Genomic DNA, 119,201 nt, shown 5'->3' on the forward strand with positions numbered 1-119,201 from the left:
AGCTCCCCAGGCAAACATGCTAGCCCACTCCTTTAAAAAGGAGAAAGTGTTGGTAATCCATGAGGTAAAACCTTCAACTGTGATGGGGTCCAACCTAGGGCTGTTAACGACAACAATTTGCTTCAGCAATTGTCTTGATAGTCGCTCTGCTTTCATGGACCAGTTTCCTTTCAGATAATTTGAGATTTCTTTGCTCTGTTGAGAATGCTGAGAAAAGTTAGCTTGCAAAGGAGTAATTTCCTCTAAGGGAGGAAACATAGGACAGCTGTGTCTTATGATACAGTGCTTCAATTTGTTCTTGAATTAAATCTATCCTTTGATTAGATAATAGAAGGCCAGATGCCAAATGAGTATTAAATTCTCCTTGTATCTCTAGTGCCACTACAGTTCTTTCTACAATCTGATTGACAGTCTCAGCCGTCTGTACTTGATTAGTCATGGTTATTGCGGCTGTAGTAGCTGCGGCAGCAGATAGCACAATAGCTGAAATTATAACTGCCGTAATTCCAAAATCCCTTCTGGCTCTTAGCAAATCAAGAATAGGAAAGCTATCTGGGTTTGCCTCCACTGGGATTGGCACAAAGGAGGGAATCTTAACCATCACTGTGGTGTCGTTGGTGCCATCCCAGCATTCAGCTAAATAGCAGACTACATCAGAGCTTTTACAATTTAAAACATCATTGCTTACATTAGTGCTTATCAGAAAGAAAAAAGGTGATCTAACACATACTGAAGTACTAGTAGCAGTATCATTTGCCAAGAGGTTATTATATTGAATATTGATCAACCTGGGATCATTTTTTCTGATAGCTGAAACATTATACAGTGTGAAGTTCTCACCCATCAACCTAGCAAAGGGGGTCAGGGATGTATATGCTCCTTGCTCATTGGACAGCACCCATTAAAACCAAGGCCAGAGATTTTCCATGCCAGACTTATTCTGTTTCCAATTAAATTGTGTTTTGCCAAGAGGTGGGGAAAACTCAAATACTTGCAAGAATTGTTTTGCTCTATGAAATGGACTCTGACATGGGATAAAATCAGGTGGGAACTCTTGATACAGGGGGCAAGCAGGTAAGACTCTACAACGGGTAGAGTTATCCTGTGTATAGTTACCTTGCCCTGGGTGTGATGGAACACTACAATTATGCATCATAATCAGTGTTGTAATGTTCAAATCAGCAGAACTATTGACTGACGTGTGTCCGCTGACTGAAGAGACCCACTTGGTAATTTGACTCAAAGCAGCCAGGATGATCCCGGTGCCCAGTGCACTGCCACTCATAGGATCCATCCAATTAGCTAATGTGGCACTATGCAACCAAACACAGGGCAGGAAAGAGTTCTTAACAGTAAAACATAAGGTATGCAACAGAGAAAAGTTAGTGGTGGCATACTGTTGGGGCATTTCTCCATTTGGCGCTATACAGGGAACATCACTCAAACAGGAGGTGGAAAAAACGGTTGGCAAAACAGTAGAATTGCTATGAATGGCATGGGTACTGGCCAGGACCTGGCAATAGCCCAGAAGGTGATTGAATCAACCTGGATTACCATTCCCAGTAATAGTAGGGTTCGTAGTCTTATCTTCAGGAAGAGCAGAAGGCAATTTTCGAGTCAAGCGCTCAGGTACCCAAATTGGATTTTCTTGATTCTGTGGAAAAACACAAACAGCTCCCCTAGATCTCAAAATCACAGGATATGGGCCACACCATTCACCAGTTAAGACATCCTTCCACTTTACTTCTGCATTAGTCATAGGGGTAATGGCAGTATGGCGGTCCGTGGCAGAGCGGCCATGCACATCTAAAATTAAAAAATTTAAAGTAAAAAGAGCTAAAGAAAGTTGTTCTTTTGGTGTCCAGCCGCTAGCAATTCCCTCTTTTTGTTTTTGTATCAGCTCTTTTAAAGTACGATGTGCTCTTTCCATGATGCCCTGGCCCTTGGGGTTGTATGGCAATCCTGTGGCATGGCCAACCTGCATTGCCTGGAAAAAAGTCTGAAAGGACTTTGCTGTGTAGGCAGGACCATTGTCCATCTTGAGACTATCAGGCTTTCCCCAGGCTGCCCATGCTTCTAAGCAATGACTAATGGCATTACGAGCCTTTTCACCAGTCATCAGAGTGGCGTGTATAATACCGGAACAGGTATCAACAGAAACATGAGCATATTTTAAAGTTCCAAATTGAGATATGTGTGTGACATCCATCTGCCAAAGTTTTAGCGAGATCAGACCATGAGGGTTAATCCTCCATGAGGAGGGTGGTGAAATTGAACACAATTCTGGCAACGTAACACCACATCCTGGGCTGTAGCCCTAGAGATGTTAAATTTTTGTTGAAGAGTAAAGGCAGGAACATGAAACTTGTGATGAAATTCTGTAGGGAGATCAACCGGACCAACATGAAAAATAAACTCTCTATGAGTACTAGCATCCACCAGGGCGTTATTACTGGTCATGGGACCAGGCAAATTAGTATGGGCTCGAATATGTTGTATGGAAAATTTATTTTTTCTGGCCCAAATCAATTTTTGTAATTCTAAAAGAATTACAAAATTTAAAAGAATTAAAAGAATACGGTACTAGTCGACCGAATTGGCCCTGCAATTTCAAGTGAGCACACAGCATTAACTACATAAGCAGAGTCAGAAATTAAATTAAAAGACTCATGAAATCTTTTAAAAACTTCCAATACAATTCAGCAGGAAAGCGCTTATGCAAGCTAGGCAGAAGAAGCATTTGAGCAATTCTCTCTTCAGGGGAAATGGCAGTGATTCCGGGGCGGGGGGAGGCTACCAGGACTTTTACTGTGCCTAAATAATCAGGGTCAATTACTCCGGGCACAATCTGTAAACCTTTCAGGGCAGAGGAGGAGCGTCCCAACAATAGCCCAACTGTATTTTTAGGGAGGGGTCCTCTAAAATCTGTGTCTACAGCTGCACTCCCATTTGGGGGTTCAGTACGGTTCTGGTGGTAGAGTGAAGGACCAGTCCTGCGGAGCCTTTAGTGGCTCTCCTCGGTCCTTCGGGTGGCAAAGGAGAGGCCAAGGCCTCTGTTTGTCCTGTCCCTGCCTGTCGCCCTGCAGAGCCCCATATATTTGAGGGCCCTGGGGACATGGGCCCTGTTGTCCGTTTTTTGGCCGTGCACGACCATATCCTGTCGATAGGGGTCGGCCATCCAAGTCTTTCACAGATCGACACTCATTTGCCCAGTGGTTTCCCTTCTTACACCGTGGACATAGTCCAGGCTGCTTGGGTCTATCGCTACTTTTCCCCCTTCTCATTTCAGGACACTATCTTCAATAATGCCCTTTACAGCCACATTTGAAACAGGTATCCATGGTGGCGGTTTTCCCTAACTGTACCACAGCTGCCGCTAGGCCAGCATTAGGCAATGGCCCTCCCATTTCCCTGCAGACTTTCATCCAAATTTCTAAACTTTTATGTTTGTATGGTGTTATAGCAGTCCTACATTCTTTTGTACATTGCTTATACGCTAGCTGTTTAATGAGAGGCATGGCTGTATCAGGGTCTCGGAAGATCTTAGTAGTGGCCTCTACCATGCAGGGTACAAAGTCTGAAAAAGGCTCTGTGGTCCCTTGCAGAACCTTGGTAAGGTTCCCGGAGACTGCAACCCTATTAGGCAGTGCTTTCCATGCCTTGATGTCTATTTCATTAATTTGGCTATAGACTTGTTCTGAATAACCGGTCTGGTCCAGAGCGAATCTCCCTAGACCCAATAGCATGTCAGTGTCCCAATGTCTCTGAGGGTCTACTCCTGAGGCCTTTTCTGTGTGCAGCTGCCTATGGTGCTGAGATGCAAATGGACAACTATGGATGACTACACAGACCATCATGGTATCCTTCTGTATGAACACATCAGGGATGCTCAGAGAAAACACCACCCCAGCTCCAAAGGTCACCATCCCCATGAGTGCTGCTGAGTTCAACCTCAAAAGGGTTGGGTGACAACCACTGCAGACATAACGAAAAAATTCCAGGACCCTTCACTTTAGCCATAAGAAGGCTTGATGACCACTCTATGACCCCAGTTATCTCCATTTACTCTCATGGGATTAGAGATTATTTTCCAAATTCCTCAGCAAAGTCCCATGAATGATACTCATTTGAGGCTTGTAATTGGTGGACTGGAGTTTATTGGTGTCCCATGCGCGACTTCTCGCCGGCTAGAAACACGCGGGTACATAGAAATCCTTACTGTGACCAAACTTTATTATGATCTTAAAGAGGAAGCCTCGGCGCGCCAACATGGTGAGCTTATGTACACCCTAGCGCGGCGCATCCATACCTGATTGGTTGTTTACCCATGATCTCATCAGGCAAGCCCTGGAGTGGGCAAAGACCTGGCACAAAGGCACTCTTGCACATGTGCACAGTTAACTTCCTGAAACGGAGTCAGCTGGCGCGGCGAAGGCTGGCGCCATCTTGTAATGGCGGAGGCTATCCTGGCCTTCCACGTGGGGCGCAGTGGAAGCCAGCGCCATCTAGCGGTGGTGAATGTTATTGCGGCCCTCTACATCTCACCCTTATAATTTATATTATTTTATAGCAGTCATGATCACCCTATTGCGTGCAATGAGGAAACCTCAGCGATGTGGAAGGGCTGATCAAAGGATCAATGAGTCTCTCTCATCCCAGTGCAATGGATCCACAGATCCATGGGGTATAAGAGCAGAGAACTCAGATACAGAAAGAGAGCCTCTCTCCTCCCAGTGAAATGGATCCACAGATCCATGGGGTGCAGGAGCAGAGAACTCAGATACCGACTAATTCCTGAGCAAGATAACCAAATTCCAGTGGAGGCCCCTTGTAAAATGGCCACAAGTGCTTGAGTGATAACGGCCTTGTCTCGTTTCTGTAGAGATCTGAGTTTGCAAAGCAACCATAGTATGAACACTGATCCACAGCATAGGGCTGCACCAGACAGAGCCACACCCGATAAGTAGTGGGCACCTCATTTGGTCCTCCTCAGCTGTTACCACCAATGGCCGTAGTCAAGCCACTCGTATAATAAAATTTAGAATTCCCAATTGTTAGTAACTACTCCAGAAAGTTCACCCACTGTGTTTGTCTAACAATAGATTGGGGGAGGATAACTCCAGACACTGCAGACACAATGTCTGCAGCAGTAATGGCTGCTACAATAGCAGCGAAAGTGTTAAGGTCTTTTCCAGGACAGTTCAGGATCAGTCATTTTTCTCTGGAACAAATAGCAGACAATGGAACCATTTCTGAGATCTGTATAACCAGGACAGAGTTCCCCAGTCCACTGTAGCTTTACGCAGGTGGCTTTCTTGTGAAGCTACAGTCTGTAAAATGACAACACCAGTTACCAGTTAAGGGAGCAAGAGTCACTAGGGAAATGAAGGGGGCAGCAACGGCTGGAGTCCAGTCTTCTCCAGCAAGCAGCAGTATACAGAGGGTCAGAGAGCAGGCCATAGTGGGACGGGACACACACAGTGGTAACACTGACTGCAGCAATGGCAAAATCTCTGTGATGACAAAGGATGAAGGGGAATCTTTCATCTTCCTCTCAGGGCAGAGGGATGACTCCAGGGACCCGAGCCATGTAACCAGGCTGAATCTTCATGTAACCAGGATCAGCAAGTCTCAGCAACCACTCAGGCAGCTGGCACACTCTTGTAGCATCCTGTAGAGAAAACACAAACATTCCCTCTTCCCCATATAAAATATCTGGATAGGATCATGTCAATACGTGGATCTCTCTATTTCACCTAGGCAGAAGTATGCCTAGTTGTAGGGTGCCATAAACTTTGGCATCCAAAATTTAAAATTGAAATAAAAGGAGCATTATTTACCATACAGGGATAACTCCCCCTTTTTATTTATTAAGATATATTAAAGATATTATTTATTAAGGTAAGTCCTCGATGATTAAATTGATGACACTGAGAAGCCCTGGAATTCCTGAAGCTTGTCGGGAAGCCCTCTTGATACTGGTTTTTCCGAGTGGTGTTTTTATCAAGTGACCCATCTAGAAAGCCTATTCCAATCTCAGACCACACTGTGTCATGAATCTTTTGGAATATGTTGGCTCAGAGGTATGTGCTGGGTCTATGGGTAGGACAGCCATTTGTTTAATAACTCTTCTGAGAGCTTCAGCAGGAGAAGAAAGTTACTCTGCAAAGCAGCCATCACAGCATCTCCGTACAGTCTAAAGAATGAGACTTTTTGACTAATTGTTCTTATGTAAGGCCTATAATCTGTCTGCTATCATTGTCCTCCCTTGCTAAAGAGCCCAGGCAATCCAGTTTGAGTTCTTAAATGTCCTATAAAGGAACAATACTTAGTGTTCTTAACCACTAAGCCATTTTTCTAGCACATCACAAACTTTATTTACCTAAACATAAGCATTAATTAGAAATGTCAAATTTTTTAAATATTGTCCAATTTCAGTGTTACTAGAAATCCCTGAGCTGGTAGGGGGCGGCTGGGAATTGAAAACAAGCAAATGGAGTCTTTCTCTTTTCGTGAGGGTGTGTTATCAACTCCATTACCATTTTTAAAGAGCTGGGTCTATGGTTTTGTTTAGCTGTCTGTGCCAGAGCACTGAAAGGACAGTGAGTTGTCAGACAATTTATACTGAAATCACTCACTGATTTCATGTAGAAAACTTGTCTCTAATAAAGCATTAAGTAATTGAAATCAATTGTAAACCACAAGCCACACATTGGCTATCAGTATGTGAATTGAAAGTTTGATTTAAAAACAGTGGCTAAATTACGGAATTTAATAATCTGTGTTGAAGCAATAGAAACTCAAGAGAATAAACAAGTGATCCAATCATACATGTAGCCTTTTCATTAGATGAACCACCTATAAATACAGTAAGCACATTTCCTATGGGTTGTATGCACAAATATACAGGAAGTACAAAAGCATGTAAAGAGTAAAATTATCAATTTTGTCTGAAAAATTTGTATATGTAATAAGCCAAATATCAGTATTTTGTAATAACCAATTAACTGTTGTTTGGAATAAGATATGTTTTACCAGGTTTCTTTTCAAAATACTTCTATGACTCCAGTCCACAACTCTGTACTAACACAGCTGAAGCTTTATCTCCAATGTGCATAACAAAGACCTAAGTCCTCTGGTAGGGTGAGGTACTTAGCCAACTAACATATCTTTAGTAGCTTAAAATTAGCTTCAAATATTCTTATCTGGAGTAGTGTAACAGCTACTCCCCAAATATCAAAGCTCATTTTGAGAGCAAAGGTTTGTAGTAAAAATTTCCGTATATATTGAAAGATTTAAGTTCTAACTTCTTACACTGAGGAAGCAACAAAATTACCTAATATAAGGCTGTTAGCAATCCTCTAAATCTATCCTGAAATGGCAGTTGGAGTAAGTAAACTGGCTGTAATGTTCTCACAAGTTCCAAAACCTCATCAATCCTTCGTAAATCTTGTAACAATCTCTACCTGTTTGATTTTTCCTTAATTAAAAATAAGTTTGAGTTAGTCAATGTAACACTGGCAATCCTTAATCACAATCTTTAAGTTCTCTTTGTAACACCAGAACACAGCCACAACTTTGGAAGGTCACCTGAGTTCTGAGTACGTGACTAGGCAGCTGTCCTTAGGGCAGTGGAATTAGCATCAAAATGCAGATACAAAGTTTGACTGCCAATTCCTATATATGAACGCACGATGGCGTAGTCTCTAGTACCTCAACAAAGAGACATTGTCCTAAATTCTTTAAGAAGCCTGGTTCCTAGAATAAGAATTCCATAAAAACATTACCTCAATTTAGACCTGTTTCCCTAGGTTGGCCCATGTCACATGTTATCTAGAATGACTACATCCAGATTACCAGCTTTATGTCAACTTTCTGTTACCAATATTATACCTTTTAACCGTATCCAATAACTTGAAAGACAATAGTCCATAACCAAGGCAAGTAGAGCATATTTATACATTTAAAACCAATGAGAAACAAAATTGAAGTGGCTACACATATCTTTAATATTTAGACCAAATACCATTTTTACCTTTTTAGCTATGATTATAAGAGAACCACCTTGTCACCTGTTGAGTCAAATAATAAGTCAGGGATCTCTCTAAGAGAAACAGCTATCAACTCTTGTATCGAAGAAGCTGAGAAGCTGTTGGCACCTTTAAGATCAGCTTGTGTATACGCTTAGCCTCTGGGCAGCTTCTCCAGCTAATCTAGACACCTGGCTCCAGGCACAGGGCTCCAAGGGCCTGATTGACTGTTTTTTATTCATTTGTTCCTTTTTGAAACGAGTTAAAACCAAGTCAAGGTGTGAACACCCGGCAGATAAAGTTTTTACCATTTTTTCTTTTGAACATGAAACATAAAACATTTAAACAACGAGAAACAAAAACCACAGACATACATTGACAGACGTGGGGACATCCTGGTGCACCAGAGACAAACAATAGACAAAGAGTGAAAAAAACAGATGGTGTTCACAGTGACTAGCCACTTGAGTGGAGTTGATATGGGCGATGGATTGTCTCAATTCCTGGACGAGTCCACCAACGTGTTGAAACCCAATTCCTGTAAGATACTGAGATATATTATCTGAGCAGCATGACTGACATTCGCCAATGGTATGGAAGTGAAACACAGCCCTGAATATTTTTACTCACAACCAAATTACATTAACTCCATCAAGCTGTGCATGGGCACTGAGATGTCCTTTTGTTTGATTCTCCTGAATAAATTTTCAGGCGGTCTGCTTCTATCAAGTCTGATCAGTATGACTCTGTAAAGCTGTCTCGTCAGCGCACAGATGCTGCGGCGTCCCGAGAGCCGGCGCCGGAGCTTAAGCACACTTCTTACAGGCACAAAGACAAAATTTTTCTCCCAAAATGCTGTGTTCCTTTTATCTCCTCCCTTCTCCTCACCCGGGGCGTTCTTTCCCCAACCTTTCGCTTCTGCATTGGAAGGGCCTGGTGCTTGAGATAGATCAGGATCCTTTTCTCGTTGCAACCTTTCACTACCCTCTGTTTCTGACACTCTGCCGCCTCGCCCTTCCCCCAACACTCTCCGCTTTGCTGTTACAGCTGAGCAGTTCCCATGCGACCTCTGACGCCGTTTGGCGGTAACTAGAAACTCAAAGGTCAATAGAAACAACCTGAGGGCGGCCAGAGCAACCATAAAGGTTCCTGCCGCATCCGGCAGAGGACTGAGCTGGAACAGATCAAGGCTAAACATAGTCTCTCAGCTTCTGGACTTCTTCCGTGAAACAGAGCCTCCTCTTGACACCGGTGATGATGTAGCTTTTTTGTGTCCCGGGTTCTTGGCACCAAATGTCCCACGTGTGACTTCTCGCTGGCAAGAAACACGCGGGTACATAGAAATCCTTACTGTGACCAAACTTTATTATGATCTTAAAGAGGAAGCCTCGGCGCGCCAACATGGTGCGCTTATATACACCCTAGCGTGGCGCATCCACACCTGATTGGTTGTTTACCCATGATCTCATCAGGCACGCCCCGGAGTGGGCAAAGACCTGGCATGAAGGCACTCTTGCACATGCGCACAGTTAACTTCCTGAAAGGGAGTTGGCTGGCGCGGCGAAGGCTGGCGCCATCTTGTAATGGCGGAGGCTATCCTGGCCTTCCACATGGGGCACAGTGGAAGCCAGCGCCATCTAGCGGTGGCGAATGTTATTGTGGCCCTCTACACATTGGTACCACACTGCAGCTATGACACCCTGTGCCTGAAGGAACTCTATCAAGCATGTGTCCGAATGGAAAGTTTCTGTGTTCTGTTAGGAGCAGGTCTGCTGACTATCAAAAGTTAAGACAGACTGAACATGGCAAAAAGGAACTATCCTAGAAGAGAACCCAGAGTCCAGAATATCAACATGGCAGGAAATGAGAAAATTAGTGTGTATACTTGGACCTTTCAGGAAAAGCCCAACATGGGCCTTAAACATGACATGTTGTCTGTCACTGAATGTGAAGTATGGAGGGGGGGGGGTCAAGTTTCTAGATGAGATGGCAGTGTGCAGGGAATAAGGGAGTGGGGAAACCTGATTCTCAGGCTGTTATTCTCAATATGGACCCTGGTCCTTGCCCCTGTCCCACTGACTTGTATCCTAGACAGAGTCTGCCACTCTCTTAGAGGTCACACATGGGAGAAAAGGGTCAAGACAAATACTGAGAAGGATGCTTGGAGTGAGACTTTCATTTGCTGGACTGGTTCTTCTTCTGACCTAAAGGTCTACAGAAAAGATGAGCTCTCTGCTGGAAGGATAGGAACAACGTTTTTCCAGACTGTTCACTCACAGGATCTCTTCTGAATTGTGTCCTGTGGAGAAACAGGTTTCTCTGAGAGGTTTTCAGTGATAGAGCTGTGATTTATTGGAAGTAACAGAGGCTATATGAAATTTCCAAAATGATTATTGGTTATAGGATGAATGTACATGATTGGCTTGTGCTGAGGGTCTGAGAGAGCTTCATTTGCATGAAAAGATATTACAGGCTATGGATATGTCTCTATGGCAAAAAATGAAATTAGACCTGTAATTCGGCCATCTTGTTATTACTTCTTCAGTAATGGCAGAGGTGGGGGTGGTACACACTTCTTGGACCTGAATATGCAGACTGGAGAAGGAGGGAACACTCCTAAGTTCTGCTCCTCTCAGAATGTGATTTTCTGGCTTGATCTTAGTATTGCTCTGAACTGGCTTCTTGAATTGTTCTATGTATTATCCCACATTCATTAAAAAGTATTACAAATTCATAAACACACAGAGAACACCAGTCAGGCTCTCATGACCAGAGAAAGACAGGATGACATGGGACCAAAGGAGAGGACATCAGAGCTGACATGGATTCCTAGGATATATCACACACGAACCTCAATCCAAGTGCTCTCATTCCCATGAAAGAAGTAGGGAGGGTGGTGATATTCAGGGTGGGTCCCCTCAATCACTACTTTGAAGTAACGCACCTCCACGGTGAGAGGTCATGTCACCAGGAGGTCTGTTACCTGAAGACTGACAGATGATATCTCACCAGGAGCCTGTGGGTGATCCTGACAGGCAGAGGACAATTGTCCACAGTCAGTTTTCTCCATGTACCATTTGAGTCCCCAGGAATCACACCCAGGTCACTGTGCTAGGCAGCATTTCTACTGAGCTCCATATCTCACTGCCATACACTGTTTTGTTGTTCATTAATGTAGCATTTTAAAATACTTCATTTACCATAAACTTATAAAAGGTTATGACCATGATGATCGTCTTGAGAAATCCACACAGTTTTTTATACCATGGCTCTCATGGGTATGCACCTCACCAAGTAGGCTAGACTAGCTACACGGTCAGCCCCATGCCTCTCCCTTTCTCTTGCAAATGCAGGGCTGGGATGACAAATTCCTGTCATATCCCTGATTTATAGTGTGGCTGCTCCAGATCAACCTCAGGCCCTGCTACCCATGTATACCTCTCTAGCTGAATAATCTCTCTTGCTCCCTTGCATGCCTCTCACAATAAACTTCCCCAAAGGGGCCCCAACCTTTTGGGATGACAGGTGATCATCTGACAGGTATTTAGGCTGTGGTTTGACCAAGCTTGTCCTTAAATTTCTTATGTATTCAAGGAGGATCTGAAACTCCTACAGACCCTCCTATCTGTCCCTCTCCTCAGTGGTGAATACAGGTGTGCATAATGCTTATCCTTTGTCTCTCAGTGGACAAAGAACATCATTTTCTGTCCATGACAGGCAAAAACACACTCTACCAGATGAACATCTTTGGCTCAGTGAGGTAAGAGTGTCCTAGTGACCATGAGCACTCACCTCCAGATTTAATCTACCTTACCCTGCCTATCAGAGCTCTCTGGGTAGAAGGTCATCTGGTTACTAACCCACCCAAGGAGGGCCTGGTCCTGACAAGACTGCCATAAGTCAGCTGCTGGACACCACATTTTTAATACAGCAGCCTCTGGTGGGTTCTAAGAATGCCAACTACGCCCTGTGCTCAGCTGCACTACTGCCACCTGCTGGCTCCTTAGTCTCAAATCATGAACTATTCTTGGGACAGGAAGTCTGTGGTTTTGGTGTGCACACAGGGCTTTTGGATATCACAGGACCATGGGAAGTGTCAGCCTGCAGATAGGAATATGAGTGATGCTGAGGTAGTAGCACATGTTTCCCTACCTACCCTACACACCCCAAAATGAATGAGTATGTTTTATTTAAAATATTATAACCCACATTGTTCATGGGCATACAAGTCTAGATTTGGGAGAAAGAAGACAGAAGCACATGGATCTCATAGAGTTGGAAGCTGTATGGTCTATGTATCCAGATTTTAGACAGCAAAGGGAACAGAGTGAAAACTTGTGTCAAAGAATAAACAAACCAAAAAAAATTTAATAACATGAACAATAAATCCCAGCCAAACCTACAAAAGCCTATGTATCAAGCAAAACACCAACCAATCAAAAACAGAAACACAAACTTCATGGTGAACTTGGATGGTGTTGCTAATTACTATACCTGAGGTTGTCCTCTGCACTTCCATACATGAACCCAAACTGACTTGCACACACATGCACCAGATCTCAAACACATATCATGCAAGAATCCTTTCACATATAGTCTGCTACAACATATTGCCATTATCATCCTGACTAAACAAGGCCTCTGTAAGATGAGGCTCTGTGATTCTGGAGACTCTAGTTCCTGACGTTGTTCACAGCATTCAGACTCTCTGACTTTATAACTAATTAACTTATCCCATTACAGCAGGGGAAGAAAACAGGCTATATCCTTCCTGTTTCTCTGTAGATAATCCAATTCCAGAGGCATCCTTCAGATAGCCCATACTGCAGGCTCTGTGGGCCCAGCAGGTACCCTTCATAGATGAAAACTGTCCCTGTCTTCTCTGTTCTTCTCACCACTTCCTTACACACACGTTCATTGATCTCTCTTCCCTAGTGACAGCACAGAGACCCAGAGTAGGTTAACAAAGTAACATATGCAGACTGAGGCCTGATCAGAGTGGACAAGCTAGAGATATTGGCAGCTTGTGGTGTAGACAGGATGCTCAGGCAGCAGCTGAAATTTTAGAATAGCAGAGTTGCCTGCTGCTATCTGACCTTGTGTTTCTCCATTAGGATGACATCATCATCTTCCTCTTCCTCATCTGATGCCCAGCCACAGCATGAACTCCTGCTCATACCCCTGTCCAGGGGGATCCCCAAGAAGAGACTCTATACTATTCCCTATAGGCCCAGTGATTGGGACTGGGCGGGAAGCTTGGTCTCCTCCAACATCTGCTGATAGCCAAGGACAGAGATATTCATACATGTGTCATCAAGTCTCTGCTCACAGAAATAAAGAAACTCCCACCTCTCACCTCAGAGTTAGTGTTTAGCTTTAAAAAATGAACAAAAATCCAAAAAATGTAAATAGCCCTGGTTTCGTGTTGCATTTTGTAGAATGTAGGGACAGGGGCATCTCTGACTTTGAGGCCAACCTTGGTGTTCAAACCCAGGATAATCAGACCCATATAATAGAGAAATCACTGCCTCAAAAATAAAAATAAGAAAGCAAAAACAAAAAACAAGTATACAAAAACTAAAGTATCGGCAGGCATAATTTTTTATATTAATCTGGAGAGAAGCTTAGTATCATATTCAAGTTTTTCATCTCCAACCAAAAGAGACCTAACAGATGACCTTTCTCCAGGACCCTTCTTTACTGTTTTCAGTTTTGTTAGGCTTTGCTGTTGATTTAAAGACAGAGTCTCATGTAACCCAGGCTGGCCTACACTCAAGATATACCAAGAATAGCCTCCATTTCAGTGGTTCTCAAGCTTCCTAATGCTGTGACATTTCCTCACGTTGAGATAACTGCAAACATAAAGGTATTTTGTTCATATTTCATGACTCTAATTTTGCTTCAGTTATGATCATAGTATAAACATCTGATATTCAGAATATTTGAAATGTTACTTCTGTGAAAAAGTCCTTCTAACTTCAAAGAGGTGGTGATCCACAGGTTGAGAACCAGTGCTCCAATTGACAATCTTCCCATCACTACCTGTCAATAGTTGGGTTGACAGGCATGTTATGATGCCCGATTTCTTCTGGCATTTTTTCTTATTGACCAGTTCTGTCTACAGAACACAAATTCCAAACACTAGTTGCCAGGGCAGAAGCCAGTGTCTGCTCTACACTTGGATCATAATGTTCCCTATTAGTAGATCAGTGACAGTCTCTTAAATTCTGTCCAACCATGTTTAAGCACTTATGTGATGTAGAAAGCATAGGCTCTTTGTGAGTTTTTGCTGTGGGCCAAATATGCTTCTCCCCATTTGAGAAACTGTATTCAGGCCTCTTCTTTTTGTGCAGCTGCTTCTGTTGTGGACCTGACAAATGGACTCATTTAGATAACTGGAGAGGCCGCCATTGTGGCATCCTGCTTTGTGATCACTTTAGGGATGCTCAGAGTAAGCAATACCCAAAGTCCCAAGATCATTGTGCTAGGAGGCTTGAATGCAGTCGTCACCACTGCCCACACCTCACAGCTGCTCTGGGACAGTTCGCTTTAGTCACAAAAAAGCCTTAGTGACCACTGCACAACAAACATACCCATTTTGACTCATGGGACTGGAGATAGTTTTCTCAATGCTTCAGTAAAGTCCCATGAATAGTATTCATTTGAGGCTTGTGATTGGTGCACTGGATCTCTATCTGTGATGCACTGTAATTGGTAGGTCTCTATCAAGCAAGGGCATGAATCTCTTGAGCTATAATAGAAACCTGATTTCACTCTTGCTCGGTCAATCTGCATGGTTTCCTGTCACCCCAGCCCCATCTCTAGGCTTTTTGTTAGAAGCTGACCTGCCGATTATCAAAAGTTAAGACAGACTTGACTTGCAACAATAGTCTCCTGTCCTAAAAGAGAACCCAGAGTTCAGATTGTCAACATGGCAGGAAATGAGAAATTGAGTGCATATAGTTGGGCTTGTGGGGAACAGAAGCCCAAGATGGGATTAAGCAAGCCATGGTCTGTCACTGGATGTGAAGCATGGAGAGAGGGGTCAGGGTTCTGAATGAGAAAGCAGTGTCCAGGGAGTAAGGTCCAGGAAAACCCCAAATCTCATGCTGTGGTTCTCATAGGCCTTGCCCCTCTCCTGCTGACTTGTATCCTGGACATTATCTGAAACTCTCTTACAGGTCTCATATGGAAGGGTCATGAGGAACTCTGAAATAGATTGCTGGCAGTAATATATTTATTTTCTGGCCTGGGTGTTCTTCTTCTTCAAGGTATGCAGGTAAATTGAGCTCAGGGATGGAAAAATATGGTGAGTTCACAGGATCTCTTCTAGATTGAGTCCGGTGAAGAAGTAGGCTTCTCTGAGATGTTTTCAGCAAAACAGCTGTCTTTCACTGGGAGTTAGGAGGCAGTGTTACAGGGCTGTATGAACCCTCCTGAGTGATTATTAGTTACAGAGGGGAGTATACAGTATTGGCTGGTGCTGAGGTTCTGGTAAAACTTCATTTGCGAAAAGAGAAATTCCAGGTGCTTGCTTGGCATGTCCTAAGGGGAAGAAAGGAAGTTAGACCTATAATTTGGCCATTTTGTTGTGACTACTTCAAGGCTAGTGTTGATGGGGTCATACAGTCTCCTTGCTCCTGAGCATGCTGACCCAGAGCAAGAAAAAAACACTCCTAACTCTGTTGGTCTCAGAATGTTCTTTTCAGGGTTTGAACACAATTCGATTCTCTCCTTGCCCTGAAATGTCTCCCCGAGTTGCACAACATTCTCTCCCACACTTATTAAAAAGTATCATTAACTCCATGATGAAACAGGGAACAGTAAGTCAGGCTCTCAGGACCAGAGACACATAGGAGGACATGGGTCCCTGAGGACTGGACATCAGAGCCCACATGGCAGAAGTGGGGTTATCTTCCTATCCCTGCCAGAGAACAGGGATGTTTCACAGAACAATGCTGCAGTCATGCATGGATTCTGTGATTCTCAAAATAACAGAAACATTTGTAAATTGAAATACTGATGTGTGGTCACCAATAACTACACTGATATAAACCCTCTTTCCTGGTGAGATAACCAGGCACCTGGTGGTCTGTTAGCTGGGAAGAAACAAAGTCTGTATCTCCAGGAGCTTATGGGTGACCCTGAGAGGCAGAGGACAATTGTCCAGAGTCAGTTTTCCCTGTAATCCATTTGGGTACACAGGAATCACACCCAGGGCTAGGTAGTAGGCTGTTTTTACCACTGAGATATCTCACTGACACATACTATTGTTTTTCCAATAATACATAATTTGAAATAATTTCCTTCAAATAAATTTAGAAAATGTTATGACCACGATTTGTCACCTTGAAAAATCCCCCTTGGTTTTTTGTTTGCTTGTTTGTTTGTTTAATTTTATTGGATTCCTTTTATTTACATTTCAAATGTTATCTCCTTTCAGTTTTCCTGTCTATAAACCCCCCTAGCCCATGCCCTTACACTTGTGTAAGATTGTTCTCCCCTCTCCAACCACCTCCCATTCCTGCCTCTCTGCCCTGACATTTTCCTACACTGGGGGTCTGGCCTTGGCAGGAACAAGGGCTTCCCCTCCCATTGATGCCCAAAAGAGCCAGCCTCTGCTACTTATGCAGCTGGAGCCACGTGTCAGTTCATGTGTAATCTTTGGGTAGTGGCTGAGTCCCTGGGAACTCTGGTTGGTTGCTATTACAGTTCTTATGGTGTTTCAAGTCTCTTCAGCTCTTTCAATCCTTTCTCTAATTTCTCTAGTGTGGACGCCATTCTCAGTTCAATTGTTTGCTGTGAGCATTTGCCTCTATATTTGTCATGTTATTGCCAAGCCTCTCAAGAGACCACTATATCAGCCTCCTGTCAGCATGCACTTCTTGGCTTCATCAATATTGTCTAATTTTGGTACCTGTATATATATATATATATATATATGGGCTGGATCCCCAGCTGTGGCAAGCTCTGAATGGCTATTCCTTCAGTCTCTGCTCCAAACTTTGTCTCCATATCACCTCCTATGACTACTTTTGTTAACACTTTTAAGAAGGAGTAACACATCTGCAATTTGGTCTTCTGTCTTCTTGAGCATCACATGGTCTGTGGATTGCAAATTGGGTATTCTGAGCTTTTGGCCTAATATCTACTTATCAGTGAGACCATACCATGTGGTTTTTTTGTGATTGGATTACCTCACTCAGGATGGTGTTTTCTAGTTCCATCTACTTGCCTATAAATTTTAAGAAGACATTGATTTTATTAACTGAGTAATAGTCCATTGTATAGATGTACCACATTTCCTCTGTCCATTCCTCTGTTGAAGTGTATCTAGGTTCTTTCCAGCTTCTGCCTATTATAAATAAGGCTGCTATGAACATAGTGGAGCATGTATCTTTGTTGTATGTTGGAGCATCACTTAGGTATATTCCCAGGATTGGTATAAGTGGGTCCTCAGGTAGTGCTATATCCAAATTTCTGAAGAATCTCCAGACTGATTTCCAGAGTGGTTGTACCAGTATGAAATACCACCAAAAATGGAGGAGTGTTCCTCCTGATCTTAGAGTATAAGCCATTGGTGTTTTGTTCAAGATAATTTCTCTAGTAGCCTTTTCTTTTAGGCTGTTCCCCACTTTTCTTTCTACAGGTTTAATGTGGAGGTCCTTGATCCACTTGGACAGGGTGATAATAATGGGCCAATTGGCATTCTTCTACATGCTGACCTCCAGTTGAACCAGCAACATTTTTAAAAAATGCTACCCAGTTTTCACTGGATGGTTTTAACTCCTGTGTTAAAGATCAGGTGCTGACAGGTGTGTGGGTTCATTTCTCGGTCTTCATTTTATTCCATTGTTCTACCTGCCTGTCCCTGTACCAATACCATGCAGTTTTTATCACTTTTGCTATATAATACTGCTTGAGGTAAGGAATGGTGACTCCCCCAGAAGTTCTTTTGTTGTTGAAGATAGTTTTTGCAATCCTGGGTTTTTTGGGGTTTTTTTTTTTTGTTATTTGAAATAAATTTGCAAATTTCTCTTTCTAAGTCTATGGAGAACTAAGTTGAAATTTTGATGGGGATTGCACCGACGCTGTAGATTGCTTTTGACAAAATGGTCACTTAACTATTATACTATATCATTTAACATTACACACATAATTTTATTAGTCAGGTAATTCCAAATCTCAAAATAGGAGACTATATGTCACAATGGAAAGTTCATATCTCCAAGAGTCTGAAGAAGATGGTTAAGTTATATCTAATTTAGAAAAGAGTTTCCTGAATGTTGGTGCTTAAGTTATTTTCTCTTTATAGTCACCACTAAATCTTGTCCACGGGATGTAGTTCCAAGCATTGAGATGGATCCTCCCTATTAGGTTAGTATTCACTATCAATACTATCATACACATTCCAGAAATGTGATTTTATTGTGATGTTACATTTTAGCAAAATTAACAAAATCATGTAGTCATAACTTCTGATGTTGTAATTCGTATGACTGGAATGGAAAATGTACTTAGCATTGCAAAGTTACTGAAGTTACAAATAATCAAACATGCAAAGAAATTTTACCTCAAATATTGTAAGGAAAATTTTATACTAACAACAAATACCAGTGACCATAGCCTGAGAATATAAGTTACCTCACATACTGTGTTCAGATATAATGGTACCGTTCTCCTGTCCTTTTATAGTAACAGAATGCATTTATATACAAATAAAAACTGTTTAAAATTATATTGAATTATAGCTATCTGATTAAATGTCTAAAACAACTCAAGATAATTTAGTACTTGACATAAAACCACAGAATAGCTAGTCACTCACTCAATCTTCTGGCAAGTGTCAAAGATATACAAGTCTTTAAGCTGACAAACTTTATTTAAAGTACTCAAAACTCTAAAACTAATGTGACGTATTCTAAAACCAGCTTATTTCCACTGAACTCTATTTCTTCTGGATTTCGATGAGTTCATGTCAGGTCTTGCAAGAATAATATAACATTTGGGATAAAGATACAACCTAAAAGACCTGTGCTAGAGGCCAAGATGGAGAAGACTTCCACAGCCACCATGATCTTTCCTTTAGTACTTTGGTAGACAGGGAGAAATGTGATCCAAACACTGAGGAACACCAGCATGCTGAAGGTCAAGAACTTGGCTTCGTTGAAGGTGTCAGCCAGGTTCCTGGCCATAAAAGCTACTGTGAAGCTCACTAGGGACAGAGCTCCAAGGTATCCCAGCACACAATAGAAGGCTGTTACTGAGCCCTTGTTGCACATAATAATGATATGACCATGTTCAGAGTGTGCATCTGTGTCCACAAATGGAGGAGATATTCCCAGCCAGAATCCACAGAGGACAGTTTCTATTAGTGTACAGATGGGAATGATGAATTTTGATGCTCCTGATATAAGCAACCATCTCATCCTTCTTCCTGGTGCTGTGCTCTTGAAGGCCAGGATGACTGTAATGGTTTTTGCCAAGACAGTAGAAACAGCCACTGTGAAAACAACTCCAAATGTGGTCTGCTGCAGGATGCAGGTGCTTGTGTTGGGCTGACCAATGAATATAAATGAGCAAAGAAAGCAGAAAGTGAGGGAGATGAGCAAGATGTAGCTGAGAGTACTGTTATTTGCCTTCACCACAGGAGTGTTTTGGTGCTTTACAAAAATCCCCAGGACAAATGAGGTGAGGATAGAAAAGCATAGGGCCATGCTGGCGAGTGTCATCCCCAAGGGGTTTTCCAAAGCCAGAAATGTCACAGCTTTTTGGATGCAGACAGTCTGATCTGTGTTGGCATACTGGTCCTCTGTACATTTCACACACTGATCAATATCTGGCAAGAAATGCAATGTGACATGACACTACAACCTCAACATCTTTCCTATTTGTACACTACCATGCCTGAATGTTGCTCATTCTGAAATGTAAGCCCAGTATTTTTGTGCACAGTTGGAAAGTGCTAACATGTTTCTTCTTTCAAGATTATATCCAGTTAATAAAAAATCATGTAAAAAAGCAAATGTGCTTTCTTTTTCATTTCTAATGTGTATTCATGGCACTTCTTTCTTGTCTCCAAATTAAAGAACTATATTAATTCTTATAATATATACGGAATGCTATGGTAATTTCTACTGAGGAATCCATGAAGGGAAATGTTATTTACTGTTACATCTAGAACATTGAACTTATGTTCTCTGCAGCATGAAAAAACCTGTTGGACACTATTACTCTTTTGGTCTCCTGTCAGAGAAACATGCTGAGGTCTTTGGGAATCCCATTTATTAGTATGAATGCATCATCAGCTAGCAACCATGAAGCTTATATTTCCAAGATCTCATCTTTGTTGCTGGTTATAGTTTTCCTAACATAGAACAAAATGAAGGCACGTTTGAAATGGGAATATCAAATGAGAAAATGCCTCCATCTGGTTGGTCATAGGCAAGTCTGTGACGTACTGTCATTTTAATTTTAGTTGGTGGTTCTCCCCATTTGTGGCCTTTGCCAACCTTGGAGATTCATCCTCAGTTATTTTAACAAATACATTAAATGGGCTATGGGGAGCAAGGCAGTAAGTAGCTCCATGGTCTCTCCTTTAGTTTCTACATCCAGATTCCTGCCTTGATTTTATTCTATAACTTCCCTTCATGATAAACTGTGAGCTGGAAGTGAAGTAAATTCTTTATTTTTGAAGTTAATTTGATGAAAGACATAACCAAATGTGAATATTGGAACAGTACAAAACACATTTTTCTTGCACTAAGTTAGATTCCTAAAACCTAGACCCTGTTGGTTTAACTGAGGTACTAGGTAGTCATCTAAGTACCCCTAGGAAGATGATTTGCAGACTACCTAGGAAATGAAAGGAAAATACACTGTGATAAAATGGGGAGTGTGACATTTCTTTATATTATTTTTAATTTCTACCACATAATGTTAATTTATTTTTAATTCATAGAAATTATTGATGGAGTGTGTTCATTATTTCAGCTTCCCCATTCCCATTTTATAAGTGGCAAGTTATCAACAGTATTTTGTGTAGTACTGAGACCAATGTGGTGTCTTCTGTCCACTTTAAAATAGCTATTTTACATGTAAAGTGTTTCAGTTTACCTTTGGGTACACATATTGATTAGCCTTTATGTACAGATTTTGAAATTTCAAGCAGATATATCTTGTACTAAACTTGTTGGCGCTATGGCTGTTAAAATATTTCTTCCCCCTCTTTATCAATGTTTTAGAAACCTTACATGTATGATTTCATGTGTTTTGTAGATATCTCTACTATTGGGACTGTGTCTACAACTCTAAATTTTGAGTGGTTGTGGTATTCTGTAATGAATTCTATTGGTTGGAAAGTGATCTTCTTGATGATAGGTGGAGACTAAGCTTAGTTGTGGGTATTACTATAACTCAGTTTCAAATAAAGATATACTATCTATCTTCACAAGCCCATGTTATGTCCAGATATGGAAATGATGAGCTCTATCAAGGTATGTGTAGTGACACAGAACCGACGGGATCATCTTGGCATGCTACTTGTTACAATGGTTCATAGGTGTCATAAGTGGGTAGGTCTGGTTGTTGCTTCTCTTCTTCAGAAGCTTGCATGATGCCTTCTGTTATGAAAGCTACTACGCAGGATAAGTCATTTATGTCAGTCCTAGCTCAGGAGACTCTGGACTGTTCATGAAGTGCTATGTATATTCAGCAATAGGAGCTTACCTTGCACCTCTTGGCCAGAACCCAGGTCAACAGAAGAGGCTATATACATTGGTAGACTTTTGGATACCCTTCAGCAACTAGTCAAAAGAAGGCTTTTGTGACCTAATATTGGGGTATTGATTAGGTGGTCTTTGACTCGATCATGGATCATGGAGCAACATGTAGAATGTGCTACTTACACTACAAGTCATACCATTAAAAATTGACTTTGCTTTTAATAGTTAGTTGAAAATACTAATAGCTTCTCAGATAATGGGGGCTCTATATCTTAACCATACCATTGCCTTCATTTCTGTTCTTGTTGTCTCGCTATATGTCTCTGTATGCCTCTGTTTCTACCTTCTCCACCTCTCTCTCTCTCTCTCTCTCTCTCTCTCTCTCTCTCTCTCTCTCTCTCTCTCTTCCTTTTTCTTCATCTTTCCTGTGATGCCTCTGGATCAGAAGTAGTTTTGAGTGACAGGTAGAACATTGTAGTTTACAATATACTTCCTTGCTCACCATGATTTATTGAAGGGAATCTACTATGCTATGAAACCATGAGCCCCTAATTAATTTCTTTTATATGCTGTCTTGGAAATCATTTTTTGTCACACTACTAGACAAGTATTTGAGACATAATTCAAAACCCTCAAATATCACAAGCTCACCTCAAAAGAGGTGATAAAGAAACCTAGAAACTTGGAGTTCATAGCACAGCTTCTCGACAACATCACAGGGTGAATAGTGTCTCCAGGAACCTCACATGTTTCTTGTTTTCTCAGGGATCTGGGCTTATCTCTTTTTCTTCAGTGAGCTTTTATTTAAAAACGTTCTAACTTTAACCCTTCTTGCTTCTATAGATGTTGGAAGTGAGTATTCTAATGTATCTGGACCTTTTCACAGAGTCACTGAAGGCGACAAAAATGTTACGTACTGAGATTAAGGGTATTTACTGTGACATTTGTTACTTAAGATGCTTTAGAGCTCCCTGTGTCTTAATGAGATTCCCTCCATATTAGGTTATTTCTCTCTGAAATTCCCTCTATACCACAGTAAGATTCTTGATACATATCCAAAGTGTTGTGCTTAGGCACCTTCTAATCCTCTGTCCACTAATCAGCAGGAAGAAAACCTCTAGCTCAGTTTCTGCATGCTTTCTCCTTGTTTGTGTCTCAGATATGTGATTTCTACAACAGCAATGGGATAATAAGATTAAGTTGTGAAGAATTACCAAGTATTTGGGGTTGTCTCTATTACTTCATTGACTAACCCATTGAAAGATTGTAGCACATATGTGTCATGTGGCTTTTTACTTGATAGCCAGTGGTGAATCTGCCATGCACTGTCTCTTCATATAGGATTACTCCAGTGAAATTCTTTGTCTGCAAAGTACACATTCTGAAGCTTCAGCAGGTGTGGGTTGATTTATGACATTGTGAAAAGATTTTAGTATTAGTTATGTTCCCCCATTCTTCCTCTTCTCTTCTTCTAATCAATTACAGACCACACTCTCCAAGTCCTTGGTTTTTCATTATTACATTTTTTAAATCATATGTTCTCAGCACTATGAACCATTTGTAGTTTCCTGACTTCTATACATACTCAATTTAAAACCATGTCTTAAGTTTTAAAGGATATATATACATATATAGATATAGATATGTAGATACATACACTCATATATATGATTGTTGGTGGCAGTGATATTTCTTTGTCTGCATTACCTCACTCAATTTTATTTGAATTAATATTCATTTTCCTAGGAGTGTAGTATTTTCATATTCATAGACAAATTATTCTTTTATGTGTATATGTATATAGTTTAATTATTCATTCATTAGTTGATGAATTTTGAGGCTATTTCATTGTCTTGATTCTTGTAAGTAAAAGAGCTATGATCCTGGATGAGCATGTGTACATAGAGCAGGCAATAGATTATTCCTATTGGGTGGCTTTTGGAGATGATACATGTGCTTGTTGGTTTCTGACACCCTGACACAATGTATAAACATCTGGAAAAAATAGTCTTGCAAGAGGAAAAGCAACCATAAGGTTGATCTGTGGACAACGCTTTGGTGTATTTTCTTGATTGATTGATGTGGGATAGGACAGCTCAGTGAGGGTGTGGCTACTACTGGACAACTGATATAACATTTCTACAGAAAGCATCCTGGCCAAACATGCAAAGCAAGCATGTAAGTTCCATTACCCCCTCGGTTCTTTGTAATTTTCTGCCCTCAACTTTCTGCTTTCTATTTTTAGCCTGATTCCTTAAGTTGTTGAATTTAAGCTCAGGGTAAAACATGAAACAAAGGATTTCTTCCCTTAACTAAAATTTTAACGTTTTATCAGAGCAATGCAGCCCCAAAAAAGACATTATTCATTTACACAATGTGGAAGGGAGTTATTTTACCTTCCAGGACGTTTTCCAATTACTTTCTTCAGTGTTGAAATCTTTCAGTGTACTGATGTTTCCACTCCATAGTTTTAATTATTATAAGGTATATTTAGTTCCCATTATTTACTTCCTGAGGAGTTTGTTTTTATTTAAGAAGCATTTTTCTCAGTTAATATTGTGAATTGTTTCTTTGCTGAATGTGTGCATCAGCTGTAGAATATTTCTGGTAAAGTTTTGTGTCTACTAGGCATATATCCTGTCTGTTTAAGTACAGATACTTTGAGTTTCTCTTTTCTATTCTGCACCTCCTTTGTCTATTTCATTGCCCCACTTCTCAAGATAAGATTTCAAAAAAATTTAGATCAAAAGTAGATATTGAATAATATTTTCCTGTGCCTGATTTAGTAGAACTAGTTACAGTCTCTTCTCTGTGAATATTATGTTAGCAGTAGGATTTATTTGCATTTATCATGTTTATAAATACCTACATTTCAAGGATGGAGCCAACATTATATGATTGTCATCACATGTCCATTGCATATAATGCACCATTATATTATGTGCATAATTACATGCATGCATTGCATGTGTGATTTATAATGTATATATAATAATTATAATGTATATATAATAATATACATGATTGAATTAGACATGGTTTCTATTCCTGCACAAACAGCAGCAAAAAGAATCAAGTTGGGGAGAAAAGGGTTTATTGGGCTTACACTTCCACACTGTTCATCACCGAAGGAAGTCAGGACTAAAACTCAAGAAGGTCATGAAGTAGGAGTTGATGCAAAGGCCATGGAGGGATGTTTCTTACTGGCTTGCTACCCTGGATTCCTCAAATTGCTTTATTGTAGAACCCAAGACTTCCAGTCCTGGGATGCTATCACCCACAAGGGGCCCTCCCTCCTTGATCACTAATTAAGAAAATACCTTACAGCTGGATCTGTGGAGACATTTCTCCAACTGAGGCTCCTTTCTCTGTGTTAACTCCAGCTTGTGTCAAGTTGACCACAAAACCAGCCAGTACTATGATATTCAAGAAGACTGACCTATTAATTTTTGGCGGTAGGTTTTATTCAACTAATTCAATATTTACTGATTATTACATGATGTATTTTTTCATACTCAGTCATACCTGACAATACTAAGAAACATTTATGATGTCCTTTAGTCATCTTATATCCTGGTTCAAACATTTTTAAAAAGTCATGATGAATTCTCACATGTGTGTAGCATCACTTACTTCTTTCTGCAGGAATTTGCACATAACCCTAATTGTGCATCTCCATAGATTTTATTACCTACTTATTTGAACTACCGATATCAGGAAACAGATTTTTACATTGGAAGGATTTTATGCCATGTATTGTTATATATGAGACCTATGAATCTATTAGTACCCATGGTGTTTGGATTATTTTTAATATATGTTGGTCTGTGACAGAAATGAATATGCTATCAAGATTGGTCAAAATGTGGTGTCAGATCCTTGGGCCTGGAATTACAAAGAGTTTCATGCCAACATATAACTAGTTGGGTTCACACCCATTTCCACTAAAAGGGAAGATGCTTCTATTAACTACTAAGCCATCTCTCGAATGCCGGAATTAATTAAGACAAATCTACTGTCTATTAATATCATATCTATTTCAGGATTTGTTCTGGGAATTTTAAAGTTGACCTTGTGACAGATTAATGGTTTTTTATGGTTTTAATATGGTGCTAATATAGGTCAAAAAGACTGGACAAAACTAGACATAATTATTTATATCTAAAATCCACTTGTTAAATTCTATGGAAAAAATTTATTATTAGCATCATTTCACATTCTCAACAAGTATTAACTGAATTAAATATGGCTTGTAATCCTATAAATCCCTAAATGTAGACTATAACAAGGAGCTATATTGTTCAATATAACTATTAATTATGAGGACAATACCTTAAGAATGTAATCTGTGTACATCTCTTGTGCATGATTTCACCTTCAGTATGTGGATTAAAAAGAGTGGTGAGAACCTCATCGTTAATGCACGCACTTGCCTGTTCCATTGGAAATTTCATTTTCTGGACATGGGACACAATCAAAACAGCAAGCGGCTTTCCCTTCCTGAAGAGATTTTCTGAATCCAGGACAACTTTCACTGCATACAGAGACAGGAATCTGAGGATATTAGAGAAATGAGGACCTAAAGAATTCTCCTGGTAATTACAGGATTGGGTATATTACAGGATTGGGTATATTACAGGATTGGGTAATAATGAATTTAATATTGTGCATGCTCATTCTAGTTATTTATGTTAATTTATGTTACTAAAATACACATTATTTATATAATACTTATATACTTACCAACAGAATAAAGATATATATATATATATATATAATTAGAATTATGCATAACCCTGGTAAGAATGTGCTAATTCTCGTCAAAGGTAAACACATTAAGAAACACTTGAACATGGAAAGTAAGTTTGTAACTTTATCATTAGATTCATCTTTTAATTTATGAGGAGGCATCAGTCTCACCAAGGCATTTTTCATGATTTTTACCTGTGTTCTCTACAGAATAGTGTAAGATTCCACCCACCTGTTGCTCCACTCCTATGCTCCACTCTATCTTATCCTCAGAAATCGACAATTGTTGACCAGGTGGAAAATATGGAGAAAATGTTCCTCCTTTTACTTTATATGTAAGACCTTGTGGAAAATCCCAGAAGTTCAGAATGTCATAATCTATGTGCAAGCTCTCTGAAGGATTTAAAGATATCAGATCTCCACCAGGATTCATGAATTTAATGTTCTTCAGCAGGGAGTTCAGCTACGGAAGATTTATGATTCATAATGGTAATTTTATAAGAGTCTGAATTATGTCACATTCACATATTCATTGATCCCAATTAAAAATGAAATAACATTAGGCGTATATGATTGGGAAATTTGTATACTTACATTTAGTTGACATCAAAATACCATAATAGTATTTTAACAGGATAGTTAGATAAATCTACTGTTCCTTATGCATCCTAATGATTTTCAGCACTGGTGAGCAAAGTTTGTGATACATGGACATTTTGCATATGAAACTGATAGTCTACAGGCAACTGGTTTTGTGTTATCAGTGTAAAATTGTCTCAGATATTTTGTATTCTGATTATGTCTATGTGAGTTTCTGTCATTTGGGTTAAGTGAGGTGTGAATACCCATCCTTAATTAAAGCAGGTTCATTTCATAATCTGTGGCTGAACTGAATATACTGAAGGAAGCCAGCTGTGCAACAGCATACTCATAGCTTATTGGTCTTGATTATGGAAATTTAGGTGTCAAGCTTCATTAAAATTCTGTCAAATTGAGCCCATCCTGATGCTGGTCTATAATGTCTTAGTTGAAGTTAATGAAATCATTTCTCATATATGGCCTTTGTCCACATATTTTATCAGAGCGAATGTAACAAATTTAAGAAATAATCTATAGTTGATTAGTTGATACAATTTAATGAGAAATTTTAAGAATATTTCACTTGCTGGTACTGTACAATTTTTAGGACCTTAAATATGATGTCACTCCTTTTCACATATAAGAACAAGGTGGGAAAAGAGTCAGATTTTACTGTTCAGAACCTTAGAAGGGTATGAGACTGACAGCACTTTTAACAGAAACATTTTTTATCTTGGTTTTTATTTCTATATGATTGGGAAATTGACTCTCAATTTCACCCAGGTATAGATTTTTCTTCCAGTCAGTTAAATAGTCTAGAAATCGTGTCTTCTAGAAAGATCCCCATTGTATTTGTTTAGAGTATGTGTGGGCCAATTTCAAAAAGTTACATTTGTGACAGTCTAGAGAATCAAAAGTAAAACCATTACCTTCAAGGGGGGAAAACCTATGCTTCCTCCGTTTTTCATTCCTTGTAGATCTACTTCTTGAGTAAGCATCTTGTGCATGGTGTGGGCCACAGCATATACAGCATTGTATACATGGTAACTGCCAATACTTACAGCTATGTCAAAGTGGTACCAAGGTAACAATCCCAAGTTACCTCTAGATGAACAATTTTCTAATGATTTACATTGCATTAGATATTGCACAATCAAAGTAAATCTCCCACAGTCTGGCAAGAAAAATGTCATCTGGGTATTTGGAAGGTCTCACTGTCTTTACAAACTCTTTAAAAGTAGAAATATCACCCTGTCGTTGTGAAAAGATGAGAGTCCCATGGAATGAGTCAAGAATTAAATGTCTCATAGAAGTGATGACTTCCCACTGTGAAGTGGTCACCCAGATTCTCCATGGAAGTATATATTCCCATCTTCTAAACAGCACACCTAAGGAAGAGTCAGTGTTAGCGTAAACGATAACAACTTTGGCTGGGTTTCTCATAATCCGAATAGGGTATTCATAAGCGTTATCCAGGTCCATCATGTGAGTAACTGGGATAAATTCCATAAAGGCTACACAGACTGTGTTTCTTTCCATTTGTGGAATCAAGTCTGTGACAAAGTTAACACCATTCTCATCCTGTGAGATGACCAGCCCCACCCAATTCCATTTGAAATGGACAAACAATGAGACCATGCCTAAGGCCAAAGAAGATTCTTTGGCAGCCATCTGATACAAAAAAGGAAACTTCCCAGAGTTATTCATACTTGGTTCAAAAGTTCCAATGCTCAGCTGTAAAAATGGAAGCAGGGATAGCCATTAACGAAGAGGTTCTGGAAATCACAGAAACATTGAGTTAAAGTTTAGAAATCCAAATTTTTATTTAAAGTCAAGTCTAGTACTGGGATATGATTCTGGAAAATGAGTTGAAGTACTCCCATTTATTGTAGACACGTGTATATCTTAAGGCCTGTATGTACATTTCAAGCAGAAGAAATGGGAATATAGTCTAGTATCTCAAAGTATGTAGCTTTAAAGCTATGTATTTTAAAGGAATGTTTGAACAGTTGGTTCATTGACTCCCTCTCTCTCTTTCTCTCTCTTTCTCTCTCTCTCTCTTAATCTCTCTCTCTCTCTCTCTCTCTCTCTCTCTCTGTGTGTGTGTGTGTGTGTGTGCGTGTGTGTGTGTGTATGTTCATGTGCATAAAATTGTGTGTACACAGGTTTCTACAGTTCACACAGCATATGTGTGAACGCCCACATATACATGGATGTTGAACAATGCTCTACTCAATGATAACCTGGTCAAGGAAGAAATGAAGAAAGAAATTAAAGACTTCTTAGAATTTAATGAAAATGCAGGTACAACATAACCAAACTTATGGGACACAATGAAAGCTGTGCTAAGAGCTAAACTCATAGATCTGAGTACCTGCAGAAAGAAACAGGAGAGAGCATATATCAGCAGCTTGACAGCACACCTAAAAGCTCTAGAACAAAAAGAAGCAAATACACCCAGGAGGAGTAGAAGGCAGGAAATAATCAAACTCAGAACTGAAGTCAACCAAGTAGAAACAAAAACGAGTATAGAAAGAATCAACAGAAACAAAAGTTGGTACTTTGAAAAAAATCAACAAGACAGATAAACCCTTAGCCAGACTAATGAGAGGACAAAGGGAGTGTGTACAAATTAACAAAATCAGAAATGAAAAGGAAGACAGAACTACAGAATCAGAGAAAATTCAGAAAAATCATCAGATCTTACTACAAAAGCCTATATTCAAGAAAACTTGAAAATCTGCAGGAAATATACAATTTCCTAGACGGATACCAGGGACCAAAGTTAAGTCAGGAATAGATAAACCATTTAAACAACCTCATAACTCCTAAAGAAATAGAAGCAGTCATTAAAGGTCTCCCAACCGGGGCTGGGGATTTAGCTCAGTGGTAGAGCGCTTGCCTAGGAAGCGCAAAGCCTTGGGTTCGTTCCCCAGCTCCGAAAAAAAGAACCAAAAATAAATAAATAAATAAAGGTCTCCCAACCAAATAGAGCCCAGGTCCAGACAGGTTCAGTGCAGAATTCTATCAGACCTTCATAGAAGACCTCATACCAATACTATCCAAACTATTCCACAAAATTGAAACAGACGGAGCGCTACCGAATTCCTTCAATGAGGCCACAATTATTCTTATACCTAAACCACACAAAGACCTAACAAAGAAAGAAAACTTCAGACCAATTTCCCTTATGAATATCGACGCAAATATACTCAATAAAATTCTTGCAAACCGAATCCAAGAGCACATCAAAACAATCATCCATCATGATCAAGTAGGCTTCATCGCAGGCATGCAGGGATGGTTTAATATATGAAAAACCATCAACATAATCCACTATATAAACAAACTAAAAGATAAAAACCACATGATCATTTCATTAGATGCTGAGAAAGCATTCGACAAAATTCAACACCCCTTCATTATACAAGTCCTGGAAAGAATAGGAATTCAAGTCCCATAACTAAACATACTAAAAGCCATATACAGCAAACCAGTAGCTAACATTAAACTAAATGGAGAGAAACTTGAAGCAATCCCACTAAAATCAGAGACTACAGAAGACTCCCCACTCTCTCCCTACTTATTCAATATAGTTCTTGAAGTTCTAGCCAGAGCAATCAGACAACAAAAGGAGATCAAATGGATACAGATTGGAAAAGAGGAAGTCAAAATATCACTATTTTCAGATGATATGATAGTATATTTAAGTGATCCCAAAGTTCCACCAGATAACTACTAAACCTGACAAACACCTTCAGCAAAGTGGCTGGGTATAAAATTAACTCAAATAAATCAGTAGCCTTCCTCTACACAAAAGAGAAACAAGCCGAGAAAGAAATTAGGGAAATGACACCCTTCAAAATAGTCCCAAATAATATAAAATACCTTGGTGTGACTTTAACTCAGCAAGTGAAAGATCTGTATGATAAAAACTTCAAGCCTCTGGAGAAAGAAATTGAAGAAGATCTCAGAAGATGGAAAGATCTCCAATGCTCATGGATTGGCAGGATGAATATAGTAAAAATGGCCATTTTACCAAAAGTGATCTACAGATTCAAAGCAATCCCCATCAAAATACCAATCCAATTCTTCAGAGAGTTAGACAGAATAATTTACAAATTTGTCTGGAATAAAAAAACCGAGGATAGCTAAAACTATCCTCAGCAATAATGTGACTTCCAGGGGAATCACTATCCCACAGAGCAATAGTGATAAAACCTTCATGGTATTGGTACAGAGACAGACAGATAGACCAGAGGAATAGAGTTGAAAACCCAGAAATGAACAGACACATGTCTATGGTCACTTGATTTTGGACAAAGAGCCAAAATCATCTAATGGACAAAAGGTAACATTTTCAGCAAATGGTGTTGGTTCAACTGGAGGTCAGCATGTAGAAGAATTCAGATATATCCATGCTTATCACCCTGTACAAACCTTAAGTCCTAGTGGATCAAGGACCTCACATCAAACCAGATACACTCAAACTAATAGAAGAAAATGTGGGGAAGAATCTCAAACACATGGGCAATGGAGAAAATTCCCTGAACAAAACACCAATGGTTTATGCTCTAAGACCAAGAATCGACAAGTGGGATCTCATAAAACTGTAAAGCTTCTGTAAGGCGAAGGACACTGTTGTTAAGACAGAATGGCAACCAGCAGATTGGGAAAATATCTTTACCAATCCTACAACTGATAGAGGGCTTATATCCAAAATATACAAAGAACTCAAGAAGTTAGACTGCAGGGAGACATATAACCCTATTAAAAGATGGGGCTTAGAGCTAAACAAAGAATTCACAGCTGAGGAATGCTGAATTGCTGAGAAACACCTAAAGAAATGTTCAACATCTTTAGTGATAAGAGAAATGCAAATCAAAACAACCCTGAGATTTCACCTCATACCAGTGAGAATGGTTAAGATCCAAAACTCAGGCGTCAGGAAATGCTGGCAAGGATGTGCAGAAAGAGGAAACTCCTCCATTGTTGGTGGGACTGCAGACTGGTACAACAATTCTGTAAATTAGTCTGTAGGTTCATCAGAAAATTAGACATTGCATTACCTGAGGACCCAGCTATACTTCTCTTGGACATATACCTAAAAGATGCTCCAATATACAACAAAGACACATGCTCCACTATGTTCATAGCAGCCATATTTATAACAGCCAGAAGCTGAAAAGAACCCAGATGCCCTTCAACAGAGGAATGGATATAGAAAATATGGTACATCTACACAATGGAATATTACACAGCTATCAAAAACAATGACTTTATGAAATTCATAGGCAAAGGATGGAACCGGAAAATATCATCCTGAGTGAGGTAATCCAATCACAGATAAACAGACAAGGTATGCACTCATTGATAAGTGGCTATTAGCCCAAATGCTCAAATTACTCTAGATACACAGAAAACATGAAACTCAAAAAGGATGACCAAAATCGTGTGCTTCATTCCTTCTTTAAGAGGAGAACCAGGATTTGCTTGGGAGGGAATAGGGTGGCAATTTTAGAACAGAGGCTGAAGGAATGCCCATTCAGAGCCTGCCCCACATGTGGCCCATACATATACAGCCACCAAACTAGATAAGATGGATGAAGCAAAGAAGTGCAAGCTGACAGGAACTGGATGTGGATTTCTCCTGAGAGACACAGGCAGAATATGGCAAATAAATAGGTGAATGCCAGCAGCAAACCAGTGAACTGTGAATGGGACCCCCGTTGAAGGAATCAGAGAAGGGACTGAAAGAGCTGAAGGGGCTTGAGACCCCATATGAACAACAATGCCAACCAAGCTCTGCTTCCAAGGACTAAGGCACTACTCAAAGACTATACAAGGACTGACCCTGGGCTTCAACTGCATAGGTAGCAATGAATAGCCTAGTAAGGGCACCAGTGGAAGGGGAAGCACTTGGTCCTCTCAAGACTGATCCACCAGTGAACTCGATTGTTGGGGGGAGGGAGGTAATGGGGAGAGGATGGGGAGGGGAACACCAATATAGAAGGGGAGGGGGATGGGTTAGGGGGATGTTTCCCTGGAAACCAGGAAAGTTAATAACAATTGAAATGTAAATAAGAAATACCCAATTTAATAAAGATAGGAAATAAAATTGAAAAATTATTTAGAAAAGTGACAAACACATGTTGAAAAAACATAGCTGAGATTCATCTCATGCCCTGGTAGTATTCTGTAGTATTCTTATGCCATCCAAGTCCAAAAATAAAAAAGAAGTCATCACGAGAATAAAATAAGAATACAATACAAATGGGGAAGATTGTTGGTAAGCTACTGGCATGAACACTATTTGATAAAAGGAAATTAGTATATACCTGAAGATTCAAAGTTAGATGTGTGAAGAAAGGATCCATCTGGGAAGGGTCTCTCTCCATAAATAGGGAACAGTGCCCCACTCTTTGTTCCAGAGAAAGAGGGTCCTGTATAAAATCTTTAGTGGGGATATCCTGCTTTCACCAGGATTTCCAGTATCTTCACAGATTTCACATCGGAAGATCCTCATTGCCTGACGAATATGCATATATACATCATATATATATATATATATATATGTATATATATATGCTATATATACATTTACATCTGTGTGTACATCTACATAGTGTCACCATTTTCGATTAAATACTAAGGCAAGCTGAAACCAGTGTAGTTGTTTATTACTTTGTGATACCTGAGAATGTTTTTTAGGTTAGAAATTGTTGTGGAAGGATTTTGTAGTCCAAACATTTGTTTTCCACCTGATATATGCTATTGTCTAAACAGTGAATGACATAGTATGTTACCTAACTTTGATACTAGTATGCTATTTTTAAAAATTCTTCTGTGGATCCTGTATAGCACATAGAAATTTCCTCTGAAGTTGTCCTCTGAGCTAAGAACCAAATATTCAATTTTTCCCACATAACATTTTAATAGATTCTCTTTGAGTTTTCCATGATCAACTCCTATCATCATCCCTTTTCAGTCCTTCCACTTTTTTTTCTCTTCCTTGTGACTCACCCTCCCCAAAACCAGCAGGTCCACTGATGTTATCTGTATCTTCACTGGAGCATGATCAAACACTCAGTAACCTGACTGTTTAAATAGGACTGTGTCCTTCCCCTTCCAGAACTCTACCAGAAGCCATCAGTTGATAAGAGCCACTTCTCATTAGTTCCATCACCATCACACTTTTAATAATTATCTCCTGTAGATTCTTGCCTAGTCTCCTATATCTTACAGTTTTATTTAATGTATTTTACTTTAAAAATTCACTTTACATCATCATCACAGCCCCTTTTCCTTCCTCACTTCTCAGTCCCACACGTACAAAAATGTCCACAATTGCCCCTTCTCTAGTTCTCAGAGGTGTCACTCCATCTTATGCCATATGGCCTCACCAGAAGTAGCCACATTCACTCCCACTCAGCCCCAATTAAGCAGTTCAAGTTGGGAGAAGGAGATCCAATGGCAGAGAAGAGAGACAGAGACAGCCTGTGCACTATTTGTTAGGGGACCCACATGACTACCAAGCTTCACATTTGCTACAAATGTGTAGAGGGTATAGGTTCAAGTACTGTATGCCTCCCAGTGGGTGGCCAAGGCACAGTGGGCACCCATGGCCCCAAGCTAATTGACTAGGTGAACAGTGTTGGCCTCACTGATATATTGACTTCTAGGCCCCAAGCTTAGCAAAGAGTCTCCAGACTCTGTCTGTTCTTTGATTTTGGGCTGCTGTATCTGCCTCCTTGGATATATTGTGGGTGATGGATTGATGTTCTTCTCCCTCCTCTAAATTCCTTCCTAACTACAGGAGGTTCCCAGTTCAGTCTCTATATCTCTTTCTGGTAACAATCTAAGATAAAGTCATCCACAAGATTCCCAATATCCTATTCCATCTGAGGCCTTCATAAAGTCACTAGAGATCACCCCAGTTTCTCTTCTTGGACTGATGCTTTGAAGTGTAGGAATTGTTATTAATGTCTTCCGTATTTCTTCCTTTTAACTCATCTGTGTCTCATCAATATCACTTCAAAAGTATCCTCCTTGTTACTCAAAATCAGCAACAGCTCTAATCATGCATCTCCACAGGTATTCTCATGGGAGTAGAGATCATGACCATGACACCTGCTGCAGCAGGATCCCCAACACAGACAAGACCCAGAACCCTGGAAATCAATATGGTCTTAGATAGCAGTGAAGTCTGCCCACATCAATGTGGCACCATGCAGTAGAACTGATTTCGGTGCAGCTTCAGGCAGAATCATACTTTAGGAACATCTGCACAGCTATTAGTAGTAAGATGGGACATAAGAGAACAACACACAACCTGGTTAAAATAACATCATAGACCAAGAAATGACCTTGGAAACACTGACTTGAATATAACCAAGACATGGCTTCAGGTGCAGCACTACTACTCTGCTCAGAATGACCCCAGGTGGCAGCAGGATTTACATACCTTGGAAAACCTTTAAGTGACAACTTAGGCGAGAGGATCCTGAATATCCTCTGGTGAGAATTCACACCTTGGCCATCAACAAAGATCCAGCTACTGTAGGTCCTTTAGCCCAGACATGGTACTTCCTGGCAGTAAGTAATCAGACATCACCGTAAACTCTGGTGGCAGCAGAGGGCACTCACATCAATATGGCCCTTGATGTCTGGAGAACAGTATGGCCTATGAATGTGCCTTTGGCTGAAGAGCAGACCACATATGTCTACATGACCTATTGTGGAATCATTTTCCATGCATACATGCCAATTCCCAGCAGAGTTTGACTGATTGAGTTCTTGGCAAGCTCTGGCCTGACTGTTTGGCCCAGGTGTCCCTACTTATACCAGGGCCTTCAGCGTTTTCTTGGTAGGAGCACAGAGACACAGAAAGGCTAACAGATTCAGTAGGAAAACTGAAGATTTTAATGTATGCTCATGTTACATAGGGTAAAGGAAAGGTTTTTCACCCGGAAGGATGACCCAAAACACAAATATAAATTCAATGATACTTACATTGATCAAAACATAGGGCAATGATGAAAAAAAGAAAAAGTGACACTGATTCCATCTGGGCTTATTCTTTGGATACACACCTCTACCTGCAATCTCAGATCTATGCTCTACTCTCCAGGCCATAGCTCAGCCTGCGTCCTGGGAGGCCTGCTGTCAATGAGTTCAACCAGAGAAGATACCCAAGCTCCAATCCCATGCTAGATGGTTCCAAGGCAAGCCCAGCAGGGTGTAAGAATGCTCCCTCTGCTCTGTGCTCCATCTTCTTGTCCACACCTCCACTTGTTATTGAGGATCTCCATTTCTTATCCAAGAATGACCTTGAAGTCCTACACATCCCCTTCAGTTCTTTGAATGCCAGGCAAGTGAGCATTCAAGAACAGGAACCACATCTTTAGCCTCAGTGATGGCCATGAGGATGCTCTCCTCCAGATTTCCTTTACTGTCTGCCATCTCTAGGTAAAGGTCACCTGCTTGTTAACCTACCTAAGAAGGGGCTGAGACTGACAATATTGTAATATGTCAGATGCTGGATCTAAGCATTTTTACACAATAGGCTCTGGTGAATTCACCAGGATCCTACTTGCCCCTTGTGGCCTTCCACACTGCTGCTATCTGCTGGCTCCTTAGTCCCATGTCATGGTCTCTGTCCTAGCGTCTAGACTCAGTAGAATCTTTTTGGGACCCTGCTCTTGGATATGATTCTGCCCAGTGTTGTTTAATCAGTCTCTGTGACTGCCATCCTGTTTTACCAATAGCAGTGACTCTGCCATGTAGCCATGTTGCTTTCTCAGGGGCAGGGCACTTTCTGTGGAAGTACAGCCTGTGGTTTTGCATGCACACAGGGAGCTTTTGTGAACCATGTGACCATGGGGTATGTCTAATTGGAATGTGGGAACCCAGACACATGGGTGCCCTGCCTTGCACAGAAGAAATATTAAATGAAATGTAAACAGTTAAACCTATATTGGTCTAGGCATGTTCATGCATGCCCTCAATGGTCATATATGGGAGACAGAGACAAAGGATAGTAGATCCTTTTAAGTTTGATGATAGCCTGGTCTGCAAGGGCTATACAGTGAGATCTTTTCCCCAAAAACCAAAATAAAATTGAAAAGCAAAACAAGCAAACAGAAAAACCCAACCAAACAACAAAAGCTACTAACAAAAATCCAAGATGTCTATTCATGTTCGATGGTGTCCTGAGTAGTAATGCCTGAGGTTGCCCTCTGTCCTCCATATACATGAACACACTCTTGCACATACATGCATCTTCATGCTGACAAGAATCATGCAAGGACCCTTTCACAGCTTTTATGCCACCAAATGTCAACCAGTTTCCATCCTGAGTAACTACGGCCCCTCCCAGGCCAGGATCAGTGATTGTTCAGACTCCAGTGTTCACAGCATTCAGACTATCTGATTTTATACCCAACTTGGTTGTACCATGATAGCAGTGGGATAGAAGAGGCTGAACACTTCCTTTTTGTCTGTGAACCCTCCCATTCCAGAGACATCCCTCAAATACCACATACTGCAGTCTCTGTGGGACCTAACTCAGCAGATATCCTCATTAAGCACCCCGACCATTTTCTATTCTTGTCATCACCTCCATACCCACATGATCAATGATCTCATTTGCTTAGGGACAACACATAGACACAAAGTGGGTTTTTAAATTAAGCCCCCCAGATTGGGGCATGGGGAAAGTAGTGGAGATGCTAGAGAAGGTGGTGGAAGGAGGTAGCTGGTGGTGCAGACAGGAGGCTCAGGCTGAAGTTGAAGCTTTACAATTGCATAGTTGCCCTGCTGCCATCTGACTTCATGTTTCTCCCCTAGGATGATATCATCATCTTCATCTTCCTCATAACCTGCCCACCTCAGCATTAGTACCTGTCTGTACCTCTGTCCAGTGTAGTCCCCAAGAAGGGACTCTACACTGTTTGCTAAAACCCCAGTGAGTGCAAATGTTTCCAGCTCTGTCTCCTCTGGAATGAGGTCTCCCAACTTCTGCTGATTGCCAAGGACATTTACATGAATCATTGTGTTTGTGGTCACAGAAATAAAAAACTCCCCCTCCCTCCTCATTGTTATGCACGTAGTTTAAAGAGCCAAACTAACACAAAAGAAATGAACAAAAAACAAAGCATATTAATAACCAGGCATGGCTGTCAGGACTTCATCCCATTCTGTCAGATGCAGCAGCGGGGATTCTCTGAATTCCAGGGCCACCTTAGAGACCCCATTCTCACAAACAAAACAAAACAAAACGAATCAAAAAACCAAAAAAAAAAAAACTAAGAAAAACTAAGATATTGACAGTCACCAACATTCTTTTTGTAAATCTGGAGAGATAAGTGTTAGGATCCTCGGTGTCTCCACCTCCAACCAAAAGGGAAATAACAGATGACCATACTCCATGACCTTTTTGATGATTTAGAGATTTGGTTTACTTTGTTGTTGGTTTCATGATGAGGTTTCATGTAATCCAGGCTGGCCTCAAAGAGGTGCTAAGAATAGCCTTCAATTCAGTAATTCTCTGCCTTCCCAATGTAGTGACAACTTTTCCCCATTTGGCTGACTACAATGATAAAATTAATTCATTGTTATTACATAACTGTCATCCATCTACTGTTGTGATCATAGTAGAAACATCTTGCATGCAGGATATCTGATATGCCACTCCTGTTAAAGGGCAGTTCTACCCTGTAAGAGGTTGTAACACACAAGTTGAGAAGCAGTGCTCAACTGATAATCTTCCCATCACTATCTGTTAATAGTTGGGATGGCGGGCATGTTATGATGCCCAATTTCCGCTGGTACCTTTTTCTACTTACTACCTCAGGCCAGGGAACACACATTGTAAACACTGTTTGCCAGTGCAGAAGCCAATAATTTTTCCCAGTTGGACCATAATGTTCACTTGTGGCAGATCAGAGATGCAGTCTCTTTAAGTGTCTTCAACAGGGGTTTAAGTATCTATGTGATTTAAGAATGTTGACTCTGTGTAAGTCTTCACTGTGAGCATTTCTGTGTTTTTCCATTTGAACAATGGGAAAGAACCTGGGAATCTATAAAACCATTTGAGCAATTTCTTTAAGGCACCTTGTTGGTGTGTGCAGATGCCTGTGGCATGGACCTAAAATATGGACTCCTGTAGATGACTGGACAGACCATGATCATGACATCCTGCCTGTGCATTTCATCTGTGCCTGCTGCATTTCCCACTGAGATATCTCACTAGCACATACTATTGTTTTTACAATAATATGTAATTTGAAATACTTCCCTTCAAATAAATTTAGAAAGTATTATGGCCATGATTTATCACCTTGAGTAATCCCCCTTGGTTTTTTTCTTTCCTTTTTGGTTTTTGTTTCATTGGATACTTTTGATTTGCATTTCAAATGTTATCCCATTTCCTGGTTTCCTGTCCATAAGCCCACTAGCCCATCCCTCTACCCTTCTTCCATAAGATTGTGCTCCCTCCCCAAACACCTCCCATTCCTGCCCCTGTGCCCTGTCTTTTTTCTACACTGGGGTCTAGCCTTGGCAGGAGCAAGGGCTTCCCTTCCCACTGATGCCCCAAAATGCAAATGCTTCACTCCTTCTTTAAAAGGTGATCAAAAATACACATAGGAGGGGATATGCAGGCTAAGCGTAGACCAGAAACTGAAGGAACGGCCATTCAGAGCCTGCACCACATGTGGCCCATACATATACAGCCACCAAAACTAAATAAGATGGATGAAGCTAAGAAGTGCAGGCTGAGAGGAAACTGATGCAGTTCTCTCCTGAGAGACACAGCAAGAATATGTCAAATTTAGAGGCGAACGCCAGCAGCAAATTACTGACCCAAGAACAGGAGCCCATTGGAGGAATCAGAGAAAGGACTGAAAGAGCTGAAGGGGCTTGAGACCCCATAAGAACAACAATATCAACCAACTAGAGGTTCCTGGGACTAAGCCACTAACCAAAGATTATACATGGACTCACCCTGGGCTCCAAATTCTTATAACAATGAATTGCCTTGTAAGGGAACCAGTTAAAGGGGAAGCCCTTGGTCTGGCAAAGTCTGTACCCCCCATTGTACATGATTGATGTGAGGGGGCAGTAAGTGGGGGTGGGTTGGGAGGGTAAAACCCATATAAAGCGTAAGGGGAGGACTTAGGAGGCTGATGGACTGGAAACCAGGAAATGTAATAATATTTGAAATGTAAATAAGAAATATTCAATTTAATGAAAATGGGAGAAAAAAGAAGGAATTGATTTTATTAAATGATCAGTACTCCATTGTGTAGATGTACTACATTTTCTGTATCTATTCCTCTGTTGAAGGGCATCTAAGTTCTTTCCAGCTTCTGGCTATTAAAAATAAGCCTGCTATGAACATAGTGGAGCATGTGTCTTTGTTGTATGCCAGAGCATCATTTAGGTATATGCCCATGGTTCGTATAGCTGGGTCCTCAAATAGTTCTACATTGAAACTTCTGAAGAATCTCTACACTGATTTCCAGAGTGCTTGTAACAGTTTGAGATCCCACCAAAAAAGGAGGACTGTTCCTCTTTCTTCATATCCTTGCCAGCATCTGCTGTCACCTGAGCTTTTGATCTTAGCCATTTTGACTGGTTTGAGGTAGAATCTCAGGGTTGTTTTGATTTGCATTTCCCTTATGACTAAAGATGTTTAACATTTCTTTAGGTGTTTCTCAGCCATTCGATATTCATCAGTTGAAAATTCTTTGTTTATCTGTGTACCCCATTTTTCTCCATCTTTATTAAATTGGGAATTTCTCATTTACATTTTAATTGTTAATACCTTTTCTGGTTTCCAGGACAACATCCCCCTAAACCCTCCCCCTCTTACCATTACCGTCCTCACCCCAACAATCCTGTTCACTGGGGGTTCAATCTTGGCAGGAACAAGGGCTTTCCCTTTCACTAGTGCCCTTACTAGATTATTCATTGCTACCTATGAGGTTGGAGCCCAGGGTCAGTCCATGTATAGTCTTTGGGTAGTGGCTTACTCCCTGGCAGCTCTGATTGGCTGCTATTGTGGTTCATATGGGGTCTCAAGCCTCTTCAAGCTCTTTCAGTCCTTTCTCTGATTCCTTCAACGGGGTTCCCATCCTCAGTTCACTAGTTTGCTGCTGGCATTCGCCTATGAATTTGCCATATTCTAGCTGTGTTTCTCAGGACAGATCTACATCCAGTTCCTGTCAGCCTGTACTTTTTGCTTCATCCATCTTATCTAGTTTGGTGGCTGTATATGTATGGGCCACATGAGGGGCAGGCTCTGAATAGGCATTCCTTCAGCCTCTGTTCTAAACTTTGCCTCCCTATTCCCTCCCAAGTGTATTCTTGTTCGCCATTTAAAGAAGGAGTGAAGCATTTGCATTTTGGTCATCTTGAGTTTCATGTGTTCTGTGCATCTAGGGTAATTTGAGCATTTGGGCTAATATCTACTTATCAATGAGTGCATACCATGTCTGTTTTTTGTGATTGGGTTACCACACTCAGGATATTTTCCAGTCCCATCCATTTGCCTATGAATTTCATAAAGTCATTGTTTTTGATAGCAGAATAACATTCAATTGTATAGATGTACCACATAACATAATGCATTTATATACAAATAAAAACTGTTTAAAATTATATTGAGTTATAGCTGTCTGATTAAATGTCTAAAACAGCTCAAGATAATGTAGTCCTTGACATAAAACCACTGGATAGCTAATCACTCACTCAATCTTCTGGCATGTGTCCAAGATATGCAAGTCTGTAACCTGACAAACTTTATTTAGAGTACTCAAAACTCTAAAACTAATCTGAGGTATTCTAAAACCAGCTTACTTCCAATGAACTCTATTTCGTTGGCATTTCGATGAGTTCATGTCAGGTCTTGCAAGAATAATATAACATTTGGGGATAAAGATACAACCTAGAAGACCTGTGCTGGAGGCCAAGATGGAAAACATTTCCACAGCTACCATGCTCTTTCCTTTAGTACTGTGGTAGACAGGGAGAAATGTGATCCAAACACTGAGGAACACCAGCATGCTGAAGGTCAAGAACTTGGCTTCGTTGAAGGTGTCAGCCAGGTTCCTGGCCATAAAAGCTACTGTGAAGCTCACTAGAGATAGAGCTCCAAGGTATCCCAGCACACAGTAGAAGGCTGTTACTGAGCCCTTGTTGCACATAATAATGATATAACCATGTTCAGAGTGTGCATCTCTGTCCACAAATGGAGGAGATATTCCCAGCCTGATTCCGCCGAGGACAATTTGTATTAGTGTACAGATGGGAATGATGAATTTCGATGCTCCTGATATAAGCAACCCCCTCAACCTTCTTCCTGGTGCTGTGCTCTTGAAGGCCAGGATGACTGTAGTGGTTTTTCCCAAGACAGTAGAAACAGCCACTGTGAAAACAACTCCAAATGTGGTCTGCTGCAGGATGCAGGTGACTGCGTTGGGCTGACCAATGAATAGAAATGAGCAAAGAAAGCAGAAGGTGAGGGAGATGAGCAAGATGTAGCTGAGAGTACTGTTATTTGCCTTCACCACAGAAGTGCTTTACAAAAATCCCCAGGACAAATGAGGTGAGGATAGAAAAGCATAGGGCCATGCTGGCGAGTGTCATCCCCAAAGGGGTTTTCATAAGCAAGAAATGTTACAGGTTTTTGGATGCAGAGAGTCCGAACTGTGTTGGCATACTGGTCCTCTGTACATTTCACACACTGATCAATATCTGGCAAGAAATGTATTGTGACATGATACTACAACCTCGACATCTTTCCTCTTTGTACACTACAACGCCTGAATGTTTCTCATTCTGAAATGTAAGCCAAGTACGTTTTTGTGCATAGAAGGAAAGTAGTAACATGTTTCTTCTTTCAAGACTATATCCAATTAATTAAAATCATGTAAAAAAAAAAGCAAATGTGCTTTCTTTTTCATTTCTAATGTGTATTCATGGCACTTTTTTCTTTTTTTTTTTTTTTTCGGAGCTGGGGATCGAACCCAGGGCCTTGTGCTTCCTAGGTAAGCGCTCTACCACTGAGCTAAATCCCCAGCCCCCACTTTTTTCTTATCTCCTAATTAAAGCACTATATTTATTCTTATATACGGTATGATATAGTAATTTGTGCTGAGGAATCCATGAAGGGAAATATTATTTACTGTTGCATCTAGAGCATTGAATCTTATGTTCTCTGCAGCATGAAGACACCTGTTGGACAGTATTACTATATTTGTCTCATGTGGGAGAAAGTTAAAGACACAAAAACATGCTGAGGTCTTTGGGAATTCCATTAATTGGTATGAAGCCATAATGAACTAGCAACCATCCAAATTTGTATTTCCAAAATATCATCTCTGGTGCTGGTTATTGTTTTCTTAACTTAGAACAAAACGAAGGCACATTTGAAATGGGAATATCAAATGAGAAAATGCCTCCATCTGGTTGGCCATAGGCAAGTCTGTGAGGTATTTTCTTAATGATTGTAGTTGGTGGTTCTCCCCACTTGTGGCCTTTGCCAACCTTGGAGATTCATCCTCAGTTATTTTAACAAATACATTAAATGGGCTATGGGGAGAAAGGTAGTAAGCAGGTCCATGGGCTCTCCTTTAGTTTCTACATCCAGATTCCTGCCTTGATTTTATTCTATACCTTCCCTTTATGATAAATTGTAAGCTGGAAGGTGAAGTAAATTTTTTTAAGTTGATTTGGTGAAAGACATAATCAAATGTGAATATTGGAACAGTACAAAACACATTTTTTCTTGCACTAAGTTAGATTCCTAAAACCTAGACCCTTTTGGTTTAACTGAGGTACTAGGTAGTCATCTAAGTACCCCTCAGAAAACGATTTTCAGACTACCCGGAAATGAAAGGAAAATACACTATGATAAAATGGGGAGCGTGACTTTCCTTTACATGATTTTTAATTTCTACCACATAATGTTAATTTATTTTTAATTCATAGAAATTATTAATGGAGTGTGTTCATTATTCGAGCTTCCCCATTCCCATTTTATAATTTGGCAAGTTATCAACAGTATTTTGTGTAGTACTGAGACCAATGTGGTGTCTTCTGTCCACTTTAAAATAGCTATTTTACATGTAAAGTGTTTCAGCTTACCTTTGGGTACACATATTGATTAGCCCTTATGTACAGTTTTTGATATTACAGACAGATATATGTTGTACTAAACTTGTTGGTACTATGGCTGTTAAAATATTCCTTCCTCCTCTTTCAAAATGTTTTAGAAACTTTAGGTGTATGATTTCATGTGTGTTTTGTAGATATCTCTACTATTGGGATTGTCTACAGCTCTATATTTTGAGTGGTTGTGGTATTCTGTAATTCTATGGGTTGGAAAGTGATCTTCTTGATGATAAAGGGAGACTAAACTTAGGTGCGGGTATGACTATAATTCAATTTCAAATAAAGATATACTATCTATCTTCACAAGCCTATGTTATGTCCAGATATGGAAATTATGGACTCTATCAAGGTATGTGTAGTGACACAGAACCGACGGGGTCATCCTGGCGTGCCAGTTGTTACAATGGTTCATAGGTATCATAGGTAGGTGCGGTTGTTGCTTCTCTTCTTCAGAAGCTTGCATGATGCCTTCTGTTATGAAAGCTTCTACTCAGAAGAAGACATTTATGTCAGTCCTAGCTCAGGAGACTCTGGACTGTTCATGAAGTGCTATGTATATTCAGCAATAGGAGCTTACCTTGCACCTCTTGGCCAGAACCCAGGTCAACAGAAGAGGCTATATACATTGGTAGACTTTTGGATACCCTTCAGCAACTAGTCAAAAGAAGGCTTTTGTGACCTAATATTGGGGTATTGATTAGGTGGTCTTTGACTCGATCATGGACCATGGAGCAACATGTAGAATGTGCTACTTACACTACAAGTCATACCATTAAAAATTGACTTTGCTTTTAATAGTTAGTTGAAAATACTAATAGCTTCTCAGATAATGGGGGCTCTATATCTTAACCGTACCATTGACTTCATTTCTGTTCTTGTTGTCTCGCTATATGTCTCTGTATGCCTCTGTTTCTACCTTCTCCACCTCTCTCTCTCTCTCTCTCTCTCTCTCTCTCTTCCTTTTTCTTCATCTTTCCTGTGATGCCTCTGAATCAGAAGTAGTTTTGAGTGACAGCTAGAACATTGTAGTTTACAATATACTTCCTAGCTCAGCATGATTTTTTGAAGGGAATCTACTATGCTATGAAACTATGAGATGCTAAATAATTTCTTTTATATGCTGTCTTGGAAATCATTTTTGTCACACTACTAGACAAGTATTTGAGACATAATTCATAAACATCCAAAATCACAAGCTCATCTCAAAAGAGGTGATTAAAAAAAACCTAGAAACTTGGAGATCATAGCACAGCTTCCTGACAATATCACAGGGTGAATAGTGTCTCCAGAAACCTCACATGTTTCTTGTTGTCTCATGGATCTGGGCTTATCTCTTTTTGCTTCACTGAGCTTTTATTTAAAAACGTTCTAACTTTAACCCTTCCTGCTTCTATTCATGTTGGGAGTGAGTGTTTTAATGGATCTGGACATTTTCACAGAGTCTCTGAAGGCATTATAAGTGTTACATACTGAGATTAAGGATATTCACTGTGACATTTGTTACTTAAGCTGCTTTAGAGCTTCCTGTATCTTAATGACCTTCCCTCCATATTAGGTGTTTTCTCTCTGAAATTCCCTCTATACCACAATAAGCTTCTTCATATATATTATCCAAAATGTTGTGCTTAGACACCTTCTAATCTTCTGTCCACTAATCAGCAGGAAGAAAACCTTTAACTCAGTTTCTGTATGCTTTCTTGTTCTTTATGTCTCAGATATGTGATTTCTACAACAGCAATAGGAACTTAAGATTAAGTTGTGAGGAATTACCAAATATTTGGGGTTGTCTCTATTACTTCATTGACTAACCCATTGAAAGATTATAGCATATATGTGGCTTGTGGCTTTTTAGTTGAAAGCTAGTGGTGAATCTGCCATGCATTGTCTCTCCATATAGGATTACTCCAGTGAAATTCTGTGTCTGCAAAGTACAGGTTCTGAAGCTTCAGCAGGTGGGTTTATTTAGGACATTGTGAAAAGATATTCGTATTAGTTATGTTCTCCCATTCTTCCTCTTCTACTCTTCTAATCAATTACAGACACGCACTCTCCAAGTCCTTGTTTTTTCATTATTATATTTTTAATCATCTTTTCTCAGCATTATGAACCATTTGTAGTTTTGTGACTTCTATACATACTCAATTTAAAACCATATCTTAAGTTTTAAATGGTACATATACATATATAGATATATAGATAGATATACACACATATATATGATTGTTTATGGCCCTGTTATGTCTTTGTCTGCATTACCTCACGCAATTTTATTTGCATTAACATTCATTTTCCTGGGAGTGTAGTATTTTCATATTCATAGATAAAATATTCTTTTATGTGGATATGTATATAGTTTAATTATCCATTCATTAGTTGATGAATTTGGAAGATATTTCATTTTCTTGGCTCTTGTAAGTAAAAGAGCTATGATCCTGGATGAGCAGGTGTACATAGAATAGGTTATAGATTATGTGTATTGGGTTGCTTTTGGAGAAGATGCATGTGCTTGTTGATTTCTGACAACCTGACACAAATGTATAAACATCTGGAAAAAATAGTCTTACAAAAGGAAAAGCAATCATAAGGTTGACCTGTGGACAACGTTTTGGTGTATTTTCTTGATTGATGATTGATGTGGGATGGGACAGCTCAGTGTGGGTGTGGCTACTACTGGACAATTGATATAACACTGTTTCAGAAAGCATCCTGGCCAAACATGTGAAGCAAGCATGTAAGTTCCATTATCCCATGGGTTCTTTGTAATTTTCTGCCCCCAACTTTCTGCTCTCTATTTTTAGCCTGATTTCCTTAAGTGGTGGAGTTTAAGCTCAGAGCTAAAACATGAAACAAAGAATTTCTTCCCTTAACTACAATTTTAATGTTTTATCAGAGCAATACAGCCCCAACCAAGACACTATTTATTTGGAAGGGAGTTATTTTTACCTTCCAACAGGTTTTTCAATTACTTACTTCAGTGTTGAAATCTTTCCGTGTACTCCAGTTCCACTCCATAGTTTTAATTATTATAAGGTGTATTCAGTTCCCATTATTTACTTCCTGAGGAGTTTGTTTTTATTTAAGAAGCATTTTTCTCAGTTAATATTGTGTCTTGTTACTTTCCTGAATGTGTGCATCAGCTGTAGGATATTTCTGGTAAAGTCTTTAAGGTCTATTAGGCATATATCCTGTCTGTTTAAGTACAGATACTTTGAGTTTGTCTTTCTATTCTGCACCTCCTTTGTCTATTTCATTGCCCTACTTCTCAAGATAAGATTTCAAAAAATTTAGATCAAAAGTAGATATTGAATAATATTTTCTTGTGCCTAATTTAGTAGAAATAGTTATAGTCTCTTTTCTGTGAATATTATGTTAGCAGTAGGATTTATTTGCCTTTATCATGTCTATAAATACCTACATCTCAAGGATAGAGCCAACATTACATGATTGTAATCACATGTCTATTGAATATAATGCACCATTATATTATGTGCACCATTGCATGCATGCATTGTATTGTGATATATAATGTATATATAATAATAATTGTATATACATGATTGAATTAGACATGGTTTCTATTACTGCACAAACATCAGCAAAAAGAGTCAAGTTGGGGAGGAAAGGGCTTATTCAGCTTACACTTCCACGCTGTTCATCACCAAAGGAAGTCAGGAGTAAAACTCAAGAACGTCAGGAAGTAGGAGTTGATGCAGAGGCCATGGAGGGATGTTTCTTACTGGCTTGCTTACTCTGGATTCCTCCGTTTGCTCTCTTGTAGAACCCAAGACTTCCAGCCTAGGGATGCTATCACGCACAAGGGACCCTCCCTCCTTGATCACTAATTAAGGAAATATGTTACAGCTGGATCTATGGAGGCATTTCTCCAACTGAGGCTCCTTTCTCTGTGTTAACTCCAGCTTGTGTCAAGTTGACACACAAAACCAGTCAGTACAATGATATTCAAAAGATTGAACTATTAATTTTTGGGGTGTGGATTTTATTCAAGTAATACAATATTTACTGATTTAATAATTATACTCAGTCATATCTGACAATACTAAGAAACATTTATGATGTCATTTAGTCATCTTATATCCTGGTTCAAACGTTTTTAAAGAGCCATGATGAACTCTTACATGTGTGTAGCATCACTTACTTCTTTCTGCAGGAATTTGCACATAACCCTAATTGTGCATCTCCACAGATTTTATTACCTACTTATTTGAACTACAGATATCAGGAAACAGGATTTTACATTGGAAGGATTTTATCCCTTATATTGTTATATATGAGACATATGAATCTATTAGTACCCATGTTGTTTGGATTGAATATTTTTACTATATGTTGGTCTGTGCCAGAAATGAGTATGCTATCAAGATTGGTCAAAATGTGGTATCAGATCCTTTGGCCTGGAATTACAAAGAGTTTCAAGCCATCATAGAATTAGTGGAGTTCAAACCCATTTCCACTAAAAGGGAAGATCCTTCGATTAACTACTAAGCCATCTCTCGAATGACTGAATTAATTAAGACAAATCTACTGTCTATTAATATCATATCTATTTCAGGATTTGTTCTGGGAATTTTAAAGTTGACCTTGTGACAGATTAATGGTTTTAATATATTGCAAATATAGGTCAAAAAGACTGGACAAAACTAGACATAATTATTTATATCTAGAATCCATTTTTTAAAATTCTGTGGAAAAATTTATTCTTAGCATCCTTTCACATTCTCAACAAGTATTAACTGAATTAAATATGGCTTGTAATCCTATAAATCCCTAAATGTAGAGTATAACAATGAGCTATATTGTTGAATATATCTATTAACTATGAGGACAATATCTTAAGAATGTATTCTGTGTACATCTCTTGTGCATGATTTTACCTTCAGTATGTAGATTAAAAACAGTGGTGAGAACCTTATCGTTAATGCACGCACTTGCCTGTTCCATTGGAAATTTCATTTTCTGGACATGGGACACAGTCAAAACAGCAAGCGGCTTTCCCTTCCTGAAGAGATTTTCTGAATACAGGACCACAACTTTCACTGCACACAGACACGGGAATCTGAGGATATTAGAGAAATGAGGACATAAAGAATTAGCCTGGTAACTATAGTACAGGATTGGGTAATAATGAATGTAATATTGTGCATGCTCATTCTATTTATTTATGTTAATTTATGATACTAAAATACACATTATCTATATATTATATATACTTATCAACAGAATAAAGTTATGTATATATACATACATACACACACACACACATATATATATATGTATATATATATATGTATATATATATGTGTATATATATATATATATATATATATATATATATATATATATAAACGTGCATAACCCTGGTAAGAATGTGCTAATTCTCGGAAAAGGTAAACACATTAAGAAACACTTGAACATGGAAAGTAAGTTTGTAACTTTATCATTAGATTCATCTTTTAATTTATGAGGAGGCATCAGTCTCACCAAGGCATTTTTCATGATTTTTACCTGTGTTCTCTACAGAATAGTGTAACATTCCACCCACCTGTTGCTCCACTCCTATGCTCCACTCTATCCTGTCCTCAGAAATCGACAATTGTTAACCAGGTGGAAAATATGGAGAAAATGTTCCTACTTTCACTTTATATGTAAGACCTTGTGGAAAATCCCAGAAGTTCAGAATGTCATAATCTATGTGCAATTTCTCTGAAGGATTCAAAGATATTGGATCTCCACCAGGATTCATGAATTTAATGTTCTTCAGCAGGGAGCTCAGCTACAGAAGATTTATGATTCATAATGGTAATTTTATAAGAGTCTGAATTATGTCACATTCACATATTCATTGATCCCAATTAACAATGAAATAACATTAGGCATATATGATTGTGTAATGTGTACACTTATATTTAATTGACATCATAAATACCGTAATAGTATTTTAACAGGATAGTTAGATAAATCTACTGTTGCTAATACATCCTAATGGTTTTCAGCACTGGTGAGCACTGGTGAGCATGGATATTTTGCATATATGACTGATAGTCTACAGGCATCTGGTTTTGTGTTATCAGTGTAAAATTGTCTGGGATATTTTGTACTCTGATTATGTCTATGTGAGTTTTTGTCATTTGGATTAAGTGAGGTGTGAATACCCATCCTTAATTAAAGCAGGTTCATTTCATAATCTGTGGCTGAACTGAATATACTGAAGGGAGCCAGCTGTGTAATAGCATACTCATAGCTTACTGCTTTTCATTATGGAAGTTTATGTGGCAAGCTTCATTAAAATACTGTCAAATTGAGTCCATCCTGATGCTGGTCTATAATGTCTTAGTTGAAGTAAAAGAAACCTTTTCTCATATATGACCTTTGTCCACATATTTTATGAGAGCAAATGTAACAAATTTAAGAAATAATCTATAGTTGATTAGTTGATACAATTTAATGAGATATTTTAAGAATATTTCACTTGCTGGTACTGTACAATTTTTAGGACCTTAAATATGATGCCACTCCTTTTCAAATATAAGAACAAGGTGGGAAAAGATTCTGATTTTACTGTTGAGAACCTTAGAAGGGTATGAGACTGACAGCACCTTTAACAGAAACATTTTTTATCTTGGTTTTTATTTCTGTATGATTGGGAAGTTGACTCTCAATTTCACCCAGGTATAGATTTTTCTTCCAGTCAGTTAAATAGTCTAGAAAACTTGTCTTCTAGAAAGATCCCCATTGTATTTGTTTAGAGTATGTATGGGTCAATTTCAAAAAGTTACATTGGTGACAGTCTAGAGAATCAAAAGTAAAAGCATTACCTTCAAGGGGGGAAAATCCATGCTGCCTCCGTTTTTCATTCCTTGTAGGTCTCCTTTTTGTGTAAGCATCTTGTGCATGGTGTGGGCCACAGCGTATACAGCATTGTATACATGGTAACTGCCAGTACTTACAGCTATGTCAAAGTGGTACCAAGGTAACAATCCCAAGTTACCTCTAGATGAACAATTTTTTAATGATTTACAGGTAGCATTAGATATTGCACAATCAAAGTAAATCTCCCACAGTCTGGCAAGAAAAATGTCATCTGGGTATTTGGAAGGTCTCACTGTCTTTACAAACTCTTTAAAAGTAGAAATATCACCCTGGCATTGTGAAAAGATGAGAGTCCCATGGAATGAGTCAAGAATTAAATGTCTCATAGAAGTGATGACTTCCCACTGTGAAGTGGTCACCCAGATTCTCCATGGAAGTATATATTCCCATCTTCTAAACAACACACCTAAGGAAGAGTCAGTGTTAGCGTAAATGATAACAACTTTGGCTGGGTATCTCATAATCCGAATATGGTATTCATAAGCGTTATCCAGGTCCATCATGTGAGTAACTGGGATAAATTCCATGAAGGCTACACAGACTGTGTTTCTTTCCATTTGTGGAATCAAGTCTGTGACAAAGTTAACACCATTCTCATCCTCTGAGATGACCAGCCCCACCCAATTCCATCTGAAATGGACAAACAATGAGACCATGCCTAAGGCCAAAGAAGATTCTTTGGCAGCCATCTGATACAAAAAAGGAAACTTCTCAGAGTTATTTATACTTGTTTCAAAAGGTCCAATGCTCAGCTGTAAAAATAAAATTGGGGATGGACATTAATGAGGAGGTTCTGGAAATCTGCATATGAAACAGTGACTTAAAGTTTAGAGATCCAAATTTTCATTTATAGTCAAGTCTAGTACTGAGATATGATTCTGGAAAATGAGTTGAAATACTCTCTTTTATTGTAGACATGTTTGTATATCTTAAGGCCTGTATGTACATTTCAATCAGAAGAAATGTGAATATAGTAATATCTCAAAGTATGTAGCTTTAAAGTTATGTATTTTAAAGAATGTTTGGACAGCTGGTCCATTGACTCTCTCTCTCTCTCTCTCTCTCTCTCTGTGTGTGTGTGTGTGTGTGTGTGTGTGTGTGTGTGTGCATAAAAATGTGTGTGCCCAGCTTTCTACAGTGCATATAGCATATATATGCATGTGAAGGCTAAAAGAGGGCAGCAGGTGTTCTCTACTTTTTTCCACATATTCTTCTGAGGTAGGGTCTCTCTTCCTCCCTGGGCTTCATTTCTTTTGCCCTGGAGAGAAGTAAGGTGGACACAGGGATTATCTTTTATCTGGTTTGCTGTCATTAGAGTAAGTTTGAAGCTGGCATCCGAACTTTTATCCTCCTGGTTGCACTGTAATTTTTTGCTGTATTCTAGTCCAATACCATTATTTTGAATCATACAAAAATGAATCATTCCCTTATGATTTTTCATGGTACACAAATTATGGAATCAAATGAGAATATTTTCCTTTCTTCTCATGCATCTAATCTCACCTGTGGATATTTATAAAGACCCAAAAATATTCCAATTAAGGAAGAAATTTCCCATGTTTTTCCTGTGATTGCAGCCACAGATTTTTTCCTTGGTTTTGCATGTATAGTTTGGAATGAGTCTGTTCTGCCCTGTGAGCCACTTGAGTAAATTTATTACTGTCTCACTTTCAATGGACCCAGCACTGCGAATATTATATCCAAGCGTCATGTTAGGTAAAAGAATGGGGTTTCTGTTGATCTCCTCTATGGCAAAAGTTAAGGCCATCACATATTGGTAGTTTTGCGGGTTAATCCTGTGTAGAAAACATAGGGATCATTAGAACATTATCTCAAATCACCATTGGGTCGTTCAACTGAATACATTCACTTTTATGTAGTGAATGAACACACCCTCTCAGAGCTTCAATGTTTGAACTGCATCTTCTTTCCCAAGATTGCTCATGTGTCATTGGCACATGTTCCTGTCTTGTTTAGCAGCTCCTATGGGGACAAATGCCTTTGTAAATAATTGAGCATAGATGAGACTGATTTTTTTATTTCAAAGTTTTTCTTATTTACACGGTATGATACCTAAATAGTTGGTTTGTTACCCAGAGCTGATCTTAGAAAGCAAGTATTTTATGATTTTACATAAATTTATAAATTTGAATAAAGAAATTTATAAAAGAAAATTTACTAAAGCACAAACACAGTGCACCACAGAAAGGGAGATTTCAACACACCACTCTCATCAATGGACAAACCATGGAAACAGAAATTAAATGGAGAGAAAATGAAGCTAACAGAAATTATGAATCAAATGGATTTAACAGATATCTATAGAACATTTCATCCTAAAACAAAAGGATATACCTTCTTCTCAGCACAGCATGGTATCAAAATTGACCGAATAATGGGTCACAAAACAGGCCTCAATAGATACAAGGAGATTGAAATAATCCTATGCATTCTGTCAGAACACTATGGACTAAGATTGTTCTTCAATAACAACAAAAACATCAAAAATCCCACATACACATGGAAACTGAGCAATCCTTAACTCAATGACAACTTGGTCAAAGAAGACAGAAAGAAATTAATGACTTTTTAGAATTTAATGACAATGAAGGCACAATATAGCCAAACTTATGGAATACAATGAAAGCAGTGTTAATAACAGTTTTCAGTGCCTCAAAAATGGAGAGCGCTTAGACTTACAGTTTGTCAGCACACCTGAAAGCTCTAGAAGAAAAAGGGGCTAATTCACCCAAGAGAGTAGACAGCAGGAAATAATCAAACTCAAAGGTGAAATCAACCAAGTAGAAACAAAAAGAATTATTCACTGGGTCAACAAATCCAGGAGAAGGTTCTTTGAGATAAACCCTTAGCAAACAGAAAGCAGAGAGACGGTATCCAAATCAACAATATCATAAATGAAAAGGGAGACATAAGAAACTGAGAGAATTCAGAAAATTAAGATCCTACTGCAAAAGCCTATACTCAACAAAACTGGTAAATCTGGAAGAAATAGACAACTTTCTGGACAGATACCAGATAACAAAGTAATAAGAGGCTCAGATAAACCAACTAAACAGTCCCAAAACCCTTAAAGAAATAAAAGCAGTCATTAAAAGTCTACCAACAAAAAAAGTCCAGGACAAGATGGGCTTAGTGTATAATTCTACCAGACCTTCATAAAAGACCTAATATCAATAGTGTCCAAACAGTTCCACAAAATAGAAACAGAAAAAACACTACCCAATTCATTCTTTGAAGCCGTAATTATGCTTATACCTAATCCGCACAAAAACCCAACAAAGAGAAAACTTCAGACAAACTTCTCTTATGAATATTGATGTAAATTTACACAATAATATACATGGAAAACTAATCCAAGAACGCATCAAATCGTTCCTCCATCATGATCAAGTCTGCTTCATCACAGGGAGGCAAAGATATTTCAATATACAGAAATTCATCAATATACTCCACTACTTAAAAAACTCAAAGAACAAAACCACATAATCATCTCATTGGAAGCTGAGAAAGCATTTGACAAAATTCAACACCCCTTCATGTTAGAAGTCTTGGAAAGATAAGGAATTCAAGGTTTACATCTAAACAGTAAAAACAATATACAGCAAACTGGAAGCCAACATCAAATGAAATAGAGAGAAACTTGAAGCAATCCACTAAAAACAGGGGCTGGACAATGCTGCCTACTGTCCCTTTACCTCTTCAATATAGTACTTGAAGTTCTATTGAGAGCAAGTAGACAACACAATCAGGTCAAAGGGATAAATTTGAAAGGAAGAAGTCAAAATATCACTATTTGCAGATGATATGAATGTACACTTAAGGGACCCCAAAAATTCCATGAGAGAACTACTACAGCTGATAAACAACTTTAACAAATTGGCTGGTTATAAAATTAACTCAAACAAATCGGTAACCATCTTCTACTCAAAAGATAAACAAGCTAAGAAAGAAATTAGGGAAATGACACATTTCACAATAGCCACAAATGGTATAACTATTTGACTCTAACCAAACAAGGGAAAGATCTGTATGAAAAGAACTTCAAGTTTCTGAAAAGAAACCAAAGATCTCAGAAGATGGAACGATCTCCCATGCTCATGGATTGGCAGGTTAATACAGTAAAAATGCCCATTTTGCCAAAAGCGATCTACAAATTCAATGCAATCACCATAAAAATTCCAATGCAATTCTTCATAGAATTAGAAAGAACAATTTGAAGATTCATTTGGAAAAGGAAAGACACCAGGATAATGAGAACTCTTCTCAACAATAAAAGAAGTTATGGGGGAATCACCATCCCTGACCTCAAGCTGTATTACACAGCAATAGTGATAAAAACTGCGTGTTATTTTACTACAGAGACAGGCAGGTAGATCAATGGAATTGAATTGAAGATCCAGAAATGAACTCACACAACTATGGTCACTTGATCTTGGACAAAGGAGCTAAAAATATCCATGCAAAAAGACAACCTTTTCAACAAATAGTGCTGGTTGAATTGAAGGTCAGCATGTAGAAGAATGCAAATTCACCCATTCTTTTCACCTTGTACAAAGCTCAAGTCCAAGTGGACCAAAGACCCCATATCAAACCAGATACACTGAAACTAATGGAAGAGAAAATGAGGAAGAGCCTCAAACACAAACGCACAGGGGCAAATTTCCTGAACAGAACACCAACGATGCATGTTCTAATATCAAAAATTGAGAAATGGGACCTCATAAAATTGAAAAGCTTCTGTAAGTCAAAGGACACTTTCAATAGGACAAAATGGCAACCAACAGATTTGGAAAATTCTTTACCAATTCTATATCTGATAGAAGGCTAATATTTAATTTATACAAACAAATCAAGACAGACTCCAAAGAATCAAATAATCCTATTAAAAATAAGGTAAAGACCTACACAAAGAGTTCTCAGCTGAGGAATATCAAATGGCTGAGAACTGTCTAAATAAATGTTCAACATCCTTAGTCATCAGGGAAATGCAAATCAAAACAATCCTGAGATGCCACCTCACACCTGTCAGAACAGCTAAGATCAATAACGCAGGTGACAACAGATGCTGGTGAGGATGAGGAGAAAGAGGAACACTCCATTGTTGGTGAGATTTCAAGCTGGTACAACCACTCTAGAAATCAGTCTGGGGGTTCCTCAGAAATATCACCATAGTACTAACTGAGGACCCAAATATACCAGTCAAGGGCATTCACCCAAAATATGCTCCAACATATAACAAGGACACATGTTCCACTATGTTCATAGCAGCCTTATTTAAAATATCCAGAAAATGGAAAGAACCTAAATGCCCTTCAACAGAGGAATGGATACAGAAAATGTTGCACATCTACACAATGGTGTACTACTCAGCAATCAAAAACAATGACTCCATTAAATTCATAGGGCAGTGGATGAAACTAGAAAATATCATCCTGAGTGAGGTAACTCATTCACAAAAGAAAATGCATGGTATACACTCACTGCTTGGTGTTTATTAGACCAAAAACCTGGAATACCTGAGAAAAAATCACAGATCATATGAAGTTCAAGAAGAAGGAAGGCCAAAATGCAGATGATTCATTCCTTTTTATAAAGGAGCACAAAATACTTTCAGGAAGAAATACAGGGACAAAGAGTGGATCAGGGGCTGAAGAAAAGGCCATCCAGAGACTCCACACCTTGGGATTTATCCTATATGCTGCCACCAAATCCAGTCACTCTTGCTGTTGCCAAGAACTGCTTTTTGACAGGAGGCAGATGTGCCTGTCTACTGAAAGGCTCTGCCAGAGCCCTACTGGTACAGATGAGGATGGTTGCTGCTAACCATTGAACTTTACATGGGGAACCCAATGGAGGAGTTAGAGAAAACGCTTAAGGAGTTGAAGGGGTTAGCAACACCACAGGAAACAACCAAACCCTACCAGACCTCCCAGAGATTAAACCACCAAACAATGAGTAAAAAGGGAGCGAGCCATGACACCAGCCACATATGTGACAGAGGATGGCATTGTCCAATATCACTGGGAGGATAAGCCCTTGATCGTGTGAAGGCTTGTTTCCCCAATGTATGGTAATGCCAGTGTGCTGAGGATGGGGTGGATGGGTGGAAATGGGAGCATCCTCATAGAAGCAGGGGGAGGGTGAAGGGGATATGGGAGAGGGCAGAAACGGGATAACATTTGAAATGTTAATACATAAAATATCCATGAAAAATAAAATTAATAAAAAGTTATGTGATCTTGGGGAAAGCTGTATAATAAATGTAAGAAAAACCTTAGAAGAAGAAAAATGAAAAATATATCTAAATAATAATCAACACTGAAGCCATTGAAGATTTTACACCATGCAGTATTAAGTATTCAAGTTACATTTCACATTTTGTATATGAAACTAAGCACTCCAGCTTCAGTAGTATTTATAACTTATTTCTTCTCTTTTCTTCTCTTTTTTCATTCTTTTTTCTCCATCTTTATTAAAGTGGGTATTTCTTATTTACATTTCAATTGTTATGCACTCTCCAGGTTTCCAGGCCACCATCCCCTTAACCCTTCACCCTCCTCTTCTATATGGGTGTTCCACTCCCCATCCTCTGCCCATTACCGCCCCCCCAATAATCCCATTCACTGTGGGTTCAGTCTTGGCAGGACAAAGACTTCCCCTTCCACTGGTGCCCTTACTAGGCTATTCATTGATACCTAGGCAGTTGGAGCCCAGGGTCAGTCCATGTACACTCTTTGGGTAGGGGCTTAGTCCCTGGAAGCTCTAGTTGGGTGGCATGGTTCATACGGGGTCTCAAACCCCCTCAAGATCTTTCACTCATGTTCTGAATCCTTGAACAGGGATCCGTTTACAGTTCTGAGGCTTGGTGCTGGCATTCGCCTATGTCTTTGCCATATTCTGGTTGTGTCTCTCAGGAGAGATCTACATCCAGTTCCTGTCAGCCTGCACTTCTTACCTTCATCTATCTTATTAAGTTTGGTGGCTGTATAAGTATGGGCTACATGTGGGGCAGGCTGTGAATGGGTGTTACTTCTGCCTCTGTTTTAAATTTTGCCTCCCTATTCCCTGTGAAGGGTATCTTGGTCCCCTATTAAAGAAGGAGTGAAGCATTCACATTTTGATCATCCTTGTTGATTTTCATGTGTTCTGTGCATCTAGGGTAATTCAAGCATTTGGGCTAATAGCCACTTATCAATGAATGCATACCATGTGTATTTTTCTGTGATTGCGTTACCTCACTCAGGATGATATTTTCCAGTTCCATCCATTTGCCTATCAATTTCATAAAGTCATTGTTTTTGATAGCTGAGTAATATTTCATTGTGTAGATGTACCACATTTTCTGTATCCATTCTTCTGTTGAAGGGCATCTGGCTATTATAAATGAGGCTGCTATGAACACAGTGGAGCACGTGTCTTTGTTATATGTTGGGGCATCTTTTGGGTATATGTCCAAGAGAGGTATACCTGGCTCCTCAGGTAGTTCAATGTCCAATTTTCTGGGGAAGCTCCAGACTGACTTCCAGAATGGTTCTACACAATCTGCAATCTGCAATCCCAGCAACAATGGAGGAGTGTTCCTCTTTCTCCACATCCTAGCCAGCATTTTCTGTCACCTGAATTTTTGATCTTAGCCATTCTGACTTCTGTCAGGTGGAATCTCAGGGTTGTTTTGATTTGTATTTCCCTTATGACTAAAGATGTTGAACATTTCTTTAGATGCTTCTCAGCCATTTGGCATTCCTCAGCTGTGAATTATTTGTTTAGTTCCTAACCCCAATTTTTAATAGGGTTACATGTCTCCCTACAGTCTAACTTCTTGAGTTCTTTGTATATTTTGGATATAAGCCCTCTATCATTGTAGGATTGCTAAAGATCTTTTCCCAATTTGTTGGTTGTCGTTTTGCCCTAACAATAGTGTCCTTTGCCTTACAGAAGCTTTGCAGTTTTATGAGATCCCATTTGTCCATTCTAGATCTTAGAGCATAAGCCATTGTTGTTTTGTTCAGGAAATTTTCTCCAGTGCTCATGTGTTCGAGATGCTTCCCCACTTTTTCTTCTATTAATTTGAGTGTATCTGGTTTGATGTGGAGGTCCTTGATCCACTTGGACTTAAGCTTTCAACAGGGTGATAAGAATGGATCGATATGCATTCTTTTACATACTGGCCTCCAGTTGAACCAGGACCATTTGCTGAAAATGCTATCTTTTTTCCATTAGATGGTTTTGGGCCTTTGGTCAAAAATCAAGTGACCATAGATGTGTGGGTTTATTACAGGGTCTTCAATTCTATTCCACTGGTCTATCTGCCTGTCCCTGTACGAATACTATGCAGTTTTTATCACTATTGCTCTGTAATACTGCTTGAGTTCAGGGATAGTGATTCCCCCAGAAGTCTTTTTATTGTTGAGGATACTTTTAGCTATCCTGGTTTTTTGTTATTACAGATGAATTTGCAAATTGTTCTGTCTAACTCTCTGAAGAATTGGATTGGTATTTTGATGGGGATTTCATTGAATCTGTAGATCGCTTTTGGTAAAATGGCCATTTTTACTATATTAATCCTGCCAATCCATGAGTATGGGAGATCTTTCCAACTTCTGAGATCTTCAATTTCTTTCTTCAGAGGCTTGAAGTTCTTACCATACAGATCCCTTGCTTGGATAAAGTCGCACTGATGTATTGTATATTATTTGGGACTATTATGAAAGGTGTCGTTTCCCTAATTTCTTTCTTGGTTTGTTTCTCTTTTTTTGTACAGGAAGGCTACTTAATTATTTGACTTAATTTTATATCCAGCCACTTTGATGAAGGTGTTTATCAGGTTTAGTAGTTCTTTGGTGGAACTTTTGGGATCACTTACATATACTATCATGTCATCTGCAAATAGTGATATTTTGACTTCTTCTTTTCCAAACTATATCCCTTTGATCTCCTTTGTTGTCTGATTGCTCTGGCTAGAACTTCAAGAACTATATTGAATAAGTAGGGAGAGAGTGTGCAGCCTTGTCTAATCCCTGATTTGAGTGGGATTGCTTCAAGTTTCTCTCTATTTAGTTTAATATTAGCTACTGGTTTCCTGTATATGGCTTTTACTATGTTTAAGTATGGGCCTTGAATTCCTACTCTTTCCAGGACTTTTATCATGAAGGGGTGTTAAATTTTGTCAAATGTTTTCTCAGCATCTAATGAAATGATCATGTGGTTTTTATCTTTCAGTTTGTTTATATAATGTATTACATTGATGGTTTTTCATATATTAAACCATCCCTCCCTGCCTGGGATGAAGCCTACTTGATCATGGTGGATGATTGTTTTGATGTGCTCTTGGATTTGGTTTGCCAAAATTTTAATGAGTACTTTTGCGTGGATATTCATAAGCGAAATTGGTTTGAAGTTCTCTTTCTTTGTTGTGTCTTTGTGTGGTTTAGGTATAAGAGTAATTGTGGCTTCATAGAAGGAATTCGGTAGCGCTCCATCTGTTTTCAATTTTGTGGAATAATTTGGATAGTATTGCTATGAGGTCTTCTACGAAGGTCTGATAGAATTCTGCAGTGAACCCATCTGGACCTGGGCGCTTTTTGATTGGGAGACCTTTAATGACTGCTTCTATTTCTTTAGGAGTTATGGGATTGTTTAAATGGTTTATCTGTTCCTGACTAAACTTTAGAACCTGGTATCTGTCTAGGAAATAGTCCATTTCCTGCAGATTTTCAAGTTTTGTTGAATATAGGCTTTTGTAGTAGGATCTGATGATATTTTGAATTTCCTCTGATTCTGTAGTTATGTCTCCATTTTCATTTCTGATTTTGTTAACTTGGCAGACTCTCTGTGTGCTCTCGTTGGTCTGGCTAAGAGTTTATCTATCTTCTTGACTTTCTCAAAGAACCAACTTATGGTTCTGTTGATTCTTTTTATGGTCCTTTTTGTTTCTACTTGGTTGATTTCAGCTCTGAGTTTGGTTATTTCCTGCCTTCTACTCCTCTTGGTGTGTTTGCTTCTTTTTGTTCTAGAGCTTTTAGGTGTGCTGTCAAGCTGCTGATACATGGTCTCTCCTGTTTCTTTCTGCAGGCACTCAGAGCTATGAGTTTTCCTCTTAGCACAGCTTTCATCGTGTCCCATAATTTTGGGTATGTTGTACCTTCATTTTCATTAAATTCTAAGAAGTCTTTAATTTCTTTCTTTATTTCTTCCTTGACTAGGTTATCATTGAGTAGAGCATTGTTCAATTTCCATGTATATGTGGGTGTTCTTCCCTTTTATTTTTGAAGTCCAGCTTTAACCCGTGGTAGTGTGATAGGACGCATGGGATAATTTCTATCTTTCCATTTCTATTGAAGCATGTTTTATGACCAATTATATGGTCAATTTTGGAGAAAGTACCATGAGGAGCTGAGAAGAAGTTATACCATTTTGTTTTAGGATAGAGTGTTAAATAAATATCTGTTAAGTCCTTTTGGTTCATGACTTCTCTTAGTCTGTCTATGTCTCTGTTTAATTTCTGTTTCCATGATCTGTCCATTGATGAGAGTGAGGTGTTAAAATCTCCTACTATTATTGTGTGAGGTGCAATGTGTTCTTTGAGCTTTAGTAATGTTTCTTTTATGTATGTAGGTGCCCTTGTATTTGGAGCATAGATATTTAGGATTGAGAGTTCATATTGGTTGATTTTTCCTTTGATGAATACGAAGTGTCCTTCCTCATCTTTTTTGATGACTTTTAGATGAAAAGAGAATTTATTTGATATTAGAATGGCTACTCCATCTTACTTCTTCAGACCATTTGCTTGGAAAGTTGTTTTCCAGCCTTTCACTCTGACGTAGTGTCTGTTGTTGTCTTTGAGGTGTGTTTCCTGTAGGCAGAAGAATGCAGGGTCCTCATTGAGGATACAGTTTGTTAGTCTATGTCTTTTTATTGGGGACTTGAGTCCATTGATGTTGGGAAATATTAAGATATATTGATTGTTGCTTTTGTTATATTCGTATTTGGATGTGAGATTATGTTTGTGTGCTTTTCTTTGTTTTGTTGCAAAATGGTTAGTTTCTTGCTTTTTATAGGCTGTAGCTTGCCTCTTTGTGTTGGGCTTTACCATTTATTATCCTTTGTAGGGCTGGATTTGTAGAAAGATATTGTGTAAATTTGGTTTTGTCAGGGAATATCTTGGTTTCTCCATCTATGTTAATTGAGAGTTTTGCTGGATACAGTAACCTGGGCTGGCATTTGTGTTCTCTTAGGGTCTGTATGACATCTGTCCAGGATCTTCTGGCTTTCATAGTCTCTGGGGAGAAGTCTGGTGTGATTCTGATAGGTCTGCCTTTATATGTTACTTGACCATTTTCCCTTACTGCTTTTAATATTCTTTCTTTGTTTCGTGCATTTGGTGGTTTGACTATTTTGTGACAGGAGGAGTTTCTTTTCTGATCCAATCTATTTGGAGTTCTGTAGGCTTCTTGTATGTTTATGGGCATCTCTTTCTTTAGGTTAGGGAAGTTTTCTTGTATGATTTTGTTGAAGATATTTACTGGTCTGTTGATTTGGGAGTCTTCACTCTCTTCTATAACTATTATCCTTAGGTTTGATCTTCTCATTGTGTCCTGGATTTCCTGTGTGTTTTTTTCCATTTTACCTTATCTTTGACAGTTGTGTTGATGATTTCTGTGAAATCTTCTGCTCCTGAGATTCTCTCTTCTATCTCTTGTATGCTGTTTGTGATGCTTATATCTACAGCTCCTTGTCTCTTCCTTTCATTTTCTATATCCAGGGTTTTCTTCCTTTGTGCTTTCTTTATTGCTTCTATTTCCATTTTCAATTCCTTCACCCGTTCGATTGTGTTTTCCTGGAATCCTTTCAGGGCTTTTTGTGATTCCTCTATAGGCTTCTACTTGTGTATTTGCGTTTTCCTGCATTCTCTAAGGGAGTTCTTTATGTCTTTCTTGAAGTCCTCCATCATCATGATCAAATGTGATTTTAAATCTAAATCTTGCTTTTCTGGTGTATTTTGATATTCAGTGTTTGGTTTGGTGGGAGAATTGGGCTGCAATGATGTCATGTAGTCTTGGTTTCTTTTGCTTGGCTTCCTGCACTTGCCTCCTGCCATCACATTGTCTCTGGTGTTACCTTGTTCTGCTATTTCTGACAGTGGTTAGATCGTCTTGCTTTTCTGGTGTGTTTGGATATTCTGTATTTGCTTTGGTGGCAGAATTGGGCTCTGATGATGCGATGCAATCTTGGTTTCTGTTCCTTGGGTTCCTGCGCTTGCTTCTCAACATCAGGTTGTCTCTGGTGTTATCTTGTTCTGCTATTTCTGACAGTGGCTAGAATGTTATATATGCCTGTGTGTCAGGAGTGTTGTAGACCTGTTTTCCTGTTCTTTTTCAGCCAGTTATGGGAACAGAGTGCTCTGCTTTCAGGTGTGTAGTCGTTCCTGTCTACTGGTCTTCAGCTGTTCCTGTGGGCATGTGTCCTGAGTCCACGAGGCAGGTCACTTGGAGCAGAAAAGTTGGTCTTACCTCTGGTCTCAGGCCTGAAGGCTCTCTTTAGAGCTGGGTTTCAACTCCCCGTGAAGGAAGCAACAAAAAGTGCCTGCCTGGCCTTTTCATGGGTCACAGATGGTGCTAGGCGTTTTCCTCTAGAGTCAGAAATGTGGGCAGAGAGTAGTATCCTCTGGCTTCCCAGGCATGTCTGCCCCTCTGAAATTCTAGCTCTCCCTCCCATGGGATTTGGGTACATGGAGCTGTTTGACTGGGACTCTTCAGATCTGGGTGCAGTCTGGACCACAGCCTGGACCTCAGAGTTCCTGCAGCTTGAGTGACCCTCTCTTCCTATTCCCAGAGGCCCTATACACTTTCCTCTTGGGTCAGGGATGTGGGCAAGGGTGGGCAGTACTGGAAGTCTCTCGTGCCCTGCAGTCTCAGGAGTGTCTGGGCGATGAGCTGTCTGCCCCACGGGGTTTGGGAGCCTATAACGTATTTTTAATACATGGTGAAATTTTATGTATACTAAAAATTTTGTTAAAATGTATTCAGGATTTGTTACTAGTACCTGTTTGTTTTACATTATTAATATTTGTATGATTATACATTCAAGGTTATATAAAAATTTCTTACTAAAAATGAGAAGCCATAAAAGGAAAATGTTGAATATATATCCATCCATCCATCCATTGGATGTAGGAATAAATTGCAACAGTGACTTTCATGATAAGGCCAACTTTTCAAGTATAATTAGGATAATAACTGTGATTCTCTGTGTTATGTATTATCCAAAGATTTGGAACGGAATGATGTCCTCATTGTACTTGAAGAATGAATTCCTCAGCTGGACTATATTCAATAATTAGTAGAAAATATTTAGTTTATCATTTCCTCCACAGACAAACTGCATTGTCTTGTGAATCCCTTTCCAATTTGATGATGCCATATTCAATATTTTCATTTCTTTCTTTCTCAGTAAATATATGAACCCCCAAGTGTTTGAAACTCTTGATAATCAAGTTAAAAATCACTAGTTGTTAGAACACTGTAAGATCTTTATATTGATTGATGTCCTGGTTTTCACTTGAATTCATTCATTTCTTTATGTCTTGAGGAATTTTCTTTATTAAATTTATCAATTAATTTAAAATTATAAAATACAAGCTTTCTAAGGATTTATGAGCACTTACTGTAACAAGTGAGAGATGTAAAATTACTGGAATATGGCTATGGTTATGGGTTCACTCAATCCTTTGAAATTGAAGTTCATCAAGTGTACTGTGTGTATATTATCAGGATTAAACAGATTTCTCTGGACAATTAATTACCACTGTCAATAAAATGTGTGAGAAAAGAAATCATCCTTTTCTTTTAATGATTAACTTGATTAATTTCTTTAATTTGACAAATAGATAGATACCAGTGATGGTAGGAGACAGGCTCTACTGAATCAGATATTCTGAATGTGAGATTCCCAATGATCCTGGCCTTTCCCAACAGGTCTGTGTCTATAGCACACTTCACAGTTCCTGAGGTCCACATATTGGAGCAATGAGATAAATATGAATATTGTAAACCTCTAGCGATGGATAGCATACTCTTTTCCTATATCATATCTTACAGGAGAAACAAATGTTTGAAATGCTAGAAGATAAAAAGTTCATATTGTGGTTGCAGAAATGTTGTGGCAGCAGACCACATGAAACTCAAGAAGGATGACCAAAGTGTGGATGCTCCGGTCCTTCTTAAAAGGGGGGACAAAAATATTCATAGGAGAGGATATGGAGAGAAAGTTTGGGGCAGAGACAGAAGGAATGTCCATTAAAAGCCTGCCCCACCTGGAGATGCAGTCCATATATATACACCCAGCAATACTGGACAATATTGACGAAGCAAAGAAGTGCATGCTGATAGGAGCCTGAAATAGCTGTCTCCTGAGGGGCTCAGCCAGAGCCTGACAAAGAGACAAATGCTAGCAGCAAACCATTGTACTGAGAACTGGGTTCCCATTGGAGGAGTTAGAGAAAATATTGAAGAAATTGAACATGCTTGCAACCCCATAATAACAACAATACCAACCAACGGGACTAAGCCACAACCCCAAGATTAAACATGGACATCCCCATGGCTCCAGCTGGATATGTAACAGAAGTCAGCCTTCTTTGGCATCAACAGGAGGAGAAGCCCTTGGTCATGCCAAGACTTGATCATCCAGTGTAGGGGAATGTCAGAGGAGGGAGCCAGGAAGGGGGTCTGGTTGGGGAGGGAGAACACCCTTATAGTAGCAGGGGAGGTGAATGGGTTAGGGGGTTTAAGGATGGGAATCCTGGAAAGATAATAACATTTGAAATGTAAATTAAAAATGTCCACCCCCAAAAAAAGAAAGGAAGGAAGGGAGAGAGAGAGAGAGAGAGAGAGAGAGAGAGAGAGAGAGAGAGAGAGAGAGAAATTATGTGACAATTAAGAGAACTGGCTATCGTTTCGGATGACCTGTGTGAAAATTTCTATACAGTAATCCCAACATCACGAATACAAAAAAATTTTCTGAACTCCACAAATAGCCTGATATCACACCATCCATGGATAGACACATGCGTGCACACACACACACACACACACACACACACCCTCACATTTTTATACATTCTTAAACATAAACTGGTTAACAACTAACACTCATGAAACTCTCAGAATCAGATTGACATCCACTCCCATACAACTTCTCACACAATAACACACGACAAGCACAGGAAATCACACTATAAAATCACACATATACACACCTTCTCCTAAATACGTTCCCAAATACACGTATTTACAAACACACATTCATACATACACTCAGACATCCATAAAGATTTTTAAAGGAATGATAATAAATTACTGAAAGTGATAAAATACTTTTTTTAAAAAAAAGAAAAGTGATGAATCAAATTCTTTAAAAAAACATTAAAATAAATGAAATGGGAGACATAACAACAGAATCAGAGGAAATTTAAAAAATCATGAGATCCTACTACAAAAGCTTATATTCAACAAAACTTGAAAATCTGGAGGAAATGAACAATTGCATAGACAGACACCATGTACCAAAGTTAAATCAGGAACAGATAAACCATTTAAACAACCCCATAACTCCTAAAGAAATAGAAGCAGTCATTAAAAGTCTACCAACCAAAAAGAGCTCAGGTCCAGATGGGCTCAGTGCAGAATTCTACCAGATCTTCATAGAAGACCTCATACCAATACTATCCAAACTATTCCACAAAATTGAAAACAGATGGAGCACTACCGAATTCCTTCTATGAAGCCACAATTACTCTTATACCTAAACCACACAAAGACCAAACGAAGGAAGAGAACTCCAGACCAATTTCCCTTATGAATATCAATGTAAAAATACACAATAAAATTCTTGCAAACTGAATTCAAGAGTACATCAAAACAATCATCCATCATGATCAAGTAGGCTTCATCCTAGGGACACAAGATAATTTAATATATGGAAAACCATCAACATAATCCACTATATAAACAAACAAAGATAAAAACCACATGATCATTTCATTAGATGCTGAGAAAAGATTTTACAAAATTCAGTACCCCTTCATGATAAAATTCTTGGAAAGGACAGGGATTCAAGGCCCATACCTAAAAAGAGTAAAAGCCAGATACAGCAAAGCAGTAGCTAATATTAAACTAAATTGAGAGAAACTTAAAACAATCCCACTAAAATCAGAGTCTAGACAAGACTGCACACTCTCTCCCTACTTATTCAATATAGTACTTGAAGTTCTAGCCAGAACAATAACACAACAAAAGGAGATCAAAGAGATACAGATTGGAAAAGAAGAAGTCAAAATATCACTATTTGCAGATGATATGATAGTCTATTTAACTGATCCCAAAAGTCAAACCAGAGAAGTACTAAACCTGATAAACACCTTCAGCAAAGTGGCTGGGTATAAAATTAACTCAAATAAATCAGTAGCCTTCCCCTACACAAAAGAGAAACAAGCCGAGAAAGAAATTAGGGAAACGGCACCATACATAATAGTCCCAAATAATATGGAATATCTGGGTGTGACTTTAACCAAACAAGTGAAAGATCTGCATGATAATAACTTCAACCCTTTGAAGAAAGAAATTGAAGATCTCAGAAGATGGAAAGATCTCCCATGCTCATGGATTGGCAGGATTAATATAGTAAAAAGGGCCATTTTAACAAAAGCGATCTACAGATTCTATGCAACCCCCATCAAAATTAGAATCCAATTCTTCATAGAACAGAACAACTTGCAAATTCATCTGGAATAAGAAAAAAACCAGGATAGCTAAAACTATCCTAAACAATAAAAGGACTTCTGGGAGAATCACTATCCCTGAACTCAAGCAGTATTACAGAGCAATAGTTTTAAAAACTGAATGGTATTGGTATAGAGACGGGCAGATAGACCAGTGGAATAGAATTGATGACCCAGAAATGAACCCACACACCTATGGTCACTTGACTTTTGACAAAGGAGCCCAAACCATCCAATGGAAAAATGATAGCATTTTCAGCAAATGGTGTTGGTTCAATTGGAGGTCAGCATGGATAAGAATGCAGATCGATCCATGCTTATCACCCTGTACAAAGCTTAAGTCCAAGTGGATCAAGGACCTCCACATCAAACCAGATACACTGAAACTAATAGAAGAAAAAGTGGAGAAGAATTTCGAACACATAGGTACTGGAGAAAATTTCCTGAACAAAACACCAATGGCTTATGTTCTAAGATCAAGAATTGACAAATGGGATCTCATAAAACTGCAAAGCTTCTGTAAGGCAAAGGACACTGTTGTTAGGACAAAACGGCAACCAACAGATGGGAAAAATCTTTACCAATTCTACAACTAATAGAGGGCTTATATACAAAATATACAAAGAACACATGAAGTTAGACTGCAGGGAGACAAATAACCCTATTAATAATGGGGTTCAGAGCTAAACAAAGAATTCACAGCTGAGGAATGTCAAATCGCTGAGAAATACCCAAGGATATGTTCAACATCTTTAGTCATAAGTTAAATTCAAAGCAAAACTACACTGGGATTCCACCTCACACCATTCAGTATGGCTAAGATTAAAAACTCTGGCGACAGTACATGCTGGCGAGGATGTTGAGAAAGAACAGCATTCCTCCATTGTTGGTGGGATTGCACAGTGGTACAACCATTCTGGAAATTAGTCTCGAGTTTCCTCAGAAAATTGGACATTGAACTACCTGAGGACCCAGGTATACCTCTCTTGGGAATATACCCAAAAGATGCCCCAACATATAACAGAGACACATGCTCCACTATGTTCATAGAAGCCTTCTTTATAATAGCCAGAAGCTGGAAAGAACCCAGATGCCCTTCACCAGATGAATGGATACAGAAAATGTGGTACATGTACACAGTGGAATTCTACTCAGCTATCAAAAACAATGACTTTATGAAATTCATAGGCAAATGGATGGAACTGGAAAATATCATCCTGAGTGAAGTGACCCAATCACAAAAAAACACACATGGTATGCACTCATTGATAAGTAGATATTAGCCCAAATCCTCGAATTACCCTAAATGCACAGAACACATGAAACTCAAGAAGGATGAACAAAATGCAGATGCTTCACTCCTTCTTTAAAAGGGGAACAAGAATACCCTTGGGAGGGGATAGGGAGGCAAAGTTTAGAACAGAGACTGAAGGAACGCCCACTTAGAACATGCCCCACATGTGGCCCATACATATACAGCCACCAAACTAGATACGATGGACGAAGCAAAGAAGTGCAAGGTGACAGGAACTGGGTGTAGATCTCTCCTGAGAGATACAGCCAGAATATGGCAAAGACATAGGCGAATGCCATCATTAAACCACTGAACTGAGAATGGGATCCCCGTTAAAGGAGTCAGAGAAAGGACTGAAAGAGCTTGAAGGGGATTGAGACCCTATATGAACAACAATGCCAACCAACCAGAGCTTCCAGGGACTAAGCCTCTACCCAAAGAGTATACATGGACTCCAACTGCATTGGCAGCAATGAATAGCCTAGTAAGAGCACCAGTGGAAGGGGAAGCCCTTGTCCTGCCAAGACTGAATCCCCAGTGAACGGGATTGTTGGGGGGAGGGCAGTAATGGGGGGAGGATGGGGAGGGGAGCACCCATAAAGAAGGGTAGGAGGAAGGGTTAGGGGGATTGTTGGCCTGGAAACTCGGAAATGGAATAACAAATGTAATGTAAATAGAAATATACAATTTAAAAAACATGGACAAAAAAATCACCAACGGAAAAAAATTTAAATCCAACAAATCAGTAGCCTGCCTCTACTCAAAGGATAAATAGGCTGAGGAAGAAATTAGGGAAAAGATGTCTTTCAAAGTAGTTACAAATAATATAAAATACCTTGAGGTAATTCTAACCAAGCAAGTGAAAGATCTGTATGACAACTTTAAGTTTCTGAAGAAAGAAATTGAAGAAGTTCTTAGAAGATGGAAAGATCTCCCATGTTCATGGATTGGCAGGATTAATATTGTAAAAGTTGCCATCTTGCCAAAAGAAATCTACAGATTCATTGCAATCCCAATCAAAATTCCAACACAATTCTTCATAGAGTTAGAAAGAGAAATTTGCAAATTCATTTGGAATAACAAAAACCTAGGATAGCGAAAACTATACAATAAAAGAACTTCTGAGATGAATCACCATCCCTGACTTTAAGCAGTATTCCAGAACATTACTGATAAAAACTGTATTGTATTGATACAGAGACAGGCCGGTAGATCAACAGAGTAGAATTGAAGACCCAGAAATAAACCCACATATCTATGGTCACTTGATCTTTGACAAAGGAGTTAAAATCAACCCATGGATAAAAGACAGCATTTTAAACAAATGGTGCTGGTTACCTGGAGGTCAGCATGTAGAAGAATGCAAATCAACCAATTCTTATAGCCCTTTACAAAGCTCAAGTCCAAGGGGACCAAGGACCTCCACATCAAACCAGATACACTCAAACTAATAGAAGAAAAAGTGGGGAAGAATTTCGAACACATAGGTACTGGAGAAAATTTCTTGAACAAAACACCAATGGCTCATATTCTAAGATCAAGAATAGACAAATGGGACCTCATAAAACTGCAAAGCTTCTGTAAGGCAAAGGACACTGTCATTAGGACAAAAATATCAACCAACAGATTGAGATCTTTACCAATCCTATATCTGATAGAGGGTTAATATCCAAAATATACAAAGAACTCACAAAGTTAGACTCCAGAGAGCCAAATAACCTTATTAAAAATGGGATACAGAGCTAAACGAAGAATTTTGAACTGAGGAATATTGAATGGCCAAGACACACCTAAAGAAATGTTCAACATTCTTAGTCATCAGAAAAATCAAAACCATCCTGAGATTCCACCTCACACCAGACAGAATGGCTAAAATAAAAAACTCAGATGACAGCAAATGTTGGCAAAGGTGTGGAGAATGAGGAAATTTTCTCTAGTGTTGGTGAGATTTCAAGCTGGTACAACCACTCTGGAAATCAGTCTCTAGGTTCCTCAGAAAACTGGACATAATATTGTCTGAAGACCCTGCTATAACGCTCTTGGGCATATACCCAAAAGATGCTCCAACATACAACAAAGACACATGATCTACTATGTTTATAGCATCCTTATTTATAATAGCCAGGAACAAGAAAGAACCCAGATGCCCTTCAACAGAAGAATGGATACAGAAAATGTGGTACATTTACACAATGGAATAATACTCAGGTATTAAAAACAATGACTTCATGAAGTCTTTAGGCAAATGTATGGAAGTAGAAAATATCATTGTAAGTGAAGTGACCCAGTCACAAAAGAACATCATGGTATGCAGTCACTGATAGGTTGATATTAGCCCAAAAGCTTGGAATACCTAACATACAATTCATAAACCACATGAAACTCAAGAAGGAAAACCAACGTATGGATCATTCAGACCTTCTTAGAAGGGTGAACCAAAATACTCACAAGTGGAAATATGGAGACAAAGTGTGAAGACTGAAGGAAAGGCCATCCAGAGCCTGCCCCACCTGAGGATCCAGCCCATATACAGACATCCAACCCAGACAATATTGTGGATGCCAAGAAGTGCATGCTCTCAGGAACCTGATATAGCTGTCTCCTGAGAGGCTCTGCAACAGCCTGACAAATACAGAGGGTGATTCTGGCAGCCAATAATTGGACTGAGAATGGCCTCCCCAGTGTAGGAGTCAGAGAAAGGACTGAAGGAAGTGAAGGGGTTTGCAACCCCATAAAAAGAGCAACAATATCAACCAACCAGACCCCCCCAGAGCATTCAGGAACAAAACCACCATCCCAATAGTACACAGGGATGGACCCATGGCTCCAGCCACATATGTAGCAGAGGATGGCCTTGTTGGGCATTAATGGGAGGAAAGGCCCTTGGTCCTGTGAAGGCTCAAAGCCCCAGTGTAGGGGAATGCCAGGGTAGGAGGTGGGAGGGATTGGGTGGGTAGGTGAGGGAGCATCCTCAGAGAAGCAGGAGGAGGAGGGATGGGACAGCTGTTTTCTGGAGCAGAAACTGTGAAATGGGATGACATTTAAAATTTGAATTAAAAAATATCCAATAAAAGAAAAAAAACACCTCCCCATGTAGTTTTGCAAGATGCTTGCTATCTTCCACTTGTTTAGTTCTATTACATTAGCATACTTGCTGGCTTCTAGTTTCTGTCTAAAATTCTACTCAAAATCAGTAAATATCCATTCCCCCATCTTTCAATATTTATTCAGTGCTTTTATCTATTTTTATAGATGTTTTTAATATTTTCATTGTGAAAACATTATTTTATACAATGTCTTAGTGTATGTGTATGGGGCAGGAAACTCTGTACTGCAAATACACGAATCTTTAACTGACGTGTCTGACAATTAACATATCTTCTTACAATAAATTAATAAGATAAAAAACATTAAAATAAATTCCTAAGAAAAGAATGAAGAAATTTATTTTATGAAACCAGTATTTAAAGACAGTATGTACAAAAAAAAGACACATTTAAGATTTTGTCAAGAAAATTAAAATTTTCTGCCTTCATTTTATGAGTAAATTTCATTTACAATAAAAAAATTGTCTAATGCAAATGAAATGGAAAATTATAAAAAATATTGCAATGGATTTTTCAGAGTTCTTAAGGGAAAAACTCAAATCTCAAACAGAAATGAATGAATTTTGAAATAGCTGAAATATGAAGATTAAGAAAATTATTCAGTTAATCAAACTGTCATGAGCACATGCAGGAATGCATTCTAGAAGATGAAAAAAGGTGGGAGTAATACAGGGAATGAAAGGGAATGAACCTGGCAGAACAAGGGTGTGGCAGTGTGATGAGAGGGGAACGATGTTGGAAGATGCAGTGGGGCTGGAAGGAGGATGAGAGTTTACAGGGGATGAATGTGATCACGGTACATTGTACAAATTATAGTGTTCCACAAATTAAATATAAAGAAGTATTATATATGTTTTGTGGAGCTAAAATATGTTTGTGAGCAATATGATAAAGAAATTTTGGACTGAAAAATGGCTCCGTTTGTATAGTGCTAGCCTCAGAACAAAACACAAACCTCCTGTCTGTCTAAACATGACTTAAGGTATGATGAAACCAATAGACATGCTACTGGTGACAGGGGAAAGTTCATGAGCTCTGAACACAAGACTAATAACTATAGTCAAATAAAGAATGTTGAGAGTGAGAAATATTCTTCTGCAGGAGGCAGCATACAAATTGATTAGGTAATTAATACCACATGGTCAGCATTGGAAATAAAAATATAATCACATAAAAATTAATGGGTTGCATTAAAATATATTTCAATGTATATGTAGTATTTGGTAAATGCGAAAGTTTGGACATGGATAAGAATTAAGATTAATATAGGGTTCACTGAGCTTGACACAGGTCAATAGGTAAATGGTTGCAGTGAAAGTGTGAGGACAGGAATTTTAATTCCAGTAACCAACAAAATTGTCCTCATTTAAACATGCTTTTATAATGTACCATTTCTACAGACAAATGTGATGGGGATACAGCCAAATTTCCTTTGTCAGTTTTCTAGCAAACACTGCATAGAGAAATAAACAATGTTTCAAATATTGTGGAAATCAGGGAATCATATAAGTCTGTCCTCGTGTGACATGTGGCATACATGTGTCCTCACTGACACACAGATACTCAGATTCTCTAACTCCTTCTCTATACCTCACTTGCTCAATGTCTGTCTGTCTCTCTGTCTATCTTTCTCTCTCTCACATACACACAAAGAGAGAGAGGGAGAGAGATAGAGAGACAGAGACACAAACAGAGAAAGGAAAGATATTAAACAAGCTTACTTAAGGCTAAGATGAATGACTTAATCACTCTCTTAGTCAGAGAAGAGAATACCACAATGAAAATAGCAAGCATATGCCACCGGCAGAATTACAGATAGTAAAATGGAAATAGACATGACAGAAAGTAAAAGAGAAGGCAAATATATCAGCAAAAAGTTAGGAGTTGTGGGAGAAGATCAGAGAACCTGAGTAGATAAGTTGTATTTCTTTCTAGATATCTAGAAAGGCAACACCTGACACATCTGTGTCTGACAAGAGGAACAATTACTGCTTTCTGTAGCACCTTCTCTGCTCACAGCACCAGAAGTCACCTGTACAAATTCTGTGCAAGTCTGTTTCATTCTTTTAGCAAACAATTCTCTGATTGCTGTAGTGACATTGCTAAGTGTCAAATGAATGTTCCTGTATAGGTATACTTCAGATCCTAGAGAAAGTTCAAAGATCTCTGCTGTCTGCCCATAGATCCTAGACTACCTATCTCGTAATACCAAAGTGTTTGAAGACAGCTGGAAGGAAATATTTATCTTCATAGAGTTTGAAAAAAAACTAAATAGAATAGGTAGTCTCCTGAGAAATAAGGCAAAGTCAGCACAGTCCCACCCAACTGTACCAACATTAGGAAGTGCACAGAAGGAATATTCAGTGGAAAGTATTTGTAAAATGGATATTGTTTTGCCACCCTAAGTGCTGAACTGTACCTATCCCACAAGACAGTATTCTAAGTGACATCATTCGTCCTGTGTTACAGAAGTGTTGGACCTGGCTAGAGATTGATTTTCTTCTCAGACTAAACCCATAAAAATAGGAGATAATGGATGGAAAGAAAAATTTATTTGATGGAAGAAGTGCTGGTGGGAATAAAAAATGAGATGGGTTAAGGGTGCACACTGGAGACTGTGGTTAGGTAGATCAGGCAAGAGACAGTTACCGTGAACTGACGTCTATGCTCTCTGCCCCTTCAGTGTGTTGGGAGTTTTGATAGGTATAAAGGGGTAAGAACGCACTGATCACCAAATCCCCATCCTGGTATACATTGTCTGTGGAAGAAACAAAACACTCATCGGTGAACAATCTGCATAGGAGCATAGGAAGCTTCAGGGTAAAAAGGAAAAAAATCAAAATGGGCATTGTCTGGGTTTCTTTCAGCACAAACGTAATCTGCCGTGAAGCCAGATGCTCACTTTCAGCAGCTGAATGTGTGGGCCCTTCTGTGGGTTTATAAGAGTTACAGACACAGGAGTCCCTTGAACTACCTAGTGATTGCAAGACAGCTTTTTCCAGTCCTCTGGAGAAAATTTCAATACTTTGTACCTTCAGGCTTCACAGCTGAGGTCTTCTGTAAAAGTGACAAACACTTGTTGAAAAAACATGGCTGAGAATCATCTCATTCCCTCGTAGTATTCTGTAGTATTCTTTGCCATCCAAGTCCAAGAATAAAAAAGAAGTCACCACAAGAATAAAATAAGAATCCAACACAAATGAGGAAGATTGGCTCTTCTACAGATGTCCGTAAGCTATTGGCACAAACACCATTTGATAAGATGAAATTAGTATATACCTGAAGATTCAAAAATTAGATGTGTGAAGGAAGGATCCATCTTGAAAGGGTCTCTCTACATAAATAGGGAACAATGCCCCCTCTCTGTTCCACAGAAACAGGGTCTTTATATAATATTTAGTGGAGGTACTCTGCTCTCACCAGGGTTCCCAGAATCTACACAGATTTCACAGCAGAAGATCCTCATTGCCTGATTAATATGCATATATACATCATATACATATATGCTGCATATACATTTACATCTGCATGTACATCTACATAGTATCACCATTTTCCATTAAATACTAAGACAAGCTGGAACCAGTGTAGTTGGTCATTACTTTGACGTCCCTGAGAATGTTGTTTTGATTAGGATTCGTTGTTGTGCGAGGACTTTTGAAGTTTGGCCTAGAAGTGCCATTGAGATTTGAAAACACATTAATTTTTTCTGGAGGAGGTTAAAACATAAAAATTGAAAGGAGTGCACAGAGCAGAGGCTTGACTTGTGGATTTTAGAAGGAAACAAAGACTGAATGTTTTTATGTGAAAAATGTAATGTTCTCGTTAGTTGGGGCCAGAGTCAGCTTTGATTAACAAGCTACTAGAAAGACTAAAGCAAATCATATGCTTTGCTCGGAGACTGATGAGTTTGTGCTGAAAGGTGACCTACATTTTTGAGGGAAAAACTAATGGGAAGTATTTTCTGAGTGTAAGTGCACAGTAGCTATGTTTTAGACATGACCAATGTTGGACCTTATACTGGAAGCCAAACTTGAAAATTTAAGATACTTCAAGTGTTTGTTTTGAATTTATGAAGCGTCAAGGAGAGAGGCTGAAGCTTGATAGTGTGTCACAGGGCTAGAGCCCTTAAAAAGCACCCTGGAGAGACTATTGTATAAATTATAGTCCAGTTGCAGTAAGGGAGTCCAGCAGTTTTAGAGATTCTGTTACCATGGCATGAACAACAAGAACAGAAACAGCAGTAGAACACAGTCAGGCAGAGCAGAAGACAATTAGTGTGTTCCGCAGAGAGTAGAGCTGGAGCATTGGACAATGGTTGTTGGAGGAACCTAGAAAATATGACTGACTCCCAGACAAAAGTTTATTGATTTATTTACACTTTTCAAATTAGGATTTGTTCTTCCTTTGTTCTACTCTCAAAGTGATAAAGTAATTTATCCTTAAGTTTTCTATGAGGCCCCAGTTTAGAGAAAAATGTTAAAATATGTTAGATTTTAAAGAATAATTGCTATTTTAAGGAGACTAATAATTCCATGTGGTTGAATGTAAAAAAAATGTGAATTTTAAGCTAGTTACAATTTAATGTGAGATACTAGATATGAATGATAAGGAAAAGGTTGTAGCTTAACAGGAATGTGTTTGTGTGTCAAGAGGAAACAGGTCAGTTATGCTGGATTTTTATGTCATCCCAACACAAGAGAGAAATAATCTGGGAGAAGGAAACGTCAGTATATGCCTGCTGTCGGGAGGCATATAATGTATTTTCATAGTTAGAGGTTTAGGGTAAAACAGAGACTAATATTTGGACAAAGTGATATTAATAATAGAATATCAAATGCTTATTTTAAAAGATGTTAAAATAGTAACTCTCATCTAACAGAAATGACAAGGAAAAAGTCTGGGGAGAAGTAGAATAGTATTTCATCTTCTGAATGTGACATGGCTATTGCAGTCACAACCTCTTAGCATGTGAGATCACCTGAACATGAAGGAAACAGAAAGAGAGACATGCAAAAACCACACACACACACACACACACACACACACACACACAATATTGAACTACTCTTCAATATGTTAAATAGTCTTCTACATAGTATAGATTTTGAATTATATTTTGTTTCTGAGTATAGTAATCACATGTGGATGGCAGTGTGCATTAGAATGAGTATTTGGAGTCTTAGAATGGGAATGGTTCTGCAAACATCTGGGTAGGCATGTGTGTAAATGTGTCTGTGTGTGTAATGGTGGAATAACATGTGTTGTTGTGTGCAGATATGTAAAGCCTGACATTCCGTTGTGAGCAAATGTGGTTATGAATTTCAGTAAGATGTTTGTGTCCTGTGTGCAAGTGTGGATGTGCACATATATGATGTGTATGTGGAAGTTCAAGATTCATGCATACAGGGAAAGCATTTATTTACTGAGCCACAAGAACAACAACAGCAGTAGTCTTCAGCCAGAGCAGAAGACAATTAGTGTGTTCTGCAGCGAGCAGAGCTGGAGCATTAGTCCATGGTCCTCGGAGGAACCTAAAAAACATGACTGACTCCCAGACAAACGTATATTGATTTATACTCCATAATTTATTTCTTTTTGTCTCCTCTCTTTCCATCACATTACATTCCCACAATTTTTCTAGTCTCTAGTTATCCCTGTTCTTCACACTATTTCTTTAGAAATAGGGGGAAGAGAGCAGACCACCCAGGAGTGCAGATATCCTGAGGCTGCAGAACAGACTTCTACCTCTGCAAAACCTCGGCCCACATCCCTGGTCCAAGGGGAAACTGCACAGTGACTCTGGACACAGGGATATAGGAACAGACAGCTGCCAGCACCCACGGTTCTGGTCTGCACCCAGGACCAAACTGAGCCAGCCAGCCAGCTCCCTGCACCCAAATCCCATGGAGAAGAGAGCTGGAACTTGAGAAGGATGGATACTCCTGAGAAGTCAGAGGAGACTACCCTCTGCCCACAGTCCAGACTCAAGGGGGAATCACATAGTGCCAACTGTGCCCGCGGTGTGCAGGAACCTACACAAGCAATCAGGGACAGAACCCTTTGATTCCTGCCCATGCATAGAGCTTGAAGACAAGTTTCCAGGAGCATGGACACACCAGAAATCAGAGAACCTGTTCTCAGGAAAGGCTGAAACAAAACAGAAAACAGTTCTACAGGAGTGCTGACAAAGAAGCCTACAGCAGGGTCAAGTCACTCTCAGAAACAGTAAGCCAAGCAAACACCAGAGACAACCCAATGGCTAGAAGAAGGTGCATGGACTATCTGTGCTCCACATGCAAGGGCACCTACATTCATAAAAGAAACCTTACTAAAGCTCAAAGCACACACTGCACCTCACACTATGATAGTAGGAGATTGCAACACCCCACTCTCATCAATAGACAGATCATCGAAAAAGAAATTAAACAGAGGCAAAGACACACTAAGAGAACTCATGAACAAAATGGTTTTAACAGATATTTATAGAACATTCTATCCTAAAACAAAGGGATATAAATTCTTCTCCCCACCTCATGGTACTTTCTCCAAAATTGACCATATTGGTCATAAAACAGGCCTCAACAGATACAGAAAGATAGAAATAATCCCATGCGTCCTATCAGACTACCAAGGGCGAAAGCTGGACTTCAATAACAATAAGGAAATAACGCCCACATATACATGGAAATTGAACAATGCTCTAATCAATGATAACCTAGTCAAGAAAGAAATAAAGAAAGAAATTAACGACTTCTTAGAATTTAATGAAAATGAAGGTATAACATACCCAAACTTAAGGAACACAGTGAAAGCTGTGCTAAGAGGAAAACTCATAGCGCTGAGTGCCTGCAGAAAGAAACAGGAAAGAACGTATAACAGAAGCTTGACAGCAAACTTAAAAGCTCTAGAACAGAAAGAAGCAAATACACCCAGGAGGAGTAGGAGGCAGGAAATAATCAAACTCAGAGCTGAAATCAACCATGTAGAAACAAAAAGGACTATACAAACATTCAACAGAACCAAACGCTGGTTCTTTCAGAAAATCAACAAGATAGATAAACCCTTAGCCAGACTAACAAGAGGACACAGAGAGTGTGTCCAAATTAACAAAATCAGAAATGAAAAGGGAGAGATAACAACAGAATCAGAGGAAAATAAAAAAAATCATCAGATCCTACTACAAAAGTCTATATTCAATAAAACTTGAAAATCTGGAGGAAATGGAAAATTTCCTAGACAGATACCAGGTACCAAAGTTAAATCAGGAATAGACAAACCATTTAAACAACCACATAACTCCTAAAGGAATAGAAGCAGTCATTAAAGGTCTCTCAACAAAAGAGAGCCCAGGTCCAGATGGGTTTAGTATACAATTCTATTAGACCTCCATAGAAGACCTCACACCAAATTATCCAAATTATTCCACAAAATTGATGCACATGGAGCACTAACAAATTCCTTCTATGAAGCCACAATTACTCTTATACCTAAACCACACAAAGACCCAACAGGGCAGAGAACTTCAGATCAATTTACCTTATGAATATCAACACAAAAATACTCAATAAAATTCTTGCAAACCAAATCCAAGAGCACATCAAAACAATCATCCATCATGATCAAGTAGGCGTCATCCCAGGGATGCAGGGATGGTATAATATTCTGAAAACCATCAAGGAAATCCACTATATAAACAAACTAAAAGATAAAAACCACATTATCATTGCATTAGATGCTGAGAAAGCATTTAACAAAATTCAATACCCCTTCATGACAAAAGTCCTGGAAAGAATAGGAATTCAAGGCCCATACCTAAACATAGTAAAAGCCATATACAGCAAACCAGTAGCGAATATTAAACTAAATGGAGAGAAACTTGAAACAATCCCTCTAAAATCAGGGACTAGACAAGGCTGCCCACTCTCTCCCTACTTATTCAATGTAGATCTCAAAGTCCTAGCCAGAGCAATCAGACAACAAAAGGAGATCAAATGGATACGGATAGGAAAAGAAGTAGTCAAAATATCACTAATGCAGATGATATGAGAGTATATTTAAGTGATCCCAAAAGTTCCACTATAGAACTACTAAACCTGATAAACACTTTCAGCAAAGTGGCTGGGTATAAAATTAACTCAAATAAATCAAAAGCCTTCATCTACAAAAAGAGAAACAAGCTGAGAACGAAATTAGGGAAACAACACCCTTCAAAATAGTCTCAAATAATATAAAATAACTCGGGGTGACTTTAACCAAGCAAGTGAAATATCTGTGTGATAAGAACTTCAAGCCTCTGAAGAAAGAAATTGAAGAAGATCTCAGAAGATGGAAAGATCTCCCACACTCATGGACTGGCAGGATTAATATAGTAAAAATGGACGTTTTACCAAAAGCGATCTATGGATTCAATGCAATCCCCATCAAAATACCAATCCAATTCTTCAGAGAGTTAGACAGAACATTGTGCAAATTCATCTGGCATAACAGAAAACCCAAGATAGCTAAAACTATTCTCAACAATAAAAGGACGTCTTGGGGAATCACTATTCCTGAACTCAAGCACTATTACAGAGCAATAGTGATAAAAACTGTATGGTATTGGTACAGAGACAGACAGATAGACCAGTGGAATAGAATTGAAGACCCAGAAATGAACCCACACACCTATGGTCACTTGATTTTTGCCAGAGGAGCCAAAACCATCCAGTGGAAAAAAGACAGCATTTTCAGCCAATGGTGCTGGTTCAACTGGAGGTCAGCATGTAGAAGAATGCAGGTGGATCCATTCTTATCACTCTGTACAAAGTTTAAGTCCAAGTGGATGAAGGACCTCCACATCAAAACAGATACACTCAAACTAATAGAAGAAAAGGTGGCAAAGAGTCTCGAACACATAGGTACTGTAGAAAATATCCTGATATGCTCTAAGATTAAGAATCGACAAATGGGGTCTCATAAAACTACAAAGCTACTGTAATGCAAAGGACACTGTGGTTAGGACAAAACAGCAGCCAACGGATTAGGAAAAGATCTTTACCAATCCTACAACTGATAGAGGGCTTATATCCAAAATATTCAAAGAACTCATCAAGTTAGACTGCAGGGAGACAAATAACCCTATTAAAATGGGGCTCAGAGCTAAACAAAGAATTCACAGCTGAGGAATGCCATATGGCTGAGAAGCACCTGAAGAAATGTTCAACATCCTTAGTCATAAGAGAAGTGGAAATCACAACAACCCTGAGATCCCACCTCACACCAGTCAGAATGGCTAAGATCAAAAACTCCGGCGACAGCAGATGGTGGCAAGGATGTGGAGAAAGAGGAACAATCCTCTACAGTTGGGATTGCACACTGGTACAACCATACTGGAAATCAGTCTGGAGGTTCCTCAGAAAATTGGACATTACACTACCTGAGGACCCAGCTATACCTCTCTTGGGCATATAGCCAAAAGATGTCCCAACATATAAAAAAGACACATGTTCCACTATGTTCATAGCAGCCTTCTTTATAATAGCCAGAAGCTAGAAAGTACCCAGATGCCCTTCGACAGAGGAATGGATACAGAAAATATGGTACATCTACACAATGGAATACTACTAAACTATCAATAACAATGTCTTTATGAAATTCATAGGCAAATGGATGGAACTGGAAAATATCATCCTGAGTGAGGTAACCCAATCACAGAAAAACACACCTGGTATGCACTCATTGTTAATTGAATATTAGCTCAAATGCTCTAATTACCCTAGATGCACAGAACATGTGAAACTCAAGAAGGATGACCAAAATGCAAATGCTTCACTCCTTTAAAAGGGGAACAAGAATACCCTTGGGAGGGAATTTGGAGGCAAAGTTTAGAACAGAGGCTTAAGGATCGCCCATTCAGAGCCTGCCCCACATGTGGCCCATACATATACAGTCACCAAACTAGATAAGGTGGATGAAGCAAAGAAGTGCAGGGTGACAGGAACTGGATGTACAACTCTTCTGAGAGACACAGCCAGAATATTGCAAATACATAGGTGAATGCCAGCAGCAAACCACTGAACAGAGATTGGGACCTCTGTTGAAGGAATCAGAGAAAAGACTGAAAGAGCTTGAAGGGGCTCAAGACCTCATATGAACAACAATGCCAACCAACCAGAGCTTGCAGGGACTAAGCCATTACCCAAAGACTATAATGGACTGACCCTGGGCTCCACCCTCATAGGTAGCCATGAATAGACTAGTAAGAGCACCAGGGGAAGAGAAAGCCCTTGATCCTGCCAAGACTGAACCCCTAGTGATCGTGATTGTTAGGGGGAGGGCTGTAATGGTGGGAGGAACACCCATATAGAAGGGGGGAGGACTTAGGGGGAAGTTGGCCTGGAAATCGGGAAAGGGAATAACAATTGAAATGTAAATAAGAAATACTCAATGTAATAAAGATGGAGGGGGGAAAAAGCTAAGATTTTTCAATATTCTTTCTCTAAACAAGGGCTTCATAGAAAACGTAATTGATACATTAAGTAGTGTCTTACTCAGAGAATAGAACCAATGAAATCTGAGATGAACAAACCCAAAATTAAAAAGGGTAAATAACTCAGTATACTATTGACTGGGCATCAGTCATGACTTCTAGGCTCCTCCAAGGGCCATGGACCTATTCTCCAGATCTGTGCTCTGAAGCACAAAGAAATTGTCTTCTGCTCTTGCTGACTGTGTTTTACTGCTGTTGCTCTTCTTGTTGTTCATGCCATGGTAACAGATCTCTAAAACTGCTGGATCTCTTGCTTCAACTGGACTATAATTTCACGATTAGTCACTCCAGGGTGCTTTTTAAGAACTCTAGTCCTGACACAATTCTAAGCCTCACCCTCTCTCCCTGACCCCTTCATAAATTCAAACCAAGACTTGAAGACTCTTAAGTTTTCAAGTTTGGCATCCAGTATAAGGTCCAACATTGGTCATGTCTAAAACATAACTTCTGTGTACTCACACTCAGAAAATGTGTTCCATTAGATTTTCCATCAAAATGCAGGTCTCTTCTTAATCAACACTAGTTTCTCAGCTCAAACTAATCAGTCTCCCAGCAAAACAAATGATTTACATCAGTATTTTGAGTAGCTTTTTAATCAGAGCTGACTCTTTGGCCCCAAATAACCAGAACATCAGATTTTTCACAGAAAAATCATCTTTGTTTCCCTAAAATTCCACAAGTCAAACCTCTGCTCTTTGCAATCCTTTCCTTTTTTATGTATATTCTTTTATTTTCCTCTGTCGTTATTAACTTGGGTATTTCTTATTTACATTTCTATTTTTATTCCCTTTCCCAGTTTCGGGGCCAACATCCCCCTAACCCCTCTCCCTCCCCTTCTATATGGGTGTTCCCCCTCCCCATCCTCCCCCCATTATCGTCCTCCCCCCAACAATCACATTCGCTGGGGGTTCAGTCTTGGCAGGACCAAGGGTTCCCCTTCCGCTGGTGCTCTTACTAGGCTATTCATTGCTACCTATGCTGATGGAGTCCAGTGACTCTCAAAGTAATAACCAAGTACAGTGGTTCCAGCTTGCCTTAGTATGTAATGGAAAATGGTGACACTATGTCGATGTACATGCAGATGTAAATGTATATGTAGCATATATGTATATGATGTATATTTGCATATTAATCGGGCAATCAGGATCTTCTGCTGTGAAATCTGTGTAGATTCTGGGAATCCTGGTGAGAGCAGAGTATCTTCAATAAATATTTTATACAAGACCCTCTTTCTCTGGAACAGAGGGGGGGGGACACTGTTCCCTATTTATGTAGACAGACCCTTCCAGGATGGATCCTTTCTTCACACATCTAAATTTGAATCTTCAGGTATATACTAATTTCATTTTATCAAATGGTGTTTGTGCCAATAGCTTACGGACACCTGTAGAAGAGCCGATCTTCCCCATTTGTGTTGGATTCCTATTTTATTCTTGTGGTGACTTCTTTTTTATTCTTGGACTTGGATGACATAAGAATACTACAGAATACTATGAGGGCATGAGATGAATCTCATCCATGGATTTTCAACATGCATTTGTCACTTTTACCGAAGACCTCAGCTGTGAAGCCTGAAGGTACAAAGTGTTGGAATTTTCTCCAGGGGACTGGAAAAAGCTGTCTTGCAATGACTAGGTAGTTCAAGGGACTTCTGTGTCTGTAACTCTTATAAACCCACAGAAGGGCCCACACATTCAGCTGCTGAAAGTGAGCACCTGGCTTACAGCCAATTACGTTTGTGCTCAAAGAAACCCTGACAATGCCCACTTGGATTTTTTTCTTTTTTACCCTCAAGCTTCCTATGTTCTTGTGCAAATTGCTCACCCATGAGTGTTTTGTTTCTTCCACAGACAATGTATACCAGGATGGGGATTTGGTGATCAGTGCGTTCTTACCCCTTTATACCTATCAAACCTCCCAACACACTGAAGGGGCAGAGAGCATAGATGTCAGTCCACGGTAAGTGTCTCCTGCTTGATCTACCTAACCACATTCTCCAGTGTGCACCCTTAACCCATCTCGTTTTTTATTCCCACCAGCACTTCTTCCATTACAGTAAGATTTTCTTTCCATCCATTATCTTCTATTTTTATGGGTTTAGTCTGAGAAGAAAATCAATCTCGATCCAGGTCCAACACTTCTGTCACACAGGACGAATGATGTAACTTAGAATCCTGTCTTGTGGGACAGGTACAGTTCAGCACTTAGGTTGACAAAACAATGTCCATTTTACAAATATTTCCAGTGAATATTTCTTCTCTGCACTTCCTGATGTTGGTACAGTTGGGTTGGACTTTGCTGACTGTGCCATATTTCTTAGGAGACTACCTACTCTATTTTGTTATTTCAAACTCTTTGAAGATACTTATTTCCTTCTAGCTCTCTTCCCACACTTTGGTATTACAGGATAGATAGTCTAGGCACTGTGAGCAGACACCAGTGAACTCTGAATTTTCTCTAGTCTCTGAAGTATACCTGTACAGAAACATTCATTTGATACTTAGAAATGTCACCACAGCAATCAGAGAACTGTTTATTAAAAGAATGAAACAGACTTGCACAGAATTTGAACAGGCAACTTCTGGTGCTGTGAGCAGAGAAGGTGCCACAGAGAGCAGTAATTGTTCCTCTTGTCAGACACAGATGTGTCAGGTGTTGCCTTTCTAGATATCTAGAAAGAAATACAACTTATCTACTCAGGTTCTCTGATCTTCCCCCACAACTCCTAACTTTTTGCTGATATATTTGCCTTCTCTTTTACTTTCTGTCATGCCTGTTTCCATTTTACTATCTGTAATTCTGCCGGTGGCATATGCTTGCTCTTGTCATTGTGCTATTCTCTTCTTGACTAAGATAGTGATTAAGTCATTTATTTTAGCCTTAAGTTAGATTGTTTAATATCTTTCTTTCTCTCTCTCTGTCTCTGTCTCTGTCTCTGTATCTCTCTCTCTCTTTCTCTCTCTCTCTGTCTATGAGAGTCAGAGAGGCAGACAGAGACATTGAGAGAGTGAGGTATAGAGAAAGTGTTAGAGAGTCTGTGTATCTGTGTGTCAGTGAGGACACATGTATGCCACATGTCACATCAGGACAAACTTATATGATTCCCTGATTTCCACAATATTTGAAACATTGTTTATTTCTCTATTCAGTGTTTTCTGGAAAACTGACAAAGGAAATTTGGCTATATCCCCATCACATCTATCTGCAGAAATGCTACGTAACAAAAGCATGTTTAAATGATGCCAATTTTGTTGGTTACTGGAATTAAAATTCCTGTCCTTACACTTTCACTGCAACCATTTACCTATTGACCTGTGTCATGCTCAGTGACCCCTGTATTAATTTTAATTCATATCCATGTCCAATCTTTCACATTTACTCACTACTGCATATACATTGAAATATATTTTATATATTTGTAAGGATATAAATTCAACCCATTATTTCTTTATGTGATTATATTCATATTTCCAATGCTGACCATGTGGTATTTATTACCTAATCAATTGGTATGCTGCCTCCTGCAGAAGAATATTTCTCTCACTCTCAACATTCTTTGACTGTAGTTATTAGTCTTGTGTTCAGAGCTCATGAACTTTCCCCTGTCACCATTATCATGTCAATTGGTGTCATCATAACTTAGGTCATGTTTAGGCAGACAGAAGGTTTGTGTTTTTTTCTGCATGTAACTCTATAGAAACTGAGCCATTTTTCAGTCCAAAATTTCTTTATCATGTTGCTCAAAAACATATTTTGACTCCACAAAACATATATAATAATTCTTTATATTTAATTTGTGGAACACTATAATTTTTACAATGCACTGTGATCACATTCATCCCCTGTAAACTCTCATCCTCCTTCCAGCCCCACCACTGCATTTTCCAATATCGTTCCCCTCTCATCACACTACCACACCCTTGTTCAGCCAGGTTCATTCCCTTTCACGCCCTGTATTACTCCTACCTTTTTCATCTTCTAGAATGCATTCCTGCATGTGCTCATGACAGTTTGATTAACCTGAATAAATTTTCTTAACCTTCAAATTTCAGCTATTTCAAAACTCATTCAGTTCTGCTTGAGATTTGAATTTTTTCCCTTAAGAACTCTGAAAAATCCATTGCAATATTTTTATAATTTTCCATTTCATTTGCATTAGATAATTCTGTTATTATTGTAAAATGAAATTTACCCATAAAATGAAGGGAGAAAATTTCTATTTTCTTGAAAAAACATTAAATGTGTCTAGTTTTTTTTTGTACATACTATCTTTAAATACTGGTTTCATAAAATAAATTTCTTCATTCTTTTCTTAGGAATTTATTTTAATGTTTTTTATCTTATTAACTTTTTGTAAGGACAATTGTAAGACAAGTCAGTTACAGATTCGTGTATTTGCAATACAGAGTTCCCCCCATAAAATACACTAAGACATTTTATAAAATAATGTTTTCACAATGAAAATATTAAAAACATCGATAAAAATAGATAAAAGCACTGAATAAATATTGAAAGATGGGAGAATGGATATTTACTGATTCTGAGTAGAATTTTAGACAGAAACTAGAAGCCAGCAAGTATGCTAATGTAATAGAACTAAACAAGTGGAAGACAGCAAGCATCCAGCAAAACTACATTTGGAGGTGTTTTTTTTTTCCTTTTAGTGGATATTTTTTAATTCAAATTTTAAATGTCATCCCATTTCACAGTTTCCACTCCATAAACCAGCTATCCCATCCTTCCTCCCCCTGCTTCTCTGAGGATGCTCCCTCACCTACCCACCCAATCCCTCCCACCTCCTGCCCTGGCATTCCCCTACACTGGGGCTTTGAGCCTTGACAGGACCAAGGGCCTTTCCTCCCATTAATGCTACATATGTGGCTGGAGCCATGGGTCCATCCCTGTGTACTATTGGGATGGTGGTTTTGTTCCTGGATGCTCTGGGGGGGTTGGTTGGTTAATATTGTTGCTCTTTTTATGGGGTTGCAAACCCCTTCACTTCCTTCAGTCCTTTCTCTGACTCCTACACTGGGAACCCCGTTCTCAGTCCAATGATTGGCTACCAGAATCACCCTCTGTATTTGTCAGGCTGTTGCAGAGCCTCTCAGGAGACAGCTATATCAGACTCCTGACAGCATGCACTTCTTCGTATCCACAGTATTATCTGGGTTGGATGTCTGTATATGGGCTGGATCCTCAGGTGGGGCCGGCTCTGGATGGCCTTTCTTTCAGTCTTCACACTTTGTCTCCATATTTCCACTTGTGAGTATTTTTGTTCACCCTTCTAAGAAGGTCTGAATGATCCATACGTTGGTCTTCCTTCTTGAGCTTCATGTGGTTTGTGAATTGTATGTTAGGTATTCCAAGCTTTTTGGAAAATATCCACATATCAGTGACTGCATACAATGGTGTTCTTTTGTGACTGGGTTACTTCACTTAGAATGATATTTTCTAGGTTTTTGTTATTCCAAATGAATTTGTAAATTTCTCTTTCTAACTCTATGAAGAATTGTGTTGGAATTTTGATGGGGATTGCATTGAATCTGTAGATTGCTTTTGGCAAAATGGCAAGTTTTACAATATTAATCCTGCCCATTCAGGAACATGGGAGATCTATCCATCTTCTGAGATCTTCTTTATTTTCTTTATTCAGAAACTTGAAGTTATCATACAGATCTTTCAGTTGCTTGGTTAGAATTACCCAAGGTATTTTATATTATTTGTAACTACTTTGAAAGATGTCTTTTCTGTAATTTCTTTCTCAGCCTGTTTATCCTTTGAGTAGAGGCAGGCTACTGATTTGTTTGACTTAATGTTTTTTTCCGTTGGTGATTTTTTCCTTCATCTTTTTTAATTGGGTATTTCTTATTTACATTACAATTGTTATTCCCTGTCTGGGTTTCCAGGCCAACGTTCCCCTAGCCCCTCCCCCTCCCCTCCTATATGGGTGTTCCCCTCCCTATCCTCCCCCAATTACCACCCTCCCCCCCCAATAATCCTGGTCACTGGGAGTTCAGTCTTTGCAGGAAAAGGGCTTCCCCTTCCACGGGTGTCCTTACTAGCCTATTCATTGCTATTTATGAAGTTGGAGCCCAGGGTCAGTCCATGTATATAGTCTTTGGGTAGTGGCTTAGTCACTAGAAGCTCTTGTTGGTTGGCATTGTTGTACATATGGGGTCTCAAGACCCTTCAAGCTCCTTCAGTCCTTTCTCTGAATTCTTCAACGGGGGTCCCGTTCTCAGTTCAATGGTTTGGTGCTGGCATTCGCCTATGTACTTGCCATATTCTGGCTGTGTCTCTCAGGAGAAATCTACATCTGGTTCCTATCAGCCAGTACTTCTTTGCTTCATCCATCTTATCTAGTTTGGTGGCTGTATATGTATGGGCCACATGTGGGGCAGGCTCTGAATGGGCGATCCTTCAGCCTCTGCTCTAAACTTTGTTTCCATATTTCCTCCCAAGGGTATTCTTGTTCCCCTTTAAAGAAGGAGTGAAGCATCCGCAGTTTTGTCATCCTTTTTCAGTTTCATGTGTTTGGTGCATTTAGGGTAATTCGAGATTTTGGGCTAATATCCACTTATCAATGAGTGCATACTGTGTGTGTTATTCTGTGATTGGGTTACCTCACTCAGGATGATATTTTCCAGTTCCATCCATTTGCCTATGAATTTCATAAAGTCATTGATTTGAAAGCTGAGTAGTATTCCATTGTGTAGATGTACCACATTTTCTGTATCCATTCCTCTCTTCAAGGGCATGTCCAGCTTCTGCTGTTATAAATAAGCCTGCTATGAACATAGTGGAACATGTGTCTTTGTTATATGTTGGGGCATCTTTTGTGTATATGCCCAAAAGAGGTATAGCTGGGTCCTCAGGTAGTTCAATGTCCAATTTTCTGAGGAACCTCCAGACTGATTTCCAGAATGGTTGTACCAATCTGCAATCCCATCAACAATGGAGGAGTGTTCCTCTTCGTCCACATCCTTGTCAGCACATGCTGTCACCGGAGTTTTTGATCTTACCCATTCTGTCTGGTGTGAGGTGGAATCTCAGGGTTGTTTTGATTTGCATTTCCCTCATGACTAAAGATGTTGAACATTTCTTTAGGTGTTTCTCAGACATTCGGCATTCCTCAGCTGTGAATTCTTTGTTTACTCTGATCCCCATTTTTAATAAGGTTATTTGTCTCCCTGCAGTCTAACTTCATGAGTTCTTTGTATATTGTGGATATGAGCCCTCTATCAATTGTAGGATTGGTAAAGATCTTCTCGGAATCTGTTGGTTGCCATTTTGTCCTAACAACAGTGTCCTTTGCCTTACAGAAGCTTTGTAGTTTTATGAGATCCCATTTGTCAATTCTTGATCTTAGAGCATAAGCCATTGTTGTTTTGTATAGGAAATTTTCTCCAGTGCCCATGTTTCGAGATTCTTTCCTACTTTTTCTTCTATTAGTTGAGTGTATCTGTTTTGATATGGAGGTCCTTGATACACTTGGACTTATGCTTTGTACAGGGTGATAAGAATGGATCGAACTGCATTCTTCTAGAGGCTGACCTCCAGCTGAACCAGCACCATTTGTTGAAAATGTTATCTTTTTTTTTCCATTTGATGGTTTTGGCTCCTTAGTCAAAAATCAATTGAGCATAGGAGTGTGGGTTCATTTCTGGGTCATCAATTCTATTCCACTGGTCTATCTGCCTGTCTCTGTACCAATACTATACAGATTTTTTAAAGATTTGTTTATTTATTATATATGAGTACACTGTAGCTGTCTTCAGACACACCGGAAGAGGGCATCAGATCCAATTACAGATGGTTGTGAGCCACCATGCGGTTGCTGAGATTTGAACTCAGGACCTCTGGAAGAGCAGTCTGTGCTCTTAACTACTGAGCCATCTCTCCAGCCCCCTACTATTCAGTTTTTATCACTATTGCTCTGTAATACTGCTTGAGTTCAGGGATAGTGATTCTCCCAGAAGTCCTTTTATTGTTGAGGATAGTTCTAGCTATCCTGGGTTTTTGTTATTCCAAATGAATTTGCAAATTGTTCTGTCTAAATCTCTGAAGAATTAGATTAGAATTTTGATGGGGATTGCATTGAATCTGTAGATGGCTTTTGGTAAAATGGCCATTTTTACTGTATAAATCCTGCAAATTCATGAGCATGGGAGATCTTTCCATCTTCTGAGATCTTCTTCAATTTCTTTCTTCAGAGGCTTGAAGTTCTTATCATACAGATCTTTCACTTGCTTAGTGGAAGTCACACTGAGGTATTTTATATTATTTGAGACTATTATGAAAGGTGTCATTTCCCTAATTTCTTTCTCAGCTCATTTCTTTTTTGTGTAGATTAAGGCTACTGATTTATTTGAGTTAATTTTATACCCAGCCACTATGCTGTAGGTGTTTATGGGTTTCGTATTTCTCTGCTGGAAGTTTGGGATCACTTATATATACTCTCATATTATCTAGAAATAGTGATATTTTGACTTCTTCTTTTCCAATCTGTATCCCTTTGATCTCCTTTTGTTGTCTGATTGCTCTGGCTAGGACTTTGAGAACTACATTGAATAAGTAGGTAGAGAGTAGGCAGCTTTGTCTAGTCCCTGATTTGAGTGGGATTGCTTCAAGTTTCTCTCCATTTAGTTTAATATTAGCTACTGGTTTGCTGTATATACCTTTAACTATGTTTAAGTATGTGCCTTGAATTCTCGTTCTTTCCAGGACTTTTACCATGAAGGGGTGTTGAATTTTGTCAAATGCTTTCTCAGCATCTAATGAAATGATCATGTGGTTTTTATATTTCACTTTGTTTATATAGTGGATTACGTTGATGGTTTTCTGTATATTAAACTATCCCTGCATTCTTATGATGAAGCCTACTTGTTCATGATGGATGATTGTTTTGATGTGCTCTTGGATTCAGTTTGCAAGAATTTTATTGAGTGTTTTTGCGTTGATATTCATAAGGGAATTTGGTCTGAAGTTCTCTTTCTTTGTTGGGTCTTTGTGTGGTTTAGGTATAAGAGTAATTGTGACCTCATAGAACGAATTCGGTAGCTCTCCATCTGTTTCAATTTTGTGGCATAGTTTGGACAGTATTGGTATGAGGTCTTCTATGAAGGTCTGATAGAATTTTGCACTGAACCCATCTAAACCTGGGTTCTTCTTTGTTGGGAGACTTTTAATGACTGCTTCTGTTTCTTTAGGAGTTATGGGGTTGTTTAAATGGTTTGTCTGTTCCTGATTTAACTTCGGTAGCTGGTATCTGTCTAGGAAATTGTCCATTACCTCCAGATTTTCAAGTTTTGTTGAATATAGGCTTTTGTAGTAGGATCTGATGTTTTTATGAATTTCCTCTGATTCTCTTGTTATGTCTCCCTTTTAATTTGTTTTAATGTATTTTTAAAGAACTTGATTCATTATCTTTCTTTTTTAAAAAAGCATTTCATCATTTTCAGTAATTTATTATTATTCCTTTAAAAACCTTTATGGGTATCTGAGTGCATGTATGAATGTATGTATGCAAATAAGTGTGTTTAGGAAAGTATTTGGGAGAATGTGTGTATATGTGTAAATGTATAATGTGATTACCTGTGTTTGTCGTGTGTTACTGTGTGTGAAGGTGTATGGGAGTGGGTGTGAACCTGAATATGAGAATTTCCTGAGTGTTAGTTTTTAACCAGTGTATGTTTAAGAATGTATAAAAATCTGAGTGTTTGTGTGTGTGTGTGTGTGTGTGTTTGTGTGTGTGTGTGTGTGTAATGTAATCTGTAATGTAACACTCCTATCAGTGGGTAATGTAATAGCAGGCTATTTGTTGAGTTCAAGAAATTTTTTGTATTTATGATTTTGGGAATACTGTATAGAAGATTTCACCCAGGTCATCTGAAAAAGTAGCCAGTTCTCTTAATTGTCACATAATCTCTCTCTCTCTCTCTCTCTCTCTCTCTCTCTCTCTCTCTCTCTCTCTACCTACCTATCTAGCTCCTTCTCTCTCTCTCCCTCTCTCCCGCCCTCCCTCCCTCCCTCCCTACTTTCCTTCCTTCTGTTCCTTTTTTGGGGGATGGATATTTTTAATTTACATTTCAAATGTAGTTCCCTTTCCAGGATTCCCTTCCATAAACCCTCTATCCCATCCACCTTCCCTGCTACTATAAGGGTATTCTCCCTCCCCAACCTGCCCCCCTTCCTGCCTCCCTGCTCTGACATTCCCCTACACTGGATGAACAAGTCTTGGCATGACCAAGGGCTTCTCCTCCCGTTGATGCCAAAGAAGGCTGTCTTCTACTACATATGCAGTTGGAGCCGTGGGTAAGTCCATGTTTAGTCTTGGGGTTGTGGTTTAGTCCCTAGAAGCTCTGGTTGGTTGGTATTGTTGTTCTTATGGGGTTACAAGCAACTTCAATTCCTACAATACTTCCTCTTAATCTTCCAACGGGAGCCCAGTTCTCAGTACAATGGTTTGCTGCTGGCATTCGCCTCTGTGTTTGTCATGCTCTGGCAAAGCCTCTCAGGAGACAGCTATTTCAGGCTCCTATCAACATGCACTTCTTGACTTGGTCAATATTGTCTAGTATTGTTGGGTGTATATATGTGGGCTGCATTCCCAGGTCGGGCAGGCTTTGAATGATCATTCTTTCGGTCTCTGCTCCAAACTTTCTCTGCATATCCCCTCCTATGAATATTTTGTCCTCCCTTTTGAGAAGGACTGAAGCAACCACACTTTGGTCATCCTTCTTCTTGAGTTTCTTGTGGTCTGCTGCCACACCATTTCTGCAACCACAATATGAACTTTTTATTTTCTAGCATTTTGAATGCATTTTCCCCTGTAAGATATGATAGAGGAAAAGAGTATGTATTCCATTGCTAGAGGTTTACAATATTCATATTTATTTCATTGCTCCAATATGTGGACCTCAGGAAAAGTGAAGGGTGCTATAGACACAGACCTGTTGGAAAATGCCAGGATCCCGCACTCAGAATATGTGATTCAGTAGAGCCTGTCTCCTACCATCACTGGTATTTATCTATTTGTCAAATTAAAGAAATTAATCAAGCTAATCATTAAAAGAAAGGATGATTTCTTTTCTCACACACTTTATTGGCAGTGGTAATTAATTGTCCAGAGAAATCTGTTTAATCCTAATAATATACACACAGTGTACTTGATGAACTTCAATTTCAAAGGATTGAATGAGCCCATATGCCATAGCCATATTCCAGAAATTTTACGTCTCTCACTTGTTAAAAATAAGTGCTCATAAATCGTCAGAAACCTTGTATTTTATAATATTAAAATAATTGATAAATTTAATAAAGAAAATTCCTCAAGACATAAACAAATGAATGAGTGAAAACCAGGACATTGTATAAATGAGTATAAATGACCAGAAGCTGAAAAGAACCCAGATCCCCTTCAACAGAGGAATGGATACAGAAAATGTAGTACATCTACACAATGGAATATTACTCAGTTATCAAAAACAATGACTTTATGAAATTCATAGGCAAATGGATGGAACTGGAAAATATCATCCTGAGTGAGGTAACCCAATCACAGAAAAACACATATAGTATGCACTCATTGCTAAGTGAATATTAGCCCAAATGTTTGAATTACCCTAGATGTACAGAACACATGAAACTCAAGAAGGATGACCAAAATGTCAAAGCTTCACTCCTTCTTTAAAACGGGAACAAGAATACCCTTTGGAGGGAATAGGGAGGCAAAGTTTAGAACAGAGGCAGAAGGAACACCCATTCAGAGCCTGCCCCACATGTGGCCCATACATATACAGCCACCAAACTAGATAAGATGGATGAAGCAAAGAACTGCAGGCCGACAAGAACCAGATGTAGACCTCTCCTGAGAGACACACCCAAAATACAGCAAATACATAGGCAAATGCCTGAAGCAAACCACTGAACTGAAAATGGGACCCCGTTGAAGGAATCAGAGAAAGGACTGAAAGAGCTTGAAGGGCTCGAGACCCCATATGAACAACAATGCCAACCAACCAGAGCTTCCAGGGACTAAGCCACTACCCAAAGTCTATACATGGACTGGCCCTGGGGTTCAACCTCATAGATAGCAATGAAAAGCCTAGTAAGAGCACCAGTAGAAGACGAAGCCCTTGGCCCTGCCAAGACTGAACCCCCAGTGAACGTGATTGTTGGAGGGAGGGTGGTAATGGGTGGAGGATGGGGAGGGGAAGCCCATATAGAAGGGGAGGTGAAAGGGCTAAGGGGGTGTTGGCCTGGAAACCGGGAAGGGGAATAACAATCGAAATGTAAATAAGAAATACTCAAGTTAATAAAGATTTTTTAAAAAAAGTCCAACAGTTTTCTAAGAACTAGTGATTTGTAACATGATTATCAAGAGTTTCAAACACTTGGGGGTTCATCTATTTACTGACAAAGAAAGAAATGAAAATATTGAACCTGGTATCATCAAATTGGAAAGGGATTCACAAGGCAATGCAGTTTGTCTGCGGAGGAATGACACTTTTTTCCTAATTATGGAATTTAGTCCAGCTGAGGATTTCATTGTTCAAATACAATGAGGACATCATTCCGTTCCAAATCTTTGGATAATACATAACACAGAAAATCACATTTATTATCTTACTTATACTTGAAAAGTTGACCTTATCATGAAAGTCACTGTTGCTTTTATTCCTACATCCAATGGATGGATGGATATATATGTACACAGGTGATATATAATATACCAGGAATTCAATATTTTCTTTTTATGGCTCCTCATTTTTAGTAAGAAATTTTTATATAACCTTGAATGTATACTCATACAAAATATTGATGATGTAAAAAAAACAGGTACTAGTAACAAATCATTAATATATTTTAAAGAAATTTTAGCATACATAATATTTGAACATCTATTAAAAATAAGTTATAAATACTACTGAAGCTGGAGTGCTTAGTTTCATATACAAACTATGAAATGTAACTTGAATACTCAATACTGCATGTTGTAAAATCTTCAATGACTTCAGTGTTGATTATTATTTAGATATATTTTTCATTTTTCTTCTTCTAAGGATATTCTTACCTTTATTATACAGCCTTCCCCAAAATCATATTTTATTAATTTTATTTTTCTTGGATATTTTATGTATTTACATTTCAAATGTTATCCTCTGCCTGCCCTCTCCCATGTCCCTTTCCCTCTCCTCCTGCTTCTATGAGGATGCACCCATTTCCACCCACCCACTCCATTCTCAGCTGACTGGAATTAGCATTCATTGGGGAAACAAGCCTTCACAGGATCAAGGGCTTTTCCTCTCACTGATATTGGACATTGCCATCCTCTGCCACATATGTGGCTGGAGTCATGGGTCCCTCCATGTATACTCATTGGCTGGTGTTTTAATCCATGGGAGGTCTGGTATGGTTTGGTTGGTTGATATTGTTGTTTCCTGTGGTGTTGCAACCCCCAACTCCTAAAGCATTATCTCTAACTCCTCCATTGGGTTCCCCATGTAAAGTTCAACGGTTAGCTGCAACCATCCTCATCTGTACCAGTAGGGCTCTGGCAGAGCATTTCAGTAAACAGGCATATCTGCCTCCTGTCAGAAAGCAGTTCTTGGCATCAGCAATAGTGACTTGGTTTGGTGGCAGCATACGGGATAAATCCCAAGGTGTGGAGTCTCTCGATGACCTTTCCTTCAGTCCTTAATCCACTCTTTGTCCCTATATTTCTTCCTGAAAGTATTTTGTGCTCCTTTATAAGAAGGAATGAATCTTCTGCATTTTGGCCTTCCTTATTCTTGAACTTCATATGATCTGTGAATTTTTTCTCAGGTATTCCAGGATTTTGGGCTAATATCCACCTAGCAGTGAGTGTATACCATGCATGTTCTTTTGTGAATGAGTTACCTCACTCAGGATGATATTTTGTAGTTTCAACCACTGGCCTATGAATTTCATGGAGTCATTGTTTTTAATCGCTGAGTAGTACTCCACTGTGTAGATGTACCACATTTTCTGTATCCATTCCTCTGTTGAAGGGAATTTAGGTTCTTTCCATTTTCTCGATATTTTAAATAAGGCTGCTGTGGGCATAGTGGAACATGTGTCCTTGTTATATGTTGGAGCATGTTTTGGTCTGTACCTCATATTTAATAGGATTATTTGATTCTCTGGAGTCTGTCTTGAGTTGTTTGTATATATTAGATATTAGTCCTTGATCAGATATAGAATTGATAAAGAATTTTCCAAATCTGTTGGTTGCCATGTTGTCCTATTGAAAGTGTCCTTCGATTTACAGAAGCTTTGCAATTTTATGTGATCCCATTTGTCAATTTTTGGTATTAGAACATGCATCGTTGGTGTTCTGTTCAGGAAATTTTCCCCTTTGCCTATGTGTTTGAAGCTCTTCCTCACTTTCTTTCTATTAGTTTCAGTGTATCTGGTTTGATATCGGGTCTTTGATCCACTTGTACTTGAGCTTTGTACCAGGTGATAAGAATGGGTGAATTTGCATTCTTCTACATGCTGACCTTCAATTCAACCAGCACTATTCGTTGAAAAGGTTGTCTTTTTCTATGGACATTTTTAGCTCCTTTGTCCAAGATCAAGTGACCATAGTTGTGTGGGTTCATTTCTGGATCTTCAATTCAATTCCACTGATCTATCTGCCTGTCTCTGTACCCATAGCATGCAATTTTTATGACTATTGCTCTGTAATAGAGCCTGAGGTCAAGGATGGTGATTCCCCCATAACTTCTTTTATTGTTGAGAAGAGTTCTCATTATCCTGGTGTCTTTCCTTTTCCAAATGAATCTGCAAATTGCTCTTTCTAATTCTATGAAGAATTGCATTGGAATTTTGATGGTGATTGCATTGAATTTGTAGATTGCTTTTGGCAAAATGGGCATTTTTACTTTATTAACCTGCCAATCCATGAGCATGGGGGATCGTTCCATCTTCTGAGATCTTTGATTTCTTTTCAGAAACTTGAAGTTCTTTTCATACAGATCTTTCACTTGTTTGGTTAGGTCAAATAGTTATACCATTTGTGGCTATTGTGAAATGTGTCATTTCCCTAATTTCCCTCTTAGCTTGTTTATCCTTTGAGTAGAAAATGGCTACCGATTTGTTTGAGTTAATTTTATAACCAGCCACTCTGTTAAAGTTGTTTATCAGCTGTAGTAGTTCTCTCATGGAATTTTTGGGGTCCCTTAAGTGTATTATCATATCATCTGCAAACAGTGATATTTTGACTTCGTCCTTTCAAATTTATCCGTTTGACCTGCTTTTGTTCTCTACTTGCTCTCGATAGACCTTCAAGTACTATATTGAATAGGTAAAGGGACAGTAGGCAACCTGTGTTGGATTATTTTTACTTCAATGTTTTTCATATTACATTTACTCAATATGAAACTTAAAGCTTTGGTTTATCATCATTTCCTCTACAGACTAACTGCATTGCCTTGTGAGTCCCTTTCCAATTTGATGATGCTAGGTTCAATGTTTTTATTTCTTTCTTTCTCTGTAATACATGAACCCCAAAGTGTTCAAAATTCTTGATAATCAAGTTACAAATAACTAATTCTTGGAACTCTTTTGGCCCTTTACACTGATTAGCATCCTGGGTTTCACTTAATTTCATTCATTTGTTTTTGTCTTACAGAATTTTCTTTATTCAAATTTATGAATTTATGTAAAATTGTAAAATACTAGCTTTCTGCCATCAGCTCTGGGTGACAAACCAACTATTTAGGTATCATACTGTGCAAATAAGGAAAACTTTGAAATAAAAAAAAATCAGACTCACAAGGAAATACAATACTGTTCACTGAAACAAAGGAAAACACACGTTATATGAAAGGATAGAATTAACTTCTAAGCCCCCACTTGTGTAATGGACAATACACAAGATACAGAATGAGCAAAAGGAACATTTTCTCAGGGAGTCACAAAACTGTATCAGGAATGTTGAGGTAGAAAAAGATTAAAAACTGTATAGGCTCTTACATATTAACATTTTCAGATCCAAGCATTTAATATTGGAAGCCCAACCAATATTTCAATTCCTGGGGAAGACTATGCCTCCTGCACTAGCATTTCTCATTCACCTGTGCTGTATTTTGTCTTACTAAGGTGTCACAGCTTTTTACCTGTACATGTTAGCATGTCTATTTCTTATCATGTTCTGAATCATGCAAGAAACATTATACAACTGTGCAGATTAAATTTTTAAACACACACACATATATATATACACACACAGACACACACACACACACACAAACACACAAACACAGAGAGAGAGACAGAGAGAGACAGAGAAAGATAAATGAGAATATGTAGCAGCTACCAAAGAAATGCATGTAGATGAAAGAATATGTAGAATTTGGAATATATAAAATTTCATAATTATGAACAAAATGACCAACTTACTTAAAAAACAAAGCACAAAACAATTTATATCTTAAAGGTTACAAAGCAATATAATCTGAAAACAGAAACATTGATGTAGACAAGATGTATAAGGGGTAGAAAATATCCTCAAACACGTCAAACTTCACTAATTCATTTTTTTATCTTTATTAACTTGAGTATTTCTTATTTACATTTTGTTTGTTATTCCCTTTCCCGGTTTCCAGGCCAACATCCCCATATCCCCTCCTCCTCTCCTTCTATATGGGCTTCCACTCACCATCCTCCACCCATTACCACCCTCCCCACAACAATCACGTTCACTGGGATTGAGTACGGCAGGGTCATGGGCTTCCCCTTCCACTGGTGCTCTTACTAGGCTATTCATTGCTACCTTTGAGGTTGGAGCCCAGGGTCAGTCCATGTATAGTCATTGCATAGTGATTAGTCCCTGGAAGCTCTGGTTGGTTGGCATTGTTGTTCATATGGGGTCTCGAGCCCCTTCAGGCTCTTCCAGTCCTTTCTCTGATTCCTTCAACAGGGGTTCCGTTTTCAGTTCAGTGGTTTGCTTCAGGCATTTGCCTATGTATTTGCAGTATTCTGGGTGTGTCTCTCAGGAGAGGTCTACATCTGGTTCCTGCCAGCCTGCAGTTCTTTGCTTCATCCATCTTATCTAGTTTGGTGGCTGTATATGTATGGGCCACATGTGGGGCAGGCTCTGAATGGGTGTTCCTTCTGCCTCTGTTCTAAATTTTAGCTCCCTATTCCCTCCAAAGGGTATTCTTGTTCCCGTTTTAAAGAAGGAGTGAAGCTTTCACATTTTGGTCATCCTTCTTGAGTTTCATGTGTTCTGTTCTTCTAGGGTAATTCAAATATTTGGGCTAATATTCACTAATCAATGAGTGCATGCCATGTGTGGTTTTCTGTAATTGGGTTACCTCACTCAGGATGATATTTTCCAGTTCCAACCATTTGCCTATGAATTTCATAAAGTCGTTGATTTTGATAGCTGAGTAATATTCCATTGTGTAGATGTACTACATTTTCCGTATCCATTCCTCTGTTGAAGGGCATCTGGGTTCTTTCCACCTTCTGGCTATTATAAAGAAGGCTGCTATGAGCATAGGGGAACACGTGTCTTTCTTATATGTTGGGGCATCTTTGGGTATATGCCCAAGAGAGGTATAGCTGGGTCCTCAGGTAGTTCAATGTCCAATTTTCTGAGGAACCTCCAGACTGATTTCCAGAATGGTTGTACCAGTCTGCAATTCCACCAACAATGGAGGAGTGTTCCTCTTTCTCCACATCCTTGCCAGCATTTGCTGTCACCTGAGTTTTAGCTAATGTCACTTGTGTGAGGTGAAATCTCGGTGTTGTTTTGATTTGAATTTCCCTTATGACTAAAGATGTTGTACATTTCTTTAAGTGTTTCTCAGCCATTCGGCATTCCTCAGGTGTGAATTCTTTGTTTAGCTCTGAACCTCATTTTTAATAGGGTTATTTGTCTCCCTTCGGTCTAACTTCTTGAGTTCATAATACTGTCTCCAGCCCTAGACAGGCTTTGACAAGTATAACCTTGGACAAGGGCATAGAATTCTTTTTTTCATTTCAGCTTTCATCAGGAACTCTTAGTATGTATTGGTTCAGTCTGGCCTTTCACAACCTACACATGGCCAATCCCTCAAACCACATTAAATATGTTTTTCAGTTTAATAACAGGCAGACATCCCATGTTAAAGAAAAACATGTAGTTTCTGGTGGTTTCCTGAATGAAATATAGGCTTCTTCATCTATGCTCAAATATTTACAAAGGTATTACTCCCCATAGTTGCTGATAACCATGACAACAACCTGTGCCAATTACACATGAACAAACTTGGGAAAGAAGATGCAGTTCGAACACTTAAACTCTGAGGGGTGTGTTCATTGAATACATAAGAGCAAATTTACTCAGTTGAACGAACCAATGGTGATTTTAGACTATACTCTAATGATTCCTATGTTTTCTACACAGGATTACCTCACAAAACTACCAATTTGTGATGGCCTTAATTTTTGCCATAGATGAGATCAACAGAAACCCCATTCTTTTACCTAACATGACGCTTGGATATAATATTCACAGTGCTGGGTCCATTGAAAGTGAGACAGTAGTAAGTTTCCTCAAGTGGCTCACAGGGCAGGACAGACTCATTCCAATCTATACATGCAAAACCAAGGAAAAATCTGTGGCTGCAATCACAGGAACAACATGGGAAATTTCTTCCTTAATTGGCATATTTTTGGGTCTTTATAAATATCCACAGGTGAGATTAGAAGCATGAGAAGAAAGCAAAATATTCTCATTTGGTTCCATAATTTGTGTACCATGAAAAATCATAAGGGAATGATTCATTTTTGTATGATTCAAAATGACAATATTAGGCTGGAATACAGCAAAAAATTCAAGAATGGTTTCAGTGCAACCAGGAGGATAAAAGTTCAGATGCTAGCTTCACACTTACCCTCATTACAGCAACCCAGATACAAGATAATCCCTGTGTCCACCTTATCTTCTCTCCAGGGCAAAAGACATGAAGCCCAGGGATGAAAAGAGACCCTATCTCAGAAGAATATGTCGAGAAAAGTAGAGAACACCTGCTGCCCTCTTTTAGCCTTCACATGAATACATACTCTGTATTCACTGTAGTAGGCTGGGCACACACACTTTTATGCGCGTGTGCGCGTACACACACACAGACACACACACACACACACACAGAGTCAATGAACTAACTATCCAAGCATTCCTTTAAAATAAATACCTTTAAAGCTACATACTTTGAGATATTACTGTCTTCACATTTCTTCTGCTTGAAATGTATATACAGGCCTTAAGAAATACACACATGTCTATAATAAAAGTCAGTATTCCAACTCATTTTCCAGAATCATAACCCAGCACTAATCTTGACTTTAAATATTAAAAATTTGGATTTCTAAACTTTAAGTGACTGTTTCATATGCAATGTTTCTGTGATTTTCAGAACTTCCTCATTAATGTCTATCCCTGCTTGCATTTTTACAGCTGAGCATTGGACCATTTGAACCAAGTATGAATAACTCTGAGAAGTTTCCTTTTTTGTATCAGATGGCTGCCAAAGAATCTTCTTTGGCCTTAGGCATGGTCTCAATGTTTGTCCATTTCAAATGGAATTGGGTGGGGCTGGTCATCTCAGAGGATGAGAATGGTGTTAACTTTGTCACAGACTTGATTCCACAAATGGAAAGAAACACAATCTGTGTAGCCTTCATGGAATTTATCACAGTTACTCACATGATGGACCTGGAAAACGCTTATGAATACCCTATTCGGATTATGAGAAACCCAGCCAAAGTTGTTATCATTTATGCTAACACTGACACTTCCTTAGGAGTGCTGTTTAGAAGATGGGAATATATACTTCCATGGAGAATCTGGGTGACCACTTCACAGTGGGAAGTCGTCACTTCTATGAGACATTTAATTCTTGACTCATTCCATGGGACTCTCATCTTTTCACAACGCCAGGGTGATATTTCTACTTTTAAAGAGTTTGTAAAGACAGTGAGACCTTCCAAATACCCAGATGACATTTTTCTTGCAAGACTGTGGGAGATTTACTTTGATTGTGCAATATCCAACGCTACCTGTAAATCATTAGAAAATTGTTCCTCTAGAGGTAACTTGGGATTGTTACCTTGGTACCACTTTGACATAGCTGTAAGTACTGGCAGTTACCACGTATACAGTGCTGTGTATGCTGTGGCCCACACCATGCACAAGATGCTTATTCAAGAAATAGACATACAAGGAGTGAAAAATGGAGGCAGCATGGATTTCCCCCCCTTGAAGGTAATGGTTTCTCTTTTGATTCTGTAGGCTGTCACCAATGGAACTTTTTGAAATTGGCCCACATGTACTCTAAACAAATACCATGGGGAACTTTTTAGAAGAAAATTTCCTTGAGTATTTTACTGACTGGAAAAAAATATATGCCTGGGTGAAATTGACTGTCAACTTCCCAATCATATAGAAATAATAACCAAAATGTTTCTGTTAAACGCTCTGTCAATCTCATTACATTCTAAGATCCTCAACAGTAAAAAAAAAAACAATCTTTTCCCACCTTGTTCATATATATGAAAATGAGTGACTTCATATTTAAGATCTTAAAAATTGTCCAGTACCAGCAAGTTAAATATTCTTAAAATATCTCATGAAACTGTATCAACTATAGATACTTTCTTAAATTAGTCTCATTGGCTCTCATAAAATAGGTGGACAAGGGTTGGGGATTTAGCTCACTGGTAGAGTGCTTGCCTAGCAAGCGCAAGGCCCTGGGTTCAGTCTCCAGCCCCGAAAAAAAAAGAAAGAAGAAAAAAAATAGGTGGACAAAGTCCATATATTAGAAATGGATTCTTTTACTCCAATTAAGACATTATAGACCAGCATCAGGATGGACTCAATTTGACAGAATTTTAATGTAGCGTGTCACATAAATTTCCATAATCAAGAGCAGTAAGATATGAGTATGCTATTGCACAGCTGGCTCCCTTCAGTATATTCAGTTCAGGCACAGATTATGAAATAAACCTGCTTCAATTAAGGATGGGTATTCACACCCCACTTAACCCAAATGACAGAACTCACTTAGACATAATCATAGAACAACATATCCTAGACAATTTTACACTGATAACTCAAAACCAGATGCCTGTAGACTATCAGTCTCATATGCAAAGTGTCCATGTATCACAAACTTTGCTCACCAGTGCTGAAAATCATTAGGATGCAAAAGAAACAGTAGATTTATCTCACTATCCTGTTAAAATACTATTATGGTACTTATGATGTCAAATCAATGTAAGTATACATATTTCCCAATCATATATGCCTAATGTTATTTCACTTTTGTTGGGATCAATGAAAATGTGAATGTGACATAATTCAGACACTTAACAATAAAAATTATGTTTCATAAATTATGAATCATAAATCTTCCTTAGCTGAACTCCCTGCTGAAGAACATTAAATTCATGAATCCTGGTGGAGATCCAATATCTTTGAATCCTTCAGAGAAATTGCACATAGATTATGACATTCTGAACTTCTGGGATTTTCCACAAGGTCTTACATATAAAGTGAAAGTAGGAACATTTTCTCCATATTTTCCACCTGGTCAACAATTGTCGATTTCTGAGGATAGGATAGAGTGGAGCATAGGAGTGGAGCAACAGGTGGGTGGAATCTTACACCATTCTGTAGAGAACACAGGTAAAAACCATGTAAAATGCCTTGGTGAGACTGATGCCTCCTCATAAATTAAAAGATGAATCTAATGATAAAGTGCCAAACTTACTCTCCATGTTCAAGTGTTTCTTACTGAGTTTACCTTTGCCAAGAATTAGCACATTCTTACCAGTGTTATGCATGATTCTAAATATATATCTATATTAACCTATTTGATAATGTGTAATTTTTGGTGTGTACACAATTTGAATGTCTTTAATCTGTTGATAAGTATATATATAATATATAGATAATGTGTATTTTAATATCTTAATTAACATAAATAAATAGAATGAGCATGCATAATATTAAATTCTTTATTACCCAATCCTGCAATATGCTATAGTTACCAGGCTAATTCTTTATATCCTCATTTCTGTAATATCCTCAGATTCCTGCCTCTGTATGCAGTGAAAGTTGTGGTCCTGGATTCAGAAAATCTCTTCAGGAAGAGAAAGCCGCTTGCTGTTTTGATTGTGTCCCATGTCCAGAAAATGAAATTTCCAATGGAACAGGCAAGTGCGTGCATTAAAGATGAGGTTCTCACCACTGTTTTTAATCCACATACTGAAGTTAAAATCAGGCACAAAAGATGTACACAGATTACATTGTTAAGATATTGTCCTCATAATTAATAGTTATAGTCAAGAACATAGCTTCTTCTTATACTGTATATTTAGGGATTTATATGATTACAAGCTGTATTTAATTTGGTTAATACTTGTTGAGAATGTGAAAGAAAGTTAAGAATAATTTTTCTAAAGAATATAACAAGTGGATTCCAGATACAAATAATTATATCTAGTCTTGTCAAGTCTTTTTGACCTATATTTGCACCATATTAATACCATTAATCTGTCACAAGGTCAACTTTAAAATTCTCAGAACAAATCCTGAAATAGATATGATATTAATAGAGAGTAGATTTCTCTTAATTAATTCAGGCATTCGAGAGATGGCTTAGTAGTTAATAGAAGCAGCTTCCCTTTTAGTGGAAATGGGTGTGACCTCCACTAGTACTATGATGGCTTGAGACTCTTTGTAATTCCAGGCTCAAGGATCTGACAGCACATTTTGACCAACCTTGATAGCATACTCATTTCTGGCACAGACCAACATATATTAAAAACACTCAATACAAACAGCATGAATACTAATAGATTCATATGTCTCATATATAATAATATATGGCATAAAATTCTTCCAATGTAAAGTCCTGTTCCCTGATATCTGTAGCTCAAATAAGTAGGTAATAAAATCTGTGGAGACGCACACTTAGAGTTATGTGCAAATTCCTGCAGAATGAAGTAAGTGATGCTACACACATGTGAGAGTTCATCATGGCTTTTTAAAAGTGTTTGAACCAGGACATAAGATGACTAAAGGACGCCATAAATGTTTCTTAGTATTGTCAGGTATGGCTGAGTATGGAAAAAATACATCATGTAATAATCAGTAAATATTGAATTAGTTGAATAAAACCCACACCGCAAAAATTAATAGGTCAATCTTCTTCAATATCATTGTAGTTACTGGTTTTGTGTGTCAACTTGACACAAGCTGGAGTTATCACAGAGAAAGGAGCCTCAGTTGGAGAAATGACTCCACAGTTCCAGCTGTAAGGTATTTTCTTAATTAGTGATCAAGGAGGGAGGGCCACTTGTGGGTGATAGCATCCCTGGACTGGAAATCTTGGATTCTACAAGAAAGCAACCTGAGGAATCCAGGTTAAGCAAGTCAGTAAGAAACATCCCTCCATGGCCTCTGCATCAACTCCTACTTCCTGACCTTCTTGAATTTTAGTCCTGACTTCCTTTGGTGATGAACAACGGGGAAGTGTAAGCCGAATAAACCCTTTCCTCCCCAACTTGATTCTTTTTGCTAATGTTTGTGCAGGAATAGAAACCATATCTAATTCAATCATGTATATATAATTATTACATATACATTATAAATCACACATGCAATACATGCATGCAATGATGCTCATAATATAATGGTGCATTATGTGCAATGGACATGTGATGACAATAATGTAATGTTGGCTCCATTCTTGAAATGTAGCTATTTACAGACGTGATAAAGGAAAATGTATTCTAGCGCTAATATAATATTCACAGAAAAGAGACTAACTAGTTCTATTAAATCAGGCACAGGAAAATTTTATCCAATATCTACTTTTGATCTAAATTTTTTGAAATCTTATCTTGAGAAGTAGGGCAATGAAATATGCAAAGGAAGTGCAGAATAGAAAAGAGAAACTCAAAGTATCTGTACTTAAACAGACAGGATATATGCCTAATAGACCCCAAAGACTTTCACAGAAATATCCTATAGCTGATGCACATATTCAGCAAAGTAACAAGACACAATATTAACTCAGAAAAAAATGCTTCTTAAATAAAAACAAACCCCTCAGGAAGTAAAGAGTGGGAACTAAATACACTTTACAAAAATTAAAACTATGGAGTGGAAACATCAGTACACTGCAAGATTTCAACACTGAAGTAAGTAATTGAAAAACCTACTGGAAGGTAAAAATAACTCCTTTCCACTTTGTGTAAATGAATAGTGTCTTGGTTGGGGCTGTATTGCTCTGATAAAAGGTTAAAATTGTAGTTAAGGAAAGAAATCCTTTCTTTCATGTTTTAGCCCTGAGCTTAAATTCCACTACGTAAGGAAATCAGGCTAAAAATAGAAAGCAAAAAGTTGAGGGCAGAAAATTACAAAGAACCCATGGGATAATGGAACTTACAAGCTTGCTTCACATGTTGAGCCAGGATCCTTTCTGAAGCAATGTAGTATCAATTGTCCAGTAGTATCCACACCCACACTGAGTTGTCCCATCCCACATCAATCATCAATCAAGAAAATACACCAAAACCTTGTCCACAGGTCAACCTTATGGATGCCTTTACCTTTGTAAGACTATTTTTTCCAAATGCTTATACATTTGTGTCAGGTTGCCAGAAACCAACAAGCACATGCATCATCTCCAAAAGCAACCCAATACACATAATCTATAACCTATTCTATGTACACATGCTCATCCTTGATAATAGCTCTTTTACTTACAAGAGTTAAGACAATGAAATATCCTCCATATTCATCAACTAATGAATGGATAATTAAACTATATACAAATATACATAAGAGAATAATTTCTTTATGAATATGAGATTATCACACTCCCAGGAAAATGAATGTTAATGCAAATAAAATTCAGTGAGGTAATGCAGACAAAGAAGTAATACTGCCATCAGCAATCATATATGTGTGTGTATATATATATTTATATTTCTATATCTACAAATGTATATATCTTTTAAAATTTTAGATATGGTTTTAATATGAGTATTATGGAAGTCAGAAAACTAGAAATGGATCATAATGCTGAGAACATATGATTTAAAACAATATAATAATGAATAACTTGGGGAGTGTGGTCCATAATTGATTAGAAGAGTAGAAGAGGAAGAATGGGGGAACATAATTAATACTAAAATCTTTTCACAATATCATAAATAAACCCACACCTGCTGAAGCTTCAGAACCTGTACTTTATAGACACAGAATTTCACTGGAGCAATCCTATATGGAGAGACAATGCATTGCAGAATCACCACTGGCTATCAAGTAAAGAGTCACATGCCACATATGTGCTACAATCTGTCAATGGGTTAGTCAATGGAGTAATAGAGACAACCCCAAATACTTGGTAATTCTTCACAACTTAATCTTCAGTTCCTATTGCTGTTATAGAAACCACATATCTGAGACATAAACAAGGAGAAAGCATGGAAAACTGACCTATAGACTTTCTAACTGCTGATTAATGGACAGAGGATTAGACAGTCTCTAAGCACAAGACTTTGGATAAAACATATCAAAAATCTTACTGTGATATAGAGAGCATTTCAGAGAAAAAATATCTAATATGGAGGGAATCTCATTAAGACACAGGAAGCTCTAAAGCAGCTTAAGTAACAAATGTCACAGAGAATATCCTTAATCTCAGTATGTAACATTTTTATCGCCTTCAGAGACTCTGTGAAAATGTCCAGATATATTAGAACACTCGCTCCCAATATGTATAGAAGCAGGATGGATTAAAGTTAGAACGTTTTTAAAATAAAAGCTCACTGAAGCAAAAAGAAATAAGCCCAGATCCTTGAGATATCAAGAAACATTTGAGGTTTCTGGAGACACTATGCACCCTGTGATGTTGTCGGGAAGCTGTGCTATGAACTCCAAGTTTCTAGTTTTTTTCTATCACCTCTTTTGAGGTGAACTTGTGATATTGGAGGGTTTTGAATCATGTCTCAATCAGTTGTGTAGCAGTTTGAAAAAAAGATGGTTTCTAAGGCAACATAGAAAAGAAAAAAATCAATTTGGGGCTCATGGTTTCATAGCATAGTAGATTCCCTTCAAAAAACCATGGTGAGCAAGGAAGTCAATTGGAAAGTACAATGTTCTGGCTATCATTCAAAACTTACTTCCTATCCAGAGGCATCACAGGAAAGATGAAGAAAAAGGAAGAGTGAGAGAGGAGAATGGTAGAAACAGAGGCACACAGAGACAAATAACAGGACACCAAGAGCAGAAATGAAGTCAATGCTATGGTTAACATATACAGCCCCCATTATCTGAGAAGCTATTAATCTTTCCAAGCAACTAATAAAGCAAAGTCAATTTTTAATGGAATGACCTGTAGTGTATGTAGCATTTCACATATTGCTCCATGGTCCACGATTGAGTCAAAGACCACCTAATCAATACCCCAATGATAGGTCACAAAAGCCTTCTTTAGACTTGTTGCTCAGGGATATCCAAGAATCTACCAAAGTTTATAGCCTCTTCTGTTGACCCGGGTTCTGGCCAAGAGGTGTAAGTGCCTATTGCCAAATATACTCAGCACTTCATAAACTGATCCAGAGACTCCTGAGCTAGGACTCACATAAATGACCTCTCCTAACTAGTAGCTTTCATAGAAACAGAAGGTATCATGCAAGCTTCTGAAGAAGAGAAGCAACAACCAGACCTACCCACATATGATGTCTCTGAACCATTGTAACAACTAGCATGTGATGATGATGACTATCAGTTCTGTGTCACTACACATACCTTGATAGAGCTCATCATTTCCATATCTGGAGATAACATGGGCTTGTGAAGATAGATAGTATAGTATATCTTTATTTGAAATTGAATTATAGTCATACCCACAGCTAAGTTTAGTCTCCACCTATTATCAAGAAGATCACTTTCCAACCCATAGAGTTCACTACAGAATACCCCAACCGCTCAGAATATAGAGCTGTAGACACAGTCCTAATAGTAGAGACATCTACAAAAGACACATGAAACCATACACCTAAGATTTCTAAAATGTTGTGAAAGAGGAGGAAGAAATATTTTAACAGCCATTGTACCAACAAGTTTAGTACAACATATATCAAAATCTGTACATAAAGGCTAATCAATATGTGTAACCAAAGGTAAAGTGAAACAGTTTTCATGTAAAATAGGTATTTTAAAGTGGACAAAAGACACCACATGGGCCTCGGTATTACACAAAATACTGTTGATAACTTGCCAACTTATAAAATGGGAACAGGGAAGCTGGAATAATGAACATACTCCATCAACAATTTCTATGTAATTAAAAATAAATTAACATTATGTTAATTTATAAGTTATAATTTATAAGTTAAAACTTTCCTTGGTAGTTTGCGAATCGTCTTCCTTGGCATACTTAGATGACTACCTAGTACCTCAGTTAAACCAACAGGGTTTAGGTTTTAGAAACCTAACTTAGTGCAATAAAAATGTGTTTTGTACTGTTCCAATAGTTATGTCTGGTTATGTCTTTCACCAAATTAACGTCAAAGTAAAGAATTTACTTCACCTTCCAGCTCACAGTTTATCATAAAGGGAAGTTATAGAATAAAGTCAAGGCAGGAATCTGAATGCAGAAACTAAAGCAGAGACCATGGAGCTGCTTACTACCTTGCTCCCCATAGCCCATTTAATGTATTTGTTAAAATAAATGAGGATGAATCTCCAAGGTTTGCAAAGGCCACAAATGGGGAGAACCACCAACTACAATTAAAATGACAATACCTCACAGACTTGCCTATGGCCAACCAGATAGAGACATTTTCTCATTTGATATTCCCATTTCAAACGTGCCTTCATTTTATTCTACGTTAAGAAAACTATAACCAGCACCAGAGATGATAATTTGGAAACATAATCTTGAATGGTTGCTAGCTGATGATGCATTCATACTAATTAATGGGATACCCAAAGACCTCAGCATGTTTTGGGGACTTTAACTTTTCTCTGACATGAGACCAAGAGTAATATTGTCCAACAGGTGTCTTCATGCTGCAGAGAACATAAGATTTAATGTTCTAGATGTAATAATAAAAAAACTTTTCCCTTCATGGATTCCTTAGCACAAATTACCATAGCATACCATATATATTATAAGAATAAATATAGTGCTTTAATTTGGAGACAAGAGAAAAGTGCCAGGAATACACATTAGAAAGGAAAAAGAAAACACATTCACTTACTTACATGATTTTTATTAATTGGATATAATCTTGAAAGAGAAACCCATTACCAAGTTCCATCTGTGAACAAAAAAGTACTGGGCTTATGTTTCAGAATCAGCAACATTCAGGAATGGTAGTGTACAAAGAGGAAAGATGTCAAGGTAGTATCATGTCGCATTGCATTTCCTGCCAGATATTGATCAGTGTGTGAAATGTACAGAGGACCAGTATGCCAACACAGATCGGACTGTCTGCATCCAAAAAGCTGTAACATTTCTTGCTTTTGAAAACCCCTTGGGGATGACACTCGCCAGCATGGCCCTATGCTTTTCTATCCTCACCTCATTTGTCCTGGGGATTTTTGTAAAGCACCAAAGCACTCCTGTGGTGAAGGCAAATAACAGTACTCTCAGCTACATCTTGCTCATCTCCCTCACCTTCTGCTTTCTTTGCTCATTTCTATTCATTGGTCAGCCCAACGCAGTCACCTGCATCCTGCAGCAGACCACATTTGGAGTTGTTTTCACAGTGGCTGTTTCTACTGTCTTGGCAAAAACCACTACAGTCATCCTGGCCTTCAAGAGCACAGCTCCAGGAAGAAGGTTGAGGGGGTTACTTATATCAGGAGCATCGAAATTCATCATTCCCATCTGTACACTAATACAAATTGTCCTCTGTGGAATCTGGCTGGGAATATCTCCTCCATTTGTGGACACAGATGCACACTCTGAACATGGTCATATCATTATTATGTGCAACAAGGGCTCAGTAACAGCCTTCTACTGTGTGCTGGGATACCTTGGAGCTCTGTCCCTAGTGAGCTTCACAGTAGCTTTTATGGCCAGGAACCTGCCTGACATCTTCAATGAAGCCAAATTCTTGACCTTCAGCATGCTGGTATTTCTCAGTGTTTGGATTACATTTCTCCCTGTCTACCACAGTACTAAAGGAAAGATCATGGTGGCTGTGGAAGTCTTCTCCATCTTGGCCTCCAGCACAGGTCTTCTAGGTTGTATCTTTATCCCCAAATGTTATATCATTCTTGCAAGACCTGACATGAACTCATTGAAATGCAGACGAATTAGAGTTCAGTGGAAATAAGCTGGTTTTAGAATACCTCAGTTTACTTCTAGAGTTTTGAGTACTCTAAACAAACTTTGTCAGGTTAAAGGCTTGTACATCTTTGACACATACCAGAAGATGAGTGGGTGGTTAGCTCTTCTGTGGTTTGTAACATCAGAGTGTTTTATGTCAAGGACAACATTATCTTGAGCTGTTTTAGCCATTTATTCAGACAGTTCTAAGTCATCTCTTTTTGTTAAGTTGTAGTAAAATTAACAATATGGTGCAATTATGACTCCAGATGAATACATTCACAATCTCCAAATGTTATTGCAGCATCTATCAAACCAAAGTCAAGATAATACATAAAATGTCCTACAATTGACCATAGATTTATGTTACGAGGTTAATTGTAACTTGACCACATTCTTGTTCTTGTCATATAATTTTAAACTACTTTATTTGTTTATTAATGCATTCTTTAGTATAAAAGGGACAGGAGAATGGTACCATTATATCTGAGGAGAGTATTTGAGGTAATATATTCTCAGGCTATGTCACTGGTATCTGTTGCTAGTATAAAGTTTTCTTTACAATATTTGAGGTAAAATATCTTTCTATGTTTGATTATTTGTAACTTCAGCAAATTTGGAATGCTAAGTACATTTTCCATTCCAGTCATATAAATTACAACATCAGTAGTCATGACTATATCACATTGTTAAATTTACTAGAACATCACATCACAATAAAATCACATTTCTGGTATGTGTATGATAGTGTGGAGAGAGAATACTAACCTAATAGGAAGGATCCATCTCAATGCTTGGAACTACATCCCAAGGACAAGATTTCAGTGGTGACTATAAAGAGAAAGTAACTTAAGAACCAATATTCAGGAATCTCTTTTCATTTTTTATTTTTTTATTAGATGTATTTCTTTACTTACATTTCAAATGTTATTCCCCTTCCTGGTTTCCTGTCCATAAGCCCCCAGCCCCTCCCCTCCCACTTCCCCATCTGGGTGTTCCCCGCGTACCTCCCCCTTACTTCCCACCCATATTTCCTTGCACTTGGGGTCCAAACTTTGCAGAACGAAGGGCTTCGCCTTTCACTGGTGCCCCGACAAGGCTATTCTCTGCTATATATGCAGTCGGAGCCCTGGGTCAGTCCATTTATAGTCTTTCAGTAGTGGTTTAGTCCCTGGAAGCTCTGATTAGTTGGCATTCTTGTTTTTATGGGATTGCAAGCTCCTTCAACTCCTTTAATACTTTCTCTAATTCCCCCCAAGGGGGTCCTGTTCAAAGTCCAGTGGTTGCCGCTAGCATTGACCTCTGTATTGGACATGCTCTGGATGTGTCTCTCAGGAGAGATCTAAAGCTGGTCACTTTCAGCATGCATTTTTTAACTTCATCAATTTTATCTAGTTTTGGTGGATATATATATATATATATATATATATATATATATATATATATATATATATGCGCCACATGTTGGGCAGGCTCTGAATGGTCGTTCCTTGAGTTGCTGCTCTAAACTTTGCTTCCATATCCCCTCCTATGGATATTTTTCCCCTTTTAAGAAGGAATGGGAGCATACGCATTTTGGTCATCCTTCATCTTGACCTTCCTGTGGTCTGTGGATTGCATCTTGGTAATTCGATCTCTTTTCTAAATTATATGTAACTTAACCATCTTCTTCAGTGTCTTGGAGTCATGAATTTTCCATTGTGACATACTGTGCCGTATATTGAGATTTGGAATAAATAGAATAATAAAATTATGTGTGCAATGTTAAACATTATACTACAATAGTTTTATAGTATAAATGGCCGTTTTGTCAAAAGCAATCTACAGATTCATTGCAATCCCTATCAAATATTTCAACTCACTTCTTCATAGTGTTAGAAAGAACAATTTGCAGATTCATTTCGATTAACAAAAAAAAAACAGTATAACAAAAACTATCTTCAATAACAAAAGAACTTCTGGGGGAATCACCATTCCTGATCTGAAGCAGTATTACATAGCAAAGTGATAAAATCTGCATGGTATTGGTATAGAGACAGGCAGGTAGATCACAGGAATAAAACTGAAGACCCAGAAATGAACCCACACACTTGTCATCACTTCATCTTTAACAAAGGAGTTAAAACCATCCAGTGAAAACTAGGTAGGATTTTAAAATAAAATGGTGCTGGTTCAACTGGAGGTCAGCATGTAGAAGAATGCAAACTTGCACATTATTGTCGCCCTGTCCAAGGGGATCAAGGACCTCCACATAAAACCAGATACACTCATACTTCTAGGAAGAAAAGTGGGGAACAGCCTCAAACACAAGGGCACTGGAGAAATTTTCTTGAACAAAATATCAATGGTGTATACTCCAAGATCAAGAATTGACAAATGGGCTTTATAACACTGCCAAGCTTCTGTAACCCAAAGAACTCTGTAATTAAGACAAAATAGCAACTAACAGATTGGGAAAAGATCTTTATCAATCCTATATCAGAAGAAGGTTAATATCAAATATGTACAAAGAACTCAAGAACTTAGATTTCAGAGAGTGAAATAACCCTATTAAAAATGGAGTTGAGAGCAAAACAAAGAATACAGACCTGAAGAATGCCGAATGACTGAGAAGCACCTAAAGAAATGTTCAACATCTTTAGTCATAAGAGAAATGCAAACCAAAACAACCCTGAGATTCCACCTCACACCAGTCAGAATGGCTAAGGTCAAAAACTCAGGTGACAGCAGATGCTGGCAAGGATGTGGAGAAAGAGGAACACTCCTCCATTGTTGGTGGGATTGCAGACTGATACAACCATTCTGGAAATCAGTCTGGGGGTTCCCCAGAAAATTAGACATTGCACTACCTGAGAACTCAGCTATACCTCTCTTGGGCATGTACCCAAGAGATGCTCCAACAAATAAAAAAAGACACATGCTCCACTATGTTCATAACTGCCTTATTTATTTTTTTATTAATTTTTTTATTAACATGAGTATTTCTTATTTACATTTCGAGTGTTATTCCCTTTCCCGATTTCTGGGCCAACATCCCTCTAACCCCTCCCCCTCCCCTTCTTTATGTATGTTCCCCCCCATCATCCCCCTATTGCTGCCCTCCCCCCAACAGTCACGTTCACTTGGGGTTCAGTCTTAGTAGGACCAAGGGCTTCCCCTTCCCCTGGTGATCTTTCTAGGATATTCATTGCTACCTATGAGGTCAAAGACTAGGGTCAGTCCATGTATAGTCTTCAGGTAGTGGCTTAGTCCCTGGAAGCTCTGGTTGGTTGGAATTGTTGTTCATATGGGGTCTCGAGCCCCTTCAAGCTCTTCCAGTTCTTTCTCTGATTCCTTAAACAGGGGTCCTGTTCTCAGTTCAGTGGTTTGCTGCTGGCATTCGCCTCTGCATTTGCTGTATTCTGGGTGTGTCTCTCAGGAGAGATCTACATCCGGCTCCTGTCGGCCTGCACTTCTTTGCTTCATCCATCTTGTCTAGTTGGATGGCTGTATATGTATGGGCCACATGTGGGGCAGGCTCTGAATGGGTGTCCCTTCTGTCTCTGTTTTAATCTTTGCCTCTCTATTCCCTGCCAAGGGTATTCTTGTTCCCCTTTTAAAGAAGGAGTAAAGCATTCACATTTTGATCATCCGTCTTCAGTTTCATTTGTTCTAGGCATCTAGGGTAATTCAAGCATTTGGGCTAATAGCCACTTATCAATGAGTGCATACCATGTGTGTTTTTCTGTGATTGGGTTACCTCTCTCAGGATGATATTTTCCAGTTCCAACCATTTGCCTACGAATTTCCTAAAGTCATTGTTTTTGATAGCTGAGTAATATTCCATTGTGTAGATGTACGGCATTTTCTGTATCCATTCCTCTGTTGAAGGGCATCTGGGTTTTTTTCCAGCTTCTGGCTATTATAAATAAGGCTGCTATGAGCATAGTGGAGCACGTGTCTTTGTTATATGTTGGGGCATCTTTTGGGTATATACCCAGGAGAACTGCCTCAGGCAGTTCAATGTCCAATTTTCTAGGAATCTCCAGACTGATTTCCAGAATGGTTGTACCAGTCTGCAATCCCACCAACAATGGAGGAGTGTTCCTCTTTCTTTGCATCCTCGCCAGCACCTGCTGTCACCTGAGTTTTTGATCTTAGCCATTCTGACTGCTGTGAGGTGAATTCTCAGGCTTGTTTTGATTTGCATTTCCCTTATGACTAAAGATGTTGAACATTTCTTTAGGTGTTTCTCAGCCATTCTGCATTCCTCAGTTGTGAATTCTTTGTTTAGCTCTGAACCTCATATTTTTAATAGGGTTATTTGTCTCCCTGCGGTCTAACTTCTTGAGTTCTTTGTATATTTTGGATATAAGCCCTCTATCTGTTGTAGCATTGGTAAAGACCTTTTCCCAGTCTGTTGGTTGCCATTTTGTCCTAACCACAGTGTCCTTTGCTTACAGAAGCTTTGCAGTTTGATGAGATCCCATTTGTTGATTCTTGATCTTAGAGCATAAGCCATTGGTGTTTTGCTCAGGAAATTTTTTCCAGTGCCCATGTGTTCGAGATGCTTCCCCAATTTTCTTCTATTAGTTTGAGTGTATCTGGTTTGATTTGGAGGTCCTTGATCTGCTTTCACTTAAGCTTTGTACAGGGTGATAAGCATGGATCGATCTGCTTTCTTCTACATGTTGTCCTCCAGTTGAACCAGCACCATTTGCTAAAAATGCTATCTTTTTTCCATTGGATGGTTTTGGCTCCTTTGTAAAAAATCAAGTGACCATAGGTGTGTGGGTTCATTTCTGGGTCTTCAATTCTGTTCCATTGGTCTATCTGTCTGTCTCTGTACCAATACCATGCAGTTTTTATCACTATTGCTCTGTAATACTGCTTGAGTTCAGGGATAGTGATTCCCCCTGAAGTCCTTTTATTGTTGAGGATAGTTTTAGCTATCCTGGGTTTTTTGTTATTCCAGATGAATTTGCAAATTGTTCTGTCTAACTCTTTGAAGGATTGGATTGCTATTTTGATGGGGATTGCATTGAATCTGTAGATCACTTTTGGTAAAATGGCCATTTTTACTATATTAATCCTGCCAATCCATGAGCATGGGAGATCTTTCCATCTTCTGAGGTCTTCTTCAATTTCTTTCTTCAGAGTCTTGAAGTTCTTATTGTACAGATCTTTTACTTGCTTGGTTCAAGTCACACCAAGGTACTTTATATTATTTGGGTCTATTATGAAGGGTGTTGTTTCCCTAATTTCTTTCTCGGCTTGTTTTTCTTTTGTGTAGAGGAAGGCTACTGATTTATTTGAGTTAATTTTATACCCAGCCACTTTGCTGAAGTTGTTTATCAGCTTTAGTAGTTCTCTGGTGGAACTTTTGGGATCACTTAAATATGCTATCATATCATCTGCAAATAGTGATATCTTGACATCTTCTTTTCCAATCTGTATCCCCTTGATCTCCTTTTGTTGTGTGATTGCTCTGGCTACAACTTCAAGAACTATATTGAATAAGTAGTGAGAGAATATTCCTCAGCTGAAAAGAACCCAGATGCCCTTCAACAGAGGAATGGATACAGAAAATGTGGTACGCCTATACAATGGAATATTACTCTGCTATCGAAAACAATGAAATTCATAGGCAAATGGATGGATCTGGAAAATATCATCCTGAGTGAGGTAACCCAATCAGAGAAAAACACACATGGTATGCACTCATTGTTAATTGAACATTAGCCCAAATGCTCGAATCACTCTAGATGCACAGAACACATGAAACTCAAGAAAGATGACCAAAATGTGTATTCTTCACTCTTTTTTTTTAAACGAGGAACAATAGTACACTTGTATGGGAATAGGGAGGCAAATTTACAACAGAGGCTGAAAGAACACACATTCAGAGACTGCCCCACATGTGGCCCATACATATACAGCCACCAAACTAGATAAGATGGATGAAGCAATGAAGTGCAGGCCGACAGGAACTGGATGTAGATCTCTCGTGAGAGACACTGCCAGAATATGGTAAATTTGTAGGCTAATGCCTGCAGCAAACCACTGAACTGAGAACAGGATCCCTGTTGAAGGATTCAGAGAAATGACTAAAAGAGCTTGAAGGGGCTTGAGACCACATATGAACAATGCCAACCAACCAGAGCTTCCAGGGACTAAGCCACTACCCAAAGACTCTACATGGATTGACCTTGGGCTCCAACTGCATAGGTAGCAATGAATAACCTAGTAAGGGCACCAGTGGAAGGGGAAGCTCTTGGTCCTGCCAATACTGAACCCTCAGTGAACAGGATTGTTGGGGGGAGGGGAGTAATGGGGGTAGAGGGAGGGATTAAGAGGATGTTGGCCTGGAAACCGGGAAAGGTAATAATAATTGAAATGTAAATAAGAAATACCCAATATAATAAAGATGAAGAAAAAATGGGGTACAGAGCTAAAGACAGAATTTTCAACTGATGGATATCAAATGGCTGAGAAGTCCCTAAAGAAATGTTCAAAATCATTAGTCATCTTGGAAATGCAAATCAAAACAACCCTGAGTTTCCACCTCACACCACTCAGAATGGCTAAGATAAAAACTCAGGTGACAGCAGATGTTGGCAAGGATATGGAGAAAGAGGAAAATTCCTCCATGGTTGGTAGGATTGCCAGTTGGTACAACCACTCTGGAAATCAGCCTAGCGATTCTTCAGATGTTTGAATATAGAACTACCTGAGGACCCAGCTATACCAATCCTGGGCATTTACCTAAGTGATGCTCCAACATACATCAAAGACACATGGTCCACTATGTTCATAGTGGAAAGATCCTAAATGCCCTTCAACAGAGGAATGGATACAGAAAATGTAGTACATCTACACAATGGAGTGCTGCTCATCTAATAAAATCAATGACTTCTCTTTTCTTCCGTTTTCATTAAATTAGATATTTCTTATTTACATTTCAAATGT

General features: G+C 38.8%; 1 protein-coding gene and 2 pseudogenes across 1 annotated transcript; 1 reads left to right on the forward strand and 2 right to left on the reverse strand.

Annotated features, from left to right (window-relative positions):
• Positions 1-18,962: 18,962 nt before the first annotated feature.
• LOC148002268 (vomeronasal type-2 receptor 116-like) lies at positions 18,963-28,837 on the reverse strand (annotated as a pseudogene).
• A 13,103-nt stretch (positions 28,838-41,940) lies between these two features.
• Positions 41,941-75,196, reverse strand: LOC148002269 (vomeronasal type-2 receptor 116-like; annotated as a pseudogene).
• Positions 75,197-84,637: 9,441 nt separating this feature from the next.
• Positions 84,638-112,260, forward strand: LOC148002270 (vomeronasal type-2 receptor 116-like). Its single transcript, XM_087579760.1, has 6 exons — positions 84,638-84,837; positions 101,300-101,591; positions 102,353-103,159; positions 104,314-104,544; positions 104,988-105,117; positions 111,353-112,260. Exons 1-6 carry the CDS (start codon positions 84,638-84,640, stop codon positions 112,258-112,260), a joined length of 2,568 nt encoding a protein of 855 aa, XP_087435886.1.
• Positions 112,261-119,201: the final 6,941 nt, after the last annotated feature.

The sequence above is a fragment of the Rattus norvegicus genome, chromosome 12 (assembly GCF_021556685.1).
Source record: "Rattus norvegicus strain SHRSP/BbbUtx chromosome 12, alternate assembly SHRSP_T2T, whole genome shotgun sequence".
NCBI lineage: Eukaryota > Metazoa > Chordata > Mammalia > Rodentia > Muridae > Rattus > Rattus norvegicus.

Bases quoted from the DNA above. Each gene is read 5' to 3' on its own strand.
- LOC148002270 (XM_087579760.1), top strand. From the start codon at position 84,638: ATGCCCACTTGGATTTTTTTCTTTTTTACCCTCAAGCTTCCTATGTTC. The intron at 101,592-102,352 runs GTGAGATTAGAA...GCATTTTTACAG, and splicing joins GTCTTTATAAATATCCACAG to CTGAGCATTGGACCATTTGA. The intron at 103,160-104,313 runs GTAATGGTTTCT...AATCTTCCTTAG, and splicing joins TGGATTTCCCCCCCTTGAAG to CTGAACTCCCTGCTGAAGAA.